At 49.3% G+C, this 121,896-nt stretch overlaps 2 protein-coding genes, 2 long non-coding RNA genes and 1 other non-coding gene across 15 annotated transcripts; 3 read left to right on the forward strand and 2 right to left on the reverse strand.

The window, feature by feature from the left end:
- Positions 1–37,255: 37,255 nt before the first annotated feature.
- LOC131423956 (uncharacterized) lies at positions 37,256–112,244 on the reverse strand. Of its 7 annotated transcripts, none has more exons than XR_009226197.1 (6): positions 111,731–112,244; positions 94,585–95,044; positions 89,872–90,023; positions 88,402–88,575; positions 81,054–81,137; positions 80,109–80,352 (listed from the first exon to the last, which is right to left on the reverse strand). It is a non-coding gene; the product is annotated as an uncharacterized LOC131423956 (long non-coding RNA). The 7 variants fall into 7 exon arrangements; XR_009226193.1 differs by having other exon boundaries at positions 89,872–89,951; positions 111,731–112,217; XR_009226198.1 differs by having other exon boundaries at positions 88,402–88,477; positions 89,872–89,951; positions 111,731–112,213.
- Positions 51,982–52,088, forward strand: LOC124088970 (U6 spliceosomal RNA). The gene has a single exon (XR_006850540.1). It is a non-coding gene; the product is annotated as a U6 spliceosomal RNA (small nuclear RNA).
- Positions 69,868–75,902, forward strand: Thy1 (Thy-1 cell surface antigen). Its single transcript, XM_046438705.2, has 4 exons — positions 69,868–69,996; positions 73,219–73,273; positions 73,760–74,098; positions 74,587–75,902. Exons 2-4 carry the CDS (start codon positions 73,237–73,239, stop codon positions 74,697–74,699), a joined length of 489 nt encoding a protein of 162 aa, XP_046294661.1. The 5' UTR covers positions 69,868–69,996; positions 73,219–73,236; the 3' UTR covers positions 74,700–75,902.
- Usp2 (ubiquitin specific peptidase 2) lies at positions 94,895–120,787 on the forward strand. Of its 5 annotated transcripts, none has more exons than XM_046438697.2 (13): positions 94,895–95,021; positions 102,516–103,351; positions 114,897–114,947; positions 115,799–115,922; positions 116,128–116,239; positions 116,335–116,445; positions 116,635–116,699; positions 117,151–117,254; positions 117,342–117,422; positions 117,556–117,634; positions 118,181–118,288; positions 118,464–118,584; positions 119,029–120,787. In XM_046438697.2, exons 2-13 carry the CDS (start codon positions 102,557–102,559, stop codon positions 119,114–119,116), a joined length of 1,839 nt encoding a protein of 612 aa, XP_046294653.1. In that variant the 5' UTR covers positions 94,895–95,021; positions 102,516–102,556; the 3' UTR covers positions 119,117–120,787. The 5 variants fall into 5 exon arrangements, with proteins under 5 accessions (XP_046294653.1, XP_058433158.1, XP_046294652.1 ...); XM_058577175.1 differs by lacking the exon at positions 94,895–95,021 and adding an exon at positions 95,898–96,053; XM_046438696.2 differs by lacking the exon at positions 94,895–95,021 and adding an exon at positions 97,045–97,167.
- LOC131423957 (uncharacterized) lies at positions 109,148–110,794 on the reverse strand. Its single transcript, XR_009226200.1, has 2 exons — positions 109,732–110,794; positions 109,148–109,484 (listed from the first exon to the last, which is right to left on the reverse strand). It is a non-coding gene; the product is annotated as an uncharacterized LOC131423957 (long non-coding RNA).
- Positions 120,788–121,896: the final 1,109 nt, after the last annotated feature.

Here is a 121,896-nt window from a genome sequence, read left to right on the forward strand (position 1 = left end):
TACCCAGCCTCCTTTGCAGCTGGAACACAGGCACGTGACTCAGACTCTACAATCAGACCCACTCATCAGAGACTTGGCTCCATAAGGGAGGAATGTCAGGAGGCGGCCATGCCCACAATCCATCATGCTGACAAGGGTGGTGATGGAGGTGGTGATGGGGTAGAAGCGACAACAGGATTAAATTTCTGGAAATTTAAGCAAAGAGGGAGTGACAATGTGGGCAGAGGCTCCTCTGATGACTGAAGGGACAGCAGCAGCAGCAGCTGTGAGTTCCCAATCAGCCTGGTTCTTTGCAGTGGGCATCCTGGCTGGAAACTGAGCTTCTGCTCTGGCTTGCCAGCCCTCCCTGTGGGGAAATGAGACGTGCAATATTCTTCTAATAAATTCCTTTTCTGCTGTGTCAAAGTCAGTGCTACGGCTATGGTGACAAACCCTGACTGTCTTAGGGCTGCTGTAACAAAATATTATAGACTGGGTGACCTATAAACAACAGGAATTTATTTCTCATTGTTCTGGTGACTGGGAAGTCCATGATCAAGGCCCCAGCAGATGTGGTGTCTGGTGAAGGCTTTTGTGTTCATAGATGGCAACTTTAGCAGTGTCCTTATATGGTAGAAGGAGCAAAGGGTCTCTCTCGGGCCTCTTTTATAAAGACACTGTGTTAGTCAGCTTTTTGTCACTGTGACAAAATACCTGGGAAAATCAGCTTAGCAGTTGCAGAGGTCCATAGTTGAATGGCCCCATCGCTATGGGCCTGTGGGGAGGCAGAACAACATGGCGGGGAGGGTATGGGGGAGCAGAGTTGCTCACCTCATGGTGGTGAGAAGCAGAGAGAAAAGGAGGAAGGGACTGGGGACAAGATATACCCTTCAAAGGCACACCTCCTGTGACCTAATTCCCCCAACTGAGCCCCACCTCCTAATAGCCCATTCATCTATGAACTCATCAATGGATTAGAAGCCTTATGTCCAATCACCTCCCCAAAAGCCCACCTCTGAACATTGCTTCATTGGGGACCAAACTTTCAACATATGAGCCAAACTCTGACAGGCACCAATCCCATTATTTAGGACCCTGCATTCATACCTAATGAGCTTCAAATACTATCGCCTTGCGGGTGAGGACTTCAACATATGAACTTAAGGGGTACCCATTCAGACCATAGCACTGACTGATGCAGGAGCATGCCCCAACCTTGGTGAGAGACATTCCTTCCAAAGACCCAGTCCAGCCAGGCATGGTGGTGTGTGCCTGTAATTCCAGCAGCTTGGAAGGCTGAGATGGGAGGATCTCAACTCAAGACCAAAGACCCAGTCTGTGTGGCCCCTTGTCCAAATTTTCCTGAGCCCAGGTATTTTGTTCATGCCACTATTTTGGGAATCCTCTCTCCCCCTTCCTCTCATGCTAAACTACACTGGGCTCCTTGAGATCTGAACCACATCTTTTCCATCACTACATCTCAGGTCAGGTCTCATTCAGAACCTGGAGCACAACAGGTGCTCACTAAAATTTTTTGCTGATGATTATTGACACTGTATTTATTATGTGACATCAAAAAGCCCACATAAACTTGGCTCTGGATTGAACAATATAGAGAGCATCCCATACCCTGTAAGTCTACCTTCTCCAGAATTGGCCTCTAAGTTTACTTCCATGGGCTCTAGGCACTGCAGCCCCCCATCAGAATGTCTCTTAAAATACCAGAGCAGGTACGTGCTCTGCCCCTGGCCCAGTTCCCAAACCATCTCTGACAGAAGACCTTGCACGGCTCCTTCCATCCAGCTTGTCCTATCTCAGTCTTCCCCAACCCAGGCAGCCACAGACATGTCTATCTTGGACATGGTGGTCTCGTGCAGAAGGCCCCTGGAGAGACATACCCATATGGGATATGTTGCCAACACAGATGTGTCCCTCATCCTGGCCAGCCCTGAACACACATCCCCACCCCCTCTGCAGGAAGAGCCAGAAAAAAAATGGGCATGTTTTCTGGAATCAATTTCACGCCCTTGGGCATGATAAACCACCGAGCAGAGAGCAACCCCAGGGAGGAGTTCCCGGCCTTGGGTATCTGAGCCGTGTGTCACTCCGGGAAAAAGAAAACCTGACTCGGACACTCTGCTCCACACGCCTTTCCTCTGTACACTGCTCTGCTTGTTGCAGACTCACACTAAGCCTGGCTGCACCTTCCTGGGCACCAAGAAGCCAGTGCCCCTTCCACTCACCCTGGCAGCACCCAGTCTCACATCAGCAGAGGAGCCTGGGCAAGCCCAAGGCAGAAAGCCACCGGCCATGACCTTAGCAATAAGCACTAGACCTCAGATGGTGTCAGACCACCTGGGTTCGAATACAACTCATGGCTTCTCGCTCTGTGTGTCCTTGGGCAAGTTACCTAAGCAGTAACTACTGCATGAGGCTCTTCCCAGGATCAAACAAGACACTGCTGCATAGGGTTTAGAATGGCGCTTAGTGCCTAGTAAGTCTCAGTAATGTTAGTCTTTATGATGATGAGGATATTATTGTGGCTCACTGCAGGCAGGAAATTCTTGGTTCATCTAATCTGAATCCTGCCCACTGCCTTTTAAGGCCATTCCAGCTTGTTCTATTCCCCATGGTCCTGGAACTCACAGGTCCCCAGGGCGATGTAGGAGGAAGAATAGCGGTCTGGTAGCAGAAGAGTTATGTTCAAGCCCCATCTCAAGTCTATTAGCCATGATTCTTTTTAAATCCAGCTGGCACAAGACAGATCCTAAATACGTGATCACTAGCTGTGTAGACATGCATGTGCGGCTCTTCTCCCACCCTCGACTGAACAGCAGAACACCTTCCCACAGAGCCAGGGTGAGGATTAAGTCTGACGATAGCATCTAAGCCGAGGAGGTGTGGTTGGTCAGGGATGCTATTTTGACTGGAACCTGCTCTCTGGGAGAGCAATACTAGTTCCCCAAGGCTCCTCCCTCTGAAGAGAGACAATGACCCCATTTCTACAACCTTCACCAGAAGTCTAACTCAGCAAATTCCATGATGCTTCTTCAGCCCAAACAGTACTTATCTATGGTGAGAAACCAACATCAGATATTTCCAGAAGTGAGTAAGATCCCTGAGTCTCCAAGATGAGAGCAGCTCTCCACAGTAGAGCGGTGTCTAGGAGGAGACTGGGGACTCTAGCATTGATATGTGCACCGTACTCTACAGTTACAAATGCTTTCTCCGTGGCTCACCAAGTGCTTTGACACCCAGTTGTGCTGAAGGGGAAAGTAGCCCACACTGGGAGGCCAATTTGCAGAAAATGGTAGCGAAGGCCGTGAGCTTATGTTGGAACAGTCTGCTCCACCCCGTCCATCCAATTATGGACTCCACAGTCCTCCTGTGACGGTGTGAAAGGCCCTTATAGACCTTCTAGCCCAATGCTGGGCATAATGCCCATGCCCCCTTCAGAGCAATTTCCCAATAATTGCCATCTCATCTAATCATCAATTCTTTTTTTTTTTAAAGAAAGAGAGAGAGACAGAGAGAGAGAGAGAAAAAAATTTAATATTTATTTTTTAGTTTTCGGCGGACACAACATCTTTGTTTGTATGTGGTGCTGAGGATCGAACCTGGGCCGCAAGCACGCCAGGCGAGCACGCTACCACTTGAGCCACATCCCCAGCCCTAATCATCAATTCTAATCCAACTACTTCTTTCCACCAATATGGAAACTGAGGCAGAGAGAGAAGTAGTGAGTAGCCCACGGTCACCCAGCTCAGGTGATACAATGGACCTACTCACAGAAGAACATGAGCTCATCTCAGAATACCAGGCCAGGAAGAATCCTAGCAAGTCACATGGTCATACCTTGCCAAGTCCTTTCCTGACAATCAAAGCCAAGTGTTCATACTCAGACCTCAGAGGACAGGAGACAGAGACATTAGAGGCGGGATATAACAGACTGATTGCAGAAATGTCTCATATTAATCAATTCTTTGTTACCACAATGAAATATCCGAGAAAAGCTACCTTAAAAAGTAAAAAAGGCTTATTTAGCTCACAGTTTGGGAGGCTGAACATGCAAATGGCCAAACGCAGGTTCTGGCTAGAGCTTCCCCTGGACTGTGTCACTTCATGGTGGATTGCAGTGGCATGTGCAGGAGCAAGTGGTCCCTTTGCCAGAAAGGAGCAAGAGAGCTGGGTGGGGCAGGCTTGCGCTTTTTGTCACAACCCAACCCTCCTAGGTCAGGGGCCCCCCATGACCTCCCACTAGGCCCCACCTTTTGAAGGTGTCACCACCTCCCCTTACTGTCACCTACATTCCCATACTGTCATCCTTGGGATGAAGCTTCCCAAACATGGACCTTTTGGGGAACAACCAAGCCATTTCCTAATCACAGCAGCAGTCCCCAGATCTCCCCTCCTATGTCACATCCCTCTAGCGGTTGGGGTTGGCTCAGGGGTGGAGTGCCTCCCTGGTATGTGCAAGGCTCTGGGTTCAATCCTCAGCCCTGGAAAAAAGAGTGAGGAAACCACCCCCTGAAAAACCAGGCAGCAGCCCTCTGCAATGTGGCTTTGCAGCTTCTCCCAGCCAGAAAGGGAGTCTTTTTCTTCTGCTAAGGAATTGGAGCTGCCTTGTGACTGGCTGGGACAGTGAGCCAGTTCCAAGGCTAGACCACCAGAAGCTTGGTGGCCTTCATTCTGACTAGGACCCACAGTACCATGTGAAGAGCCTGAGTTAGCCTGCTGGAGGATGAGAAACCGAGGAGAGCCCTGCTGTCCTGATGCATTCTGTGAAGGCCGTGAGTTTATGGTGTTGAAAAGCGTCCCCCAAAGCCCATGTGGTAAGACCTGGTCTCCAGCCCATGGTGCTATTGGGAGGCAGTGGACCCTTGAAGAGGAAGGATCTAATGGGAGGTTTTAGATCACTGGGAGCACGTCCTCAAAGGAGACATAGGACCCTGGCCTGTCCCTCTTTCTCTGCCCTTGGTTCAGGCCATGGGGGGAGCAGGTTCCTCAAGCACATGCTCCTCCCAACAGGGCCCCAAAGCAATGAGCCAACCAACCAGGGTCTGAAACCTAGAAAATTATGAACCAAAATGAACCTTCCCTATCTTTCAATGTACTATTTCATGTATTTTGTTCTAGCAACAGGAGCTAACACCCCACCCTCAGCCAGCCTATGGACAGTTGACCCCAAACCCAAGAGCCCATCCTAGATCAGCATAGGTGCCCCCTCACCCCACAGCCAACCACAGGTCCTTGAAAGATCCCAGGTGAGACTAGAAGAACCACCAGTTAACCAGAGTCTCTTGAGGAATCAGAAATCTTACTGTTTTAAATAACTGAATTTGGGGATAGTTTAAGTACTAGTAACAGTGGTACTTCAGAAGAGGCCCAAGCCATAGCCCACAGGACCTTGAAGGAGGGGGACATTCTTTGCCAAGAACCCAATTGAGCTTCTGCCTCCACTATCCAGTTGCTAGTCCTGGGACCCCAGGGCAGGTAGGGTCAGTTCTAACCTCAGCCCCACCCTCTCCACCACCTTGGCACCTGCCATGCCAACACTTGGCAGTTCCCAGGTGGGGGGAGGCCGGGAGCTGGGCGCAGGAGAGCAGCCCTGAGCGTGGGGCCCTTCACAGCCAGGAAGAGCTCCCTCACAGACAAAGCCCTGGGTGGGATTTCCGCAGTGGAGAAGCATCCAGGGCCAGACTCCCCCGCCACCCAGAGGGAGCAATCAACCCCAGGAGCCGCAGCACGGCCGCTTGACATTTGATGGGAGTCATTATCAGACACTTATGCCCAATCAGGCCTCAAGTGCCTCCCAGGCCCCTCTGCTGCCTCGTCCTTCCAGGGAGCATTACTGGGAGGAGGGGAAGCGGCAACCCACCCAAGGTTGGGTGGAGGTCCCCGGCACCCCCTCCTCAGACTCCAGCCCCTCCTTTCCTGCTGAGGCCCCCAGGGGCAGAGTCACCAGAAGCCGGAGTAGGGTGACTCCAGAAGAAGGAGGCTCAGCTCCCAGGTCTTCAGCAAGGCCAGGCCACAGCCAGGCTCAGAGGGACACACGTGCGGTCAGAACTCGGATGCCTGCTGGACCCAAGAAGGGCACTGCCTCCCAGGCTCACGCCTCTGGAGGTCCTGAGCCCCCCAACTGCCACCTCCCCTCAGCTTCTCCCTAGAACACATTCCAGAACCCACTCGCTGCAGCCACAGCCCTGTCCAAAAGAACCATGGCTTGGGAGTCTGATGGCCAGGACTCCCAGATTCCCAGAGGAATGGTCAGGCAAGACACCTCTTTTGCTCTGAAAAGAGAACAGCGATCCCCACTCCCAGACCTCTCTCTGCTGGAGGCTGTCAAGAGAACCATTTTCTTTAATGTACAGGAAATCACTTGATAAACTATAAAATAAGTGTTGGGTACAAGTGTCCCTAACTGAATAGCCACAATATAGGCAAGTTCTGGGGAACCAGGCACAGGTGTGGGGGTGCCTCTGTGTGTGTGAGCGTACGCATGTGCATGCACACGTCTGCATGGGTGTTTTACTTCATGCCTCACAGCCCAATACCAGTATTTCTTGGTTTGGAACCACCTGTGGCTTTTCACCCTCTGTGTCTCTGTTTTGGTAATGAACCCATTGTACTGATGTGTTACATCCTGAAGTGTTGAGCTTATAGAATAAAGGGAGTCAAAAAGCTCTGTCCTGGGTCGCGACAGTGTCTGTAGGAGGCACAGAGACATGCACAACTCTGCTGTGTCAAAGAACCGAAGGACTCCAACAACCAAATGTGAAATACAGAGAAAGAGGCAGGAAGAGGGTCATGAAACAACAAGTCCTGAAAGCAGTCAATCCAGAAGGCTTCCCAGAGGAGGTGGTAAAGTCAGAGCTGGATTTTGGTGGGAAGTCTGTGTGTGCAGGTGGTAGGAGAAACAGCTTTGGAGTAGAATAAGTCTTCTATTTTCAAATAACAGTAATTCTACTTCAGCCTTGTAGAGAAATTTAGGATTTACAAGGCTTTTCCATGTGTATTTTCACATTTGAATCTCATTATAGTTGCTTAAACTAGACAAGTCAGTTTTTTTTTTATCACCACTTTATAGATGAGGAAACTGAGGCACAGACAAATGATTTCCTCGATGTCTGGAAACCAAAGGACAATGGATCAGAGTCTGGGGCCCTTTGCATGGTCTATCCAGGACCCCACCAGCATGTCTGCATCCTGGGGGCATAATGTCTGGGTAATGGACTCTGGGCACTGCTTGGGAAGGTCGTCAGAAAAGGGCAGTGGTGGCTTCAGAGTCAGAATTGAGTTCAGACCCCAGCTCTGTGAGTTTCCTTGAGTTTATCTTGTTTATTCCTCTCTGAGCCTCAGTTTTCCCACATATAGAATAGGTTATATGAAGGGTAGAAGAGAGAATGGCTTCAAAGCACATAGCATTTACTCAATTAACAGTAACTCCTATCACTAACACCACAGTTGTTAGTTCATTATTGCTAATCAGAATACTTTCCTCCTGGTTGTTCTCGCCAGTTTCTACCTTGCAGGACACATGGGTCATTCGACACCACATTGTGACCTTCTGTTACTATTTTGACAGTTGGTCCCAGCAAGTGCAGGCAATGTTCTTCCCCCTCTGTCCCCCACCGGGGCCCAGGTATCTAATCCAGACCTCACATCCTGGGGGACCTAGAACACTCCTCTACCAATTGGTGTCAGGCTTGACCCCCCAGCGACCTGTTGAAATCCATTTCAGTCGCCAGAACTCTCATTTCTATTAAAACTCCATTTGCCAAGAAATCGGAAAGGTAATTATGAATCCTAGTCTTAAATCACTCCGCCGCTGAATTATTAAAGGGAAGAATTAAAAATAATCAGGCTTTTTCATTACACTTCATAGCAGGGAAATTAAAGGTGTAAGAATGTATTTTTTTCTTCGAATTTAAGTATTCATTTTGGAGATTTATAGGAGAGTTGAAATGATTCCCTGCATACCCAGCTCTCCTCTTTATAAAAGGGGGAGAGAGAAAAAAAACCTTGTAAAATTAAAAGGGAGATAGAGTGAAGAAGGGATTTAACATAAAGAAGTACAACTGAGTGTTTTGCATTTTAATACATTTTTTTTTCTGCACAATTACCCCACTGAGTGATATGGCAGGGAGAGATTAGGCTGCTGCTAATTTCAGACATTGGGTGGTGAGTGGCAAGGGGGTCTCACCCGTTGCCGGGTCAGAAAGGCACGCAGGGGCCTCAGGGCTGGCCCCAGAGCTCAAGCACTGTTTTGGAAGCCATGTTCCTAGGTCCTCTTTTCTTCAAGGGCAAATAGAATGAGGGCCACCTCCTTTGGCCAGGCAGAAAACCCCAAGCACCATGGGCGGAAGAGCAACAGTCGTGGACCTACGAGGAGGAACACAGAGAACCTTCCAGTCAATTGTCAGGTCTGGAAGAAAGTGGGCAGAGAGGGAAGGTGAAGTGACTCTCCATCAGCATTCCTCACCGGCCCCGCCCCCTGGCCACCAAGGAGGAGGACCAACACAGTACCACCTGGAGTTAGGGGAGAGACAGGAGGATTCTGGAAGACCTTGGTCCTCAGAACGAAACCCCAAGGCCCCAGATGGATTGATAAGGCAAAGGAATTTAGCCTCAGCCTTCCCTGGTCCAACCTGGCAGGAGAGGGCAAGCCAGTCATCCCTGGCTCAGGTGAGAGAAAGGTGTCAACACCTCGTCTCCCTGGACCAGGTGCAGAAGGGAGGAAAGTCCAGCATGAGCAGACTTGGAGGGGGTTCACCCAGCGAGGCCCTGGGGGGGAAGGGAGCAGAGAGGGTATAGAGACGGCAGCCTAGGAGAGGGCCCAGCTGGGAGTGCTGCCCTCCTACTTACCCCCCAGGGACCGTATGAGGACAAAACAAGAACTGGGTGTGTCCAAAACAAGAACTGTGTGGCCTGGCACCATTGGCAACAGCTGGGGAGTCCCAAATCAGCAGAGGGTACTAAGAGCAGGCCAGGCCCATCCTCCATGGGGATGCCAAGCAGGAACACCTCTGTCCTACACACACTGCAGCCGCTGAACCAGGGACAAGGTGGGGAGACAGGTGGCCCCTCCCCCATGGAGCTGGGCCCCAGAGCGCTCAGCCTCCTCCCCCTCCCCCCCCTCCCCATGGTAATGAATTGCAGGGAAACACTGCTGAGAGGTGTCAGAACAATTTCTATTAAACATAATTTCCTAATGAAAAGGTTACGAGGGAGCCCAGTGGAGCTAATCAGGATTGAACGCTCACTCCAACCACTCTGAGGGAGGGGGCTCGAGGGCTGGTCTTGGGCTCCACCTGGTCTGGGCTAGAGGAAGAGGCCTTGAGGCCAGGTGAGACCCTAAAGAGCTTTCTGAGGCATCCTGCTTAAAGTCTTGCGTGTGTTGTTTTAGGGCTTGCAGGTGCCAGGCACGGTGCTGGTGCCCCTGCAAAACTGATATCATCATCCCCATTTTCAAGAGGGCAAACCAAAGTTCTGAAAGGTCACATGACTTGTCCAAGGTCAACCCTTAGACATGAGGAAGCAAAGGCAGGATCCGATCTGGAATCTATCTGATTGAAAGTCAGGTGGCTTGACCACCCTCCCTTCCCACCTCCCAGGGCCCTGCCCACTAAGGGCACCTTTGAAGGCCAAACATAGCTCTAGACCCCAAGCAAGACTGGGGCAGCACACAGCAAGGAGAGTCTGCACAGTCCTGTCCCAGAACCCGCTCTGTGCAGACCCCATCCTCACGCAGACTGAGAATTATGATGTCTGTGAATAAGAAATCCAGGGTCACCAATGCAAAATGGTTCTGTGACACATCAGAGGTTGTCACGGGCCCCTACAGAGCCCCAAAGGGGCATGTTTGTCACTGCAGCCAACTCCAGGTGCCCAGAGCCCTTCAAGGCTATACCAGGAGGCTCTGGGCCTACACACCACCCCATTCTGCTCCCAGAAAGGGCCCCCAAGCCTTGTATCTGAGCAGGGACCTCGCCCCCTTCACTCTCCAGCACCCTGGATCTCAGATGCCAAATTCCTACATCAGCACCATGCTGAGGGTGGCACCATGCATGTAAGACTAAGGCAAAGGAAGGTGCTGTTTTAAGAAAGTTCAGAGATTCTTCCCAAGACCTCAATTATAAGCTCTTTAGAAAGGGCCTTGGTCCCTGCTGGGGGAGGTCCGGTGGAGGATGGAGCGGGAAGAGGCAAACAGGGTGCAGATCTGAAACTGAATACTAATGAGCCCTATTCTCTGGTGATTCAGAGGCTCCCAGTGCCACCAGAACCCAGTTGGGGACAGTTTCAGGAACCTGGCTTTGCTTTGCCAGAAGTTTTTGATAGTATTGAAATGTCTCTCTGGAGGGGAGGGATGTCCCAGAGGTACCCTTGGGGGTGGAGGCAGGCCCTTAGAGACAGCACTGGAAGATCCTCCAGGCATCTCACCACCACCCTGCATGCTGGGGAGAAGGGGGTGAAGCAACAGGAGGGCCCAGAGCGATAGCAGATTCTGCTCCATCTTCCATCCATAGTCACAGGGGCCCCCTGCCCTCCCCACCCCGCCCATCCTCCTACACCTCTGAGGAGCCCCTGCCTCGGCACCCCGCCCCAGCAGGGTGCATCTCCCCATCCCTCATTACGATGAAGCTGTCACTGACTGCGACTGTCACGCATGAGCCGGCCTTCCTGGGACCTTCAAAGCCTGGAACAACATGAAATATGCAGCCGCCGCCTTCCCAGCTCCCACCCTGCTCTGCTCCCTCCCTCTAATTGCTCCACGCAGATTAAACTTGAATGTCGAAGCTCTGGCTGAGGACATCCAACACTGCGATGGAAGTGGAGGGCTGCATTCCAGGGTGTCTGAAGTGCTGCTCCCCACCCCACCCCCATCCTTCCCAAGGAAGCCCTCTCCACTCAGCCCCTTTAGACTGGAAGGGTAGGCAAGGATTTTGCTGAGAGCAGCAGCGGTTCTCAAACTGTGGTCTCCGGACCAGCAGCAGCAGCATCACCTGAGAACTTCTTAGAAATGCAAACGCTCAAGCTCCACCTTTTGTCTATCCCATCAGTAACCGGGGGTGGGAGCCAGTAATTTGGAGTTTAACCAGACCACCAGGAAACTCTGAGACGGGCTTAAGTTTGAGAACCGTTGAGCTAAAGATGGACTTTAGCAACCTGGAATCAACATGATGGGGCTCTTTCTGGGCGCCCAGGGCTGTGCTATGGCAGGCAGGGAAAAAAGATGCCACCTCCCCTGCATGGGGTTGGCCAGCTGTGACTAATATGGGGAGGGGGACAATGAGTAATTTGCAGGCTGCAGAGGATGACAGCAGCAAACGCAGGGAACAAGGCTCCATTGTAGAGGGAATTTAAACTCAAATGTAAATAATTGGGGCCAAAATTTGGGCAGGAAATGGGGACAATAACTGCAGCAAGCCCCAGGTATGCGGTACATCTGTTTGCCAAGTACTGCCATATTGTCTGTCTCATTGGGAAATGAGCAGAGCAGGAACAATCATCCCATTTTACAGAGTCCAGCACAGAGGAGAGGAGCCCAGGCCCAGGTCTCAGCCAGGAAGTAAGTAGGCAGCTGGGCCAGGCTCAGCCTCTTCGACTCCCATTCCAAGGACCAGGAAGCTGCCAGATGGCCTGAGCCTGGCAGGTAGCAGCTGCTCAGGAGCTGAGGGTGGCAGGGGAAGCCCTGAGGGCCCGCAGGGAGCACCCTGCTGTGCCTGCGGCCCCTGTATCGCTGTTCATAGTGCTCCCTTTGGCTTTAGAAGTGTCTCAGCTTGGACAAGCTTCAGGGGACCCAGAAAGCCAAGGAGAAGGGTGGGGTGGAATTTGGCAGGGAAAAGATCTCAGGAAGATCCCTCTGGCTGTGAGCAGGAGGGAAGACGTGGGGTCAGGCTCAGCCTGGTCCAGGATGGTGGCTATGGGGAGAGAAGAAGGGAACCTGAGGGGAGTGAATGGAGAGTCAGTCAACCAAGACATGTGGGCCTTACCATCAACCCTGAGAAGCCACATGTCCTATTCTGGTGCCATTCCCCTCATCCCCCTTCCCCATCTGGGGAACCAGGCAAGGAGGAAGGACTGCTACTCCCCTATGCATGTTCTCTGCTCCCTCTGAACTTCCCCAGTGACAGAGGCCAAGTCCAGACAGGCCACAGAGCATTTATCCATCCCAGGATGAATCTCTCTTCAACTCCCTCCTCAGCCCCAAGCCTACCTCTCCTGACAATGACCCTCAGCTGAGAAGTCCCTGTCCCCTCCGCCTGTATCCATTCCCCTCCGCCTGTATCCATTCCCCAAACTCACCTCCTGCAGGAAGTCTCCTCCTTGGTCCTCTTCAGCTTCTAGAACTGGCAGCCAGAAGGATTTATTCAGTTCCTAACTCTTCCACCTACTATTGTTGTGATCAGAGGCAAGTCACCTAACCTCTCTGGACCTTTGACTTTCTCACCCCATTCAGTGAGGGTGTGGAGATCTGTGAGGGACTTGCCATGGTGGGCACTCTGTGCCTGATGCTTCCTGCACTAACCAGGACTCCTCAGAATTTACATACAAACAAGGTGGACTGTATCCCCCTCTGTTCTATTGTCCCTGGGAGAGGAGAAGCTCTTCTCTTCCTCCACCCACTTGTGCTACATGCACAGTAGCCCAAAGGCTCTGGGATGCAGAAGTCATGGACACACAGCAGGGGCAGAACCATGGCAGAATCCAAAGCACTCCATAGTGCACTCTGCAGCCCACTCCCTTTGCCTTTGGGAAATGATGGTGGCATTTCCTCTGAAGACGTTCCTTCTGGGAGAATGCTACCTATGCTGACACTGACCATTGTTAATGCCTGGGCTCCTCCGTCTGCCAGTGAGGGCAGGAGGAGCACACAGCCAAGGTCCTCAAGAGAAATAATACTATATGACATACTTCTGTACCCCTCAGTCCTGCCACAAAGGCTCAACCATGATCATAGGAACCAGAGAGGGAAGCCGACGGAGGGAAGCCAGTGCCGTACCCAACCCCAAGTTCAAATCAAGGTTTGAACTTGGGGTTTGAACTTGAGGTTGGAAGTGATGCTAGTGATTAAGGAAGGGATGAGGGGTAGGGCTGGGCTCCATATCAGCATTGGGTTCAAGAGCGGTTCCGGTTACAGTTGTAATGGAAATGAACTCTAGGACTCAGGCTGGGGTTAGTGATCGGTATGTCTGAAGGCGCTGGTACTTGCTCAGGCATCAGCACTGAGGAATGGGGTGGGAGCTCTGCAGGTGACAAGTCTGGCAGACCTCAGGTTGGAGGGGGCAGGGGTGGCCAGTCATGCAGTGCCAGGAGGGAACGATGGCCAGCACCACGGACAGCTCCACAGAAAGCACGTGTGTGAGCCAAGGAGCCTGTGGCTTTCCCAGCTGCCTTTCCCCATCCGCCCAGTCCTCCCCTGAGGTAACAGCCTCTGAGCTCAACCACCCAGGACTGACCCTGAGAAGACCTGAGACAACACCATCTCCTCCAGGGAGCGTGGGGCTCTCAGTTTGGATTCGAGTTGAGAAGCCTCTGCTTTGGACCTTTACAAAACCATCATCAGCAAATTTCACTCCATTTCCAGGTTCACTCTGCTTTACATGACTCCTCTTATTCCTTTGATCCCTCTTCCTCATGGGGAAATCAGGAAGCTCCCCAAATCCATGGCTTTCATCTCCTATGTCATCTTCCCCTTATCTCCTGAGCCCTGAAGGGACACTCGACAAGCGGTGTACCCATCTCTGGCCTAAGATTTCCTCTTACCCCTCGATATTCCCAGACATTTCTACCACAAACAGACAAGCCATAAGCAGGTACAGGTTTGAGGGCCGTGGACACTGCACACAATCAGCCTCATGTCCTTGTGAGTCATAGGTAAAGACTTCCTAGGTCTTCATCCTCAGAACACCAATCCAGCCCCCAAGGAAGTTGGGGGGGAAAGGTCACTATCATATACTGAGCACCTACTGTGTGCCAGATTGGGTCAACTTTTTCTAATTGAGTCATCAAACCAACCCAGGGTGGCAGGTGAGGCTGTACCATTTACAGATGAAGTCTGAGGCCCAGGGAGGTCAATAACCTGCACAGGACACCACACTATGAAACAGCACACCTAAGTCTGTTGACCCAAAGCCTATACTTTTCCCACTGTACCTTCAACTCTGGCTGCTAAAGAGGCCTTGAAACCAGCTTGGCAAGTTCTCTCCACCTTAGCATCAAAAGGCCTGGCCAGTCACTAGCTCCGGGCTGGATCTCCACAGGTACATTCTCATCTCCTGGGCATCCTGAAGGTGGGAAGAGTGCCTGGGATGATCCCCTCAAGGCTCTGAGGTTCAGGTGGGCTACCTCCTGGTGCTCAGGCAACGGTCAAGCACTCAAGCAATATGCTTCCTCCGAGCTCCAGCCCCCAGCGAAGCAGCTCCAGATGAGGCATCTTCTTGGCCCCCTGGGTGCAGCCTGAAATTAATCCCTGGGGAGCGGAGGTGGAAAATGTCCCAGAGCCACCAACTCTATCGCTGGGGATCTGCCCGATGCACTCCGCAGAAATCACCTGGGCTGAGGCAAAGGTGAACCTGGGAAAACAGGAAGGCACCGGTCTGGAGAGGCTTTGGGGGAGCTGCAAGCAGAGCCTGGCTCTCCTCTGTCCCTCTGTGGTAATTAACAGGCCTTTGTTCCTGTCCCTGATCTCCTCTGGCAGAGCCTTAATCATCCTCTTCCCTGCAATGAGCAGCCTTCTCATTAGGGCCTTAAGAACCTCTATTATAAACATGTAAATGGAACTCAACGAGGAGGGAAATATTTGACTGCTCCAATTTCCTTTGTGCGGCTGCCAGCTCTGGGCTGCACACACCCGCGATTTCATTGCTCAGCAGCCCGGCGCCAGCACGCTGCCCCCACCACCGGGTCGTCACCAACCGCTCCATCTTCTCCTATCGGAATTTAATTACTTTCGCTGGCGAATGTTTGGAGAACCTTTCTCCATCAATTGATTCTGAAGTCAGATTTTTATTTCAAGATACTTAATGGCACTTGAGCCATTGATGGGAATCTGGGAGCAGGTGGACCTGGGCCATGGGAAACCATATAACAAGGTTAAGAAGGGTCATTACAGTTATCCCCCTGCCTCTGTGCAGTGAGCCCAGATGCAGGGGAGTCTCTCTTCTTTAAGGTCTACAGAGAATCAGATTCCTGAGCCTCCAGCTGGTCTAGACTGGAAGTTCCTTCTGATGTCTGCCTCATGTTAGATGCAACTTTGGGGGTGGAGGGTAATGAGATTGGACCCAGGGGCACTTTACCATGAGCTATATCCCCAACCCTTCTTAGTTTATTTATTTTTATTATTTTTTTTAATTTTAATATTTATTTTTTAGTTTTTGGCGGACACAACATCTTAGTTTGTATGTGGTGCTGAGGATCGAACCCGGGCTGCACGCATGCCAGGCGAGCGAGCTACCGCTTGAGCCACATCCCCAGCCCCCTTCTTAGTTTATTTTGAGACAGGGTCTTGCTACATGGCCAAAGCTGGTCTTGGACTTGTGATCCTCTTGCCTCAGCCTCCCAACTCCCCAGGATTAGGCAGGTATCATGTCCAGCTGAAACTTCTTTGGTGGTGCGGGGGATTGAACCCAGGGCCTTGTGCATGTGAGGCAAGCATTCTACCAACTGAGCTAAATCCCCAGACCCTGAAACTTCTTTTAATCCCAGTTTAGAACTTAAAGAAAAAGGAAGGACCCCATTAGCTGGAAACCCTGTCTACCATCTGAGAAAGAAGAAGCTAATGGTGGATTAGCATCCCTCTCAATGGGACAATGAGACGAGAAGGATGCTCTCTCCCTGCTGGCCTCTGAGAGCTAGTGTGATGAGGGCCCCAGTTCAGTGAGCCTGTCACATGCATGTCTTCCTGCGCCTGGGCCTTCTTGACACTAGGATCCCAGAGATGCCTGTCCCCACCTCCCTCCCTCTCCCTTTCCAAGTCCAAGTGTCCACTCCGCTCATTCATCAAAGCCCAGACCACTCCCCCTCCTCAGGAAGCTCTTCTATACCATTAAGCAATTTGCTTGTGCATTTAAGGGATGTCACCTGTGTGACAGGCCCCTGTTGGCCCATAGCTAGTCATAGGCGTTGGTTGCAGATGTCGCAGATCTGGACAAATCACCCCCGAGGGCCTCTCCTTGTGGTTGGAGACCATCATTCCACGCCCTCCCGCTCTCCCCGTCACCGCCGAGCACAGTGCCTGGAGTGGCCTAACACCTGCGCCAACGAGGCTCCAGGACGGTGGGCAGGCGGGTAGACGCCTGGTTGGTGGGTGCAGGCGTGTTGGTTAGAGGGTCGTGGGCTGGTGGAGTGGGAGGGAATGGGCGCCCTGTTCAGGACCTTCTGCCACTCAGCTTTGACTCCACCCTTCTTTGCCTGGCCAGGGAGCTGGACCCTGGAAACCCTTCTCCTTAATGCCTGTTCCTAGCTAGCCTTTGTCAGCACAGGGGCGGGAAGGACACTGCTGAGGAAATGGCTTCTCTCCCAGTCCCTGCATCAGGCATCAGCAGCTCACGGCAACCAGCACCCCAGAGGGTGGCCTGCCTCCCCCAGCACAGCAGCAAAGGGCCGGGCTGTGCCTTCTCTAGCAAAGGCTCAGGGGTCAGCCTGGGAAGGAGAGTGGGGCGCTGGGGACACAGAGACGAGCGCTTCCAGACTTGCTCCTCTGACAGTGCTTCACCTCAGCTCAGCCCAGGGTCGCCGTTGCCCCCACGGTTGCTATTCCTGCCTTGTTTAGTTTACTTCTCTGTTTTGTGTTGTTTCTGCGGTGCTGGGGCTTGAACCCTGGGCTGGTGCTGCTGAGCAGCATGCCACACTCTGTCTCTGTATTTTTTTTAATTGTAGTTGTATGTGGACACAATGCCTTTATTTTATTTATTTCTTTAATATGGTGCTAAGAATGGAACCCAGTTCCTCACATGTGCTAGGCAAATACTCTGCCACTGAGCTACAGCCCCTGCCCTGTCCCTCTATTTTTTTTACTATTTTATTTTTTGTAGTTGGACACAATATCTTTATTTTATTCATTTATTTTTATGTGGTGCTGAGGATGGAACCCAGGGCCTCACACGTGCTAGACGAGCGCTCTACCGCTGAGCCCCAGCCCCAGCCTCCTGTCCCTATATTTTTACAGCAGGTAGTAATCCCCTGCTCTAGTAGGTCATCTCCCCTCATAATTAACAGTTCTTTATATTAAATCTTTTCTGTCAATAATACCGTGTCGTGTCTATCTTCTGAGTGGACCACGGTGTGATGAATTAATTGGTGAGTTGGTCAATAGGCTAATTAGTGGGGTGGTGAAAGAACTGGTTGATTAGCAGAGCGGTGGGTTAGCAAGTTGGTCGGCTGGTGGGTGATCTGGTTGGTGAGCTGGTCAGCAGGTTGCTTAGAGGCTGGTGGCGTGGCAGGGCGTGGGATGATAGGTTGGCTGGGGCTTGGTGGATTGGCTAGTGGGGTGATGGTCTAATGGGCAGGGTGGCAGACATGATGGATTGATGGGTTAGTAAGAGGATGGGGGATAGGTTGGTGCTTCAGGCCTTGTAGGTGGCCTGGTCCACCCCCCAGCCAGAGCCACCAGGACATTTCCAAATTGCATTTTTCGAGAATCAGAAAAAGAGATTTCAGAAGGAAATTGCTTTCTCCCCTGCTCAGTCCAGATGGGGCTATTTTTTACTTGACTTTTTTTTTTTTCTCCATTACAATCTCAGTAAAAAAATGAAAACATGGCTAAAGCTTATCCCCTTGTTTGGGCCAGGCTTTATCGAGATCTGCAGAGGCCTCGAGATATCAGAGAGGCCATGACGGAGGGGCCAAGGCGGCACCTGGGTCCCACTCCTGCACAGAGCTCTCCCCCAGGGGCCAGGCCCAGGGAGCAGAGGGGGAGGGCAGATCAGGGGACCCCATAGCTGGGAAGAGCGGGCAGGGTGGGGGCAGGGTGGGGGCTTCACTCTGAGTCCCGATGCCCCTCCCAGCAATGCCCCCTGGTCCCTGTAGGTCCCTCCAGGTTTCAGATCAGAGACAAAGCACACAATGACCCCCATCCTTCCAGGAACAATGGCCCCCTGTGCCAGGCCTCTAGAGAGAGCCAGCCTCACAATACTTGGAAAGTCACTTCTCCCCTGCCACAATCTTCTCACCTAGGAGGGGGCTTAATAGGCACAGTCACCTCTGGAGTCCAAGCCAGGACCAGCCTCGTGGGCGTGGGCGGGGGCCTCGTGTGGTGAGCAGACTCCCTGGACTGGCCCCCATGCTGTGCTGCACACTATGGTGAAGAATCTTTCAGAGTCTGTTGTTGTCTAAAGAAAAGAAATTCAAGCTCAGAGAGGCCGTAGAACCACCTAACATCACTCAGCTAGCCAGACCTCAAGTCCCTGTTCTTAACCCCGACGCTGTGTTGTGAGGTACTGACCCATGTTTTTGAAAAGAAATTTTGAAAGCGCCACCATCCCAAGAAATAAGCAGAGGAAGAATTTCAGGGTGAGAATGTGTGGAAAATATATCGTGTGGAGGATTTCTAGAATTCCTCGTGTGATAATAATGGTGGGTGATACCTACCGAGGGCCCTCTGCATGCAGGCACCCTGCTGGATGTTCTATTACATTAACTCATTTAATCCTTCCAACAACCCTCTGAGATATGCTCTATCATGACTCTGATGTGCAGATGTGGGAACTAAAGCACAGAAAAGTGACTTGATTGTTGGAAGGCACAGACCCTATCCACTGCTGCAAGGTACAGCCCCAGCCAGGGCACCGAGGGAGCTGCTTCCCTCCGTGACTCCCCTTCCCAAACCAGGACATATGTCAGGGAGTGGGGACAAGGAACAAAGGAGAGGTACAAGCAGAGTGAGAGCCCAGACCAGGGCCACAGGGACAATGAGGGTGCCTCTGCCTCTGACTTTCAGGCCAAAGTCCCTTTCTGTCCTTACCAAACCCCTGTCCCCCACCTCAGCCAACTAGTTTAAGGCCACAGTGCTGAAAGAAGGGGGTGTAGTTCCTGGAGGGAGAGGAGCGGAGGTCTGTGGCGTGTGGCTGTTTGGCTCTTGGTCTACCTGCTTCTACCCAACACCTGCAATTTCTTCCCGAGTGTCCCCACCTCCAGACCTGGGCCAACTGCTGTTCTCCACTTCCACCCACCCCTTTTGCTGGCACTAAACGTCAGATGACAAGAGTCACCCAGTCACTGTGATGGTAACAGGAAGCCAGGGACACAATTCCCCTGAGAATGAGACAGAAATCCAAGGTGGGCTGGACATGATGGCTGGTTGGTGACAGAGTACATCCCGACCCAGCAATTGCTGGGCTGTAGTGGGCAAGTGACATCGACTCTTAGCCACAAGGAGCTGTGCCCTGTAAACTTCCTCTCCAGGGAATCCTCCATCCGTGCCCAGCCCCTCCCTCCACAGCCAGCCCCCACCAGGCACCTGCGCACACTCGCATTCATCAATAACAATAAGCTAGGCACATTTTTTGCTGCCAAAAGATTTTGAAATAGTTTAACTCATGCACAGTGACACACAGCTGTAAGCCCAGCGACTCAGGAAGCTGAGGCAGGAGGATGGCAAGTTCGAGGCCAGCCTCAGCAATTTAGCAAGGCCTTGTCTCAAAAATAAAAAGGTAAAGAGTGGTTAAGTGCCCCTGGGTGAAATTCCTGGTATAAAAAAAAATTAAAAAGTAGTTTAAAAGAATGTATATAATATTATGAGGTTAAATATCTAAATGGATAATTTCATCAAAGCAATAGTAGGAAAGCAGATCCGTGGGCTAGAGAAGAAGGAAGCAGGTGGCAGAGACAGAGGGGAGGTGCAGAGGTAGTGACTGGGGGAGAAAAACAAGTCAGCCTCCATCCCCAGCAGCCACTCAGGGTCCTGGCCCAGGTCCAGGGTCCCAGTCCAGGTCCAGGGTCCCTTTCCTATTAAAAACAATCAAGACACAGAGAAAAGGAAAGTGGGGCAATGAGATGAGATCAGAAAGGACATTTTTATGCTCAGAAAATTTCACTAAATTAGCTCTGGGTGCAGGGCAGCCACAGCAGCAAAGAAAACAGGACAAGATCCTCAGAACCCATGAGACAGACACTCACCAGCAGAAAATAAGCAGGCTGCCTATTTTGTCCATCACACTCTTTACAGTATCCAGGACGTTGTCTGGCCCACAGTAGGTGCTCAATAAACATATCAAATAAATAAATGAACATCGGCTTTCCAAGACAAACCCAGATTTTTTCTGGCACTTGGGCCAGAGGAGAAACCATTATCCATGGTTCGTCCTATGCAGGCGGCCAAGGAGCGCAGTGGGCAGCTCATTTGCTCATTCACTCACATGCTCCATGATATTCATTATGCCCCTCGGTAGCCAGCACTGCTACAGATGAACTGGTGGACAAAGTATAAACTTCCTGTCTTCGGGGAGCTTTCGCTGTGTTGGCAGGGGTCGGGAGGTGCCCGATGGACAGAGACGCCTGAGGAGCTGGTGTGCCAGCAGACCTGCTGTGGTGGTGTGGAGGAACTAGAAGGTCCAGAGGAGGGGGTGGGATTGGGCCTCAAACAGGAGGCGACACCTCCGCGGAGCCTGGAAGGAAGTGAGGGAGCAAGCCAGCAGACACGGGGGAGAACAGGGCCGGGGTCCTGGTCCCGTGGAGCCTGCGGAGGTGTCCAGGGGCTGGTGCAGTCCCTGAGCAAGGCACGGGTGTCAGGGCGGTGGAGGCGGCAGAGCAGTGGCGCGCGGGCTGGCTCTGTTTGGTGGCCTTTGAGAGCTGGGCTTTCCCAGGAGCAAGATGCTGGGGACAGCCCCACAGAGGGGCTGGGGACAGGGTGGACTGAACGGCTGGGTTCTGTCTGCAGGGTTCACAGCAGGATTCCTGAGGCGCCAGGCATAGGGGTGAGGACGGGAGCAGATGAGCCTCTCGGTGCCCCTCCCCCCTTGGTGCCCCTTCCCCTTCGGAAGCCTCCACCCTGCACACTAGAGCGGGGGTGTGACACGGCTGCCTCCAGCCAGAGCCCTCCCAACAGCCAGGGCCAGAGCAACTCCCCAGATCGTGACCTGGCCAGCTGGCACCCTCTGGCCACCAGCCCAGCGTGGAGAGAGAGGGTGGCTGCCAGCCCATAGGCCAGCTGTGGGCTGCTCCATCAGGGGGCCTCCAGCCCAGGATGGCAGCAGGTTCCTCCACAGCCCCAGAGCCTCCCCAGACCAACACACTCACATACTCAGACACACTCACTCTCACTCACAGGTTCACACACTCACAAATGGCACGCCCATTTATCCATAATGCCTGTATTCACACGTGCCCCTTGCAGGTGGCTCCTGTGCTTATGATCCCGTTAGTGCTCTCCCTTCCACATTAAAAACAGGAGATTTGGCCTGCCTGGAATACCGTGTCTATTGTAGGGGTGTGGCCCCGTGATATAGCCTCGGCTCCCCATGTGCAAGACCCTGGTTTCAACCCCCAGCACAATAAAGGGGAAAAAGTCTAAAATACAGTATTTGTGACCTTTTATAGTTCATTGACCCCACTGAGACTCCCATAAATGCCAGGGACCTTCCCCCTGTCTCTCCGTCTCTCTCTCTCTCTCTCTCTCTCTCTCTCTCTCACACACACACACACACACACACACTCCCAGGCACACTTAATACTCTTTACACACACACTCACTTTGTGAATTCACACACAGTCGCATATCACACTCAATTTTGCATTTCAGGGGCGTCTGCCAGAGGCCCCCAGGGACCTTGGTTGTCAGCCCTGAGTCCCTCCAGATGTGAAGTCCAGCCCTCGGGTGTGAGCACCTACCTGGAGGCCTGAGGGTCTAGAAGCTAAGGGACTGAGAAGGACGAAAGCTCCTGCCAGCTCTGTCACTTCCCTCCAGCAGTCACTCCTTCAAGTGCTTAGGCACCGGGACAGAAAAAATGAACAAGACACCTGGTCTAAAGGGGGAAAGAAAAGTGAGCACTTACTACATGCAGGGCCTGTGCCAGGTCCTTGGCAACCCTCATCTCCAATCCTGACGACTCAGCCAAGACATGCCACCAAGAAAGCCTGTCCCTGGGGGGCTCCAGAGGCCCTGGGACCCGACCTCACTCCCTCCACCCACAGCTCTGCCTCCCCTGCCTCTCCACTCACTTACTCAGAAAGGCGTCTGGGCTGGGCCCTGGTCTGCCAGCAACACAGGAGAGGACAGGTCAGGGGCCCACCAAGGCAGCCTAGTGACTCCGGGTTGGCCAGCATGCCCAGCCCTCTGGGTCCTAGAGCCAGTGGAAAGCAAAGGGGAGGGAGCCGGGAGCTGGTGAGCTAAGATGAAATATTGATGCTCGTGTCCTGGTAAAGCGGAGAATGCTGCTTGTCCATGAATAAAAGATAAGCTGGAGGAGCAGGCCGGGCAGCGGATTAATTAATCTAAGTGAGCGCTCGCTCTGCTCTGCGCTGTGGGGGAGGGGAGCGGCTGGAGCAGACACACTGTCCCAGCCCAAGGACCCAGATGCAGAGAAGCCAGTCCTCAGTGCCAGGCAGACGGCGGGGGAAGGCCGGGGGCAGGCCCCGGCACCAAGCCCAGGCCTGCAGGAAGAGGGACAGAGGTGGCCAGCCTTCCAGGACCAGCCTGGGCCATTGCCCAGTGCCTGCGGGGACCACCCCAGATGACAGCATCCCTGGCAGATGGGGACCACAGAGGCCAGCTGCTCTGGGGAACGAGCCTGGCCAGGCACAGAGTCCCTGAGGGTCCAGGCCCCAGGTCCTTTCCTGCAGCCTCGCCTTCCTCAGAGAATGTGAGGGAACCAGGATAAGGGGGGACAGTGGGAGAGGTCACAGACAGCAGGTCAAAGCCTGGCCCCAAGCCAACCATGTTGACAGGATGTGGCCTCCGTTCCTGAGGGGAGGAGGGCAGGATGGGGTGACGGACACTTGGGCCCTCTCCACACGCAGCCATGGCAACCCAGGACGGACCCTGAAGCTCTTTGGGAAACCCACTGGTGGAGGTGAGCCGGCGGAGGCTTCTGGGACCGTGGTTGTGGGGTCTCCCTTGGAGACGGGGTCACTGCCTGTTTATTTGCCATCCACTAGTGTAGGGGCTTCACAGGATCTTAGCAGTTTCATGCTTTCTAAGGGTGACATTAGGACAGAATGACAAGTCTGTCCTCGTGTTTCCCATCCACAGGGTCCGAGGAGGGCATCAGCTCCAGGCTCTGAAGTGTCCTACCCCCCAGGGCAAGCGCACCCGTCCTCAGCCCCCTCCTCCAAGCCATCCTCAGTGGACTGGGTGCCCTCTGCACCTGCCCTACGACCATGAACAGACACCCTCTTTGGAACTGTTCCCTGGGCCAGGGCCAGGTCAGACTCCAGGTGGCCTCAGCTGGTGTCAGGCACATCCCCAGCCAGGTGGCAGGACACCTCCGGCTGGTCCCTCTTTTCCGTCCTGAACCACAGTTCATGGTCAGGAGCAGCTTCTGGAAACCAGCCCAAGACCAAGCCAGGGGAGAAGAGGGGCATCATGCCCGGATGGTTCCCTCCACAGCCTGAGCCGTGACCTCAGCCTGCCTGCTGTTCCCGGAGCCCACTGCCATGTCCCTGGCCCCACACCCCGTCCCTCTGGCCAGCTCACGGGGTTTCCCGTATGTCCTGCCCACTGAACCATCCATCATAGCAGCCTTCTGACATCTCTTGGACTTTGTCTTGTATTTTTTTATTTATTTTGTTTCATGGAGGTTAGTCTTGCCTCTTCATCCATCCTTAGCTTTGTGAACCTAGGAGGAGAATTTTTGGCCCTTCAGTCCCCTGAGGCCCTGCACAACATGGGGCAGGTGGGAGACAGGTGGGAGATGCCTTGCACAGGTGTCTAAGGACACCAGCAAGCAAGAGCTGCTCCTGGCTGCCCTCAGGCCCAGCCAGTCCTCACCTTGTCCCCCACCATGAGAGCTAGCACTTCTGAGGGCACCAGCTCCACGATGGCCCAGAACCAGATGGGGACGAGAGGGTGAGCGCTCCCCTTCCCCACAACCTTCAGGCACGCATGTCTCTCCCACTGGCCAGACAAGGCAGAGGCTCAGAGCACTTGGCTGAGGTCACCCAGTGGGGAAACAGCAAAGGCAGAACAGCCCCCCCCCACCCCGGGCTGGGCTCAGAGTCCCTGCTGCGCCCGCCCTCCGCATGCTGATGGTGAGAAGCCCAGGATGCAGGGCCGGCCCCTAGGCAGTCCTTATCTCCCACGGAGGGGAAGAAGGACACTCTCAGTGGCTGGACACAGCTTGAGAGCTCCAGGACAGCAAGATAGGACCCAAGACTGAAGCAGAGGAGGCAGGACTGTCCCGGGGCTCCATGAAAGATTCCGGAAACCTCACTGTCACTTAGACCTGGAGCTGGCTGGGGTGGGAGGTGGGGTGGGTGACCTTCACCAGTCCAGAAGTAATCACAGGTTCTCTGGAGTCCTTCCAGGAGACGAGAAGCAGCCAGCAGGCGGACCTGGGACGCACATACACCCTCACACCACATCCAGCCATTCCACCTCCGAAGCAGGGATTTCTACCCCAGTGGATTTCTGAGAAAAGTGGCTGGGGACCCAGGGCCTCTCATTGCTGTGGTCACAGCGCCACCTGCTGGCCATCGTTGGCATAGCCGGGAGGCTGCTCCACAGCAGGATGCAGGCATCTGGGAGAACTTCCCTCTATTGGCATCCATACATTCATCCCGCAAATATCTATTCTGTGCTTACTGTGTAGCAGGCAGCATTTTAAGGGCTGGGAAAACCAGACCAAAAGCCCTGCCCAGAGCTCGCATTCAAACGGGGGACATGCATAATAAACAAGGCCAACATGTAAAAGGCACAGCAGGTCAGGGGTGTACGCACCAAGGAGAAAAAGAAAGCAAGAAGGGGTGGGGGGGATGGCAGGGGCAGGGGGTGTGACTTTACCAGGGTGGCCAGACATGGCTTCACCCAGGCAGTGACATTTGAGGAACATCTGGAAGGAGATGAGGAGAGGTCCTGCAGATTTCTGAGCAAGAGCGTCCCATACAGGGGGACAGTGAGCTGGAAGACCATGTTGTGCTTGGTGTGTCTGGGGACCAGGGAGGAGCCAGCGGGGATTACAGGGAAGGACCCAGAACTGCAGCATGACCCGAAGCCACAGCAAGGGCTCCACCTCCCAAGACAAGGCTTTGCTGCCAGGCTCTGGGCAGAGGAACCGCACGGTCTCGCTGGCACTTTAAAAGGATCTCTCTGCTCTGAGCTGAGAACAGACTGGGGTCAAGGGTAGACGCAGGGACACCAGTTAGGAGGCCTCTGCAACTCCCGGGCAGAAGGTGGCTTAGCCCCAGGGGGAGTGGAGTGGTGGGGAGAGGTGACAGGGCTTCCTGGGGTAGAGACAAAGAGGAGCCCTCAGCTGAGACGTGGGACTGGCAACAGACGGGAAGAATCGGGCCTCCACTTGGGATTTGTCAGGTCAGAAGTGCAGGGGAAACACCCAGGGGCAGCGGGGGACCAGAGTCTGGAGCTCAGGTTGAGGCCCTGCCTGGAGCCACACTTGGGGTCACACTTGGTGACACTTAGTGAGACTGGCCAGGCACAGTGGCACACACCTGTAATCCCAGCAACTCAGGAGGCTGAGGCAGGAGGACCGCAAATTCAGAGCCAGCCTGGGCAATGCAGAGAGACCCTGCCTCAAAATACAAAGGGCTGGGGGGCGGGTAGCTCAGTGGGAGAGCACCCTGGTGCCATCCCCAGCATCGAAAAATAAAAATAAAAAATAAATTTGTGAGACTGGAGGAGACCCCAATACCGTGAGGGACCAAGGACTGAACCCTGAAGCTCCTGACATCTCAAGGTCAGGAAGAGGTCAGGAACAGCCAAGGAGATGAAGAGAGGGGAGGAAGGAAAGGCAACCAGGACGCGTTGGACCCAAGTCAGAAAAGAGAAGGGACTGACCAACTGCACAGGAGGCCACTGACCCTCTGTCAGGCCCAGAAAGGCCTCCTGGGGCCAGCAATGCAGAGGTCACCAACCTTGACCAGTTTGGGTGACACGGTGGGGATAAAAGCCTGACCCGAGTAAGTTCAAAGAAAATGAGAGAAGAGAAATTGGGAACCAGTTGAAAAAAATCCTTTTGTGAAGTTTGGTATAAAAGGGAGGAGGGAGGTGGTGAGGGACAGGGAGGAGGGAGATGGTGAGGGACAGGGAGGAGGGGGATGGTGAGGGACAGGGAGGAGGGGGATGGTGAGGGACAGGGAGGAGGGGGATGGTGAGGGACAGGGAGGAGGGGGATGGTGAGGGACAGGAGGAGGGGGATGGTCAGGGACAGGGAGGAGGGAGATGGTGAGGGACAGGGAGGGGCAGTGGGACAAGAGAGCTCTGTTTTGTTCTGTTTCATGGAGGAGTTGGTTGTTTGTTTTAAGGTGGGAAAAATAAGAGCCTCCTTGCATGAGCCTTTATGACTGGGGTAGAGGGGAAGCTGCTATCGGGTGGCAGGGTAAACAATGAGCCCACGGTCCTCAAGCCGAGAGAAGATAGGACCATGCTTCCAGGTGAAGTGCACCTCACACCTCAAGGATGGCTACAATGAAAAACAGATAATAAGCCAGGCGTTGTGGTAAATAGTTGTAATCCCAGCACCTTGGGAGGCTGAGACAGGAGGATCACAACTTTGAGGAGGCCAGCCTCAGCAATTTAGCAAGGCCCTAAGCAACTTAGTGAGTCCCTGTCCCAAAATAAAAAAATAAATAAATAAAAAGGACTAAGGATATAGCTCAGTGGTAGAACATCCTGGGTTCAATCCCCAGGACTAAAATATCAATTAATAAATCAATAAATAAATAAATGGGCAGATAATGACAAGCATATAGAGGATGTGGGGAAATTGGAACCTTCCTGCTGGAGGGAATGTAAAATGCGACAGGCATTTCAGAAAACAGCGGCAGCTTCTCAAAAAGTCCAACATGCAGTTGCCACAGGACCCAGCAGATCCACTCCTAGATACCAGCCCGAGAGAAACAAAAACATACAGCCACACAAAAACCGAAACGGAGCTGGTGGCACTGTGGCACTTGCCTGTAACCCCAGCAGCTCCGGAGGCTGAGGCAGGAGGATCGCAAGTTCAAAACCAGCCTCAGCAAAAAGTGATGCGCTAAGCAACTCAGTGACACCCTGTCTCTAAATACAATAGGGCTGGGGATGTGGCTCAGTGGTTGAGTGGCCCTGAGTTCAATCCCCAGTACCAAAAAAAAAAGAAAGAAATGAAGGGAAACCCTGAATAATCCATCTGCTCTCAGTTCTTAAATAAACCCTTTAGATGTCACCAGTTCTAATCACTGGCATTTCTACACCTCGCCTACCCACCTGTTCTTCATTACTTGCTTTAGTTGACTACATGTAATATCTCCTGGGTATGGGTCCTCCGATCACCTCCCCTCATGCCTCAGTCCACAGTATCCCCAAGCTCCATCCTGGGGAGGCTGATTAGAGACTTGGGTCTCCATCTCCTCACACTTGGCTGCCTTATAATAGAACTCCCTTTTGCAGAACTCATTGTTACTATGATCTATACTCTGTGGGGCAGGCAAAACAGGTCTTATTTGGTAACAAAATCACACACATATATTCATTACAGCATTATTTTTAATAGCCAAAAAGTGAAAACAACCCCAATGTCCATCAACCAGTGAATAGATAAACAAAATGTGGTCTGTCCCTACAGTGGAATACTATTCAGCCATAAAAAAAGGAGTGAACTACTGATTAAGGCTACAACATGGGTGAGCCTTTAGAACAATATGCCAAGCAAAAGAAGTCAGTCACAAGAGACAGCATGTTCTGTGATTTATATGAAATACCCAGAAGAGGTGAACTTATAGGGACTCGACTTTTCCATAGAGAGTAGATTTGTGATTGCCAGGAACTGGAGGAAGGGAGAATGAGGAATGACTGCTGATGGGTGTGGGGTTCCATTCTGGTGAATATGTTCTGCAGTTGGGGAGTGTGGAAGGTCACCCAACTCTGAATACTTGTTTCTGTTTTTTGCAATACTGGCAATTGAACCCAGGGCCGCTCCACCACTGAGACATATCCCCAGCCCTGTTTAATTTCATTTTGGGACAGAGCCTCCCTAAGTGGCTAAGAATGGCCTCAGATTTGCAACTCTTGCCTCGGCCTCCCGAGTTGCTGGGATTACAGGAGGGCACCATCGCGCCCTGCTGGATTGTGCGCCCTCGGGGTACACTTTATGGACTGTAAGTTGTAACCCTGTACTGCATGTTTTTAAAGATCCAATTGCGGGACGGGGAGGGGTAGCCCCAGCCCAGAGGGACGGCAGAAGACACAGACCCTGGGGTGGGTGTGTGGCAGAACCGTGGACAATCTTTTTTCTTGGCTTTTAGGTTCTCAAATGGGTAGTGAGGTCATCAGCAGGGAGGATGGGGACTTCAGGGGACAGCAACGGTGCAAAATGGCTATCTAGCAGCAAGAGGAAAGGAAGAGGACGGGGAGGCCTGCTGGACCATCCATGGGAACCCCACCCCGCGAGCTCTGCACCATTACTATCATGTCATAATGGATTAAAAGCACCAACCATCAGAGGCACAAGACATACTGCCCTGGATGTCACCTTGTTTGCCCAGCCTGGTGACATCCAGGGCAGTATGAGGACAAAGAGCCCTGGTGCTGCAGACCGCAAATGGAACCCAAGGCCAGGGGCAGATCCACACTGACCTCGGAGCTGCTGCTGGGAAGCTGTGCTTGTCACCTCACCCCTCCCCCTCCCCCGCCCCCTCTGCTCTGCTGCAGCTCTGGGTCAGGTGACTTCTGATGGCTCCTCCAGGGCCAGGCTGTGGCATCCTTGGCACAGAATCCCAGCCCCCAACACGCCTGGCACCCACTACACGTGTATGGAATTAACTGTTGTCACCTCTGCCCCCAACAGCAGTGTCCCCTTGGGCTGTGCCTTCCCCTCTGGGGTTGGTTTCCACATCTGTGAAGTGAAGGGTGCGCTCCCCCAGGCCCCACAGCCGTGCAGGACAGCAGACGCACTGCCACAGGGGAAGGACCCTTTGGGGTGTCTCGGGCGGGGCAGGGGCAGGAAGGGGGGCGGGCGGCCTCTCCTGGGCTTTCAGACCCCCAGCTACAGGGACACACAGGCACCTCTCCCGATGGCCTTGGGGGGCAGTTCCTTGCCCATGCACTGCTCTGTGGGCTCACAGTGGCTGCCCCTGCCCAGCTGGGTGTCCAGGGGCCTAGGAAACAGCTCCTGCCCCCAAGTCAAAGCGCTGGCACAGGGGTGGCCGCAGGTCGAGATGAGCACAGAGTCATCTGGGCAGCAGATGGCATCCACGTGGCTCCCAGTGACTCTGCAGGGTGCAGCCTGCCAGGTGAGCCTGTCTGTAGGAAGGCCCTGGAAGTGTCCCCAGGAGTCTCTGTGGCTGGGCCAGACAAAGGGCAGCCTCCTCTGGTCCTTGTTTGCCCAGCCTGGTGACATCCAGGGCAGTATGAGGACAAAGAGCAACCCGAGAAGGAAGGGCAGGGTGGGCAGAGAAAAAGGGGGTGGGAGAGGGACCACCCCTCCCTCCAAACGTGCTTCCCCAGAGGGACCCACGGATGGGGAGACTGAGGCCCAGAGAGGCCAGTGACAGAGACAAGGCCACCAGCAGGGACCTGAGCTCACTCCCGGGCCCACAGCCCGTGCCCCTCCCCCTGCAGAGGGTCCTAAGCTGGGACTCCAATGGGCCCCCAGCCCTCCTGCCCCCTGCCCGGCTCCCCAGCCACCGCCTCAGAGCCGACCCTCAGTCTCAGGCAGCAGACAGAGAAGATGATGAGCAGGCAGCCCCTCCCCCGCCTCCTGGGCCTGTCGCTGGGCCAGAGGCCAGGAAGAGAATTTTCCGGGAATTTCTGGGGCCTCTGGCACAAAGATGCTGAGAAATCAGGGAGAAGGGAGGACAGGCAAGGAATGGGCGGGGCCGGGGGGGCTGACCCATGTCCTCACTGACAACTCCCAGCCCCCACCCCTGTCCCCTGAAAGCCACCCAAATTCCAAAGCTTGATTCAGTTCTGCCCCTCGGAGCCTCCCGGGCCCACTGCAGATTAACAGGGACCTCCTCTCCTGCTGCAGCAGGCTCCAAACCCACTGCGTCCAGCCCCCCTGGCTCTCCACCTGGACATCTGTCAGACGTGGGTACGGGGTCCCCAGCCCATTCTGTCTTCTTAAAGTCACTTCCAACTTTCCCAATAAAGTCCCAGATCAGTCAGGGAGCACAGGGACCTACGAAGGGCCTTGGGAGAGGGGTGTGTGTGTGTGTGTGTGTGTACATGCCCAGGTGTGGACAGATCACTATCCCCTGGAAGCAGGCCCAACAGGCAGGACAGTTGCCCGGGAGCCTCTCGGGTACAGACAGGAACAACCCCTGGGCATAGAACCCCTGAGCTTTTGCTTCTGTTGGATCCAGCTCCCTGCCCTGACCCATCCACCCTGGCTGTCCAGGCCCAGCTGCTGGAAAGGCTCTGTGTCGGGAGCAGGGCTCCTCCCAGGCTCGCCTCGACTCCTCTGCCCTCCGCTGAGCTGGACTTCAGCGTTTAGCCTGGCAACTGCCCATCCCTCTCCCAGTGTCTTAGAGCCTTCCAGCCCCCGCCCCCCGCCCAGTGCTGGGACTGAACCCAGTAGGGCTCTGTCAGGGGGTTACGTTCCCAGCCCTTTCGTTTTACTTTGAGATAAGGGCTCACTAAGTTGCTGAGGCTGACCTCAAGCTTGTAATCCTCCTGCCTCAGCCTCCAGAGTCCTGGGATTACAGGTGTGCACCATTACACCCAACTTGGCCCTCCTCTTGATGCTTAAGTCTGCAGAGGAGTGGGCCCCAGTGACCTGTTCCTGTGGCCAGACCCGGCTCCCCCTTCCCCAGCTTACTTACTGCCCGTCACTTGGCTACTTCCACCCTGGGACACAGATGGGCTTGCATTCCACGAGGCACGAGGCCTCCTTCAGTCCACCACCTTACCTTCAGGGACCCCACCACGTCCCCTGATGGCCACTGTAGGTTCCAGTTTTTAGATTGGAGCCCTTTGTTCATTTTCAGAATCTGGAGCAGAAAAAACATCTCTTCCAACCAGCAAGAGCTCACCTGGCCAGCTCAGAGGCAATGCTCTGTCTTCCTGTCCAGCCGGGACTCCCACAGGGCAGATGTTTCCAAAGGCAGCTTCCCATCCCCCGTCCCTACATCCATCCAACAAATGTACATTTCCTGATGTGCTGGGCCATCCTCCTCTGGGGAATGGAATGCTCCCCAAAGATTGTTCAAGACAGCACTGATGGAGGGAACTTGTAATAAAGCTGATGTTCTGTGTCCACACTGTTCACTAGAGCCAGTAGTCACTGACCATATGAGACATTGAGCAGCTTGTGTGACTGAGGAGCAGTTCGTGTAACTCAGGGAAGACTTCCTAGGAGAAAGTCTTTCCAAGGTAAGGCATCAGGAGTAAACCCTTCCAAGATGCAATGAGCACATGCAAAGGCCCTGAGGCAACAGAAAGCCCAGTGAGGACTGAGGCAGGTAGGAAAGCCCAGCCCTACACACAGGCAGCAGCTAGAACAGCCCCATCCACTCCCAGCTAGTGGCTTCTAAGCCCTCCCTAGGGGAGGCAGGACAGGCAGCTCAGGGTCCACTGTCAGCACTGGCCAGTGGCCTGAGCCAGCTTGCTCATTCTTCTCCCCTGACACCCACTGGAATGCTCTGCCAATCCCATAAACATAATTTGGAAAATCTTGTCTCAGTCCCCAGCTCGGCGGGCTCCTCTGCCCTTGTGCACCCTCTCTAAGGTCACTGCTGGGTGGAAACTGGCCCTTATCCCCCGGGAGCTCCTGACTCATTCTGGAACAAGCAGCAAAGCCCAGACTTTCTCAAGAACCAGCTCCAACAACAGGAGGGCAAATGTGACCCAGGGACACAGGGATGCAGAGGGGGGCAGGGAGCAAATCAGAGACAAAGAGAAAACAGAGAACCCGGCGGGGTGAGACAGAGACTGATGAGGATCACAGGAGACAGCCCAAGCCAGCAGGACAGATGGACAGATACACCAGGGAGAGCAGCCAATACAAGACAGAAACAAAGGCACATGCCACACAACAGTAGCAGACTAACAGGTGACAAAGACAGTTCTGGACACACAGGGCCTGGAAAACAGAAGGGAAAGCAACCTGTGATACTCCCCCACCCCGAGCTGGGGTGGGGTCTCCCAGGGCAGGTCTCCACTCTTGGGCACATCCACTGTCTGCACTTGCAGAAAAGAACACAAGGGGGCGGCATTGCTCCAACCAACGCCCACGAGCCAGGCGTCCAGCTTCCAGAAGATGATGGAGCCGGACTCTCCGTGGCTGGCAGCAGACACGGCCTCACTGAAAGGTGTGAGAGCCTGGATAGGGGGACTCCAAGCATCCACAGTCCCTCTCTCCTGATTCCATGATCTCAAGTCTGTCCCTTTCCTCCCCATTCCCAGTCTTGTTCTCTTTTCTGATGCCCACCTGGCATCCCGGGACCCTGCCCAAATGAAGTCAGATCTGTCTCCTGGAGTCCAGACCATTCACCCACCTGCTCTCTCCTGGTTTCCTTCTCCATGCTGATTCACGATCTTGCCACCAAGGTGAGTGCATTGAGTGGCCCCAGCAGGCCCAGAGTACCTCAGCACTCCTAGCTCAATCACCCCCTCTTCCTGTCCCCCTGTCCCCACCAGGACTTCACCTCCCAGCCCTGGTCTTCAGCCCACCCCCTCTCCCCAGGCCATGCCACCGCCGTCCTTGACCTGCACCAATGATAAGCTGCTCCCTCCAGCTACTGGTGTCCCGGACCCCACAGCCAGAGCTGTCTTCCAAAACATAAATATAATTGTGTGTCATCCCCTGCCTAGACCTTCCGGTAGCTTTGTATTGCTCCTGGGACAAAATCTAAGGTCTTCTGTGTGGGCTCTGCACCCCTGGTAAGCAGCTTCCTCTCCACTTCGATTCCTGCCCACAGCCACCTGCTCAGAAGCCTCTAAGAATTCATCAGTGGGCTGGGGACGCAGCTCAACAGCAGAGGGTCTGCCTGGCGTGTGTGGGGCCCTGTTCCATCCCCATCAAAAAATATATATATATACCTGTGGGGGCGGGCGTCATTGGAAAGGATAACAATGAACAAAGTTTCATTTGCATGGCTTCGGGTTTTTCCCTTTCACACTGGATCTTGATTTCAGTGGGGTGTCTCTGGTGGGGCCCCTAGTAAACAACACCTTATCTGGCTTATGAAACAACCTGAGAAATAAAATAAGAAAAAAAAAAAGAAAGAAAGAAACCACAAACCTATAACAACAGGGACCTGGTCCCCACAGGAGGGGGCCTGGAGAAGCTGTGCTGCTACTGCAGTCAGGGGGGAGGGGACACCCCAAGTCCGGGGAAACCGCCTCACACAGGAGGGTGAGGCTTCGGGCTTGGGCCTCCTGTGACCTCCTACGTGGGCCCATTTGATGTCTGAGGAGCTTGTCCTTTGGGGGTCCAAAGCAACGCTCCAGCCCAGAGACAGGAGAGTTGGAGGAAGGTGACTCAGCCTCGAGCTGGAAAGGAAGCCAACCTTGAACCCGGTACCCAGGCTGGTCTCAGGCCACTGTCTGTGCTAATTCCCTTTGTCATCCTGAACTTATTCTGTTAAAGACTTCATTCTTGACTCAGCTGTGTTGAGGGAAACCAAGGCCACCATCCCAGACCAGCCACTCAAGGCCAGTGGGGAGAGGCCCAGGGCTCTTTGGTGAGGGGCCCAGGGGAGCCATGTCCAAGCTGCAGTGGACAGTCCAGCCCTGGGAAGCCAGGCTCCAGCTGGACTCTGAGTCAGCAGCTCCTGTGCAGGGAGCCTCCCACCCAGCTGCTCCCTGGCTTCCGCCCAGGGGGGCTCCCAAAGACCATGTCCACAGCCTCCTTTCCTCCATACTCCCAGGGGAGGCAAGCACTCCACCGGCCCCCCGTTCCATTGTCAGGAAAACCCTCCCTTCCGCCCTCCAGCTCCTCCCCACTGTGCCCGAGAGCAAGCCTGCGGTCATCCATCCACACGTGATCATAAGCCAACGCATTCCTCTCCCAAAGCTTTCCCACCATGGAATGGGTTTGTGCCAAAAAGGTTATATGGGGAGTGTGAACTGGATTTTCCGGCCGACTTCCATTAGGCAGGCAGAGATGTGCTTCTCTCCAAGAGAGGAGGGCAGAGGAGCAAGGATCTGGCAGTGGGAAAAGGAGCAGGACTCCATGGAGATCTCATTCCCCCCAGGATGTGGTTTTAAGTTCATATTCACAACCTCTACCCTACCCTGTTTGTTAGAGGCACCAAATTAAAAACACAAGATGCGAGCCAGGCACAGTGGTACACACATGTAATCCCAGCAGCTCGGGAGGCTGAGGCAGGAGGATCGCGAGTTCAAAGCCAGCCTCAACAACGGCAAGGTGCTAGGCAACTTAGGGAGACCCTGTCTCTAAATAAAATACAAAATAGGGCTGGGGATGCGGCTCAGTGGTCGAGTGCCCTGATCAATCCCCGGCACCCAAAAAACAGAACAAACAAACAAAACAATCAAGATGCAATAGCAACACAGAGAGACTCAGGCTCAGTATCCAGAGACTGTTGAGGATAAAAAAAAAAAAAATAGATAGCCAGACACGTTGGCACACGCCTGTAATTCCAGCGGTTCAAGAGCCTGAGGCAGGAGGAAGGGGCTGAGTTGTTCCAAGCGGCACTGAGGGGCCTGAGTTCAAAGCCAGCCTCAGCAAAGTAGCAAGGCCCTAAGCAACTTGGGGAGAACTTGTCTCTAAGTTAAGCGCCCCTGGGTTCAAGCCCCAGTACCAAAAGAATAAAAGGAAAAACACCCAGACCACAAATCCAGGAGGAAAGAAGCAGAGTCAGCACCCTTCAGTGCCCCTCGGAACAACTCAGACCCCGCCTCCGGCAGCTGCCCTACCTCCGAGCTCAGGGAGGGCTGACCAGCCACAGAGCCACCTTCAGCCCTAGGTGCAGGGCTGTCCACTGCCGTCTCCTTCACTGCACGCATGCCCTGCACCGTTGGGTGGTCTCTCTGCAGCTCACTCTCTCTCCTTCCAGCCAGAACATTCCCTCCTCCCGATGGGCCACCAGGCTCGTGCCTACCTAGAAACCTTTGTTCCAAATTCCCCCTCCTCATCCTAACCCAGAATGCCCTCGAGCCCATTTGTTCCTTGTTTCGCTCCCCTTCAGAGAATGTCAGGGCCCTCGGTGGCCCTCCTGAGCCCTTCGTCTGATCCTTGTCACGCAGTCTTCTGCTCCTGGCTCCTCCTCCTCCCTTCCCCACACCCATGGATGCCACTCTCAGGCCAAAGGCTCTTCCCCCACATACACATGGAACCGGCAAACCTCAATCCATTAATAAAATAAAAAGCTGAAAAGCACCCTCCCCGCGACCCTGAATCTGCTCAACCACCTACCCAGCATCCTCCAGCCCTTCCTACCCCGGCCACACCATGAAAAGCACCTTGACCTTCTGGGGCTGGTCCACTGGCACCACCAGCACTGTCCTTGCCACACCCTCATGACTTCATGAAGTGGCCTCTGGTAGCCTGCTGCCCTCCACATCCCTTCTCTGACTTCCTTCCAGGCTGTTCTCCTCAGCCAATCCCTCAAATATGCTGTTCTCCAGAAATTTGTCCTAGACCCTCTTCCCTTCCCAACGCCCCCACCCGGTCTCCCGGGGCGGCCTGAATCCACCCCCTGCTCCACCATCAGCCACATGCTGGCCCAAACCTCCACACCTACTTATTTGCCTGATGCACCAGTCCTCACCCCCACGGTGCCCCAGACCCTCCATCCACCCCCATCCTCCCCACAGTCCCCCCAATCCACCATCCAGGTCTGGAAAGACGGCCATACTCCAGCCCCTGCCCGAGATCCTTCCCTGTCTCCCCTCGCTCTGCCCACCTCCTGCCATAGTCATAATAGCTAAGGACGAGAGGGACGTTATTTTATTGAGGGTCACTGGGCAACGGGCACTGTGCCAAGAACTTTCTCATATGCCACCCCATTTCATCTTCTAACAACCCTGTATATTAAATATTGTTATTTATTTATTCATTCATTCATTCATTTGGTACCAGGTATTGAACCCAGGGTTGTTTAGCCACTGAGTCAAATCCCCATCCTTTTTTTTTAATATTTTTTTTAGTTGTAAATGGATTTTACTTATTTATTTATTTGTTTATTTATATACTGGGATCAAACCCAGGGCCTCACACATGCCAGGCAAGTGCTCTACCACTGAGCCACAACTCCAGCCCCGCCCCCCATCCCTTTTTATTTTATATTTTGAGACAGGGTTTCACTAAGTTACTTAGGGCCTTGTAAGTTGCTGACGTTGGCCTCCAATATGAGATCCTCCTGCTTTATCCTCCTGAGTCACTAGGACGACAGGCATGTGCCACCATGCCTGGCTATACCCATTTTATTTATGGGCCTCAAGTGAGGCTCGGAGAGCACAAGCAAATTACTCCAGCCTTCAGGTCACTGGGGCAAAGCCTAGTGCATTTGGAGCCTACGTCAGCCTGATTTCCAAGCATTAGCCTCATCCATTTCCTACTTACTCCCCACAAATGCAGACCTGATCACACCAGCCCATCACTTCCTCGTTGCTCTCCAGGCGAATGGGCCCAGCACTCAAGGTTCCCTGAACACTGTCCCACCCACTTCCTCCCCCAGCCAGATGGGACGGCCACACCTGACAGGCCACCTCTTCCTGCCCTGCAGTTTACACAGCAGCCTCCTCTGCCTAGATGGCTTTGTCCCTCTCTTTCTCTTTCTTGTTCCTTAAGGCCAGCCAAGAGTGGCCTTCCTGGGGAGAACTCCAGTCTCTGGAGCTCACAGGACATTCCGTGCCTGCAGGGGCTGGCACCCACCACCCCGCCTTGCAATCACTTGTTCGATCTTTCAAGTGTCACTTTTAGTTTTGTAGCCTCCAGGGCCAACACGGGTCCTGTGTGTATCAGGAAAGTCCTCAGGAAAGGCCAAACTACGGAACAAGAGCTTCGGCCAGTAGGTCCCCAGGCCAGCAGAGGCGGAAGACAGCTCAGCCCTGTGTTGCAATCAGACTTTCTGTTGGGGCAGGTTGGGGTTCTGCACTTGAAATAAGATAAGAGATCATCTTACCCAAGAAAACTGGCGGGACTGCTCTAGACCTTTACAAGGACAGCCTCGTGGGATGAGACACTTAGCTGCTGTCTGAGTATAGATCCCCAGGACAGTATTCCTCAGAATCATTTTATTTTATTTTTTGGTATCAGCACATGCATAGACCACACTTCAGGTCATCGTGGAGTAAACAGACAAAGGCTGGAGGTAAAAGGTCTCGAAGCTCACACAGCTCCGGCTCCACCAAGGTGGGTGACCAATACCTAGGTGTGCCAGGAGCCCTTTCCTGTCACCCTACTTGGGAAGCTCTGATTACTAAGAGCTACCAGCCAGACACGGCTGCATGGCACTCACACGGGTGCTGTGGATAGGGAGCTCTGATGAAGCCAGGCCTGGAGCCACGCCAGCTCCCAGACCTGAGAACACACATGGAAGAGAGATAATGCAGCAGCTGGGAGGGTGCCCTGCTGGGCTGGAACCCTGGGCCCATCCTGCAGACCTCCCCTCCCCGGAGGTGGCCCAAGAAGCCAGCAGCATCTGTGAGCAGAATGCTGAGCCTTCCCTGCCAGAGGAAAGCTGCCACCGCAGTGGAATGAAGTTCTTCCAACCTTTTCATTCAGTTAATTGCTTAATGGAATGAATGGAGGGAGGGGCTGGCAGCAGCACCCCAGCACTTGCAGCTGCTATGAACGCTGGAATCTTCTCCAAAACGCAGCTGTTGGCCAGATAGAGGACATTCTCTGTGGCCCACGATGTCCCCTGAACTTTCCGGAGAGCCTGCAAATGTGGAAAGGTTGTCTTTATAAAACATTGAGGAGAAATTGTAAGCTGGAGGGTCCTCACCTCATGGCTACTTTAGCTAAGAAGCTGATGCTGCAGAGAAGGCTCTGCTCTTGATGACAGAGATGCATTTTGGCTATTAACAAAAGAGCTATAGGGGTGTGCCAGGTGACAAAAATTCCTCCTCCCAGGAGTTAACCAGTTACAGGAGAATTTGTATTCTGTGGACAGCTGGGAGTGCTGAACAAAGAGACCATTGCTGGTAGGGCCCCTGATACCTAGCAGTATAAAACATGACATTCAACTCTTTATAAACCAGTCATTGAATGGGTACATGGACAGATAGATGCACGCATACATGGACAAGTGAATGGATGGACAAATGAATGGATGGATGGATGGAAATGTAGGGGAATTTTATGATTTCCATAAATGTACCATGTGTGCTTAGAAAAAAGTATATTAGATACCAAATTTTATATAGGTCCATTAGAACAAACTTGCTAGATGTGCTTTTCAATTGATTATATCATGACTTATATTTTTGTTTGCTTGACTATAATCAAAATCAAGAGAGGTATCTTAAAATTTTCCACTATAATGAAAGATTTGTTAATTTCTATTTATTGTATTATTAACAATAATCTCCTTATTAAAGGAAATATTAAAGTTGCATTTTATTATGAAAACCTCCTTATTAAATTCCCTCACTCTTTTCTTCTGGACTTTAGACATATAAGTTAGTCTGTTTTTTGTTGCTATAACAAAATACCTGAGAATAAGTACTTTATAAGGAAAGAAGTTTATAGTTTATTTTGGACTACAGTTCTGGAGCCCGGGGAAGTTCAAGAGCACAGTTTGTGAAAAGGCCTTGCACTGCTCTAATTTATGGCATAAAGTAGAAGAGCAAGCAGGTGACTACGGAAGGGAAACACAAGGGCAGCCTCACTTTTTAACAACCCACTCTCATAACAGCTAATCCAGTCCCACAAGAGCAAGAACTCATTTCCTCAAGCAAAGCATTAATCCTTCTTAATGACTTAATCATTTCTTAAGAGTTCCCACTCTTTCAACATCAATTTTGGAAATCAAATTTCAACATGAATTTTGGTGGAGACAAATAAAACCCAAACCATAGCAATATCTATTAGACCATATCTTTTTATGTTCTTTTAACCTCTCATATTTCCCATCTCCTTTTTTTCTCAAGCATAAATTCTTCATACCTATCTTTCCATTTACTGATTCTCTCTTTAACTGTGTCTAAACATTTTCAACATATCCATTGACATTTAATTTGAACTATTATATTTTTCATTTATTGGAGTTGTATTTTTAAAAATATGGGTGACATTTACATAATGTGAATTTAACCGATTCAAAATGAACAATTTTAGTGGTAATAAGTACATTTGTCTTTGTCTTTTCTTTCTTTTTTCTTTTTTAAAGGTCTCTTTATAGAACCTTATGACTGTAGCCCAATGTTAGTCATATTTAGGTTTTCCTGATATTACAAATCTTTAATATTTTATTGACCATATAAAATACATTAAGTATGTAAAGGTGAAATTTAACAATTTACCTAATGCTATGTACATTTAGGTTTTCATAAGTTATGTCTTAAATACTTGTTGGTGGATTTTACTTATTGCTTGATCTAGAAATAATTTATGCTAAACACTGTGCTAAGTGCTGCATGTACAATGACAGATAAGTAATAATGATTGATTCCAAGGTGTTTACTGTCTTCTTTGTCACATAGAATTTTCCATATCCAGGATGATTACTTTGGATGGACTTCTAAATGTGAAAAAATAAATATAAGAATATAGTGAAAAAAAAAAATAAAGGTCTCTTTATTCCCAATAATTTCCAGTTTTATATTTCTTTTTGTAATAATATTTCTTTAAGCATTGAACTTTTATACATTTAGCTTTTTTAATTTTCTGTGTAACCATTCTATATTTAATATGTGACTGTCCATAATTTGCAGTTCTTAGAATCTGATGTTAATTGTCCATTGATTCTGATGATGACTTTCTGGCACAGTGGTAGTACTTCTCGTGAGTCTCATCATTTTTATTGTGAGTTAATTATCTGAACCCTCATAATCTGTGAGGGTTCTTTGATTTGAGAAAACTCTTGCAGAGAATGTTTGATAAAGGTATCTCCAATAAAAACCATCTCAGCCCCCATTGAGGGTTTGGCCCAGAAAATGAACCCAGCACTTGTCTCAGTGCTACTCCACGTGTCAGCAAACATGTGACAGTGTTGCTATGTGATGCAACCTCGAGGCTCCTTTCCCATGTCTGGCGACAGGCTAACTGCCACCCCTCTGCTTCCCTCTGCTCCACTCACTTCCTGCTCCCAGTCACACCGGCCACACTAGGCACAGCAGGGAGCTCATTCCTAAACTCTTAGCTATTAAGTCCCAATTTCTACCTGCCACAATGGGACCCTCAGCCACTCTAGCACCAGATCGTGTTTACTGGTTGGTTGGTTGATCAGTTTGGTTTTGGAGAGAGGATCCCTAAAGACCTCTACTTTGTGAGACCAGTGTCGCCTCAAAGATGGCATCCTATATGGGGTCAAATCATAGTGGAGAAGAAGCACCTCTCAGAGCCCCTCGTTATCATGGCCCTGGTCTGTTTCAGCAGCTTCCCATAATTAAAGGGATCTTCTTATCTCCACCCCATGTCTCCACCTCTCCAGGGGCTATAAATTCAGGATTGGAAAGGAATGTCATTTTTGGGTCCCCTCAATTGCCAAAAGAACATAGCTGGGAAGGATTGAGAAGCACAGCAGGACCACCCTCCAAGCCTGTTTTCTTCTAAAGTCATCCTACCTGGACTGACGACTCCCAGGATTGCTGTGGAATTAAAAGGGAAGACAGAAGTGAAATCTTTGAAAGCTCGAAAGATCTCAAATTTATAGGAAAGTATTGGTAATATCATTTATTACTAAAATTAACCACAAGGACCACAGACACAGAAAAGATGGAGAATCAAACTCTTCACCTGGTCCCTAGGTTTCCTGCTTTGGCAATGGTGTGGAAGCATAATGGTAGCCAGTTCCTCAAGTGCAATTTCACAGTTTTATTTCGTAACCTAGGGCGGGTACTACTGCAGATATTTATTATTTCCAAAGAAAGCTCTTGGGCTATAATCCCCCAAGGAAAGACTAATGGATTTGTTCCTTTGAGCATAAAGTGCCCCATTCTGTCTCCTGCCTTGAATAGATGCACTCCACTTGTTGAATTCACTCCATTATAGAAGAGTTTCAATTTCATCCTGATGAGTAGGGGAAGTCAAGTTTTTCAACATATTTTACTACAACTCATAGTAACATGTACCATTTACACAACAACCCAGTCCAAATATACCCACAAAACCATTTTCACAAAATGATCCCTACCTCATTACATATAACGCACACTCATATTTTCAATTCTATCCTGTCTTATGCAATTATAGTCTTTTTTTAAAAAAGTTTATGATCACAACATACTAGTTGATTTATACCTTGAAACACTTAGAGAAGTGACAAGAGGAGCAGCTTGTCTGCCTCCCTCGGGATCCTGGAGAAAGAGATGAGCTTCTCCCCTCCCCGAGGCTGCAGGTGTTATGTACAGTGTAGCCCAGATCCAAGGGCTTGATTCCTCTTTCTCTCTGAAAAAGTGATGCTTGTCTTTCTTCCTTTCTTCCTTCCTCCAAAATATGTGTTGAGTACCTACTGTTTTCTAGGCACTGCGCTAGGTGCTAGGAACATGTAGATAAATGACACTGAAACAACCCAGAGGATTCGGACCCTTCCAGTGATGAGGTTAAACCTCCTCGTGAATAAAAGAAACCAGGGAATTCAGGGGCCAGGCTTCTTCCCCGTCCTTCTGATCTTCCGTATGAAAGGAGTCCCACAACGCTACGCCCCTCTCTGCCCTCCCAAATACTCCACTCCAAAGAGGTCGAAGAACTTGTCTGATTGGAAATTTTAGAAGGAAACTCTGGTACATGCGACATTGACTTCTCCACTTCCTTTCACCTAAAATCAAACTGCCTTCACCATGCACATCTCTAACTCTGCCCTCCAGGCTTTAAAGTTTCGCACAGGATCAGCCATGGTGCTGCTCAGAACAAGATGGGCAGATCAACTTCAATCTGGAGTTTAGCTTCATAAAGCCTGCATTCAAAATCACCATCTCCAATAACAGCTCCTCTCTGACGTTGGTGGTTCATCACCAACTGCCCGACACTTTATCCTAATTTTCCATTTTCCCTGCTGTAGACAAGGGAGAGGGGCACTGTCTAGAGGGCCTCTCCATGGGTGCAACTTAGCCCCTCACCAGTTTTTTGCTTCACAAAATCCTAGGAGCCAGACTGGTGACAACAATCATCCCCTAGACAGCAGGACAGGGGAGATCTTCAGAAAAAGTTGATGTTGTCTTTTCTGAGCAGAAGAAAGGACAAGATATGAAGACTCAGGTCCACTGAGAACATTTGAATCCTCAACACAACCTGAAAGCCCAGAGCCAGGCAGGCCACCGTGGCTGAAAACCTTGCCTTGCCTTGTACCCTGATGGGACTTCTTCCCTTTGCAGGGCTAACTACCTCTCTCCTCCTAGTGGCAGATGTAGTGCTCCTGTGAGGCAATTCCAGATGTGAAATTCACACACACACACACACACACACACACTCACACATATGACTTTTCAATTCTTATTGGATTTGACTGATGGTTTTAGGAGTTATGTCTCAGAACCCAGATAATTTAAAATCAAGTATCAGGCACCCTGTTCTAAGAATCCCATCAATTCACTTCTACCTTCCCACTGAGGGTCCACCTTCCTTTCCGTCCTCCATGACATCTGACTCCCGCATGTTTCCTAAATAGATTCTGTGACATGGCTCTCTTCTCAGAGTCCTGCCAACCCCTATTCCCCAGTGCCTACCCTCCCTGCCACAGGACACAGCAGGCAGCTTTTCTAAACACAAGTTCTTCCTAAGAGTGATCCCATTGAAAGTTGGAATTCTAAGAATTTTTACTCAATTGGGTTTTGTCATATGGTGTTACGGGGCATGTGAAGTGTTGTTCTCTGGAAATGGGAAGGGTTTGGCAGGGAATCCAGAGTAGAGGCTGCGCAGGTCCCGCGGTCTTGCTCTTGATGGAGATAGTTTTTGAGCTATCATTGGTTTCTTCTAAGGCTTCTCTCCTTGGCTTGTATTCAGCTGTCTTCACATGGTCTTCCCCCTGTGCACACACACCTGTGCCTAAATCTCTCCTTATAGAGACACCAACCACACTGGATTAGGGCCCATCTAAAGACCTCATTAAAACTTAACTGCCTCTTTAAAATCTTTATCTCCAGATACAGCTACGCTATAAAATGGAAGGGCGTAGGCCATTGGCATTCAAACTGGAGGTGAGGCCATCACACTAATCATACATTTTGTTTTGCTTTGTTTTTCTGACTTCTGGTTTCCACTTAGTGAACACATTAGGTGTCCTTAAAAGACTTGCTTAGGGGCAGGGCATGGTGGCACACGCCTGTAATCCCAGAGGCTTGGGAGGCTGAGACAGGAGGATCATGAGTTCAAAGCCAGCCTCAGCAAAAGCAAGGGGCTAAGCAACTCAGTGAGACCCTGTCTCTAAATAAAATACAAAATAGGGCTGGGGATGTGGCTCAGTGGCCAAGTGTCCCTGAGTTCAATCCCCGGACTTCAATCCCCAAAACAAAAGACTTGCATGGGAAGACAGAGATTCTTTGGCACTAAAAGGAGATTCTCCCAAGCCAAAGAGGCAAGAAGAAGGTATTGTCAACAGTGGGGACCCCAGCCTGATCCCAGGTAAATTCCCAGTGATGACCAGATTCACAGAGAAAGGCCATCATCTCCAGCCTAGTCTGAGAACCCCCCACCAAGCCTGAGCCAGGCAGAGCCAGGCAGAACAGCCTGAGGGAGCCTCAGCACCTTGAAGACCAGCCAGCCTCCCCCAGCCCTACAGAAACCTGGAACTTTGTACTACCCAGGGCTGGGGCTCCAGGAGAGGCAATTCCCACTGCCATGATTTAAATGTCCCTCCAAAACTCATGATGCACACACGAACTGCCATTCCAACTGTGTGGCGGGCTGGGACTGCTAAGGGGCCATCAGGTCATGGGGACTCTACCCTCAAGAGTGGATTAATGCCATTATTATTGGCACCGGCTAGTTATTGTGGGAGTTGGCTCCTGGTGAGAGGTTAAGTTAAGCCCCATTTTTTCTCTGTCCTGAGCATGCTCACTTTCTTTTTTTTTTTTTCCTGCCATGTTATAGTGCATCACAAAAGCCCTGATCAGATGCTGGTGCTATGTTCTCAGACTTCCAGCATCCAGAACTGGGAGTTTATAAACTTTTGTTTATAAATTACATAGTCTGTAACATTCTGTTAGAGCAGCAGAAAATGAACTAATACACTTACCCAGCCAGCAAGATGACTTAGAATCTAAATCTATTTTTTATTATTTTTTATTTTTTTTTTATTTATTTTTTTTAATTTAGTTATCGGCGGATACAACATCTTCGTTTTTGTATGTGGTGCTGAGGATCGAACCCGGGCCGCACGCATGCCAGGCGAGCGCGCTACCGCTTCAGCCACATCCCCAGCCCCATAAATCTAAATCTAAATGGGGTTGCCTTAAAGAAAATAAAGAAATGTATTCTTTCTTGCATATCTGAGTTAATTAACTAAAATCGGTACATTTGTGTCCCCCAGCGCCTAACACAGTGGTTCATATAGAAGAGCATGTCTGAGAAACATGAAAACAGAAAGGGGAAATGAGAACAAGAGATGGTAAACACAGAAGAGTTGGCCCCTCTTCACTGGGCCCCTCTCCACGTTCCCAGAGGGACTCTGGCTTCCCCTCCTCTGAGCTCCATCTGGCATTGGTCGCACACACCACCTCCCTGTGCTTGTGTGTTCTTGCTTTAAAATCCCCACGGAGGACGAGTGGCTTCCAGTGAAGAGCCATGCCTCGCCCATCCCCGGCCCCACCCACCCCACTCCAGGCAGGGACTGGACTGGTGCTTTCTAAAGTGGAATAAAATAGGCACTGAGTCAAGACAGAGAAAACAAACCAACCCAGAGCTGCTCAAAGGTGGAGGCAAGTGGGGAGAGCTCCCCGCAGCAGGGCTCTGGGAGGAGGAGGAAGATGTGGTTCAGAGCGCAGTGGAGGGAGGGGCTGGGCACAGGAGCAACAAAGTCCCCAGCCTTTCAGGAACTGGCTCAGGCCTGCAGAGGAGACATCACTGTTGTTTCTTCCTGGTCATGATTTATTCAACTAAGCTGTGTCTGAAAATACCCTGGCCGGCAGTTGCTCTCCCAGCATGTGGGCGGGCCTGGAGTGCAGCTTTCAGACACAGTTCCCAGCTACACTGGGTGTCTCCCAGCTCCAAGAGGCCGGAGGGGCAGACACCAGCCCATTACCCAGAGGACAACACTGAGGCCTGAGAGTCAACAGACTTCACCCAGGGTCACACAGGGCCAAGAGCTGCTGAAGGAGAAGGGAGGACAGCAGGACGACCCCCGGAAAAAGAAAGCATTTGTCCTCTGAGCTAAGGAGACGTAAAGGCTGCAGTGGCCTAAGTGCCACAGCCTCACCTCCACCCACTGCCCCAGCTTTCTGAGGGGGTGCCAGGTGCCAGGGGAGGAAATCCAGGAAGGAAGCAGCTGCCTCTGGAGGAAATGGAGGAAAATCATACAGAAGCCTAGGCTCTGGAGTCCCCTCGTCACCCCTGACATGCTCAGGAGCCAGGGAGCAAAGCTAGACCATCTGTGCTACTACGTCCCCAACTCTTCACACGGGGCCAATATGTCAGCTGTGTTTCTGTTACAAAAAGTCAACACGGTATTCTGGTCCTGGGGCCAGAAACAGTCAGAAAACATGAGAATGAATCTATGACTCATGCCTACATGACTTGAGCGAGCCTCTTGAACTCCGTGTGACTCAGTTTCCTCATCTGTAAAATGGTCATACTATGCCTCCTAGAAGGCTGCTAAAAGGGTCAGATGAGGTAGGAGAGCCTGGGCTTCAGAGCTTGGGAAACTTCACCCTTGCCTAGCTTCATGCACACAGACCTCCTCGTCTCCTTCCAGGCCATTGCCCTTCAAATGAAAGATTCAGCTGGGGAAAAGGTGCATAAATCATAGATAATGAACAAGAATAGACTTCAAAGCACAGTCATATCTATCAAAGAGGCTGCTCTAAAGCACACTGATGAAAAGGCTTCAGAGGCAAAGCCGTGCCCTGAACAGGATGCTTTAAGGAAAACCTCACCATGGACCAGACACCTGAGCTGAGCCAAAGGATGGGCAGGAGTTCACCAGGCAGAGGGGGAGAGGAAAGGCAAGCCCTCAGGACAGAGTGACAATGGCTTGATGCAAGGAGGAACTTGGACAGCAAGAGACCAGCATGGCCCAGAGCCCAGCGAGGGGAGCTTCCCAACACTCTTTGAAGTAAAAATCCCCTTAAAAAAATAATAGACTTTATGTTGTACAGCAGTTTTAGATTCACAGCAAAATTAAGCAGAGAGTACAGAGAGTCCCCATAAGCTCCCTGCCCGCACACAGCCTCCCCCACCATCCACATGCCCATCGCCCATCGCGGTGCACAGTTTTTACAGAGGATGAACCCGCATGGGACATCGTTATCACCCAGAGTCCTAGTTTACATCAGGGCTGGCTGCGGAGGTCCGTGGGTTTTCACAGACGTACGCCACGCATCTGCCCTTGCAATATCACACAGAATGATGGCACTGGCCTGAAGTCCCCTCCATGCTCTGCCTGTTCATCCCTCGCTCCTCTCATCCCCAGTAGCCCCTGATCTTTTCACTGCGTCCATAATTCTGCCTTTTCCATGTGGTTGGAAGCAAACAGCATGCTGTCTTTCAGTTTGGATTTTTTCACTTACAGAAATCCACCTAAGGTTTCTCTGTCTTTCATGGTAATACACAGTGTGGAGGCAGGTGGGGGTTTTGCCTCATGAATTCAAAGAATGAGATTCACCCACGACAGTGGGTGAAAGTGAAGTGTAAGGGCTTATTAAAGCAAAATGAAGCAAAGCCCTCATCGCTAGGTTTGATTGTTAGGGTTTAGCTGTGGTGTCCCCCAAAAGCTCACGTGTGAGACAATGTGAGAGAATTCAGAGGAGAAATGATTAGGTTGCGAGAGCCTTGACCCAATCAGTGAATTAACCCCTGATGGGAGTAACTGAGTGGTGACTGGAGGCAGGTGGGGTGTGGCTGGAGTAGGTGGGAACTGGGGCCGTGGCTTTGGGGCATATATTTGTATCATTCGAGGGGAGTCTCTCTGCTTTCTGATCACCATAGAGCTGCACTCTTCCACCATGATGTCCTGCCTCACCTCCAGCCCTGAGGAATGGAGCCTGCTGTCTAGAGACTGAGACCTCTGAAACCATGAGCCCCTGAATAAACTTTCCTCCTCTGGTTGGGTCCGTTAGTCACAGCAGTGAAAGAACTGACTAATGCACCAGGGATGGCTATTGTCTAGAGGTTCCCGTGGATCTCCAGGGTGAAGGAAGTCAGCCCCCACCAATTCTGGGTAAGGCACTCGGTGTCTACAAGGTGGTCATGCAGTCTCTAGACCAATCAAAATATTGATCAGGTTTTTCCTTCTTTGGAGAGGCCATGGACTCCAAATTGCCCCAATTTAAAAATAATCTTTTTGCAAGTTTCTCAGCAAAAAACCTCCAGCTGCCTGTTTGTGCTATGTTGCTTAGGAAGTCACCAAGGGCCCATTTCCCTATCTACACAGCCTTATCTCTTCCTCCTGACTTCATCATGACTGAGAGCTCGTTTCTTTTTGGTTTTGAATAACAGTCCAATGTCTGAATCCGAGTCCCCCCCCCACACTTTTTTTTAAGAGAGAGAGAATCTTTTTAATATTTATTTTTTTTAGTTTTCAGTGGACATAACATCTTTATTTTATTTTTATGTGGTGCTGAGGATCAAACCCAGCACCCCGTGCATGCCAGGCAAGCGCATTACCACTTGAGCCACATCCCCAGCCCCTGAGTCCCTTTTTAATGTCAAAATAATTTAATATCCCACCAACATAGCAATCACATTTTTAGAATCCACAGATTGAAGCTACGATGAATCCAGCAATGCTTTGTATAGATTATTAGTTATAATGATCTCTACATCAATTTTTCACATCTCATATTTTTGATGCTAAATAAAGGCCAAAATGACACTACTGGATGCATCCATGACAATGGATGCCAGGGGTGGGTGACCGAAAATGAGGACTGCTGCAGGAATGGACGGCTACCTAAGAAAGAGGCTACCTAAGGATCTTCTGTGGGGCACATGACTAGTCAGATATGCATTTTGAAAAGATCACTCTGGCTTGCCGTATCCTAGGATGGATGCCAGGACTCTCTTCCAACATCCCCAGGACAACTCTCCAAACAAGACTATAGCTAGATCCAGTTGCGCCAGATTCCCAGAGGTGCCATTGAAAAGCCTTGTTGATCTATTCAACCAAAACCTTACCCAGGTTGTGCTTCCAAACAAAACCTTGCTTTAGAAACCAACACTGAAGAGTCTAAAATCCAAATTTAGCTTCATAGTCAAGGAGCTGAGTACCTACTCCAGAGAAAACCAGAGCCTATCGAGGCTTAGAACCAGGCCAAGATCATAGACAAAAATCACCCTGAAGAGAAGATTCGCGGGAGAGAAGCCAGATGGTGTCATATGGCACTCACTTTCTCCCAATTACACACCCTCCTCAGGGTCTCTAGGAACAACTCCTACTTTAGCATTGATCCCAAAGGACAACTCGCTCAAGAAAGTGGGCTTCTGGAACCAAGACTCAATTTTGTGTTTCAAAAAGGAAGATGAAGGGCTGGGGATGTGGCTCAAGCGGTGGCGCGCTCGCCTGGCATGCGTGCGGCCCGGGTTTGATCCTCCCTCAGCACCACATACAAAGATGTTGTGTCCGCCGAAAACTAAAAAATAAATATTAAAAATCAATCTCTCTCTCTCTCTCTCTCTCTCCCCCCCCCCCCCCCCCGTCTTTATCAACTTGGCTGGATTGGGAAACACCTAGAACATTAGCCAAGCACACATCTGGGTGTGTCTGTGAGGGTGTTTCCACATACCCTGGGCATGTGGATTAGCAAACTGAGTGAGGAAGAGCTGCCCCCGAAAGCAGCCAGCACCATCCAGCAGGCTGGGAGCCCAGGTAGAACAAAAAGTGGAGGAAGGGGGAAGCTCGAAGTCACAAGCAAGTTGGACTCTTCTCAAGTGCGAGTGGATCTTGCTGCTGCCTTTGCCCACAGTCATCTGACTCCAGATTCTTCAGCCTTTGAGTGCAAATTCATACCAGCCACTCTCCAGGAAGCCTCGAGTTTCAGACAAGAGCTGCATCATTGGATCCTCTTGCCCTGAGGTTTTTAGCTTCTTGGATTGGCAGCTGCAGGTTTCTCTGGTTCTCCGGCCTTCAGACTGCCCTTGTAGGACTATCCAGACTTTGATCACGTAAACCCATCTAATAAATTCCCTCTCACAATTACCTACACGCTCTGTTGGTCCTGTCCCTCTAGAGAACCCTAATATACCAGCTCAGAGGAAAAATCTGCTGAGGCCTTCAACAAGAATAAGACTGGGGACACAATAGAAGGTTCAAGGTGCAGAGGCCGCACCAAATCGCCCCAGTCTTACCCACAACCCCCTGGTTTACCTGGAGCCAGGAATGAGGCCTAGAGGCAAGTTCTGTGGATCTGATGTTGTCACCCTGGGCCCTAAATCTCTCTTTCACTCTTCCTGAGTCTTCAGCATTGTTCTGGAACTCCACTGGAGCCTTCTGGAGATGGTAGGCCAGACTTCAGGAGGCAGAGACAGGGAGGGGTACGGCCAGGCACCTCACAGCTTCCGTGACCCAGTCTGGCTCTGGAGTTCACAGAGTCAAGGAGGATGCACATCTAATTGACACAAACCATCTTGCCATCGTCACAGTAGTTGACTGAGACAAAAATCACTAGCCAACGTTAAAGCCTATAAGGAATAATGAGACAGACATCACCTCAAAGAGTCTCCCCACAGATTTCTTTTTCATTAAAGAAACATGGGTGATCTTGCCGTGGAGAAGCCTGGCAAACCCCACCCTTACCAAGTGATCACACTTCACTGGGCTAGTGACAGCGGGGCTGACAGGAAGTGCCTGCAGTGGGCTGGGTGGAGGGCACAGTCACTTCTGTGGTGTTGACAGCCTCCAAAGCATAAGCCAGGTGTAATCATGAGGAAGCGTCAAACCACCCCACAGCGGTGGCAGTCGATAGAGTGCACTCTTTAAAGATGGGGTGCAAATGACAAGGGCTGCAGAGGTAGTGAGCCAGCTGAGGAATGTTCCAGAAGTGAACCTTCCATCTGCAGCCATGAGACCATCTCTCTGGGGGAGCCTGTCAGAGGACTGGTCCTGCCTAACAGGTCTCAGAAGTGCTCAAGAAACGGACACGGGTGGTCTCAGCTCTGCTCTTCACAGAGATCTCCCCACCCTACTCGAAGTTTTAAAGTCATTTAAATGTGTCAATTAAAGATTTTTTTAAACTAATTTTAAAAGGTAGCTCTCAAACATAATATTAACTGGAAGAAGGCAGACACAAGGGGCGCCTATCACAGGAGTCCACTGATCCAAATTGCTCAATGAGGCAAATTAACCCATGACTGTCAAAGTCAGACCAAGAGACTCTCATAAACCAATCTCAAAACTTGCTTCCAAGCTACAGTAACCAAAACAGTGTGGTTCTGGCACAGGATAGACAGACAGTCACGTAGACCACTGGAATAAAACTGAGGGTCCACAGTAACCAATGTCTATGGCTAACTAATTTTCAACAAGGGGGCCAAGACCATTCCATGGGGGAAAACAGTCTTCAAAAAATGGTGGTGGGACAACTGGACATCCACACGCAAGAAAGAAGCCGGACCCCTACATCACACCAGGCATAAAAGTTAAATCAAATGGGTCAACAACCTGGGCTGGGGTTGTGGCTCAGTGGTACAGTGCTCACCAAGCACATGCGAGGCTGTGGGTTCGAGCCTCAGCACCACATAAAAAAATAAATAAATAAAACAGAGGTATCGTGTCCAACTACAACCCAATAAATAAATAAATAAATAAATAAATAAATAAATGGGTCAACAACCTAAATGTAAGAGCTAAGACTCTAAAACTTTTAGAAGAAGCTGGGCATGGTGGCACAGACCTGTAACCTCAGCTACTCAGGAGGCTGAGGCCAAAAGAATTGTAAACAGCTAATCAAACAAGCAGTTGTACTGAAGGTTCACAGAAGCACTATTCACAATAGTCAAAATAGAAACAACTCAAATGTCTATTGACCGATGAGTAAATGGAATGCACTATGTGCACACAATGGACTATTACTCAGCCATAAAAAGGAATGGGGTGCTGATGCATGCCACAAATGGATAAACCCTGAAGACATTATGCTGCACTAAAAAAGTAGAGGCAAAAGGTGATTCCATTTACATGGAATAAACAGAATAGGTAAATCCCTAGAGACAAAACACTGATGGATCGGATCCTTGCCAGGGGCTGGAGGCAGGGAGAATAGAAAGTAAGTGTTCAATGGGAATAAGTTGGGGTTTTGTTTTGTTTTTATGTTTTAGGCACCAACTGAACCCAGAGGCTCTACCATGGAACAGACAGAGCCTCACTAAGTTGCTGAGGCTGGCCTCAAACTTGTGACTCTCCTGCCCCAGCCTCCCAGGCTTCTGGGATTACAGGTGTACGCCACCACACCTAATTTATGCTTTATATTTAAATGGAATCATTTCGAGACAACACTGTCCAAAAGAAATTTCTGATGGAAATGTCATATATCCCCCCTATCTATACTGTGCCGTTAGCCACAACTGCCGATTGAGCATTTAAAATATAGCTAGTGTGTCTAGGTCCCTGAATTTCTAATTTTAATTAGTTTACATTTAAATTTATTTAAATAATCACATGTGGTTAATGGCTACTGTATTAAATACTGATCTAGTGCTCGCTTCGGCAGCACATATACTAAAATTGGAACGATACAGAGAAGACTAGCATGGTCCCTGCACAAGGATGACACGCAAATTCGTGAAGCGTTCCATATTTTTTAATGATCAATGGGTTACAGAAGACATAAAGGAGGAAATCAAAAAATTCTTAGAGATAAATGACAATACAGACACAACATATCAGAATCTATGGGACACAATGAAAGCAGTTTTAAGAGGGAAATTCATTGCCTGGAGTTCATTCCTCAAAAAAAGAAAAAACCAACAAATAAATGAGCTCACACTTCATCTCAAAACCCTAGAAAAGGAAGAGCAAAACAACAGCAAATGTAGTAGAAGACAAGAAATAATTAAAATCAGAGCTGAAATTAATGAAATAGAAACAAAAGAAACCGTTGAAAAAATTGATAAAACTAAAAGTTGGTTCTTCGAAAAAATAAATAAGATCAACAGACCCTTAGCCATGCTAACGAAGAGAAGAAGAGAGAGAACTCTAATTACTAACATACGGGATGAAAAAGGCAATATCACAACGGACACTACAGAAATACAGAAAATAATTAGAAATTATTTTGAAACCCTATATTCCAATAAAATAGAAGATAGTGAAGATATCGATAAATTTCTTAAGTCATATGATTTGCCCAGATTGAGTCAGGAAGATATACACAATTTAAACAGACCAATAACAAAGGAGGAAACAGAAGAAGCCATCAAAAGACTACCAACCAAGAAAAGCCCTGGACCGGATGGCTATACAGCGGAGTTTTACAAAACCTTCAAAGAAGAATTAATACCAATACTTTTCAAGTTATTTCAAGAAATAGAAAAAGAAGGAGCTCTTCCAAATTCATTCTATGAGGCCAACATCACCCTGATCCCAAAACCAGACAAAGACACTTCAAAGAAAGAAAACTACAGACCAATATCTCTAATGAACTTAGATGCAAAAATCCTCAATAAAATCCTGGTGAATCGAATACAAAAGCATATCAAAAAAATTGTGCACCATGACCAAGTAGGATTCATCCCTGGGATGCAAGGCTGGTTCAATATACGGAAATCAATAAATGTTATTCACCACATCAATAGACTTAAAAATAAGAACCATATGATCATCTCGATAGATGCGGAAAAAGCATTCGACAAAGTACAGCATCCCTTTGTGTTCAAAACACTAGAAAAACTAGGGATAACAGGAACTTACCTCAACATTGTAAAAGCTATATATGCTAAACCTCAGGCTAGCATCATTCTAAATGGAGAAAAACTGAAGGCATTCCCTCTAAAATCTGGAACAAAACAGGGATGCCCTCTCTCACCACTTCTATTCAATTTAGTTCTCGAAATACTAGCCAGAGCAATTAGACAGACAAAAGAAATTAAAGGCATAAAAATAGGAAAAGAAGAACTTAAATTATCATTATTTGCGGATGATATGATACTATATCTAACAGACCCAAAAGGGTCTACAAAGAAACTACTAGAGCTAATAAATGAATTCAGCAAAGTGGCAGGATATAAAATCAACATGCATAAATCAAAGGCATTCCTGTATATCAGCGACAAATCTTCTGAAATGGAAATGAGGACAACCACCCCATTCACAATATCCTCAAAAAAAATAAAATACTTGGGAATCAACCTAACAAAAGAGGTGAAAGATTTATACAATGAAAACTACAGAACCCTAAAGAGAGAAATAGAAGATCTTAGAAGATGGAAAAATATACCCTGTTCATGGATAGGAAGAACTAACATCATCAAAATGGCGATATTACCCAAAGTTCTCTATAGGTTTAATGCAATGCCAATCAAAATCCCAACGGCATTTCTTGTAGAAATAGATAAAGCAATCATGAAATTCATATGGAAAAACAAAAGACCCAGAATAGCAAAAGCAATTCTAAGCAGGAAGTGTGAATCAGGAGGTATAGCGATACCAGATTTCAAACTATACTACAGAGCAATAGTAACAAAAACAGCATGGTACTGGTACCAAAACAGGCGGGTGGACCAATGGTACAGAATAGAGGACACAGAGACCAATCCACAAAATTACAACTTTCTTATATTTGATAAAGGGGCTAAAAGCATGCAATGGAGGAAGGATAGCATATTCAGCAATTGGTGCTGGGAAAACTGGAAATCCATATGCAACAAAATGAAACTGGATCCCTTTCTCTTGCCATGCACAAAAGTTAACTCAAAATGGATCAAAGAGCTTGATATCAAATCAGAGACTCTGCGTCTGATAGAAGAAAAAGTTGGCTCCGATCTACATATTGTGGGGTCGGGCTCCAAATTCCTTAATAGGACACCCATAGCACAAGACTTAATAACTAGAATCAACAAATGGGACTTACTTAAACTAAAAAGTTTTTTCTCAGCAAGAGAAACAATAAGAGAGGTAAATAGGGAGCCTACATCCTGGGAACAAATTTTTACTCCTCACACTTCAGATAGAGCCCTAATATCCAGAGTATACAAAGAACTCAAAAAAATAAACAATAAGATAACAAATAACCCAATCAACAAATGGGCCAAGGACCTGAACAGACACTTCTCAGAGGAGGACATACAATCAATCAACAAGTACATGAAAAAATGCTCACCATCTCTAGCAGTCAGAGAAATGCAAATCAAAACCACCCTAAGATACCATCTCACTCCAGTAAGATTGGCAGCCATTATGAAGTCAAACAACAACAAGTGCTGGCGAGGATGTGGGGAAAAGGGTACACTTGTACATTGCTGGTGGGACTGCAAATTGGTGCGGCCAATTTGGAAAGCAGTATGGAGATTCCTGGGAAAGCTGGGAATGGAACCACCATTTGACCCAGCTATCGCCCTTCTCGGACTATTCCCTGAAGGCCTTAAAAGAGCGTACTATAGGGATACCGCCACATCGATGCTCATAGCAGCACAATTCACAATAGCTAGACTGTGGAACCAACCTAGATGCCCTTCAATAGATGAATGGATAAAAAAAAATGTGGCATTTATACACAATGGAGTATTACGCAGCACTAAAAAATGACAAAATCATGGAATTTGCAGGGAAATGGATGGCATTAGAGCAGATTATGCTAAGTGAAGCTAGCCAATCCCTAAAAAACAAATGCCAAATGTCTTCTTTGATATAATGAGAGCAATTAAGAACAGAGCAGGGAGGAAGAGCATGAGGAAAAGATTAACATTAAACAGAGGTGGGAGGGAAAGGGAGAGAGAAGGGAAATTGCATGGAAATGGAAGGAGACCCTCATTGTTATGCAAAATTACATATAAGAGGTTGTGAGGGGAAAGGGGGAAAAAAACAAGGGAGAGAATTGAATTACAGCAAATGGGGTAGAGAGAGAAGATGGGAGGGGAGGGGAGGGGGGATAGTAGAGGATAGGAAAGGTAGCAGAATACAACAGTCACTAATATGGCATTATGTAAAAACGTGGATGTGTAACCGATGTGATTCTGCAATCTGTATTTGGGGTAAAAATGGGAGTTCATAACCCACTTGAATCAAATGTAAGAAAGATGATATGTCATGAGCTTTGTAATGTTGTGAACATCCAATAAAAAAAATACTGATCTAGATAGCATTATGCAAACACTTTATTCATTCAACATTAACTGGCAAAGTCTTTCCAGTTCGATAGGCGTACTTCTCAAACACTCACACCTGCTTCACTGATCATGCTGATAGTTTAGAAAGTATAACTAGATCACAATCAAAGGAGAATCAAAAATATGTCATTTGGATAAGTTTTTAAAGACAATAAATGACCCAAATAAACTCACTAAGGTTTGGGGGTTTGTTTGGATATTTTTGGTGCCGGGGATTGGATCCAGGCCCTTGTGCATGCTAAGTAAGCACTTTCTCACTGAGCCACACTCCTGGCCCAAGCCACTGTTGCTATTTTCATTAAAAACAAAACAAAACAAAAAAACTCATTATAATAATAATACTATTGTGACTCAGCAATAGAGTGCTCCCCTAGGACATGGGTGGGCGGCTGGGTTCGATCCTCAGCACCACATAAAATAAATAAATAAAATAACAGTATTGTATTCAACTACAACTAAAAAATAAATATTAAAAAAATAATAATACTATTTAAAGACATTCAAATTCTAAGAAATTGGTCCTGCAAATAGAACAAATGTGTAAAATTACATTTGTGCCAATCATTCATTGAAGTATTGCTTTGTAAGAACACAGTTTGTCAAACACCTAGAGGACTGATTAAATACATTGTAATAGGTCCATAAATGGAATATTATACAACCGATAAAAGAATAAAGCAATTTAATATGCCCTAATATAGCACTACCCACAAGAGACATTGGTTAAAAAAAAAAAAAGGTAAAGGTATATAATAAAATGTATAACAGACTACAATAGTGTGTTCCCCATGCCCCCAGGAAGAGAACAGGATTTGCTAACACTGTTACATGCATGGAATATTTCTGGAAAGATACACAGTTGCTAACAACTTTAGTAATGGTTAAAGAATGGGAGCTGAAATTTTTACTTTTTAACTCTATGTTCTTTCACACCATTGTATTTGGAACCACATGCATGTATGACAATTTTTAAAAATGTGTTCTTTTTAGGTATAAATGACAGTAGAGCGGTATATTATACATACATGGAGTATAACTTATTCTAATTAGGGTCCCATTCTTGTGGTTGAACATGACGTGGAGTTCCACTAATTCACATGTGGACATAGGAAAGTGATGTCCAATTCATTCCACTGTCTTTTCTGTTCCCATCCCCTCCTTTTTAAGTCAAGTCAGCCCTCACAGCTTCTGTGTCCATGGATTCAACTATCTTCCAAATGAAAATGTTTGGGAAAAAACTGTGCCTGTCCTAAACACATACAGACTTTTCTCTTGTCATTACTCTATAAACAATACAATCCAACAATCATTTACAAAGCATTTATATTGCATTAGGTTGTATAAGTAATTTAGAGATGACCTAAAAGTATATAGGAAGATATACATAGGTTATACACAAATACTACACCATTTTATGTAAGAGACTTTAGCATTCACAGATTTTGGTATTTATAGGGGTCCTGGAACAAAAAAATTTTTTTTTTTGGCAGGATCTTACTATGTTGCCCAGTCTGGTCTTGAACACCTAGGATCAGGCAATCCTCCTGTCTCAGCCTCCCAAGTACCTGGAGCTACACGGAACTATAGGCAGGCACCATACCCAGCTTAATTTAAAATTAAAAAAAAAAAAAGTGGTTTAGGAAAAAAGTTACTCTGGTAGCGATGTGGAAGAAGAGACTAGAGCAGAATGACATCTGGCAGGCTACTGCAATAGTCCAGGCAAGAAAGAAGATGAGCGAACCTGTAACACCAGCAACTTGGGAGGCTGAGGCAGGAGAATCACATGTTTGAGGCCAGCCTTGGCAACTCAGCAAAAACCTGTCTCAAAATTAAAACATGAAAAGGGCTGGATGTAGCCCCTGGGATCAATTCTCAATATCAAGGAAAGAAAAGGAGAAAGGAAGGAAGGAAGGAAGGAAGGAAGGAAGGAAGGAAGGAGGGAAGGAAGGAGGGAGGGGCGGGGAGGAGAAAAGGGAGGAAGGGAAGGAAGGCTACACAGCCAGAGCCGTGTCAGTTAAGTTGGAAAGACTCCAAAGCTCATTTTCCAGACAGAACCCAAACTAGGATGAGTAAATGGATAAGTAGGTGAAGATGAGGAAGGATGGCTCCCAGGATTTTAGCTGAGGAAGATTTCATGCTTGGAGTCACTCACTCCTGGTCTGTCCCTTCCTCCAGTACAGGACAGAGATCTGCCTGGGTGAACTGAAGAGAGAGGTAGGTGTCCAGGGCTGAGGGTATACCTGCGTGAACAAAGAGTCTGACCACTGACCCTCCCCATCCCAAACACGTCATCTCCTCCCACCCCTCCCCCCCTACACACACACACACACACACACTCACCATCATGTGGACTCATGGGCTATTCCTCATGCGCTCACTCAGATAAATTAAAATTATATACTCTCCTACACAGTGCACTTTGGGGGAAAAAGACCCATTAGCATTATTCTTCCTTCCCATGAGCAGCAGAAATGCCTCCAACATAAAGAAAATACTTCGGGTTTTTCTCCTCCTCCCGTCTGAAATTTGCCTGGCCCTCACTTTGGCACAGCAGCCAGAGGAGCTGCCCGATGCTGTATTTGCCTGCTGCTGCTACTGGCTGAAGCCAGCTGGCAAGGGGTGCTGGGAAAGGCTCCACCTCTTCCCAAGAAGTTAGGGATCTGGTGAGCGAGTAGATCAGGAGGAGAGCGGCTTGCTTATAAAGAGGTTTTGCAGAGATGGACCCTGACTGTGGAAAGTGGAGGTGGAAATGGCTTCGGACAGACCTGTATTTTTTCCCCAAAAGCAATTTTTAAAAAAAAAAATTTGTTACTCTGCTCACATTCCACAAGGATGAGTCTTATTCATTCCTGGGCATAGTTATCCCTTCCAAAAAAAACTACTAATTTTTTTTCCTTTAACGGGAGAGACTGAGTCAGGACTTGGGCAGCTGTTCTCACCCCTGGGCAGCCCTTCCTGGCCCTCCCCAGCTTCATGCAGACTGAGAACAGCTGAGCTCAGCCGAATCAAAACCCTGAGGTTGAGGCTGATGGTCCAGGCAGCCTCCCAGAGCATGTTGTCGAGGATCTTTGCCAGGAGCTGCAGCCCAGCAGACGGGCCCACAGAAGATCTCACCAGAAGCAGGTCTCGGCCTCCCATGTGACTCTCTCAGTTCCTGCACTGTGGTAGCCAGCAACCCACCTCCCCAGCCCAAGCACCCCTGACAGGAGAAGGGGCCCAGGGGCCTCCACCAGCAGCCCTTCCTGGACAAGGTTCCTCTTTGCTTTACACCTTCATCCTGTCCCCCTGCCCCTCCTCCATCCTCCACCACATTGGCCATGTCTCTGTGTTCTGATGCCCTGCCACCTGGGGTGACTGCCTCTCTCAGGACTAGCCAGTTCCTAAACAGGAGACTCCCACCCCAACTAATCCAGGGCCCATACCCCAATCACATCCTTTCTTGGGGTTCCATCCTCAGGGCCATTATCACCAACCCTACTCGCCTCAGGGCCAGCAACCAGACAGCCAGGGACCATGCCTATGCCTCGGAGCCCACTGAAGTGATTCAGACCAGCCGACTGTGGGAGGCCATCCCATCCTGTGACCAGCGTTTTCCTCTCCTGATCAGTTGAGGCACTGTCACTGCTTTTAAGTAGCCAAAGATGGTAGCTCCAACCTTGAGAGTAATAAAAGTGTCTTCATGCGTAGGCGTGCATTCCTGCAGCCCCAGGGATCGAGCTGTGCTCACCTGTTCCTTTGTGATATTACCCCTTGCCCTGTTTGGGATAAAATGTTCCATGGAAATGCCCTTTGTGTGTCCCCTTCTCTTACTCTGCCCTTGAGTGTGGCCTTCCTAGATATCAGTCAACCTGACAGCAGACACCAGGAAGCTATTCTGAACCCCTGAAACCTGACCCCTTGCCTCATTTGAATGGCTTCTCCTCAATAAAAGGGGTCAGCGCTCTCTCTCTCTCTCTCCTCTCTCTGTGGACCCTTAAGGTCAGAGGAGCTGCCACAGAACCTCCCCAAAAAAAGGTATTTCTGTCTCTTGTGTGGTTATTTCGTGCAGCCCAGTTCCCCTCGAGTGACCCTGAGTGTTTTAGTCGCGAGCTGACCCCAAACTTGTCCACAATGCCTTGCTCACTTCTTCCCCAGAGACCATAAGAAGGCTCTGGCCCCCAGTCTCCTCCTCTGGTGTCTGTTGCTTCCCCCTGGGGAGGCATGCGCCTCCTCTGGAGATTTGTGAGCATAACACATTATTTTTCAGTGGTGGCCACCTCTCATCTGTTGGCCTTGCCATTTCCAAATAATAATAAATTTATAATAAGAGGAATAATAATTTATTATTTATTGTAATGTTATGATATATTATTCATAATAATATACGATGAATAATAAATGACACCTACATTATAAGGAAATTATAATAAATGATTTTGAAACAATGACCTCAGACTTCAGCTCCCATCCTCTCCTGAAACCATCCTCACCAGACTGCCACACCTCCTGATGGCCAGATCTGATGGGTACACTTGAATACACCATAGCACTCCCCACTTCCTCACTGAAGTGCCCCTGTTTATGTGGTGTCCCTCTCTGGGGTCCTACCCCTCTGGCCACTCCTTCAAAGACTCTTCTGCTGGCTGAAACTCCCTTGAATATGGGGACTTGCCCTGCGTCCTGTTTTCTTCTGGTCCACACAGGCGCTCCAGGTGCTCATTACCGACTGTGCGACCACCACTAGACACCCACCTCGCTCCTCTGCTCCACACGCCCCTCAAGCTCGACACCGCCGACACTGAATTCATGATCTTTTGCCCCAAAGCTGCCTTCTTTCTTTTCACTTTTCAGAGCAGCCTCACCAGAGACCTGGGAGCCTGCATGGCTGACGGTCCAAGCGCCAGGGAGTGCCGAGGTGATATGCATCCTCCGCCCCTCATCTCCACTTCTACTGCGGCTGCCCCACATCAGACCCTCACCCTTTCATCGGGGCTCCAGCCCTGGGCTCTGATTTCTCTGCATCTACTCCTATGAATCCCTCCAACTGCACCCTGTTGCCCCCAAATACTTCCTCATACAGCTCCACTTCTTTAGGGCCCTGCGTGGCTCCCCACTGCTACCTGGATAGTCTAAGCTCTTCAGCCTGATAAATCTAGTCTTTTTTTTTTTTTTTCTTTTTAGTATCAGGGATTCAACCCAGGGGCACTTAATCACTGAGCTACATCCTCAGCCCTTTTTATTTTTTATTTAGAGACAGGGTCTTGCTGAGTTGCTTCGGGCCTTGCTAAGTTGCTGAGGCTGGCTTTGAACGTGCAATCCTCCTGCTTTAGCCTCCAGAGCTGCTGGGATTACAGGCATGTGCCACAGCGCCCAGCAAATCCAGTTTTTTGTGACTGGTTCATCTCCCTCCCCACTTGCATCTCAGGCCCTCTCCTTCCCCCACCCCATACTCCAGCCACATGATCAGTGTGCGCACTGCGACAGCCCGACAGCCGGACAGCCCGGGCACCCTGCACACCTCCAACCCTTTGCTTCTGAGCATCCCTCAACTGGGAACACCTTTCTTCCCCTGTCCAGAAATCACCCATTTTTTCCCCCAAACTCTCCTTCAAAGTCCCTGCTTTTTGCCTCATATGCAGCACCTACAACACTGGTTTGCTCTCATTTCTTATTATAGTCATTCAAAAATATTTCTTGAGAATCTACTTTGTGCCAGGACCTGGCAACCCCAGAGACAACAATAACCAAGACAGACATGACCTCAAGGAATAGTTTTTCATGCCTATCGTGCCATCTTCCTCCCCAGAAACCACCTTGCCTGCCTCCCCTCCTCTGATCTGAACAGACTGCAAGACCAAAGAACCCCCCCACCCCCGGGCAGAAGGTACAACTGGCCCTGCAGTTGCCCGCCCCCTCCTCCCAGAGCCACCGTTCTGAAGGGTCTGTCTATCTGGCCATTTCACACCCTCCCCATAAACCTTCCATGCCTCCCCATTACCAAGTCCAAACAGACAGGGCTTCCTCGCAGGCTCTTCCCCATTTTTCCGGGGTCTCCTCTCAACCCAAATGAACTGCATTTCCTATTTCCACTTGGCTTTACTTTTTCTCCACGACTTTGCTCCTTTTGCCGCCTCTGTCTTAAATTCCCTTTCCTCTCCTACCTGGATATCTGTTGCTGTTTAACAAACTTCCCCAACCAAGAACCAAAGGCACAATTCTGGGGTCAGCAGTTTGCTCAGAGCTCAGCTGGGACAGCTCATCTCTGCTTCCTGGAAGGTCTCCCTGGCAATCTATCTGGCAACTGGCAGGGCTGTGGGCTAGTGCACTAGTTCATGTCTGCCCATGTGGCTAGCTGGGGCTCACGTGGCAGCCAGTTTCCAGGAAGCAAGTCCTAATGGGCTGGCACTCGGGAGATCTCTACTTCCATCATGTTATCTGGAGTCCCACCATGGCCAAGCCCACAGTGGATGTGGAGTTGATGTGGAGCCTTTAGTGTAGCAGTCTACACCGTCCACCCTCTCCTCCTACAGAGGTGCAGCCCTCCTACGTGTGAAATGTCCCACCCTTCCCAAAATACCCGTAATATTACCCATTATGCCATCGGGCTCCAAGTCCAGGAGTTCATAATGTGAAGCTGGTCTGGACGTGGCTGAGTCCTCTTGGGAACACTCCTCAGATGTGCCTCCTCTTGACTCAAAAACCCCTGAACTAAGACAAGTTATCTGCCCCATGTGACTGGTGTTCAACGATGAAGCAAGAGTAGGCTGCATCCAATAGGAGCTCCAGTAAAAAGGGAAGAAACGGGAGGCGTTAGCAAACCTGGGCCAAAGCATTCTGAACCACAGTCAGGCCCAAGTAATCAGCACCACTACTCTAGTGGCAGGGAGTGTTACTTAAAGAGGGTGTGGTTCTGCCAGGCTTTTAGTTACACCCTTTAGAGTCTCACTCCTGTCCTCTGAGAGGCCTGTCTTTTCCCTAAGCAAAAAACCATATGTATATGGATCAGCTTCCTGCCCAGAGGAAGCTGGGGACCCAGAGGCTTCTTTTTCATTTCGAACTGTCTCAGCACCTTTCAGTCCAAACTGCTGGAGCTATTGCCAATACAATACTCCTTAAAATTTTATGGGTTTTCTGTGAATATTATGGGTCCACTTTGTGGGCAAGATGCCACATACATGGTTAATTTCAAGAAGACAGTACTTCAGCTGTGGAACAATATCCTTAATATTCTTTGAAACACTTTTGTTTAGTTGAGAAGGTCTACTAATTATCACTTAAATCTTCCTGGCATCTCAACAAAGGTTCTACAGACATACCCTTGATTTACCCTTTCTCTTTAGACCAGTTCTTTCTCTCTCTCTCTCTCTCTCTCTCTCTCTCTCTCTCTCTTTAGTACTGGGGATTAGACTCAGGAGCACTCAACCACTTAGTCACATCCCCAGTCCTATTTTGTACACAGCAGTGAGAACAGTTTGATCTCACTGAGTTGCTTAGCACCTCGCTTTTTGCTGAGGCTGGCTTTGAACTCACTATCCTCCTATCTCAGCCTCCTGAGTTGCTGGGATTCAGGCAGGCGTCACTGAGCCTGGCTTAGGCCAGTTCTTACATTGAGAATCCACTGCCTCACTGCCTGCTGAAGAGACTGGAAATGAGAACTGGTTTTCTTTTCCAAACTGGTTTTCTTTTCCCATTTAGCTCATCTCTCTTTTATTATACTTTATCATGCCAGGTATAAGCACCCAAATAGTATTTCATCTCTAGATTCCTTTAACCAAGTCCACAGATTTTTCAGGTGCTATCTCAATCCATTTTGTGTTGCTATAGAAAATACGTGAGGCTGGGAATTCAGAAAGAAAACAGGTTTATTTAGCTTACAGTTTTTGGAGGCTGCAGATCCAAGATTAGTGACGGTATCTGGTCAGTATACCAGTATATCACCAGTATATCTGGTGAGGGTCTTGTGGCTGTGTCACAATGTGGTAGATGGCATCACATGACAGAAGTGCAGAGGAGAGAGATCATGTGGTGAGAGAGGAAGCAATGGTGAGTTAAGACTAACCCAGTCCCAGGAAACCTGACCCACTAACCATTCATGAGGGTGGAACCCCTTTAACTAATTATGCTCCACTAGTCCTCACCTCTTAAAAGTCCTGCCACCTCGAAATCTTGATATGCTGGGTACCAAGCATCTAGCACACAAACTTTCAGGAGACTCACTCAAACCATATCCAAACCATAACAGGCATATTTTCTATCATATTTTTGCCAATTGTTCCACCACCACATAACACAAGTTGCCCTTGTCCCAGCTGCTAAGCAGTTTTCTTACTCAGGAACAGCTGGGAGCCATGCATGGTAGCTACAGGGTAGGCAGATGTTTTACATGCTGGCTCCAGGAGAAAGTACTCCTGCAAACTAGGTCAAAGCTATATGACCTTCTGAGACCTACATGTAGAAGACTCTCAGCATCACTCTGCCATACTCTAGTAGCTGAAGCAGTCCCAGCCCTGGAGATTCAGGAAGAGGGGACATAGACTTCACTTTCTGACAGGTTGATCTGGCATGATTCATTGTGTTCTGTGTGGCATCAGTTGGAATCACACGTGCTTCTGTGATCGTATGGCAAGTCAACTGGGAGGTGGCTGATCCCAAATGGTGACTGATGTGAACTGGGACACCTCAGTTGTCCATGTGGCTAGCTCAGACTTCCTCACACAGCAACCAAATTCCAAGAAGACAAGTAGTCCCTATGTACAAACACTTCTTAGGCTTCTGTTTGCATCATATTTGGTGATGGCCTGTGGGTCAAAGCAAGGCCCAAGGCCACACCCAGAGTCCACAAGGAAGGGGATCACATGAAGGGGTGGATACCAGGAGGCATGATGTAGCAATCTGCCATTCCTGGGCCACTCCATTCATAGTTGAAGACTCAGATCACGCCTCATCTCCTCCAGGAAGCCCTCTTGACAGACTAGACCACCAGCTGGCCCTTTTTTAGACTCCCACAGTACCATATCCACACCTCCTGTTTTCTAATTATCTACATAACCTATCTATACATGTCTCTCTCTCATTTTGGAACAAGCCTTTGTCAATCAACAAATATATGAAAAAAAAATGTTCACATCTCTAGCAATTAGAGAAATGCAAATCAAAACTACTCTAAGACACCATCTCACTCCAGTCAGAATGGCAGCTATTACGAACACAAACAATAATAAGTGTTGGTGAGGATGTAGGGAAAAAGGCACACTCATACATTGCTGGTGGGACTACAAATTGGTGCAGCCAATCTGGAAAGCAGTATGGAGATTCCTTGGAAAACTTGGAATGGAACCCCCTTTGACCCAGCTATCCTTCTCCACAATCTATACCCAAAGGACTTAAAAACAGCATACTACAGGGACACAGCCACATCAATGTTTATAGCAGCACAATTCACAATAGCTAAACTGTGGAACCAACCTAGATGCCCTTCAGTAGATGAATGGATTAAAAAATGTGGCATATATACACAATGGAATATTACTCAGCAATAAGAGAAAATAAAATCATGGCATTTGCAGGTAAATGGATGCAGTTGGAGAAGATAATGCTAAGTGAAGTTAGCCAAAAAAAAAAAAAAAACAAATGCCAAAAACAAATCCCAAAAAAACAAATGCCAAATGTTTTCTCTGATATAAGGTGACTGACTCATAGTGGAGTAGGGAGAGGGAGCATGGGAGGAATAAACGAACTCTAGATAGGGCAGAGGGGTGGGAGGGGAAGGGAGGGGGCAGGGGATTAGCAATGATGGTGGAATGTGATGGACATCATTATCCGAAGTACATGTATGAAGACATGAATTGGTGTGAACATACTTTATATACAGAGATATGAAAAATTGTATTCTATATGTGTAATAAGAATTGTGATGCATTCTGATATCATATATTTAAAAATTAAAAGCAATTAAAAATAAAAAATAAAACAAAATAAAAAGGAACAAGCCTTTGAGGGCAGATTGTTCTTTTAATCTTCATATTTGTAAGGTTGAGTCCTGTCCTGAAACATTGTTGATGCCAATATGCCTTTTAATTATTTGATGAAGTAAACATCCATGAGTAAAATTTTTAAATAATACCTGTTGAAAATTAAGTTCTATCTCCATTGGTGCTTCCTCCTCTCAACTTATGTATGCTCTGAATCCTAAGAAATAATCTTTATTTTTTATGTTCTATTCTCAAACCATACAACCAGTCTTTGAGGAGCTGACCTCACCTAGAATTAGGAGGTGGCAGGGTGACGAGCAATAGTTCCAAGAGTTTTTAATTCCACAGACTATATTTCTAGAGGAGATTGAGTATCAAGCAAAAGTAGCTAATTTTCTTTCTCCCCTCCCCCAAGTAAGGACATTAAAAATTTATATACCGGGCTGGGGCTATAGCTCAGTGGCAGAACACTTACCTAGTATGTGTGTGGCACTGAGTTTGATCCTGAGCACCGCATTAAAAAAAAAAAAAAAACTAAACAAATAAAGGCATGTTGTCCACCTACAATTATAATTTTTTAAATGCACATACCATCTACCACAGCCACTTCAGAAAAGTGGAAGATACAACCTTAGAAATGAATTACAGAAAGGACAGGTATGGCCAGGTGCAGTGGTTCACACCTGTAATCCCAGCAACTGGGGAGGCTGAAGCAAGAGGATCCCAGCTTCAGCAACTTAGCAAGGTCCTAAGCAACTTAGTGAGACCTTGACTCAAAATTTTAAAAAAACAAAAAATTAAAAGGGCTGGGAATGTGTCTCAGTGGTTAAGTGCCCCCTAGGTTTGATCATCCCTGGTAAAGAAAGAAAGAGCAGGTATGTGGTATCAATTAACCCAAAACTGGGTGTAGACTTGACAGCCAAAAAAATCAGAAGGGCCTTAAATGTTTTGACATCTGATAAAATCAGAAGGGAGGGCTAGGGTTGTGGCGCAGTGAAAGAGTGCTCACCTAGCATGCACGAGGCACTGGGTTCGATCCCCAGCACCACATAAATATAAAATATTGTGTCCACCTAAAACTTAAGAATAAATATTTTTAAAAATCAGAAGGGAAACACAAGTACTCCTCCCTGTCTGCTGATAAGACCCCTGCTCAAACAATCCTCTTTATTAAGAGGACCAGGCACAGTTCCTGCTTATCCTTGAATAGTGGGCTTCATTTTTCTACCTGCCTTTGGAATTATTCGAACTGCCAATCACACCCTCCAGGAGGAAATGGGGGACATCCTAACCTTTTTGATACTTCAAAGCCTGCCTCCTGCACATGCTATTTCTGAGTTCAAGTCCTGTGTGATAATTCATGGTGTCTGATGTCCTCCTCTGGACTGTGAGTATATGTGACCTACAACCTGCTATTGATCTTACCTGTCTAGGGTGGTGTCATGCATTCAGGCATCCCCATAACCCTAGGGTAGGGACCTTTCCCCCATCAATAGGCTAAAGAGGAGGGGATCCAAACAAGGGTAACCATCTAACAGACATGCCCAGGGTGCCTCACATACTGGACCAGTTAAATAAGTCTAGTAAGGTCTGACGACCACCCTGGGAGCACTGGGGAGCACTATGCATGAAGCCAGGAGATGAGATCCATAGGCCTGGCTCTTTCCCAAAGTATGTGTTTGACTTCTGACAGACTATTTCCCTTCTTGGACTTCAGATCCCCTTTAAAAAACAATGGGGTGACTCTACCACCTCCATGGGTTTACAAGGACATTCTGTGAAACCTGTGAATATGAAGAGGGAATGGCTGGCCATACTTTGTTGCCCTAAAGAAATCTAGCTGGGGCAGCAGGAGATAGTGGGAGAAGGAAAGGCTAAGGAAGCAGCTGGGCAGCCCCAGTGTAGCAGGAACTGTTGCTTTGGCTGGATTCCCTCTTGCTTTTAGCACTCTGACTATCCATTAGGAAGTGGGAGTTTTAAAATCTCCTCCCCTTTATCACCCTGGGTCTGTCCCCAAACCTCATCTCATCCCACTTGAGTCTTTCACTCCATCCCACTGGAGACCTTGTTCAGGCAGAAGCACAGTTACATGCCCTAACAGGCCACTCCCCCTCCCCTTCCTGAAGGCAAAATGCCTAGGGACTCAGAAAGTAGGCCAGGTTCTCTTAACTTTATCAAAGTAGCACAGCAAGGCCTTGTGCCCAGCAACACTCAGAGACGAGGCAGCAGGGTGGGAGATGAAGCACCAAGGGCTTTGGCCAGCCAGAGACCTGATTGGCTGGACCACTGGGTATGGTTAAGAGACCTCTGGGTATTCCCATCTCCAGCTGTGGGTGTGTGTGTGTGTGTGTGTGTGTGTGTGTGTGCGCGCGCGCGCGTGCACGTGAACAAGAGAAAGCAAGCAAAAAAAGAGTTAGATGCCAAATTGTGTTCTAATAGGAAAAATCCCTGATTTAAGAATCAGAAAACTGCCAAGTAGAAGGAAACACCCCACCATGGAGAGTCAGAGAGGAGGCCAGCATGTCAGGAATGCAGCAGGAAGATGAACAGGAAAGATGGGGTGGTAGGGGTCAGCAGCCAGAGGCCAGGCCATTCCAGGGCCTAAAAATTTTCCCTATGGACAATGAAAAACCAGGTAGACTCATCCTTGCAAAGGGGTTGCCTTAGCAGACAAGCGTTTCATAGTCTGAGACCCTGCAGAGCTTGGGGAAAGTGCAGACTGAGAACTACAGTGAGAGGGGCCTAGGTGGGGGGTGGGGAACTGCAATTTTCATAAAGTTTCTGTAGTTTACCAAAGTGAAACCACCCCCTTTGGACTGGGCTATCTGCAAGGCTCATTCTAGTTGGAGTAGTTCATCACTCTAAGCTCTGGAAGACCACCTAGCTGCTCTCCAAGGGATAAAGAAGAAAATGAAACTCCCACTTGTGTGACAAGGGAGAGAGTCCAACAGTGCCTTTACAGTATTGGAACTACAGTGAAGATGCCAGGGCTGACTTCTATGAAGAAACAGGAGAATGGGCAGGCAGAGAGCTGGAGTGCAGGGTCAGCTCACAGTAAACCATGCCCAGAATTCACACAGGACAGAAGGATCAAATCAATCAAATAAACCTTTATTTTTTAAAAGATGTATTGGCATACTTGTGGGTGGGTGGGCAAGTCATCAGCACCAGATGTGAAAAAAGGACTCCTTCTGGTGACACCACATTGATGGGGTAGCCAGGCCTGGTGGTGCACACCTGTAATCCCAGCTACTCTGTAGGGGGAGGCAGGAGGAGTAGGGGGAGGCAGGAGGATTTCGAGTTCAAGGACATTCTGGGCAAATTAGTGAGACCCAGTCTCAAAATAAAAAGTGCTGTGCAAGCACCTCAGTGGTAAAGTACCTCTGGATTCAATCCCCAGTACTGGGGAAAAAACTGATGAAGTAGAAGAGGTACTCCAGGAAATCAAAAGCTAGGTCTCGGCCTATTCTTTTTCCAGATTTTTCATAGTCTCCACCCCTTTCCCAGAGTTCTCCCTATTTCCTCTCCCACTAGGCTGCCCGCAGCAGAGTGGAATGGCTCAGCACTGAGGGCTTGGGTTCCAAGGCCAGCAACTGGCCAACCCAGAAGTGGGATTGCAGGGGTGAAATGTGACCATTGATGTAAAGTGCCCAGCACAGTGCTTGGTAAAAAACAACACGAGTTTGTCTGAAGACCAGACAGTTTTCACAAAAGTGAGAGGAACCTACCAGACCTTTGGTTGGGGAGGTGCCAGCACAGGAGGGAGACAGGAGTACCAGACAGCAGAAATAACCCGCAGCCTCCACTGGAGTACCGGAAGCGGGCTGGGCTGGGCTAGGCTGGGAACCAAGAAAGGGTGCAACCCCTACCTTCTTCCAACGGGCTGCTCTAACCCGCTTCCTTTAGAGAGACCGGGACTTTCCCACATAGAAACCTCTCACGGGTGGCTCGGGAGGAAGATGGCCCCAGCCGAGAAGTCAAGAAGGAAGTGTAGCCGACCTCCCTCCTGCATTCCTTACCTTTTGGTTTTCCCACTGATTTCTGAAGACCGTGTCAGAAGAAAGGGTTAGAGCCTTAAAAGGAGAGAATCATTGCGGGGGCTCGGGGAAGCGGCTAACGTTTTTTAGGCTGCCCCACCCTGATCTCAGGGTCCAACACTCTTGTGTCCCTGGCCAAGCCAGCCAGTCACAGGCTGAGGACCCCCCTTCTGCAGCAGTCAGCCACCTTCCCACACCAAGACCCAACCACCTCCTCCCCCCTTCTCTGCCCGCCCCCTCCATCCTTTCCCCACAGCCTCTGATTGGCTGAGCCCTGAGGCCCTCCCTGCTCTCCCTTCTCCCACCCCTGGTGAAAACTGCGGGCTCTTTGCAGGGTGCAGCAACTGGAGGCGGCGGTGCATCCAGAGGAGGCTGCTGCAGCAGAGCAACAGAGCGCAGGTGAGAGCTAGAGCCAGGCCGGACCTGGGTCGCAGGGAGAGCCACCAGGTGCCCTTACAAGCCTTCTCAGCCCAAGGCTTCGGGAAACTGAGGGCGCCGGGGAAGGATCTGCTTCCCAGGCCCGGGCGGGAGTGGGACGCGCTGCAGGGTAGCAGCCACGCCGCAGCCCGCCTTTTACGGAAGGCGCTCGGTAGTTTTTACTGCTGGAGGACGGTCATCTGGGGCTGGGGCGCTGGAGAAGAACCGAGAGGAAGGACACTAAAGACAGCCTTTGGTTCTGCTCTCCACCCAGACTCTCCACTGGCTCTCCACCGAGCCCAGTTCGCAAAGGTGGGAGCGGGGCAGAAATGGGGGGAGAAGACAGAGGGTGGCAAGCTACAGGGAATCTCTGCAGGGTGACCTCGCCGGGGGCTGGGTGTGGGGCACCAGAGGTAGGGAAACCGCAGTGCCGCGGGCGGGGACTGGGTGGAAGGCAGGCAGACGGGGGAGGGGAGATCTGAAAAGGATGAGAGAGGGGGAAGGGGAACCTCAATTGAAAAAGGAGAAGATTAGAATACAGAAACCAAAGAAGGGTGGGGCCAGCCGAGCGGGGGCTGGAGAGCGAGGCAGCGCAGGGCTTCTCTGGGTTTGGGCTGCAGGGACACCCAGCAGAGGAAAAAAATAGACTGCCCCTCCTTAACCACTCTCTACCCTCCCTTTGGCTTTACATCCCCCAGCCCCAGCCCCAATGAATTTATTCCCTTTCTTTCTCTGGCCACGCTCCCCCTTCCTCTTTTAGTTCCCAAGCCCGTACTCCTCCTCCGTAACCCAGTGCCCTCAAATCAAAGACCTGCGCCAGCCCAGGCTCCTCAGCTGCAGAGCCCCAGGATTCGGCACGGGGCGGCAGCCGTACCCAGGAAGGAGAGGGCACCCTAGCCTCGCCCGCCCAGGCGCTGAGCGCCAAGTATCCTGGGCTGTGAAAGGCGCTCCCGGAGCCCTCGGGCGCAGGGAACCAACGCAGGGCCTGAGCGCTTTCTCAGGCGCGGGCCCCTCCAGTGACCTCGCGCCCCTCCAGAGACCGCTCTCAGGCTAGCCCTGCTGCGGACAGTCTAGACTACCATTCCTTGTCACCTCGCGAAGATGCACCTTATATATATATATATATATATATATATATTTTTTTTTTCTTAAGCTTTAAAAGATAAGGCAAGGAGACAGTTGAAGCCAGGCTAGAAAACTGCAACCCCTGAAATCCCAGAGCGCTTGACGTTTGGAAGCATTTTTGGCTCGTTTACAGAGAACACTGTTTCTTTCCCTTAAACACATCAGGCAACACCTTAACTGAGCACCCAGTGGAAGCCTATCTCAGAGCTCATTGACCAGACACACCTGACATCATCCCTAGCAATTAGCCTTTCAGGATCATTTATGCAGCAATGTGCTGCCAAATGTTTGTCATTTTTCTAATCCTCCCCAAACCCCATGGGTATCTAAGGCTCAAAAAGAACCTCATTTCTTCATTCATTCAATAAGTATCTTTTGCCAAGCACGTGGCTGGTAATTCCAGCGGGAGGCTGAGGCAGGAGGATCGCAAGTTCAAAGCCAGCCTCAGCAATTTATCAAGGCCCTGAGCAACTCAAGACCCTGTCTCTAAATAAAATGATTTTTTTTTTAAAGTGCTGGGGATGTGAGTTAGTGGTTAAGCGCCCCTGGGTTCAATCCCTGGTACCAATAAATAAATAAATATCTTTTGAATATCTGTTAATATACCAGGAAATATTCTAGATATTGGTAAAAATTTTTTCGAACAAATGGAAATAAGTCTCTGAATGAGGAAATTTTGTTCAATTGCTCATTAGAGTTTTCATTTTGAAAGACAAAAAGAGTCCTGGAGATTTGGTTACACAGCAATGTGAATGTACTAAACCTTAATGAATTGAACCCTTCAAAAAATGGTCAAGCAGGGCATAGTGGCATAGGCCTGTAATCCCAGCGGCTCAGGAGGCTGAAACAGGAGGATGGCGTGTTCAAAGCCAGTCTCATCAATGACGAGGCACTAAGCAATTCCTGTCTCTAAATAAAATACATAATAGGGCTGGGGATGTGGTTGAGTGCCCCTGAGCTCAATCCCTGGTCCAAAAAAAAAAGATCAGGAGGACTGAGGATGCAGCTCAGTAGTAGAATGGTTGCCTGGCATAATTGAGAGCCTGAGTTCAATCTTAGACACCATAAAAAAATAAAAAATTGACTAAGAGCCTACCACCATGGTGCACACCTTTAATCCCAACAACTCAGATGCTGAGGCAGGAAGATTACAAGTAGGCCAGGTAGGCAACTTAGTGAGACTCTGTCTCTAAAAATAAAAAGAAGGGGAAAAAAGACTGGAGGTGTAGCTCAATGGTAAGTACTCCTGGGTTCGATCCCTAGTACACCACTGCCAAAAATGGTTAAGATAGTAAATGTTATATATTTTTTTTATCAAATTAAACTTTTAAAAAATTAAATAGTGAGTCCTGCCCTCATAGGTCTTACATTCCTGGAAAAAAAAAAAAAGTGGTAAAGATAAATTCATCTAGCTGGGTGCAGTGTAATCCCAGCAACTTTCGACTGAGGCAGGAAGATCACAAATTCAAGGTTGCAAGTTTGAGGCCTGCCTTGGCAATTTAGTGGGATCCTGTTTCAAAGTAAAAATTTTAAAAGGGCTGGGGCTGAACGAAGTGGCACATACCAGGAATGCCAGAGATTGGGGAAGAGGAGAAAAGAGGATAGTGAATTCAAAGCCAGCCTCAGCAACTTAGCCATGCTCTAAGCAATTTAGGGAGACCCTGTCTCAAAATATAAAAAGGGTTGGGGATGTGGCTCAGTGGTAGAGTGCCCCTGGTTCAGTCCCTGGTGGGGGGCGGGGGGCTAGGGGAGTAACTCAGTGGTAGAGCACCCCAGGTTAAGTCCCCAGCACCACAAACTTAAATAATAAAGTCAAAGGAGGAAGCTCTACTAGGAAGTGCTCGGCGGTCAAGCACAGACACACCATTCCAGGGTGCGTTCTCCTGCCTCCTTGCTGTGCTTGAGGGGGAAAGAGCAAGGGCAGTTCCACCTTCTGAGAAAAATGGGGAGAGGAAGAGGGATGGAGGGAGGGGCTTAGATGTCCACCATGTTCCCCAGGAGCCCATGTCCTAGCAGTAAGTATGGGCACACTTGCCCCATCTCTTGGCTGATTCCCATCTCGTCCCACCCCATATCCAGGACTGAGCTCGTGGCACCATGAACCCGGCCATCGGCATCGCTGTCCTGCTGGCAGGTACTGGGCAAGGGACAGGGCTAGCATTCTAGGCATACTGGCTTATCCTTCAGAGAAGCTAATATCTTTCTTGCAACCTCAGAAAGTGCAGGTGACTGAAGGACAGAGGGCTCTTTTTCATCCCAAGTCACTCGACCTAGTGACCTGCGGACTGCCAGAGGTGGTCTTCAGAAACATCCATTGAGCCCTGCCCCATACTAGTGAACTGGACTCTCTGATGAGGAATAAGACCCTCACTGGTCCCCCAAGACCTCCTGTCCTTGAAACACACACACACACAAGACCGAGGGCTCACACAGACTAGGGAGAGAGTCTGGAGTCTGGCAGGGTGGACTGTCCCTCTAGGACTCCTGGTTTGGGAGGAGGCACTCAATGAGTGACCCCTATGTTCTGCTGAGCCTGGCCCATGTCTACTCTTAATGTGGGTGGGAGGCCCCCTGCTCTGTCAGCTCTCCCCCAATTCGAAGGGGGCACTGCTGGTGCCAGTCTTGCAGGTATCCCGAGGGCAGAAGGTGACCAGCCTAACGGCCTGCCTGGTGAACCAGAGCCTCCGTCTGGACTGCCACCATGAGAATACCACCACCTCGCCCATCCAGTACGAATTCAGCCTGACCCGTGAGAAAAAGAAGCACGTGCTCTTTGGCACCGTGGGGGTACCCGAGCACTCATACCGCTCCCGGACCAACTTCACCAGCAAGTACAACATGAAGGTCCTCTACTTAGCTGACTTCACCAACAAGGATGAGGGGATCTACACGTGCGAACTCCGCCTCTCCGGTCAGCCTCAAACCATGCCCCAGTCACAGAACATCTCTGTGCTCAGAGGTGAGACAAGTCCCCAAACAAGGCTGAGAACAACCAGGCTGGTGAGGACAGCAGTTAGTGTCCTTAGCTAGCTGGAAAGGCAAGGAACCCATAGCTCCCTTCCCCTCTCCCTACTGCTGCCTGGTCCCCTGGGGTGCCATTGCCTTCAGTGTGGATGGGAGAAGAGCAGCCTGTCAGACGGCAAGAGCAGTGTAGTAGCCACTTCTACTGCAACTACAGACATTTGGCCTCCCAACCCTTTCCCCCACCTGGAAAGCAGAAATGACCTTACCTCCCTCACCTAGTTTTCTTGTGATGATGTTTACCAAGATTTTCATAAGATATGTGTTCAAGGGGCTCAGAAATCTGCAAATGGGAAAGACAGTTGATTCTTCTAGACCAGCTTGGTCTAGCTAACAATCATGGCACCAATTCCTCTGAAGGGAACACACTCTTACTTTGGGCCTTTCCCTGCCTGTTCCCTCCCCCACCCCATTCTCTCTTCACAGACAAGCTGGTCAAGTGTGAGGGCATAAGCCTGCTGGCTCAGAATACCTCATGGCTGCTGTTGCTCCTGCTCTCACTCTCCCTCCTCCAGGCCACGGATTTCATTTCCCTGTGACTGGTTGGGCCCATGGAGGACACAGGAAGCCTCAGGGCCCAGTGCAGAGAAGGTCCTGCTTCTCTGAGTTGGCTGACCCTCTCCTCCCAGTCCCTCTCACACCTTGGGGAGAAATGGGGACCCCACCCCTTGTAAGGAATCCCAGTGCTGCATGCCATCATCCACCCACCTAACCCACTGCCACTTCACCCTCTCCGCACGCCACTGGCTGTCTTTTTGTACTCTTTGTTCCAGAGCTGCTTCTGTCTGGTTTATTTAGGGTTTATCCTTCCTTTTCTTTGGGAGTTTGTGACAAGGGAAGCCAGGGTAGGAGACCTGGTGGAGAGTGAGATCATGTGACCAGTAGAGGGTACCAGTCTCTGGGTGAGTCTATCCACACCTACCAGAACCACAGGCCTGGGACAGACCTGGACAGGGAGGGGGTGGGGTGTGTCTGGGTCTGGCAGATATGCTCTGTTCTGAGACCTAGCACCTCAAGACCCTGGTGTGAGGGCACCGCCCAGCATGTGTAGTCCATGGCGTGAGGGTGAGAACTGAGCGTCTCCAGGAACATTCTCAGCCACAGCAAAAAAGCCACCCTCTTGCCACAGCAGAAGTCTCCTAGGGACGTTGGGCCAGAGGCCTGATCCAGTGGAGATGCAGAGTCGGCCAGAAGCAGCAGCACAAAATGGAGGGGTGGAGAAGCGGGTGGGAGGTGAGAGCGCATCACCCCTCCACAGTGAAAGACGCTGAAATGTGAGGCTGCTGTCCCTCACTGCTGCAGCCTACAGTTGTGAGGGTGGCAGAGGACGACAAACCCCTTCCTGGATTGTCCCAAGCTCCCAAGAGCTTCCAGATCACTAACCTGCAGGCTCTGCAGGGAGGAAGGAGAGAGTCCCAGAGCCTCAGAGCTTGGCCCAAGTTCCGAAGGGAGGCTCTTCTTTCCCTTTCCCATAAGTGCCAGCCCCTGCTGGCTGGGCCCTGAGCCCCCAGACAGCCCCTGCCCCGCAGACTTGCCTCCTCGGGAACCGAGGGGGGCCCAAGGCAGGCCATGGAGTGAGACCCTGAAGTAGCACACTCCTTGGGAGACGGCTTTTCCCAACACCCAGCTCCCCACCCGGCAGCTCTGCCTGTCCCGTGACTGTGTATAGTGCCACCACAGCTTAATGGCATCTCATTGAGGAAAAAGCAAACTGCACAATAAAACCAAGCCTCTGGAGTCTGTCCTTGTGTCCATCTCTGCTTTTGCAGTCCCCGGGCTGCTTCTTCCCTTGGCTGGGGATCTCCGTGGGCTAGAGATCTGAGGAGACCCTGGGGGACACAAGCCCTTCCTCTTTCCTTGTCTTCTCCCCTCCCACCACTCTCTGCAAACCCCATCCTCAGGGACATGCCTCTGCAGGCTGGGCTTCTTTTCAGAATAACTCTAATAAGACATATTTGCCCAGATAAATGGAAGTTCCCTCTTTGCTGACTCACCTGGCTGCAACAAGGGACCCACCTGCCAATGTGTGGGCCGAGCCTCGCAACCCTGGCGAGGTTTGGTGGGAGATGTCCATGCCATCAAGGTGACAGGACCGGCATGAATTCTTCAACCCAAAAGGCAATAATAGCCAAAGAAAGGGTGGGAGCCAAATACTGTCCCCCTGAATTGGAAAGGTAACAAAGCCTCACCCCTGAATCCCGCCCCTGAAAGTAATGAGTAAAATACGAACAAGTATCAGGGTCATCCTGGGACTGGGGCTCCATTGCTGCGAGTTAGCGAGGCAGCCACGCCAGCCTGCCCCACTCTGCCAGGGAATGTGGGGGAGGAGGCTGACTCATTTGATATTTAGCACTGGATAGGATGGTTCTCTCTGAGCATTTTTCTTAAAGGCTCACATCTAAATTAATGCCACTTGCTCCCACTCTTCCACTACCTCCCGCCAACGCCTATGCCCTGCATTGGCCCCTCTGGTGACCATGTCCAAAATAAAGCAGAAGAAACTTCCCATCACAGAACACGAGACTGCAGGGCAGTCAGCTGATGCAGCCAGCCCTGAGCTCTCTGGGGACGGGACACCCTTGTGACCCTGGTTCTTGCTCAGCACTCCTGGGGCTAGGAAAGAAGACTTGGTGAGAAGAGGGAATGGAGTTCAGATGCCAAGTTCAGGGTAGTGAGAGATCAAACTCAAACGTCTTTCCGGAAAGAATTGGGAGGCCAGGTGTGAAGCCCCATCTGAGAGGCCAGTGTGTGACCCTGGCACCTGCATGATGCCTCCTCTATGCCCTTTGTCACACCTGACACTATCTCCCTGAAGCTTAACAACACTCTTAGGGGCCCCAGAGATGGGACTGCCCGCTGCAATCATCTCAGGGGAGCATCCCTGAGGCATGGAGCAGGTAGGGTTAGCCTAAGGAGGCCAGCAGAGGACGATGGACTATGGGAAGGCAGGAAAGGTGAAGGAAGAGGTCTTCAGACCTCACAACACAAACCAACCCAGAAAGACCAGGCCATGAGCAGGTGGCCACAGGCTTTTAGAGGCAGGCCTCTCTGATCAGGCCAGCAGGTCTGTGGAGGCCGTGGGACATCTATGGTGACAGTATTTAGAAAGGACATGAAAACTGCAAATTCAGGGAAAAGATGGACATCATTCCAAGGGAGCAGGAGGATGTTTGTCACAGGTCCCCTGATGCTGTGCAGATTTCTTTCTTTTTTTATATTTTATTAGTTGTTGTTGGACCTTTATTTATTTTTATGCAGTGCTGAGGATTGAACCCAGTGCCTCACACATGCTAGGCGAGTGCTCTACCACTGAGCCTCAACCGCAGCCTGAGTGTAGATTTCTTGGTTGGCCAGTGAAAATCCCCATGTCTCATGAAGACACACATTTGCCAAAGACATGGCCCCACCCACCTTTTTGCTGCTCCTCACCTCTTTCCCACCTGGCTCTTTAGCCACACTATTTCCTACCTTATGGTCTAGAATTCTTGCCCAAGAGCATCAGATGCCCCTCTGAATCCCCAGTTTGGATTAGACGATTCACTGACGACAGCTGCACAGGGTGCCAGGGTAGGCTCTCCCTGATTTCCAGGAACTCACTTGGGCAGGGAAAGGGATCTCCAGGAGACATGGGGAGACTTTCACTGGCCTACCAAGAAATCTGCACAGCATCAGGGGACCTATGATACACATTCTCTTACTTCCTTGGCAGGACATCTGTCTTCTCCCTGAATTTGCAGTTTTCATACTGGGGAGGGCATATGTGTCTTCACATGTGAAAAAAGCAAATCCTGAGTGAACTCATTTCCTCTTTCATTGGTACGAGAACACTGAGTCTGGATTACTTCAGATTCCTGACAAGGTGTGAGGGCTGTTGGCTCTCTTCTGCTCCATCCAGGAGGGTTTTGGAACAAAGGTAGGACAAATTTCCTGCCCAGATTCTTGGCCTCAGGAGACTATTAGGCCCAGAATGACCCCCACCCTTCAAGGAGAAACAGCTTGTATAGATTTGCAAAAAGAAGGCCTGGAAGCAGGAGGAGGTGTGGAGTTGGATGCAGACTATGGAGGGCAGGTGGACCAATGGCAGACTACCATGAAGGCTGCGTGGGGCTCCAGGAAGAGCCTGCCCAGCCGTGGGGTCAGGGAATCCTGGCAGTGGGTATGGCCTGGTGGAAGCCATCCACCAGTTATGCATAAAGCAGTTTCCTAAATTCAATGGAACTTGAACTGGATGACACTAAAAGATCCTAGTCACTAGGCTTCAGAACTTCCTTTCAATAATTATTAAAATAAGATGGTTGGGCAGGAATCACTTATTTATGCAACCTGAAATGCACCTGCTTCCATGCTCAGGGATAAAAGACATCCCCTGGGGGGCTGGGATTGTGGCTCAGTGGCAGGGCACTCGCCTAGCATGCATGAGGCACTGGGTTCGATCCTCAGAACCACATAAATATAAAATAAAAGATATTGTGTCCACCTAAAACTAAAAAATAAATATTTTTTTTTTAAAAAGACATCCCCTGGCTGAGAGTCCAAACTCCAGGAAGCAAGAATTGGTTTCAGTGCAGTGACCAGTGCCTTGAGGCAGGGAAGAAATGGCAAACACTGGGGAGGAAAGGATCCCCAACATGCCTTCTCTTCTTTCTCAGCAGTAGGACCTACAAATTAAAACTGAAATATGTGGCCCAAAATGAAGACCACATCTCCCAACTTCCTTGCTGCAGAATGAACCTATATTGCTAGGCTCTGTTCAATGGGACATAAGTACAAAATAAATGTAATTTCTATGAAGTGCTCTAAGAGAGAGAAAATTTGCCTTTCTCCCCATTTCATGTTCATATCAGCGGGAATGTATAACTGGAGTAGCCATCTTGAACTTTGAGATGGCAAACTATGTGTTACAAATGATGAAGCATAAACAGGAGCCTGGTTCCTTAGTGATAATGAACCTTCTTATTTAGGCTGCTATTATTTGAGGTTTTTCTACACTCACAGCTAAACCTAAAATCACCTTTAAAAGAAGCCACTGCTTAACACCACTGAACTGAACACATAACTGGGTGTATAGTTCAGTAGTGGCTAGCATGCATGAGGCCCTGGGTTCAACCTCTGGTACTGGAAAAAAAAAAATAGCTACCTGAACTATACACTTAAAAGTAGGTAAGATGTTCTACTACAAAATAAATTAATTAATAAATTTAGGAAAAAAAGTGGGTAAGATGGCAAGTTTTGATTGAAAAAAGGAAGCCTGAAGTCATATTCCTGGAGACAAAATGCAGAATGAAAGTTGCCAGGGGTTGAGACGGAACAGAAATGGGGAGTTATAGGGTTCTGTGGATGAACTGTGGTGATGTAATACAACAATGTGAATGTATTTAACACTGCTATACTTTATTTTTAAAGAGAGTTGAGATGGCAAAATTTTTGTTAAATATATTTTACACAATTAAAAACTATACAAAATAGACAGAACCCTACCTTGAAGAGGACAGTGGAACTCTGGGCGCTAGTGGAACCATAGACTGAAACCTCTGAAACCAAAATGAGCCAAAATAAATCTTTCCCCTTTGTAGGCTGTTTATCTTATTTGGTTATCTTATTTTGTCACAGTGATGAAAAGCTGATAACACACCCAATAGAACTTATTTTCCCAGTGTCATCCTGCACCCCTGTAACTCTAGCAACTCAGGGGTCTGAGGCAGAAGATTCTCAAGTTCAAGACCAGCTTGGGAAACGTAGTGAGACCCTGCCTCAAAAAAAAAAAAAAAGTCTTTAAAAGAGCTGGAAATGGGTTCAGTGGTAAAGTACTTGCCTAGCATGCACAAGGCCCTGGTTCTACTCCCAGCACCTAAAAAAAAAGAAAAGTAAGGGAATCTTATACTCTAGACTGGGTGTAAGGGTCCCGCGAAACGTCGGAGAAAGAGACCACCAAGTGACCACTCATGCAATTGGCAGAAGGGGGATTTATTGAACCAGCATGCTGGGGCTCTGTGCCCACTCAAGAAGGGAAAGCAGCCCAGAGCCCCGAGCAGGGGCTGAGCACTGCTTAAGTACACTTTTTGGGGAGGGCGGAGGGCTTTGTATACATCAGAACAAATCATCATGAGGCGCGGGAAAATTGAATAACAACTCCTAAACATGATTGGTTCATTCATTGGCGGGAACAGGTCAGGCTGGAGTGATAGGTCATTCCTAAGGAGAGTACACATTCAAACTGATTGGTTCAGGCCCTGCAAGGCCTGCGTGCAACCACACAGACCCCTTCAGTTATTAAACAACCAGACAATCAGGGGAAATGTTTACTGGGCGGTTCTAAGCATTGTCTTAACAGCTACCGAAATTTCAGGTTTTGCAGGTAACATAGAAACCTAACAATACCTCCTTTACATTTTAACTCAGACCTTGCAGCTTAGAAACTTTTACAACACCCGGTCTTTTACCCTTAAACTTTTACGCTTTAACTTCAATTTCTTTTACCCTTACATGGGAAATGGACATTAAGCAAGAAAACCAATAAATACATCCATTAATTACAGATTTATGCTTTTTTTAATTTGCATCTTTTTTAAAATCTTTAATTAATCTATTTATTTTTATGTGGTGCTGAGTAAGGATCAAACCCAGGGCCTCCTCCAGGCTAAAGGAACAATCTAGGCTATGCTCTACTGCTGAGCCACAACCCCAGGCCCTCCCCACTCCATTTGCATTTTTAAAGACTACTTTGGCTTGTGAAGAAAGTGCTGTAGGAGTGTAAGAAAGGACATCAGCTAACTTGCTGCAGCAGTCCAGGCCAGAAATGATGAGAGCTTAGACTAGAGCTGGCCTCGGTAGCTGACAAGGCATGATGCAATCCTATTTTGAATATATTTTGAAATAGAACCAATAGGACTTACCTACAGATTTGATGTTGAAAAACAGATGACACTTTAGTTAGGTTAATCAGAGAGAGCCTGAGGGGCTGGCCTCTGAGCTGAGGCCTGAAAAAGAACAAAAAGCCAGCCACTGAGGACTGCTGGAGGCACAAGGTGGAGGGAACAGTCAGGGTCACTCAAGGCCTGAAGACAAGGAGGGGTCTGAGATGTCATTAAAGAGGGAGACACTGCTGGGTACAGAAGCACATACCTGTGTCCCAGCCACTCAGAAGGCTGGGACGTGAGGATCACAAGTGCAAGGTCAGCCTGGGCAACACAGCAAGATCCTGTCTCAAAAATATATAAATGGGACTGGGGTTGTGGCTCAGTGGCAGAGCGCTTGCCTTGTACATGTGAGGCGCTGGGTTCAATCCTCAGCACCACATAAAAAATGAATAAATAAAATAAAGCTATTGTGTCCATCTACAACTAAAAAATTCTTTAAATAAATAAATGAATGGGCTGGGGATGTAGCTCTGTGGTAGAATGTTTGCCTTGCATCTGCAGAGTTCTGGTTTCAATCCTCAGTACTGCAAAAAAGGAAAGAAAGAAAGAGAGAGAAAGAGAAAGAGAGAGAGAGAGAAGGAAGGAAGGAAGGAAGGAAAGAAGGAAGGAAGGAAATAAATAAGGTAGAGAAAGAAAGAATAAAATAAGGAGGTAAAATAGCCAGATCCCACAGGGTCTTGGAGGTCATAATGAAGAGTTAGAATTGTATTCTAAGAGCAACAGGAAAGTGTTAAAGGACTTGATCTACTCTTGTGATTAGAAGCTGCTTCTTGCTGCTATGTGGAAACAGACTGGAGAATAGCAAGAAGTCAGGAGGATGTTGCAGTAGTCCTAACAGAGATGTGGCAGCTCAGAACAATGTTGTAGTGGTAAAAACAAAGGGAAGTGGTAGCTTTGAGAGACACAGAGCTAAAACAGAGGACTGGTGAAATCTGAGTAAGGTCCAAGTATTATACCAGCATCAGTTCCCACCTTAGCTAGTGCACGGCAGCTGATCAAGATGTTACCACTAGAGAAATGGGTAAGGAATACAGGAGGTCTTGAAACTGTTCAAGGGTACAAACAGGACCTCCTGCACTATTTTTGTAATTCCTTATAAATCTGTAATTATTTTAAAATTTTTAAAATATAATTCTTAACAAAATCCCCCCACAATGGCAAATATTCACTCCATAGGGAAAAATGATAACCATAGCCCATTACATGGTTTATCTGCAAATAATATTTATATAATTGTATTAATATAAATGCTTGCTAGAGCCTGAATGTTTGTATCCCTCCAAAATTTCTAGGTTAAAATCCTTAACCCCCAAGGTGACAGGATTTGAAGAGGGTACTCTTGAGAAGTTTCAGTGTTTGAATGTACCCCGAAAAAGCATGTGTTGGAAACTTAATCCCCAATGCAACAGTATTGGGGGTGGGGCCTAATGCGAGGTGTTCAGGTCCTGAGGGCTCCATCCTCTTGTGTGGATTCATGCCAATTGTAGAAGGGATGGGAGGGTTCTTTTGCTCTCTTGCTCTCAACAGGCATACCTCCCTCTCTCCCTCACCATGTGATGCCTTCTGCCATGTCATGATACAGCACAAGAAGGCTCTCACTGGGCTGGAGTGTCCACCAAAAACTAAAAAATAAATTAAAAAAAAAGAGAAGGCCCTCACCAAATGTGGGCCCTCAATCTTCGACTTCCCAGACCATGAGAAACAAACTTCTGTTGTTGATAAACTACCCTGTTCATGGTACTTTGTAATAGCAGCCTAAATGGACTAACACAGCATTAGGTAATGACTTTACTAAAAATTGTGATAAAACTATTTGGGAAGCAATGGAAAATGATAAGTGAATATATTTGGTTGTGGAAGAAATGGGCATATTAAAGTGTTAAACACCATTAAACCCCACATTTTCCATAGTTGAAAGTCAATATATAATACTTAACACTAGACAATTAAGAAAAAACATACCTATGAAAATTTTAAGTAGAGAAATAAATAGCAAAAGAAATAGCTAATTAACTGGGAGTATGTTTTGATGAATGAGAATGTAAGATAAGGTCACAGATCACTTTTATATTCTTTTTTTTTTTTTTTTTTTACTTTTTATTTATTTATTTATTTGGTACCAGATCAGGGGTGCTTAACCCCAGCCCTTTTATATTTTTTACTTTTGATACAGGGTCTTGATAAGTTGCCTAGGGCCTCCCTAAGCTGCTAGGGCTGACTTTAAACTTGTGATCCTGCCTCAGTGACCCAAATTGCTAGGGTTATAGGCATGTGCCACCAAGTCTAGCTAAATGTATTAATTTTCTAAACAATCAAAATCAAATATATTTGGAGAAATATATTAAAGTTCTCCCCCCCATACCCACACACACACACACACACAAAAAAAAAAAAAACCAGGACTTGCTTATTGGAAGTTGGGGAGAGGGGGTTAAGAGTAGTGAGACAGAATCTAGGATCTAAACGGAATCTGGTATCCCCTGTGTGTTTGCTTAAATGTGAGAGAGTAATGATGCATCTGTTGAGAGAGAACAGGCTGGAGGGTGTGGAAGTGGAGAGCTGGATGTATTAAGTCTGAATCGCCACTAGACACCTACACGGAGCTATCAAGAAGACAGTGGGGCTGGGATGCAGCTCCACTGTAGAGCACTTGCTCAGTATGTGCAAGATCCTGGGTTTAATCCCTAGCACTGCAAAAAGAAAAACAAAAAAAAACCAAAAGCAACCTAGAGGACATGGCTCTAATGGTGCATGGCTCACACCTGTAATTTCAGCTACTCAGGAGACTGAGGCAGAGGATTGCAAGTTCAAGGCCAGCCTCAACAACTTAGCAAGACCCTGTCTTTTAAAAACCGGTCATGGATATAACTCAGTGGTAGCACACCCTTGGATTCAATCCCAGTACCCATGCCCCCAAACAAGAAGACAGCTGGATACATTAATTTGAAAAATAATAACAGAAGAGTGATGGTGGAGTAGAGCAAGTAGATGGGGGAGGAAAGAGGGCAGGAAATGAAAGATACTGGAAATGAAAAAAAAGAACATATACACACAAGATATACTTGTTTGCCAATTACTATGTATGGTTAATAATTTATATGTGGCCATATAAATTATTTATTTAATACTAAATAGTATTAAAAAAAATGACTTCTACTCCCCAAAAAAGAAGACAGACTATATCCCAGTCCTGAGCACAGATTAGAGGTCAAAGTTAAAGGTAATATCTAGCAGAAGAGAGCATTTGTACAGTCAGCATTGACTACAGGACAAAGAAGAGGGTGCAGGGAAACACTTCAGAAAAATAATTCTGCAAATGATTCTAGAATTCTAGGCCTAGAATTTGAAGTTGTCGAAGTTTTAGGTTTCAGCAAGAGAAGGAAAGGAGATGGAAGAGCATCAGTGAGGAAAGAGAAAAGCCAGGGGCCTACGGAGCCGGAGAAGGGAGAGATTTTGGGGGAAAAAATGTTCAACCAAGTCAACTACTGTTAAGAACTCAGGAAGATGAGGACCAACTTTTTGGTGACTGTAGTAGCAATCTGTGAAAGATGGCCCCCTAAATCAACTGCACTCTTGTGTAATCCCTTCCCACTGAGTCTCATGTGGACTGTGTCTTGCTTATGCCCAAGAGTTTGTGGGGAAGTGAAGCTGCATGACTAGATGATTAGGATGAGATGGGGTCATGAGGGTGGGACCCCAGGATGGCATGCTCTCTCACCATGTATGGGCCTCTGTCGTGTCATGATGCTGCAAGAAGGGCCGCACCAGATGCCAACACTCACTCTTGAGAAGACTTGCTTCCAGCGGGTTCCCCCAGAAAGCCCTGAGACACTCCCTCTTAGAACCCAGCTGCCATTCTGAGACGTGCAAGTTATGCAGAGTACGCATGGAGGCCCTCCAGTCACCAGCACTGGCTAAGCTCCCAGCCAACAGCCAGGGTCAACTGCCAGCCATGTGTGAACTGTCTTGGACTTCCAGCAAGGCTGAGCCTTCAGATGACTCCAGTTCCAGTCACTGATTGCAATCTCACAAGAAGAGACCCAAGTGAGAATTTCCCAGCTGAGCCCAGCCAACCACAGAAGAATAAGACACAACAATAAATTGTTTTTTAAAGACACTAAATTTATGCAGGGATGATAACTGGCAGAACAGTTCAACGGAGTGGTGGTAACAGAAGCCAGATTGGAGTGGGTGCATGAGACTGAATGGCTAATGTAGACTTTTATTCAGGAAGTGTGGCTGTGGCTGATGTGGGAGGTAGAGTCCAGGAGCATTTGCTTTGTTTTTTTTTTTTTTTTCTTTTCTTTTAAATTTTGAGACAGGGCCTCACTAAGTTGTCCAGGTTGGCCTCTAACTTGTGATCCTTCTGTCTCAGCCTCCTGAGTGGTTGGGATTATAGGAGTGCACCTCTGCACCCATCTTCATTTGTTTCTAAGACAGGCAGTACTAGAGCATGGCTGTGTGTTGCTGCTGAGGTTGTGGAGACAGGGAAAGGCTAAGGAAGGAGAAAGAGAAGAACATGAAAAATGGGAGTCATTGGGAAAGCAAGAGAGGAGGGATCTAGAGTCAGGGAAAAAAAAAGACAAAATCGGTGTAGAAGGAGGAGGTTTGTGACTCAAAGTTTTGGGGCTTACTATGGTTTAAATGTGTCCCCCCAAAAGTTCATTTTGTAAACTTAATCCCCAAATATGTTAGTGGTAATTGAAAGTGGGGGCTCTGAAGGTAGTAAGGAGTAGATAAGGTCATGAGAGTGGGACCCCATGATGGCATTGGTGGCTTTATAAGAAGCCACACTTGCTCTCTCACCGTAAGAGGGCCTCTGACATGTCATGATGCAGCCAGAAGGCCCTTCCCAGATGACAAGCAGATGCCGGCCCTATACACTTGGATCTCCCAGCCTCCAGAACCCAGAATCAAATCAATTTTTTTTTATTTCCTAATTTGGAGAATTAAGTCATAGCAACAGAAAACAGCAAAGGACAGGGCTTTGCATATGAGAAGCCACTATTTTCTCAAGGAAGCACATGAAAAGGTCATCAGCTGAACCATAGACACTAAAGAGATGGAGGGGTGTGGGGGCATTTTGAAAAAAGGAAGTAATACTCCAAGCAGCACGGGCAAATGCTTATTTCCAGGAGTCAGAGAGATCTAGCTTCAAATCCTGGTTAAATGACCTTAACCTCTCAAGGTTCAATGCTCCCAAAATTTTAAGGAAATAATAGAAACTCATCATATATCAGAAAGTCATAGTGGTAGCAGAATTCTAAAAATAGCCTTCCATGATCACATATCCCTAACCCCTGGAGTCTGGGGATCAGATCTCATCTGATCCCCGTGCTTTCTAGTGTGTATGGCATACTTAATCTTAAAAGGCGGGGATTATCCGGGTAGGCCTCATCCAATCACATGAGCCCTTAAAATCAGAGCCCTTTCTCTGGCCAGTGGTCTAGGAAAGATCAAAGCACAAAGGTGATTCAATGTGCCACAGATGGCCACAGAAAGAATACTCCTAGCCACTAGGAGCAGACGACAGACCCAGCTGGCAGCTAGTGAGGAAACAGGGCCTTCACCCCTGCAGCTCTGAGGAACTAGGTCCTGCCAACTACCTGAACAAACCTCCAGACAGGATCCAGCCCAGCTGGCACCTTGATTTTGGCCTTGTGAGCGCCTACCCAGAGAACCAGCTGAGCCCACCAGGATTTCTGACCTACAGACTGTGAGGCAACAAGTATTGTTTTTTTAAGCCACTACATTTCTGAGTATGTGATATGTGGCAATAGAAAGCTAAATTCAGTGGGAAAATAATCATAGCAGCCAGACATGATAGAAACACTGGGCAGCTCTATGTCCATCTGAGATTCGTCATCATGAATGTAGACCCTGTCTCAAAATTTTAAAATTAAATAAAAAGGGCTAGCTAGGGTATAGTATCCCTGGATTCAATCCCCAATACTGAAGGAGGCGAGGAGACCTTTTAGAGTCCAGACTGGGTAAGAATGTGAAATTGTTCTTGGGCAAGCAGATGACACATAGTGAGAAAGGGGGGGATCAGGGGCCTCACAGGCTGAAAGGGAGACTAAAATCACTGAGAATGATGAGGGAGAAGGGTGGAAAGATACCAAGTGCCCACAGTTGACAGCCACAAGTAAGGCTGGTTGTAGCATGACCAGATGCCAGGAGCTTCAGAGAGCAAGGGGCTTAAAAGAAGGAGAGGAGCTGGGTGTGCTGGGGCTCATCTGTAATTTCAGCAACTTGGGAGGCTGAGGCAGGAGGATCTCAAGTTCAAGGTCAGCCTCAGCAACTCTGCAAGTCCCTATCTCAAAAAAAAAAAAAAATTAAAAGGGCTGGGGATGTAGCTCAGTGGTAAACCAGAAGAGGAGGAGGAGGAGGAGGAGGAGGAGGAGGAAGAAGAGGAAGAGGAGGAGGAGGAGGAGGAAGAGGAAGAGGAAGAGGAAGAGGAGGAGGAAGAAGAGGAAGAGGAGGAGGAGGAAGAAGAGGAAGAGGAAGAAGAGGAGGAAGAAGAAGAAGAGGAAGAAGAGGAGGAAGAAGAGGAAGAGGAAGAAGAGGAGGAAGAAGAGGAGGAAGAAGAGGAAGAGGAAGAAGAGGAGGAAGAAGAGGAAGAGGAAGAAGAGGAGGAAGAAGAGGAAGAGGAAGAAGAGGAGGAAGAGGAAGAAGAGGAGGAAGAGGAAGAAGAGGAGGAAGAAGAGGAAGAGGAAGAAGAAGAGGAGGAGGAAGAGGAGGAGGAGGAAGAGGAGGAGGAGGAAGAGGAGGAGGAAGAGGAGGAAGAGGAGGAGGAAGAGGAGGAGGAAGAGGAGGAGGAGGAAGAGGAGGAGGAAGAGGAAGAAGGAAGAAGGAAGAAGAAGAAGAAAGAAAGAAAGAAAGAAAGAAAGAAAGAAAGAAAGAAAGAAAGAAAGAAAGAAAGAAAGAAAGAAAGAAAGAAAGAAACAAGTGGGAAATGGGAAACTCTTCTGGCTTTTAAATTCCAATTGCCTAGGCCTTTCAGGGTCTTCAGAAAACAGGCAGGATTCCCACCTGGACAAAAACATGGAGAACATAACCTTGGACAAGCCAAAACCTCACATTGGTGTTAGCACCACAGACAGGAGCCAGCCTTGGGAAAGCAGTGACAGACATGGAGGTCAGTGGCTCTGTCCTTGGACTCCTGAGCATGAAGAGGCAGCAGACCCCCACATAGGTGTTAGAGGTCTGACAGAGCCCCAAGCCAAGTCCTGGCTAGAGCCAGAAAGGAGACAAGGCCCAGAAAGAGAAAAACTGCAGAGGGCAACCATTTTGAAGGCAGCTAGAGCCACAGAAAGCATCACACCTTCTCATTCCACTCCAGGAAAAAGTAGCAGCAGGATGATGTCCATGTGTCCAGGAGTGACATAGTGACACGAGACCTACAGAAGCCACATGAGCAGGAATCAGGCAATAGACACAAGGTGTCTCAGTGGACACAAGGTGGCCATTCTAGTAACAGGATCTTCTTCCTCTTGTGCTTTGGGGGAAAAAAAAAATACATATGAACCATCCTTCTAGAAGTTGGGCAAATCCTGGAAAGAGGAGGCAAGATTCCTCCAGCTGACTAAAATTAAGTGTCCACCACTCCAGTAGAATAGGGACTGACTCAAAATAGAGATGTAGATATATCACAGAAAACAGGTGTAATGTTTTATGCATATCTGAGTTATGATAATATTTTTATAAGAATTAGTGAATGAGCTTGGCTTGGTGGTGCACCCCTGTAATCCCAGCAACTGGAGAGGCTGAGGCAGGAGGATCACAAGTTCGAAACAGCCTCAGCAACTTAGCAAGGCTCTAAGCAACTAAGTAAGACCCTTTCTCAAATTTTTAAAAAAGTGTTGGGGATGTAGCACAGTGGTTAAGCACCCTGAGTTCAATCCCTAGTACAAGGGGCAGAGGGAAGAAGGAAGGAAGGATGGAAGGAAGGAAGGAAGGAAGGAAGGAAGGAAATAAATTAGTGAAGTGAGAAAAACTAGAACCCTAGAAACCACCAAATTTCTGGCTGGAGAATGGGATAGATGATATGGCACCTTGAAAGGACATGGGGAAAAAGAAAGGGAAGAAACTGAATAGAAAATGATGAGTTTAAGGTTTGGGCTCCTGTTAAGGTTGGGATCTGATGGAACCTTCAAGGGTATGTCAAGACGCAGATGGGTAATCATGACTGGTGCTCAGGTATGAGGTCTACCGAAAATGCAGATTAAGCATCATCAGCCCCGGGCAGGTAGAAGCTGGTGGATGGCAGTGATCTTGGGCACTCCTCATGTGCCAGAAATTGTTGGACATTGTTATAAGCACTTTACTACTGAGCTACATCCCCAGCCCTTTTTCTTTTATGAGACAAGGTCTCACTAAGTTGTTTAGGGGCTTGCTAAGTCACCAAGGCAGGCCTTGCACTTGAGATCCTCCTGTTTCAGCTTCCCAATCCACTGGATTATAGGCATATGCCACTGCGCCCTACAAAATTGTTGTTTTTTTAAAGAGGAAGAAATGTGGAGCCTGTTATATGCCCCAGGGCAAGTCAATTGACTTGCCTGCACAAGTAATTGTGGATGAGATGAAAAAGAATGCTGATCAGAGACGCTTTGGAGTCATGATTCCTAACCTCAAACGGGCCCTTGATGCTGCCTGGTGACCATGCTGCATCCTGCAGTCCATTCACTGTCCTTCTCCAGCTCAGTAATCCTCAGAGTCATTCCCAGACCAGCAGCTGCAGCTGTGACTGAAGACTTATTAGAAATATAAAACTGTGGGGCACAGCGAGACATACCTGTAATCCCAATGTCGGGAGGCTGAGCAGGAGGGTTGCAAGTTCAAAGTCAGCATCAGCAACTTAGCAAGACCCTGTCTCTAAATAAAATACAAAAAAAGGGCTGGAGATGTGGCTCAGTAGTTAAGTGCCCCTGGATTCAATCCCTGGTGCTGGAAAAAAAAAAAAAAGCAAAATCTAAGGCCCACCGCGGACCTCCTGAATAGAACACCTGCAGGTGGGAAGGCTTTCACAGGCCCTCAGGTGATTCTGGTGCACCTAGATGACTATTTTATGACTCCTCACATGCGACCTCCCAGCCTTTCCTCCACCCTCACTCCACTGACCTGGCTTCCTGATTCACTAGGAGAGCAGAGGCCATCCACAGAGAATCCCCACAAGCTTCCACTATGTCCATCCATCTCCCTGCACCTGTCCTCAAATACTATGTGTTCTCTTTTCACTTGAATGAACCATGTATGCCCCTAACCAAAGCAGCCTGTCCTTCTCCATACCCAATCCCAGCCCTCCTCACCTAATCCAGGAACACCACTCTGGACATCGTCCTCACACTCTCCAGCAGCATCAGCTTTGTCTCTTTGTTGTTTTTTTTGTTTGTTTGTTTGTTTGTTTGATATCAGAGATTGAACCCAAGGGTGCTTAACCACATCTTCAGCCCTTTATATTTTTTATTTTGAGCAATCTCACTAGTTTGCTCACAGCCTCACTAAGTTGCTGAGGTTGACCTCAAACCTGTGATCCTCCTACCTCAGCCTCCCAAGCCGCTGGGATTACAGCATGCATCACCATGCCCAGCTCCATTTCTGCCCGTGCTCTTCACCGTCAACAAACAACACATAGTTTTATGCCCACTTAAAATTCCTCTTGACCTTACTTCTCCTTTTAGCTCTCACACAATTTCTTTCCTTTCTTACAACAAAACTCCTCCAAAGAGTTGTCTCTGCTGTTTCCTCCTCTCCTCCCAATCTTTCTTGAACTCATCCACACTCAAATTTTCACCCCACCACTCTATCCAAAGTATTCTTGAGGTCGCCAACAACCTTCTAAATCAATTCTCAAACTCATATCACTTAATCTATAGGCAGCATTTGATCTTTCCCTTCTCCCAATAAGTTTCCTTCTGTTGGCCGCCAGCAGACTGCCATCTCCTGGAATTTTTTTCCCCACTACACTTACTGTTCCTTGTCTCTCTGATGGTTCCAACTCATCTCTGAAACTACTTGATATTGGAGAGACCAAGAACTCAGTCCTTGCATGTTTTGCATGTTTTTCTATCTACACTTGTTCCCTTGGTAAGGTAATCTCTTCTAATCACATGGTTTTAAATAACATCCATACAATGATGATTCTCAATTTTTTTTTTTTTTTGTACAGGGTATTGAACCCAAGGGCGCTTAACTGCTGAGCCATGTCCCCAATCCTTTTATATTTGGCTTAGAGACACAGCCTCGCTAAATTGCTGAGGCTGGCTTTGAATTTGTGATCCTCCTGCCTCAGCCTCCCAAGTCCCTGGGATTATAGGAGTGCACCACTATGCCAGGAAATTCTCAATTTTATATCCCTAATCTAGACCACACCAAACTTGCACATCCAAATGCTTAGTTGCTTTTTTTTTTTTTTTAATTGATCCCAGGGGCACTCTACCACTGAGCTACATCCCTAGCCCACTTTCATATTTTGAGACAGGGTCTCATTAAATTGCAGATGCTGGCCTAGAATGGATGATCCTCCTGCCTCAGCCTCCAGGTAGCTGGGATTGCAGGTGTGCGCCACCATAACAGGCTCTACCTGCTTTCTTGACATCTCCATTGGGATGCCTAATAGACATCTCAAATTGATGTTGTATCTGATCTACTTCCTCCTCTCCAACTCACCACCAAAACCTGCTCCTTCCACAGCCTTCCCCTTCTCAGTTAATGTTCAGAAGAAAACTCAGTCACCTCCTAAATAGACTCTTGCTACTATTCTGCATTTCTTCAAATATTTTTTCCATATAGTAGCTAAAGAGATTCTGTTTTAAAAAGAAATCAGATCCATGGACTGGGGTTATGGCTCAATGGTAGAGTGCTCGCCTAGCATGCAAGAAACACTGGGTTCAATCCTCAGCACCACATACATGTAAAATAAAGATATTGTGTCCAGGGGCTGGGTTTGTGGCTCAGCAGTAGAGCGCTTGCCTAGCACATAACAAGGCCCTGGGTTTGATCCTCAGCACCACATGAAAATAAATAAAGGTATTGTTTCCAACTACAACTAAAAAATATTTTTTTAAAAAGATATTGTGTTCACCTAAAACTAAAAAATAAATATTAAAAAAAAATCAGACCCATGTCCTTTCTCCACTCAAAACTTTCCAATGGCTCCCATATCAGAGTAAAAGCCAAGGTCATCAGAAGGACCTTAAGGTCCTCCAAGGCAAGCCCATCAATTCCTCATCTCTTTGGCCTCATCTTCCACTCTCTTCCTCCCCACTCCATCCCCATGCCCCCTCCCCCTTATCTCTATCTCCATCTCTATCGCTACTTGTTCCAAACATCTAGGTCCCAGTGTTTGAGGATTGGCCCCAAGTTGCTGTGAGACTGAATAAGAGAGCAGACAGATCCAGGACTGCACAGAACCAACTTATTGGGGGATTTACTGACAGAGGCTGGTTCTGGGAAGCATCAAGATCAGTTGGATTCTCACTATTTGGGTCAGCAAGTGGGTCATATTTAACAGGACAAAAGTAACTGGATGCAATGTACCTGGTTTCTCTCTTTTTTTCCTTTTTATTGGTACATCATAACTATACATAATGGTGAGATTGTTACATATTCATATAGACACACAAAATAACAGGAGTTTTTTTCTTTTTTCTTTATTTTATTTTTTGGTAGAAGTGGGGATTGAAACCAGGGGCTCTCTATCACTGAACTATATACTCCAGCTTATTCATTCATTCATTCATTCATTCATTCATTTTTGAGACAGGGTCTCACTAAGTTGCAGAGGCTGGCCTCAAATTTGCAATCTTCCTGCCTCAGCCTCCCAAGTAGCCAGGATTCTAGGTAGGCACCATCATGCCTCTCAAGATTTCTTTTAAGATAATACCAAAGAGTCAGGCATATCCCTGGAGCCAGAGTCCTATTGTATAAAGCCCCACATGTGACCCTAATGGTTTCATCTATTTATGGTCTGCTGGGAAACTACAGGAGAAACCAGCTAGAGTTACTCAGGGGCAATCACAGCAGTTATGACTCAGGACGGCTGCAGTCATGTCAAGCTGTATCCAACATACAACAATCTTGTTCTTCCTCAAAAGTTGCAGGTAGCTCCCACCTCAGGACCTTTGCATTTACTGTCCCCTCTACCTAGAGCAGTCTTTCTCCAGATATGTACATGGTTCATTCTTCACTTTCTTCAGACCACTCAAATGTCACCTTCTCATTGGGCATCTCAGACCACCCTCTACACACTCCATATCCCCCTCTCTGCTTGACTGGCCTCCTAAGCCCTTAGTGCCAACTAGCACACTATCTTTTTATATATATATATATATATATATATATATATATATATATTTATTTATTTATTTTTAGGTATAGATGGACACAACACAATGCCTTTATTTTTATGGGGTGCTGAGGATCGAACCCGGGTCCCACCCGTGCCAGGCGAGCGCTCCACCACTGAGCCCCAATCCCAACCCCTAGCACTCTATCTATTACTCTTTGGTTATTGCCCTCCTTCTTCTACTAGAATGTAAGCTCCTTGAGGGCAGGGATTGTGCCTGTTCTGTTCATTCCTGTATCCCCTGTTCACCTACCTGTAAAATGAAGCAGTGGAATGAGGGCCCCAAGGAAACAAAGATTTGAGACCCAGAAGGGACTCTCTTGGGCCAGAAGAGAGACAGCTCTTTCACTACTGCTGGAGCAGATGGATTCAAATGTGTTTATAGGTAGAAATGTAAGTATTCCCCTCCTGGTTGCCTCTAATTTCTTTGGGAAATACAAGAGAAAGACCTTGAGGGTTGTGGTGACTGGTGACATCCAGTCTTAGAGAAAGGAGGAGCTAAGGGCACTGGGAAGGATGGACAGTCCAAGTGAAGATGAAAACCTGGATTTGCCTGGACACCAGCTTAGCTGGTTGGGTGGTTTTGTATACCAGCCTGCAGGAGATGTGGGAGGCTATATACTAAGAAAGGAAGCAGCAAAAATTCAAATTTTGTCTTAGCTTTTTCTTAAAAGTTCAAAGAAAATTCTTTCCACTGACTGGGTGCCTCCGTTTACCCCATCTGAGCAGCCATCACTAACCCCTAGTCCCCTGGAAGTGAAACTTACCAGAGGAAAAGAACAAGTGTGGCGGTGCACGACTGTAATCCCAGCGACCTGGGAGACTGAGGTAGGAGGATTACAAGTTCAAAGCCAACCTCAGCAATTTAGGGAGGCCCTTAGCAATTTAGAGAGACCCTGACTATAAATTAAAATATAAAAAGGACTGGGGATGTGGCTCAGTAGTTAAGCGCCTGCCCGTGGGTTCAATCCCCGGTACAAAAAAGGCGAGGGTGGGGGGGTAGGTAGTAGAGGAAAAGAGAAGAGGATCAAGATCAGGACCTCCCTCAGCCCGGATGGGAAGAAACAAAGAACAAGAAGCCTTCTCTAAGATCTGAAAGTTGTTATGCCCCGGGGCTCAAGTTCCAACCTTCTCCAGTGACCCCCGCTTCTTTTCCAATACCTTCCACCTGCCACATCGTGTCACATTCCAGTCCACTTCTTTCCGTGCTCCACGCCCTCCAAACTGGCGTGCTTTTCCTCCACGTGGTTCTCTGTAGATATTGGTTGCCTGGGAGACCCTAGCCAGGCGGGGCTCTAGTGATGTCACAATAGGAACAAGCCAATAGCCTTGACGTTGGTCAGTGACGGGGGACGCGGGGTGTGGCTTTGCCGGCCCTGGCGCGATGAGGCGGCTGCCCGCTGGGTGGCGCCGATTTCCCGGGGAGGTCCTTTCTGGGCCCCGGGCGGAGGTGGGGGAGAGGCGGGCAGGAGCCGAGGCCAGGGAGCCCTCTGCGTCAGCTGCTGCTCGCTGCGCCGCGCCAGTGCCAGCCAGGACTCACCCGCAGCTCCATGCTTGTGCCCGGTTCGACTCGTCGTCCATCCTCCGAGAAGAGGCAGGTATGTGCCACCTGTCGGAGATCCTGGAAGAGGGATGTGGGGGTCACTGCCGGTTTGAAGCTCAGAAAGTGAGGTGTCAACGATAGTCTGGGCAGAATGGACATTAGAAATGTAGGGCGAGGGCCAGCTGTGCGGGGGAGCTCCAGCTGTGGGTCCCACTATGTAAGGGGGGCTGCCAGCTGACAGCGCAGGGTGCCAGGAAGAGCCATCTGTGCACAGATCAGTGTGTTCTAAGGAAATGCTGCTTCGGAGGGTCCAGGTCGCTGTGCCCGGTGTAATATGTGGCCCGAGAGTGATGCCTGGACGCTGACGACCCCCCTCCCCACGTGTGCTTGTAGCTCACTTACTACCTGCTCCTAAAGCTCCTGGGGGCTGTCTCTGGTCAGTTTGCCAAAGTGGGGAGGGGTTTTGGGGAGCGCAGCAGTTAAACGGAAGGAGAGATTTTCCACCAATCCCAAATCAGAAAGAGGCAACTTTGAAATTCTCCTAAATCCCAAACCAGAAGTGGGCATGTGGTGCTCCAGGCAAGCAACTTAACCAAGGGACACCCAGGCCAACCCATCCTTGCTCTCCTCTGAGGAGAGTCCTAGCTCTTAACCTGGATGCTTTTAAAACAGGGCTGAGTTGGAAAATTGTAGGGGCTGCTCATCTCCCCAGGACCAAGCATGAGAACACCCCTCAAATCCACCTGCAAAGCCAGAGGAAAGGAGAGGGTTGATGATCTAGTTTTGGGGCATTCCCCTGCTCTTTTGATGCTGTAGACAGATGCATGGTGACTGGAATGAGGACTGGAATGAGGGCGTCCTCTGAAGTGCATCATCAGGACCCAGGCTGAGTCAGTGGCCTGTGCTGAGACAGGGTGGAGGCACCAGCACGGGTCCTCCCAGTCCTCAGGGAGAGCCATCGAGAAACAGGAGACTCATCCTGAGAGCAGACAGGTGCACCAAGGCCAGAAAGGACAAGAACCCTCCTCCTCCTTGTGACCCTGCCCAGCACAGCTCTTCGGCCCAGGAATCCCGAGCCCTCCAGCAGGTAGAGTGGAACCACTCCAGAGGGGCCAGAGAGTCTCCTGGCAGTCTGGGGGAAGCTACACTTGCTATATTTTTCCAGATAAATGGGGAGGGAACCCAAATGGGCTTGTCCTGTCTCACTTTGATGGACTGGACATCTGGGAATATGACAACTGGCATTTGCCCTTCCCACTTTTGGGATGTGGGCCAGTTCAGAAAACCACAGGGCTATTCTCTGGCATTAAAACAGAGCACTCCCTGAGGGGTGGCCTGAGGCCTTTTTCTTCTAGGTTAGGGTCCTCTTCTAGGAAGGATCACCAACTGCTACTACTAATACTGCTGTTCACTAAAACAAGAAGTGGAAGTATTCACTACAATCATCATTTTCTGAATTCTTACTATATGCCAGGAAATTTACAAATATTATTTTATTTCATCCTCACAACTTTGAGGTATACTATTATTATTGTTATTATTATATTTTATTAATCATGCTTTACAGACTAAATGAGATTCAGAAAGCTTAAGTGACTTGCTCACTGACTCAGATCCAATAGGGAGAAGAACTGGAATTTAGGCCTAGACTTAGAAGTCTATCGTAAAAAAGTAGTGAACTGAAACCTGAGTAAAGGTCTTGTCTGCCTCTAGCTGTCTGTGTGCCCTTGAGCTAGGTCTACTCCATCTCAAAATTCCAGGAGCTATAACTAGCAGTAAGGCTTCTTCCTGTTCTCTAATTCTATGACTGACAGCTCCACAGAATCCAGCCTCTTCCTATTTTTGTCTCAATTTCCACCCCAGTCCTCTACCATCCAGTTTCCCCTTGAATTCCCCCACTGTTACACTTCAAAATGCCTCCTCCCGAGAGTCTTAGTCCTTAGCAGGACTCCTTGGCCGGCACCAGTCAAACCAAGTGGCCCATGAAGAGTGGGCATGCCACTGCCCCTTTAATTCTCCCGGGGCTTGGAATGCAAGTTGCCTTCTCTGGGAGGTCAGATAAGATACTATATATATCCAGCGTAACCTGAGCTCCGGATTACCCAGCCCAGAGTCAGACTCCAGCTTCTGGGCTCTCCACTGCGTTCTCTGCCCTCCCGGGGAGGAAGCCCCCAGGTCCCATCCAGTGCCCCTGGACACAGGTCAGTAGCAGCCCCTTTGGTGTCTGAGCTTTGCCCGGGCAGCTGTCCAGATGACAGACATGAATGAGTTTGGGGGAGCTCATGAGAGGCCACCGTTGGGCCTGGTGGGTGCAGTTGGCAAGACCAAAAGCTCCTCGGGAGGTGAGTAAAGAGGACAGCTAAAGCCCTAGAGGAGAGAGAGGAGGACAGAACTCTTCCCTGGGGAAGGGGCACCTGGAGAGTGCCTGGGCAGAAGTAGGTGCAAAAGAGAATGTAAGGACAACAATACTGCCTGGAGCCCATTTCTTTGCCTTTTCTTGTACCTGTAGATGCCCAAACCCAAGTCAAGAAGCACCCTATAGAGATGCTGCCCTGGGCCCACCCACTTATTCTCCACCAGTCAGGATGCTTGCCTTAATCTCCAATCTCTTTATCTCCCCTCCCACTGCCACCCCCTGGACTATTACCAGCAGCCAGAAAGATAGAGATGAATCCAAATTCCCTTGGATGACCCCTTGCTATGGCAGATAAGCTAGTGGGTCCCTCAGTGCTAGCTCCTGATAGGGAGAGCTGCTAGTGACAGGTTAGAGGAGGGGTATAGGTTGAGGCTCCTGGGGCCTAGGAGTAGACAGAATGGGCACATAACTATGCCCCACCCCCATCCTCAACCTGTGTCTTCCCCACCTTCCAGAATTGGATGCTTGTATCCAGACAGGGGAGCAGGGGACCAAAGCAGCCAGACTAAGAATCAGAGAGTGTAGGTGGAGGGAAACAGGGCCCCCGTCTCACCCCCCTTAGCCTTCAGGGTCAGCACATTCTGATGCGGTTAGCAAGCAGCTTTTGGAAGCTCTGAGGTCATCACTACCACGGACGCTCCCGAGCACCCAGCAAGACTAACTAGAACTCCTCATTCACCTGCTCTGATCACCTGGGTAGGAAGGAAGAGACTTAACCCTGTTTAGGTGTGACCCTGAAGCTACTTGGGGCTCTGTGGCCAGGAAGCCAGCATATCTTCACTCCAGAGAGCCAAGCAGATCTTGGCAAGCGAAGATTGCTGGGATGTGGGGCATCACCCATCTCCTGCCCCCAGGGCCAGGAGTGCCTGGGATTCTTGGGGAGCAAGTCCCTCCCCTGGCTGGGCAGGTTAGGGAGCCCTTCACGTGAGCTACAGGAAATGACAGTGGCTGACGCAAGGAGATGGCTGCCCCAAGGGGACAGGGCTCATTAACCCCTTATTCACCTAGCATAGATGCCTTGGGGAGTGGGCTGAACGGCAGTCAGATTAGGAGACTGGGGGACATGTTCAAACAGCCAGGGGGCCAAGGACCTTGAGCTGGGGTAGATGCTGGTACCAGGGGACACATAGGAGTTTGGCACCATGAGTGAAATGGAAGCCTCCTAGACCATCTCATGGCCAATCAGTATTATTCTGGGGCTCAGGTTGCACCTGGCTTCATTTTCATTCACCTGCAGGAAAAAATCCAGAGGGCTGCTCCTGTGAGAGTCAGTAACCCCCATTCTGTTGCTGGAGAGTGGACACCCGGATCCTACAGTGGTCCTCTCCCCACGTCCACCTCACAGGTCCTTAGCCCTACCTCAGCCCAAGAAAGTATCAAGTGGGGGTCTTGGCTTCAGGGTCCTAACCCGACTCTGTGACTGCTCCAGCAAGGCTCTGGGATGGCCACATCACTCCAGGGACCCTAGTTTCCTTGTCAGCAAATGAGCATTATAACAACACCTCTTGCTATTACGTGGCCGGAGGACCACGTCAACACTGTGCCCCAAGTCTTAATGCCATTTTAAGCTTTAATACCTTCACAAATATAATGCTAAAAACTTCATTTGAAAGTTTCACTTATTAAATTTCTTGTACATTTATTTTTGAATTGTGAATAAATTCTTAATTTTTTAATAATTTGACCTTTCCAACAATGTTTGTAAGTATGAGGCAGCCCTCTGTTTGAAAAAGTTCAGCTCACCCCTGCACTGAGACTTCTGGGGCTGATAAGAACGCTCAGAAGGCAGCGGGACGCATGGTGAGGGCCGCACGTGTTGGTATAGGGCTGCAGAGAAGGTGAAATCAGAAACTGCAATGTGAAGTCCTCAGTGTGCTTGGTGCCTGGTCCATAGGTGTAGAGCACCAGCTGGCCAGGTGACAGCTGCTTGGATCAGATGTCCCCTACAGGAAGCTGAGTTCCTCTGTGCAGAGGAATGCTAGTGCACCTCTAAAGAGGGGTAAACTGATCAAAGTGATGGGGAATCTCAGAGAAAGGAAGAGCTGGGAAACTTGGAAAAGATGGCATGAAGGAGGAGCGTGGGTAGGGGACTGCCCCTGTTGTCCAAGGTGGCGGGCACCTGGGGAGGTGCTGCCTGAAGCCACATGCCTATACTTGCCAGCTCTGGGTAAACAGTGAAAGGAGCTGGGCAGCAGGGGCCCCACACTGGGTAGGGAGGAGTACGGGGGATCCCAGCCAATCGGCTGGCCTCCCACTGCCCCATGAAAGGGCCATTCAGTCCAGGCTGTTCCTGTGGCAACAGGGAAACTCGCAGCCATGTGAGTGCCCGCTCTGTCCCTGTCTTGCGCAGCAAGGCCACCGCCAGGGCCCCAGCCCAAGCTCCCGCCCGTGGTGCATTCTGCAGCCTCCAGGGACAGCAGTGCCAGGTAATGTCAACCCAAGCTGTCTTATCATATGGAAAGTGCTGGGACTCTTCTGAAGAATGAGACTTGGGTTTGGTGGGGGTAGGGGGATGTGTTCAAGCCCCAGTAAGGACCCTCTCCCTAGACATGAGAACTGTTCAACAGATATCAGAGCTGAGTGGCAGCTTCTAGGGGGTGTTAGTGATGGCATGTCTCCCAGGTTGCTGGGGGAGGGCGGAGGCCTGGCAGTTGCCTGCCAGATTAGAGAAGACGGGAGAGCCAGGATCTGGGATCCCTCCTGGGATTCTTTGGGACAGAAGGTATGGCTCCACCTCCATATCCCCCCCCCCCCTCCAGGGCTGCCTGTTCCTATCTGCTGTACCTTGTTTGGCCCAGTACTTCTGCGTCATCAGCAGGGCTGGAGAGGTCATGGGCTTAAGGCACTGCCGCAGAATACCAATTCCCCCGGGAGTGTTGGGGAGGGGAGGGTGAGCTGTTAAAGACTAGCCATGAGCTCATGCCCTGGAGGTGAGGGAATACCTGATTGGTGGCAGGGTGTCCAGAGCCCAGCTCCAGAGACCTGGAGTCTCTTTGACTTTGCATTATTGATGGAGTTCTCCAAAGTGAAACAGAGCAGGTCTGGTCCTCTGCCCTCACTCCTGAGCCTCTCTCTCTCCCATCATTTCCCTGGATGAGATGGTCCCCCAGTTACTTTTTCCTAGATAGGAGTGAAAGTTGTGCTGGAGGTGGGAGCCAGGGGACAAGGGAGAGTACATGAAAGGTAGCAGGGGTTTCGTGGGCCAAGCAAGTAAGGGCAGAGAGTAAGGTGGATGGGCCTTCCCGAGGCCAGCCTGGAATTAAAACTGCTGGAAACCTCTAGCAGAGTCACAGAGTGATGTTCTGGGTCCTACATGGAAGTCACCACTTGCTCATCTCCCACCCCTACATCTATCCCAAGTCTTGCATGGATTGGGTTTCTAGAGATTTCTGCCAAGCCTTAAGCATTTAGGGCTTGGCACCAGGTCCTCTCTGCTCTAATGAGCTGGGTTGCTGGTCTAACGCACGCAGGCTGTGGGCTGCCTGAGCCAGTGTCTGTTAAACAACTAGGTGTCTGCCCACTGTCCACTAATCTCTCTGAGGGCTGCAGGAGGAAGCCTGGTGCCTAGGCTGAGGTCAGGAGCTGGCCAGGCTGGGAGATGGCCAGTCCTGACATTATTATTATAGGGAAGAGCCAGGCTGCCTGGCAGGGGCTGGGAGAGGAGATAATAACTAGTCATTGTTAGGGGCTTTCACGTGTTATTATCTCATTTATTCCTGTGAGATAGGAATCATGATGATAATCATTATACTCATTTACAGGTGAAGAAATTGGGCTCAAAGAGGTTAAAAAAGTAGTAAAAAACTGCCCAGCTAGTCTCTCACAGGGAATCAAAGCTGGCCCCTGCACACACGATATCTTGAGAGTCTTAGAAAGGTCTTCATCCCCACACCAAGGGAGCTCCCCAAGAGCCCCTGAGGACCCTTGAGGAAAGGGGCCTGAGCCTACTTGCTCCTCTCTCTAAAGCATTCCTGCCACTCCTGCTAAAGTGGAGATGAAGCCTGCTATGCTGGGGTGATGGTGGCACTATAGGTATCCCCAGCTGAGCCTAACTTTGAAGGGGGAGAAAAATGGAAAGAGTGCTGGGCCACATACTAAAAGACATGGATTCCAATCCTGACTTTGCCAGAGTGTGGCCTTGATCAAACCACATCATTTTTCCTATCTGTCCAACAGAGAAGTTAAAATGCATGATCATTTAGGGACCTCCAAGCTCCACATTCTGTGTTCCTTCATCAGACCCACTGGCCAGGGAGGAGTGGTGTCACCTGAAGTGCAGGATTTTGGCCTCTAGGGGGCCCCTTTGACCAAATCAAGTTTTAACAGGAGCAATTTAGCATCCTTGTTGGGAGGAGAATCCCTGGGAAGCCCTGAGGCCCTAACTCCGCAGAAGGCTAAGCTCAGTAAAGAAGGTGGGTTTGGCCATAGCAGTATCCCCACTGCAGGACCAAGCAGCAGGTTTCCATTCTCAGGGAAGCACTCTGGGGTGCAGTGTGGAGACTGATGTCCAGTCCCTCTGCTGAATGCTCCCTCACCACCTCCCCTGCCCACTGATCCCCATCACTTCTTCTCAGGAGCCTTTTTTCCTCGTGAGAGATCTCTTCCCATGATCTTCAGGTCATCACAGCAGACAGTCTACAATGCCAAAGAGCTCCTGCTCGTTACTTAAGTCAGAGGGCAGGAATCCATGATGACTCTTGAAAAAAGTCCAGAGTTCTCAGTCAGGGGGTGGGAGTGGGATTTCTCCAGCTTCCAGACCTCACATAGCTATTAGATCTCAGCGGGCTACAGGCTAGACCCCGGGAACCTAGCATTCCCAGCTCAGAAGTTTCTTCAGAATCTGAGCACAGGAACCAGATAGGATTTGGCTGGAGAAGGGTTGTGGCTTAGAAGGTTGCAGAGGTGAGGACAAGATAGCAGATGCTGATTTCTTTTGTGAATGCATGGATGTTGGTGTGACTACAAGGGCACACCTGAATGTGTGTGTGTGTTTCTTGGCAGCCAGGTAGCCTCTTGTCGACTGGATGGCCCAGTTAAGCCCTAACGTCCTGGTCTATCTGGGATGGATGGTAGGCACAACGGAGGGCCAGCACATGACAGGGCCCTTTGACAACTGCTTTCCTTGTCTTTCAGCCCATGAGGCTCCCAGACCCCACTGAGTGCCGCCCTGAAGGATGTCCCAGCTCTCCTCCACCCTGAAGCGCTACACAGAATCGGCCCGCTACACAGATGTCCCTTATGCCAAATCGGGCTATGGCACCTATACCCCCTCCTCCTATGGGGCCAACCTGGCCGCCTCCTTTCTGGAGAAGGAGAAGCTTGGTTTCAAGCCAAGCCCCGCTACGGGCTTCCTCCCCCGTCCCCGCACTTATGGCCCCTCCTCCATCCTGGACTATGACCGGGGACGCCCCCTGCTGAGACCTGACATCATCAGGGGTAGTAAGCGAGCAGAGAGTCAGACCCGGGGCACTGAGCGGTCTTCAGGCAGTGGACTTAATGGGGGCAGTGGATTCCCTTACGGAGTGACCAGCAACTCCCTCAGCTACCTGCCTGTGAATGCTCGTGACCAGGGGGTAACCTTGACCCAGAAGAAATCGAATAGCCAATCAGACCTGGCTCGGGATTTCTCCAGCCTCCGGACTTCAGATAGCTACCGGACCTCAGATGGCTACCGGATAGACCCCGGGAACCTAGGCCACAGCCCTATGCTGGCCCGCACACGCAAGGAGCTCTGTGCCCTGCAGGGGCTCTACCAGGCAGCCAGCCGCTCGGAGTACCTGACCGACTACCTAGAGAACTATGGTCGCAAGGGCAGTGCACCTCAGGTGCTCACGCAAGCCCCTTCCTCACGAGTCCCTGAAGTTCTCAGTCCCACCTTCCGACCCAGTGGCCGCTACACGCTGTGGGAGAAGAGCAAGGGCCAGGCCCCTGGGCCCAGCCGCTCCAGCTCACCAGTACGAGAGGCCTTGGTGAGTTTACCCTTGGGGACCCAGTGATGGGCTGGGGAGACAGCTGCTAATGCAGAAGAGCCAGGTTAAGGTCAGGACTTCCAACCTAACTGATGGTGGATGGCAAGCCTAGTGGAGACAAGCAGGAAAAGTCATCCCAGCGTGTCTGGTGCCCTCCTGTCACACTGCCAGGGTAAGAGGGTTCCCGCTCTCCCAAGGACCTGTATGCTTGGAGGTGCTTCAGCATCACTCTCCAAATGACCTGGCTACTCCCCAAACACACACACACACACACAAACACACACACACTGCTATCCTCCACCTATCCTGTTCCGGACAAAATGCCAGAGAGCTAGATGCTGGGGCCTCCAGACTACCAGGGTTCCTTGTGGCAAATGGGTCCTGTCTGCTCTGGCTGCGTCTCTCTTGTTCAGGCTTTACATCTGGGCCTAAGACACCAGAAGAAGAGGAAGTTTCCTCTAATGGACACTAATGGGCTAAGGCCCAGCATGTCTGGACACCAGGACTAAAGTGCCTTTGGAGAAAATTGTGGAGACATTTTTTACTAGGGCTTGAGACAATCTAATACCTCTATATTCCTGTGTGGGTTGGAACCAAGAAAGCAGCTTTGCTGGAGACTGACCAATTGACTAGCATGGTCTCCCTCATATCTAATTCCTGAAAATACCTCTCCAGAGGCATTAACTACATTCCACCTTTTCTGTAGTTATTAGTGTGCCCATTAGATGGCGAGTTGTCAGAGACTGGAAAAGATCCTATCTCTAGATCCCTCTTGTGCCTCATAGAGCATGGAACTCAGCTGACCTGCTGACTTCATGGATGGATGGATGAGTGGGTGGGTGGGTGAATGGATTCATGGATAGCTGGATGGACAGGTAGATAGGCATACAGGCAAGAGGGCTGGATGCTGTGTGATCTCCATTACCTTATTTTCTCCCTCTCATAGGTCATGTGCCTTTTGTGAACAACAGCTGTGCCACAGCAAGAAATGCTGCTTAGAGCTCTTGCCTAGGCAAAGGGAGTAAGGGTCCAGCTCTAGAGACAGGGCACTGTAAAGTGTGTCATAACTAAAGATTTGAGAAAACAATTCTGATGGCATTACTTAGAGAGCCTTGGTCTTGCTGGGCCATCTGGGAAGTACCAAGGAAGACAGATAAGCTGGAGTCTCCCAGGTCATTTAGACCCCCACAAGGCAGGGTTGCCTGTACTAAAGAGCTAGTAGAACTAGTAGACCTAGTGTAGAAGCAAGTGTGAGACTGTGTCAGGAGAGCTGACCCGGAAGAGAAACACCTGCTCTCACAGAACTGTGCTTAAGGTATGCTTAAGGTGGAGCAGGATTCACTTGGACAAGTCAGATGTTGTTCATGAGGTGGCATAGGCCCTAGAAGCTTCTGGGGACTGCCTCCCTTTGCTCAAAACAGAACATTCTGGTAAGCAGTGTTTCTCCAAGAGGAGTCTGCAGATTACCTATATCAAAAATCACCTGCAGGACTTAACAGTGTACCCAGACCCACTGACACAAATTCTATGGAGATAATGCCTGGGAATCTGCCCTTGTCACAAGTTCTTCGTGTGATTTCTAAGCATGTTCAAGTTGAAAACCTGCTCCCCAAATACTGAATTATAGACCCTACCCCAATACCCTATCATGAGAGAGCAGGGTGTCTCAACTAGGAGTCAAACTCCACTGGGAATTTGCCTCCTTCCTCACAGGCCAGCTCTCCCTGGAGTCTGCTGCCCTTCCCAAGGGCCCAACTGGCCCCACCCTAACCCCCAGGACCAGGGAGAGAGAAGCTTTGAGAGAGGACCTCAGAGGAGTGGCACACTGCCCTGGGACAAACACAGTGGCCCTAACATCCTTCCCCTCTGCCCCCATCCAGAAGCAATTCACAACACTCTTAAGTGGTCAGGGATGCCCTACAGTGACTTCAGGGGGCTCAGAGGCCTAAGACCTTTGTTTACCTCACTCCTTTTGTTCTCACTTCTGGAAGCTGATTGTGTCCTATACAGGTGAGAACAACCCGGCTCATGTGGCCTAGTCCACTTCTTTCTAAAATCAGGTCCAGTTTCTCTTCAGATCTCCATTTGGGGTGTGGGCATCTTTTCATCTTTTTATCCATTCATTCATGCTTTACTAGCCCAACACTCAATGCCTAGTACTGAGTGCTCAGCATCTAGCTTGAGTAGGTTGTTTAACTTCTGAACCTGTTTCCTGTTCTGTAAAATGAGAGTGCTCATAGTTCCCACTTCATACATTTTGTGAGGAATTAACAGTAATGTATGTGAAAGTGCCTGGCACATTGTAGGTGCTCAGTAAATGTCAATCCTCTTTGTACTCTTCCAGGTGCTTTGGAAGGCAAGAGATGTGCAAGCCATTGGTTTGCCTTTGTTGTACTCACAATTCACTTAGAGAAATCAGTTCTCAAATAATAACAATAGGAGGTTGTCCTGGGTGTGTTTAAGTGCAGTCAGTGGTGAGAAAGGAAGAGGTCATCTGAGGCTGAGGCAGGCTTCCCATGACCTCTGGAAGGTACAGTTTGCCTTGTAAATCTTGGACACCTATCAGCTGAGCTGTATTTCCTCATCTATAAAAGGGAATGATCACACCTGCCCTGCCCATCTCACAGGAATGCCACGAGGCTCAAAACAAATAATGAATGTGGGGAATCTAAAATCAGTAAAATGCTATGGAATAGTTCATTCAAACGTAAGAGGCAGGGCTGGGGATGTGGCTCTGTGGTAGAGCACTTACCTAGCATGCATAAGGCCCTGGATTCCATCCCCAACACCAAAAATAAACTTCAGATGGGATGGAGATGATAAAGGGGGGATGTATTTTGCAGTGGGGAGAGGCCCCCCTGTAGGAGGAACAAGTGAGGAAGTGTGTCCTATACCCTAGGACTCTCAAAGGGCTAACCTGACCTACAGTTGGTTTTCAAAGAGAAAGGGAGGTCAGACGCAAGCCCTGAGCAGGAATAGAACTGTTCCAACGAGACTCCTTCCCCTAATTAACAGTAACAGCCACCATGAACTTGGAATATTACAGACTCCACTGAGTATGAGTAAAGAACTGGTGGGGAGGAACATGAATTCTGAACAACCCCCTCCCCGTGCCTGTGCAGACACCAACAAAATGCCAGTCTGAGGGGTGCAGCACAGCGTTAGGACAATGAGGGTCTGCCCAAAGGCTTCACCTTCGGCTAAAAATGCAGACAGGTGAGCCAGGCAGGGCAGTGATGGTGAAAAATAATAGCTGGTTATCCCCAGTGGGGACTACAAGCCAGCCCAGGTGGCTAGGCCCTGCAGAGCCAGGAGCTGGAGCACCGACCCATCATCTCCCCACTCTGCCCCACCTCTCCTGTTCCTGGGGCCTGTAGAAGGACAAGCTGTTCCCACTGAGCCCTGCCAGGCTGCGCTTTAACCCCTACAATCCTTCCTAATCCTCCTCCGCTCCACCCCTCCAGCTGCTCCTTGCCAGCCCTGGCATTCTGCCTGCTGGCATCAGCCCTACACTCACCCCTCCCAGACTCCCCCTCTCTCCCCAAGAAGAGCCAGGGGTTGGCCCAGGGCCTTCCTGAGCACAGTCAGCAGGCTGGGCACCTGCTCCTCAACAGAGAGTCAGAGACCAAGGCTCGGAGTCTGACCCAGCCAATTCTCCTGCACACCCTTGTTCTCAGCTTAGAGTACTATTCCTACAAGCGATGGAACCTGAGTACCTGGGTCCTATTTGCCCCTGGGGCTGCTGACTCATCTTCTGAGGCCTTGGGTTCCAGCTGTTCAATGACAGGGAGATTATATAAACTGAGGTCATGTGATTTTCCTCTCAGGTGGGACTTTGGACTTGAATGCTGCCCTGCAGCAAGTGGCGGTTCTCCATGGAGAGCAGCTGAGGATGGCAGGGCTGCCCAAGAGCTCCTAGGTGAGAGAGAAGCTGACCTTCCTCTCTCATCCCTTACTCCTGTTGACTTGGCCACATTGGACTGCATCCCTGCTGGCTTGTCCAGCTTGGCAGCTTGAGACCCTGGGGCCCATCCTCACCCCAGGCTCACTCAGCTACCCTGAGGAGATCAGAATTCCAGAGGACTTGAATCTGTGCTGCCAGCACAGGAAGGTCACTCAGGGAAAGCATTAATGGAGAGTTCTCACAGCCAGGGAGGGCCAGTACTAGCTGCTGAGAAGGAAAGGACAGCTAGTTTGTGGTTTGATTAGAATCAGCAAGATGCTGATGTCTCCATTCCTTGAAGACTGGCTGTGGGCTGTGACCTGGTTGGTGGCCTTAGCACTGCCAAACCCAGGTTTGATTTCTCAATCAGTGACCAGAACCATCCATCCTCCCTGCCTTTTCCTCTGCCCCTACCCCACGACATCTTCAGGAGTTAATGTGGTGCTGGGGTGGGGCTCAGCAATGCAGAAGTTAATCCAAGCCTGGCAAAATGTTCCCTGCCCCTGGGGGAGCCGCTCCACTGACCATCGGCTTTAGAAATAAACATCATGTTCAAAGCCCAGAGCTGCACACTTGGCTCTTTGCCTGCCCCCCTTACCTCAATGGATAAGTAAAACTGGCACCCCGAACAGAGGTATAAGCAAGAGAAGGAAGTATGTGGGCTTCTGGAATCCAGCTGGTTCAGGCCAGACTGCCTGGGGCTTAAAAGAGTACAGAGAATTATCTTGGCCCCTTGTGTGTGTGGAGGGGGGGATCCAAGTCATACAGGGACACAGAACTTCCTCCAGCTAGTGAGGGAAGCAGACTGACCCTCCTCCCAAGGCACACTGTGGACTACAAGCTCAACCCCTAACAAGGATTCAGAGCCTCTACCTTTTCATCTCTGTCAATCAGACCACCAGTCTATCCATTTACTATAGCAACTGTAGGTACTTGCTAGGAACCAGGCCACTGGCCTTGAGACATATGCCTAAGCCCAAGCAATGTCACCAAACTCTGGACCAATATTCAGATCTGAAAGAGGACAATCTTAGGTCCTGGCCTCACAGAGCTAATTCAGAGTTTAATGTATTCATACTCCATCTCTTGCCAGGAAGGATGTGAGGTGAAGAACATGACATCCTACATGGGAAGCAGGCAAGCCCAAGTTTTGAGAAATGGGAGTATTGGGCTTCAGGAATGAGCCCAGCTCAGATTATCTTGATATACCTAAGCATAGAAAGTCACAGAGCCTAGGCCACACTCAGATCCCAAAAGATGATCTCCTTTGTGCAAAGCCCACTTCAAGAAATGGCACTAGGGAAAAAGGGTCTCCCAGGGACTGGGCTAGTTGAGAAACAAGCTGTAATTTTTTGTTCGCTGTGTCTGGGAGCAGCCAGACCTTCTGGATAAGACTGAATCCTGTGTGAAGTCTTTCTACTCACCCCAGACTTCTCAAAGCACTCGCACACTAGAGCTTTCCCCATCTGGCCCACCCTGCTCCCAGCGAGCTGCTCCTGCAAGCTGCTCCCTGCCAATCTCCTGCATCCCAGGAACGATTGAGAATGTTCATGGCAGAATGCCAAGCTGTCCTGGGGCAGGAGTGCTCACGTCACTGGCTCTAAGTCATGGGGACACAGGCCAAATGCTGCAGTGGGTGAACACTCTTGGGCAGTGCCCCCCCACCCACAGCACACTTGCTCAACATGCAGAACCAGACTCACACCCCACCCTCTGAGGCTCAGTGGGACTTGCAGGATTCCCAGCAGAGCCTGGTCTGTCTTCATTAAGACCTCATTAAGAGAATCCACAACCCTGCCCTTGAGGAGGCTTCAGCATGCTGGCACAACCAAGACAAACCACACACAATCTAAGACCATTTACGAAAGTTTAGAGACACTTATAAAACAAAAATAAACACATTAAGATGAATTAATAGCATGCAAACTGAATGCTAGTAGTAGACTGAGGATATGCAGTAATGGGGTGTTTAGAACTGGGTGGAGTTAATTAGAGAAGACTGTGGAAGATATGAGTTTTGAGCAGAATTTCCAAGTAAGTAATTGGCAGAGAGCAGAAAGGGCATCCCAGAATTTCTTAGCAATTGTTAAAAGTGTGAGTTATTAGACAGGTCTGGGCTCAAAATTCCACAGTGTCATCATTTATTAGCCTTCGGATCCTGGCAAGTCATTTGACCTCTATGGGCTTCATCTGTAATATAGAGATAATAGTTACTACTTCATCATGTAATTATGGAAATTAACTTGGATAATATATATAAAGCCCTTAGAATAGTGTCTGACATTTAATAAGGACTTAATCAGTGGCAGGTCTGTTGTTGTTTGGCAGTTTTCTTTTTAAGCAGAGAATAAGAGCAGTTCAGTTGGTGGTAGGGAGCAGAAAAGCAGGAGAATGGTGACAGTGGAGGGAAGCCATGGAGAATGGCCTTAGGCATTACCTGAGTCTTCCCGACTGGATGTAAGCCACTGTAGTTGTTTCAGAGAAGACACAATGCTATTGAATTCAAGCTTTGTGCAGACAATACAGGACCTGCTCTAAAGGGCGTAGCTGGAGAGAAGGAAGCTTGGAGGAAAAAAGGCTGTTGCCGTGTCCAGGTTAGGTCAGAGTCTGGAGATCACACTCCAGACAAGACTGCCCTCAAGGATCACAGAGCACAGCAGCCTGCGGTTCCTGTCACCTGCCCCCTCCTGCTGTCACCAATACTAGAAGAGGTCATGGTGATGATACTCTCCCTCCCATTATCACTAAATTGCTGTTTTGTGGGTGGCCTAGCCCACACATGTGTCCCGGGCCCAATCTCCATGTGTCTGTGGTCATGTGTGCAATGCTCATGTACATGTGGGGATGAGCACGCCAGGAGGAACAGAAGGAGCCCACAGATGAGTAACAGCACACACTGCTGCCTCTCAGAGTATTTTTAAACTCTAAAGATACTGGCTAAAAATAGCCAGCAAGCTCCAAACAAGATACTTTCTCTAGGCTGATTCGTGCACTTCCCTGTTTTAGGTGAGGGGGCGGAGCATAAAAAAACCGCCCCTCAAGACCCCCTGGTTCTTCCAAGTACTGCTGCACTTGGGGTCAGAGCAGAATGCTCACCCCAACACCAGCTGAGCCCTGATCTCCCCACCTCCCACAAACGACTCAAATTTGAGATTCTCAAAGAGATGGAGTTGAGTAATTGGGTACCCAAAAAAAGGTTCTTTCCTGGGGCCAAAAGGGCCGGTGACCTATTGTACCTTATAAAACCAGTACTGCCTCTCTTGATGATGGGCCAAACTAAGCTTGGAGGATGGAAACTCAGTGCCAAGGCCGTGGAAATCTTTCTTCTTTACCTGGGCCCATCCACCCACACAGATTGAGGGCCTGGGTCCCCCTGAATGCTGAACACAAGTTTATGCCATGTATGCATTTTGCCCTGAAAATAGTAGGGAGCTCTCGTGAGGTCCTCGAAATGATCTGCGGCACCCAAAAGTTCGGGGTTCTATGCTGCCTGGGCGGAAGCTCACCCGCGTGACGCTGGGTCTTGAGGAGGCGTCCTCTGCGGCCCCCAACGACAACTTGTTCTGAGTTGGGGCTGCGTGTTTCGATTTCGCCCCCTCCGGGGGACCTACAGCCCTTTGCTGCTGGCGGACCCGGACGGGCCGGGTCGGGCCGGGTCGGGCCGGGGGTCACCTAGCTGCCCGGCGCGGAGCAGAACCGGCGAGCGGCAGGGGGCAGGCCCTGCGGCCTCGCTGGTGTCCGCGTGTCGGGGATGGGCGGGGCTTCGGGTCTGGCTCCGCCCTGGCGCTGACGTCGCAGGGCCCGAGGCGCCGGCCCGGCTGGCAGTCCGCGGGAGCGCGAGAGCCGAGCCGGGGCGGTTGGCGGCGCGCGGTGGGGAGGTTGAGGTGGAGGGGCGCGCGGTCCGCCCCGCGGTAACAGTTACCGCCGGGCGCCGCGGACCGTGTCCTGTGGCAGCCTTGCCGGCCTTGCTGTGCCGGCTGTGGCACCGCGCGGGGACTCCCCGTGCCCCCTTGACCAACGTTAGACGTGGGGCCGAGCCCGCCGCCCGCCCCCCAGCATGCGCACCTCGTACACGGTGACCCTGCCCGAGGAGCCCCCGGCCGCCCCCTTTCCCGCCCTCGCCAAGGAGCTGAGGCCGCGCTCCCCTCTCTCCCCGTCCCTGCTGCTCTCCACCTTCGTGGGGCTTCTGCTCAACAAAGCCAAGGTACGCGGGCCCCTTTCCGGGACCCCCCACGCCAAGGGTCTGGGGTCCCGCCTCCTCCCCAGGATGTCCCCGGACCGCCACGCGCCCCTCAGCGGGGGGGACGGATTCTTCCCAGCCCCCACCCCTCCTTTCCCATGGTCTCCCAGCAAGGAATGCCCCCTCCCCAGGTGATCACACTCTTACTCGCTGCCCCCTCCCCTTGTCCAGGTCCCAACCTCCGAGTCCCCCTTACCCTCCCTGTCGGTGACCTGGGCACCAGGTGGCTCTCGGTCTCTTAATTCCGGGCACCTATCAGGACAGGTGCAGGAAAGCGTAACCTTGACTAGGGCTGGTGTGTGAGGGAACCGGCAGCACGCTGGACTCTGCCGGGTGACTCCTCCCAGGCCAGACTCCAGCAAGGAAGGCTGGTCGAAGGGGCCGCCTCCCACTCTGTTCCCAAAGGGCTCTCGCCCAGGGGTTGGTGACGGGGTCCTTTGACCCCGTGAAGGGCAGAGGAGTTGCAGACAGGTAAAAGGGGGCAACTTCCTTTCTCTTGCAGGCCCTCCAGGTGTGGGAAGTAGGCAGGGGATCCCTCAATGGAAGCAGCTGCCCTGAGTAATGCTGGGACTGAGGCTGGGCACCGTCCCCTTGGGGAAGGGAGAAGGGGCCTGAGCTTGACAGGTCTTATGTAACAGGCAGCAGCTCCCGTGTTGGCAGTGCGTGTCCTGCCCCGTGCCAGGGCCACACTGGGCTCCTTGGCTGCAGCCAGGACTCATGGCTGACCCTCCCTGCGCAGGTAAAAAGCGTCTCCAATATGAAGACTGGGGTCTCCAGTATGAAGACAAAAACCTCAGTAGGCCCCATACCCAAGATGACACCTCTGCATTAGCCCAGGGGACAACTCTTTGAGCCCTGGCTCCTGCCCTGGGAAAGGAGTGCTATTTACCAACTCTAGAGGTGGCATCTGCTCTCTAGAACAGAGCTTGCTACAGAGTCAAAACTAGGTTTGTTGATGGCTTAGTATAAGGGAGCACAGGGTCCAAACTTTCTCAACTCTTTGCACATGAGTCTCAGCATAACAGCTTTCCTTCTGCTTTCCCTGTAAAAGGCTGCCTCTGCAGGGTCTCTATCCCACCTCCTCAAGTTCTAGCCTCTCTCTCCCTGCCAGGCTGAGGTAGGATTGTTTGCCCTGTAAGAAAGGTCACTCCTGGAACATTTTGTTCCTCTCTGGAATGGAAAGTGCTGACTTTCCCTAGAGCTCCTGATTTCCTATTCATGGCAGAAGAATATCTGGCTGGGCATAGAGCAGCCCTGATCTCCCCTAGTCTCTTACCCCTGACTGCTACCCCCCACATTCCACACAGAGTGCTCAGAAATTGGCATGCAGTTTTAAACTCAGGAAATTTTAGACAAAAGCACAACTCCCCATCCTAAAAAAGAAAAATTAAAATTAGCAGAGGGGTCTAGTGATGCCTTAAAGGATCCTCTCTCCTTTCCCCACCCCAAGACCAACAGAAGTATTAGATCCTTAGGAATAGTAACCATGAGAGATGAAACACCCTCCTTTACCTCCCACTGCTGGGTCAGAGTGAAAACAGGAGTGCCTCTGTAGGCAGATGACTCTGGTGTCCTTTCCCCACCCCCACTAGTGCTTGGTGTGATATTGTCTCAGCTGAGGGCCTGCTTTGGTGTATATGGACATGGTCACCAGTGGTAGAATGCTTTGCATATACAGCCTGTTTAGACAGATGTCGTCTGAGGCACAGAGGATAAGAGCTAATAAAGCACTGCCAAAAATAGGTGTAAGAGTGGGCATTCTGTGTGGGCACACTTAACATTTAAGTATGGTTCCAAATGGGCAACATGGAGACTTCTGTAGCCTTTGTTGTTGTTGTTGTTGTTGGGCCCCCTGGGAATCTTTCATCAATTCTGCCTGAAAATGCTAATAAGATCTCTGTCCTGGGGAATCATCTCTGGTGACCCTTTTCCTAGAACATTGGGGTTTAGATTGTCAGTGAGGTAAAATTCAGATTTTGTTTGTGGCTGCATCCTGCCATCCCCAGCAAGCAGGATGCTCACACCCCACCTGCTGCCAGTAGGCGTTCTTTCCAGCCCCAGTTTTAAATCAGGTCTCTCTTCTGGTTGTATTTTCTCCCTTACCTGTTAGGATTGGACCTGACAACTGGCCAGGGAAGGGATCCTCTTACTTATGGGATGGGCAAGGCAGTTCTTGAGAAAAGCCCTCCTTCAACCTGCTCCTCCCCACCCACCCCCAACTGACAATCTCATGGGCTTTGAGCTGCTGACAGCCTATGAGGCTGTCAGCACATGGCATGAGTAATTTTAGCTGAGTTATTTCAGGCTCCTGTTCTGATCAGGGTTGAGCTGGCCCCACGCATGCCCCAGCCAGTGTTGCTCCAGAGTTGCCTGCTCCCAGGTGCCCTTCCTGAAAGAGGGAGCGGCAGACTCACCTGTAAACTGTTTCTTTAACCCTTTGGGCTGAAGGTCTTCTGATTCCTTTGGAGGTATGCCCAGGATTAGCCAAGATCCCTTGACAAACAATGCTCAGAGTCCGCAATCTAGCACCTGCTCTCTCTCCAGCCCCCTCACCAACCTCCACAATAGAGACAAGAGCAAGAGTGGCACCTTCAGCCAGGTGCTCACCTCGGCTTGGCTGCAGTATGCCATAAGAAGGATTCTCAAGTCAGTGGCCAGTCAGGATGTTGAAACCGGAACCAGGCAGGGAGGATTCTCCCAGCCTTTCATCAGCCCTTAGGAGCTGAGCTCAGCTGGAAGGAATTCCACCTGTCTCTGACAATTCAGAATGGTAGACGACTTGAGTTTTTCGCAGCTGAATATCGAAACTTAATTGGGTGTTTTGTCATTTAACTTTTCATAAGCTCCTTGAAGTGCCTGTTAGGATAGCTGCTTTCTATATTGGACATCTAGTCTAAATGTAGGTCATTTGAGACAGGCCTGGATTTGGGACTTAAATACTCTAATATATGAATCCCTAGTCTGTAGTTCTAATCTCCAGTCACTACTGTAGAAGAGAATTTACAATAACATAAAGATGGGGAATATGTAGTGCATACAAGAAAGAAAACCCCTGAAGAACATTTTTTGTTGTGTGTTGAAATTAATAAGCCTTCTTCATGGAGGGTGAGGAATCCTGCATGGACATGGCCCTGCTTCCTCGCTTGATGCTTTTTCCACTCTACTCGAATAGTGCAAATAGTTGTGTTTTAGTTGTGTTTTCTTCAGCCCTCTTTCCTCCAAGGTACAGGGACTAAGGTTGAAAAGAAAACAGGTGTGGCCTGCTGCTATGGCTCCAGCTGGCAGACAGTTGCATGAGAGAGCCCAGCAGAGGGCCAGCCACTTTGCCTCATTCTTACATATTTTGTGTTCTTTGCTTACAGAATTCTAAGAGTGCCCAGGGTCTGGCTGGTCTTCGAAACCTTGGGAACACGGTAAGTTCTTCCTAGCCTACCTTTTTCCTGGGGCCACTCCTATTCTTCTGACTGGGAAAATTTAACCAGAGTCCCTTCCTGGCTCCAACTGACTCCCTGCCCTCTAGGGCAGTTGGTACCTGTCCTTCCTGGCGAGTGTTTCATGGAATTGCTAGGCTCTGCCTCACCCGCCCCCAGCAGGAAGCACTGCCAAAAGGAAGTTCCCCTTTTAACTGTCAGCTTGCTCCTCTCCTGGATCCTTCTCCTTGAGGATACCCATTGCTTCCCACCCCTTCTGTCCAGCGTACCCACTCCCTTTTGCTCACCTCAGTTGTAAACAACCAGTTATGTCTCCTGGGCCAATAGTAGCAATTTGCTTCACTTCACCCCCTTCACATAGAAAAAGAGAAACTTGAGGCTGTAAGAAGTTCATTTCTAGGTAGATGAAACAAAGAGACTTTGGTGCTAAGTAATAGAGATGCCACATAAAAGTTTGATCTCCCCCACTGTATAGATAAATATATACCAGAGATAAATCAACTTATAAAGACAACACGGTTTTTGGCTCACAGAGGTTTCAGTTCATGAACAATTAATTGGCCCTATTGCTTTGAGCTTACAGTGAGGCAGCACATCATGGCAGGAACATGGTAAAGCAAAACCACTCACCTCATGGCCAGGACACGAAAGAGAAAAGAGACTGGGGTCCCACAGTCCCCTTCAAGGGTGTATTCCCAGTGACCTAAAGACCTCCCCTAGAGCCCCACTTAAAATGTCCAGCACCATGGGCTGGGGTCCAAGTTTCTAATCTTTGGGGGACATTTAAGGTCAATACTGTGGTACCCGCTGATTTTCTGGATCATCTCTTGCAGTGCTTCATGAACTCGATTCTGCAGTGCCTGAGCAACACCCGGGAGCTGAGAGATTACTGCCTCCAGAGGCTCTATATGCGGGACCTCAGCCACACCAGCAATGCACACACAACCCTCATGGAAGGTGAGGAATCCTGCATGGACATGGCCCTGCTTCCTCACTTGATGCTTTTTCCACTCTACTCGAATAGTGCAAATAGTTGTGTTTTAGAAATACCTCTCTACTTTTCTGTCTTTGCCTACTTTTTGTTGGGATTCTAGTTTTAGTTTCTTATAGAAAATATCTCACCTGCCCTCCACACCCTTTCTCTGTTCTCTTCTTTCAACAGAGTTTGCAAAACTAATCCAGACCATATGGACTTCATCCCCCAATGATGTGGTGAGCCCTTCTGAGTTCAAGACCCAGATCCAGAGATATGCACCACGCTTCGTTGGTTATAAGTAAGGGCCCTGCAGACATGTCCTCCCAGGGTGGGTGGCAGCAAGAGCAGAGCCTTGATACAGAAGTGTTGCTCACACTTTTTTCTCTGGGTTAGTCAGCAGGATGCTCAGGAGTTCCTCCGCTTTCTTCTGGATGGGCTCCACAATGAGGTGAACCGAGTCACAGTGAGGCCTAAGTCCAACCCTGAGAACCTTGATCATCTCCCGTAAGTAGGGGAGGATGCTATATGGAAACAAAACTTTTGTGAACTTGAATTTTCAGCCTATTTCTTTGGGGTAAATGATTTTGGGGAGAACCAGATTTGCTTTTGAAGATCAAAGATCCACGTTGACATACCCTTAAGCTTAACATGGTTAGAGCTCTGACCTAGTTTTCTTCCTTCTTTGGTTCCCAGTGATGATGAAAAAGGGCGACAGATGTGGAGGAAATATCTAGAACGAGAAGACAGTCGGATTGGGGGTAAGTGCACAGACGGAAAAAATGGCTGCCTTATTGTAATCTGTTTCACCTGAGCGGAGCATGAAAAGCCCTGAGTATGGGCTGGGGATGTGGCTCAAGCGGTAGCGCGCTCACTTGGCATGAGTACAGCCCGGGTTCGATCCTCAGCACCACATACAAACAAAGATGTTGTGTCCGCCAAAAACTAAAAAATAAATATTAAAAATTCTCTCTCAAAAAAAAAAAAAAAAAAAAAAAAAGCCCTGAGTAGATCTGGGGTCAGCCCAATGGGGGAGCACTTGCCTAGCACGTGTGAAGCCCTGGGTCCCATCAGCACTGCAAAAAAGAAAAGCCTTAAGAGTCATTCTGCGGGGAACTGTGCTTCTGCCCACATCCAACAAACTGAGGCAGGAACAGTGAGAAGACTGTGTGCACCCCCCGTGTTCAGCATCTCCTGACCTTCTCTTCCCAGATCTCTTTGTTGGGCAGCTAAAGAGCTCCCTGACATGTACCGACTGTGGTTACTGCTCTACAGTCTTTGATCCCTTCTGGGACCTCTCACTGCCCATTGCTAAGGTATGCACTACTGTTGCCCCACGTTTGGAGCTCCCTCCTGTCCTTCCATGTCATCAACAGCTGACCTTTACTTTTTTTTTTCTCCAGCGAGGTTATCCTGAGGTAACACTAATGGACTGCATGAGGCTCTTCACCAAAGAGGATGTGCTTGATGGTGATGAAAAGCCAGTAAGTCATCCTTTGGTGACAGCAACAACATATTTCCATGAGACTTCTCTGGGAAAGTCCAGCCGAGGAGTTACTGGACTTGCCCTTTGATTTCTCCCACAGGTTCTTTAGCTCTGTTTATCTTGTCTTTCAGACATGCTGTCGCTGCCGAGCCAGAAAAAGATGTATAAAGAAGTTCTCCATCCAGAGGTTCCCAAAGATCTTGGTGCTCCGTATCCTTAAGGTCCCTGGGCCTTGGCTTTTTTTTTTTTTTTTTTGGCGGGGGGAGTACTTGGGATTGAACTCAGTGGCACTCAACCACTGAGACACATCCCCAGTCCTATTTTGTATTTTATTTAGAGACAGGGTCTCACTGAGTTGCTTTGCACCTCGCCATTACTGAGGCTGGCTTTGAACTTGTGATTCTCTTATCTCATCCTCCTGAGCCACTGGGATTACAGGCTTGCACTGCTGCACCTGGCCCTAGCCCTTTTTAAATTTTATTTAGAGACAGGGTCTCCTAAGTTGCTGAGGCTGACTGAAATTGCAGTCCTCCTGCCTCAGCCTCCTGTGCCACTGCACCTAGCAGGGACCTGACTTATGAGAATGACTGATGACAAAGAGATTTTGGTGAGGGGAGCAGAGTAGGAAAATTTAAAACTTGTAGACTTCCTTGTGTTTGCTTTTCTGCTTCCTGAGGAAGGTGCAGTTGCTTGTGTGGTCTCATCTAGTTGCCTCTGTCCTTGCCATGCCATCTGTCCTTAACTCATCAATCCCAGACCTGAAGCGGTTCTCAGAATCCAGGATACGAACCAGCAAGCTCACAACATTTGTGAATTTCCCACTAAAAGACCTGGACTTGAGAGAATTTGCCTCAGAAAACACCAGTGAGTATCTTCAAGAAGTGAAGAATCAGGGCACAGTGTCTAAGATACAGGTGGGAAGCAAGGAAATGGCAGGAAGCTAACATGAGTTAGCAAAAGATTGGGAAGAAGAGGCAGGAGGAGGGAATAGGGCGGTAGAGAATGCCTCCGGACTCAATGCCTTGCATTTCCTCCCCAGACCACGCTGTTTACAACCTGTATGCTGTGTCCAATCACTCCGGAACCACCATGGGCGGCCATTATACAGCCTACTGCCGAAGTCCAGTGACAGGCGAATGGCACACTTTCAATGACTCCAGGTGAGAGAGGGGGCTCAGGCAGGGCTCCTGGCTGTCAGACCATATGTCTCTCAGTGCGTGCTCAAAAGCTACTTAACACACACAAGTCTGCCCATCCTGAGGCTATCAAAAGACAGAAGTTGGGCCAAGCCTGGTGGCGCATGCCTTGTAGTCCCAGCAACTTGGGAGGCTGATGCAAGAGGATTCCAGGTTTGAGGCCACCTTAGCAACTGAGGGAGGACCTGTCTCAAATTTTTTTAAAAAATAAAAAGGGCTGGGGATGTGGCTCAGTGGTAAAGTTCCCCTGAGTTCAACCCCCAGTATTAACCAAACCAACAGAGTTTGGCGGTGGGTGTGTAATAGAGAAGTGAGAGACAGGGGCCTCACACTTCTTCAGCCACTCAGCTCTGTGAACCTGATGGCCTCCCGGGCCAGGACTCTGACTTTTCCCTGCTCTCTTCACAGTGTCACGCCCATGTCCTCCAGCCAAGTCCGCACCAGCGACGCCTATTTGCTCTTCTACGAGTTGGCCAGTCCACCCTCCCGTATGTAGCAGCAAGGAGCTACAGCCCTTCCCCCTTCCCTGTGGTGGCCCCACACCCTAAGTTTTTTAAAAAGACAAAAAAAACTAAAAAAACAACAACAACAAAAAAAAAACCTGACAAATAAGAGAAAAATAAACTAAAATAAAGCTGCTGAGCAGGAGTTGATGCAGCCTGGTCAGGGTCTGGAGCAAGGAGCTGGGTGCCCCCAAGCCATGGCCTGGCGGGAAGATCCACTGGACACAGAGACCGGAGTCAGCACAGTGCTCCCTCGGCTTCTCTTGTGTGCATTTTTAAGCTTGTGGTTTTTTCCTGTGTGTAATAAACAACAGCAGTCTGTGGGGAGAAGATCTTCGTCCACCTGCTGTCCTCTCCAGCCCCTGCGCCTCCTGGGAAGACAGCGCCCTCTGGAGCCTTCTGGGAGCCTCATTGCCTGAATCATGGCACCGTTGAGGAGCTGGCGCCTGTCTCTACCTGGACCTGCTCACCGGTCCAGAGCAGGAAGCACCCATGAGCCAAGAGCCCTCTTAACGCTGCTAACTCCAAGGGCACAGGCAAGGGGACATCTTTGAGGAAAGCTGGTTTGGGTTTTTTTTTAATGCCCAGCTTTTTTTACTTACAGTAATGAAAGTGTTCGGACTGGAGACCCTCTCCTCCACACCTCGTCACAGCTGGCATGTTGGGCTGGTCCTTTTTGTGTAATTCTTCAAGTAGAACTTTCCCAGTGCTAGCCCCCTGTGGTGCTAGGCGGGGTTGGCCAGGCCCAAGCACACCACAGTAGACCTGGGATCTAAACAAGTTTTTGTTTTGGGTTTTTCATTTTGTTTTCGATGGAATCTAGTTGCCTCCAAGAATTGTGCCTTATAGCATTTGGGGACCAGGGGGTAACTGCCCCTCCCTGAAATATCCCTCAGTCCCTTCCCTTTTCCCCAGTGCCATGTTCAAACCCACTGGGGGAAATAGGGTCCCGCCCTGAGCCCCTGGTACGTTGTGCATTGCAGTGAGGCTAAGAGGGAAGTAGGTAAAACGATTTCTTAAGATAGTGTATCAGTCCTTCCTGCCCGCCACCTCTTACCTACCCTGGTCTACTCCCTAGCTGTTTGAAGGATAGCACAAGCCCCCTGTCCCTCGAGCTTCTCTCCTTTAATTTATTCTCTTTTAACATCCCTTTCCCCTTGCCTTCCTGCCACCTGCCCCTTCTCAGAGCCTCCTAGACACAGGCCCTCTGGACCGAGTTTCTCAGGGATGCCCATGCCACCCCTCAGCTCCTCTTGGTGTTGGCCTTTGGTCCTTCCTTAGGAGCTGGAGCCTGGGTGTCTGGGGACATCTTGCCTCTGTTGTATGATTCCTGGGTTTTGCCCTAAGTTGTTAGACAAAACTCCATGCCATCCCAGAGAGCAAAGTTGTTCAGCACTGAGGCATGGAGCACTGTGCACTTTGCACACCCCACAGCTGGGCCCAGCCTGTGCCCCAGGGAGCCTGGACCATCCCAGTGCTCCTGGGACCAGGCACCAGAGAAAGACACCCTGAGTTTTACCTGGCCTGACACCCTTTTCTAGGGAAGACCTGTGAATCTGAGCCCAAGGGCTGGTGTACACTTGTTTACTGTGTAAGCAAGAGTAGAAGAATGTCTAATGTACAGTGGAACCTTGTACAGAATAAATAATAGCTTTGAGAAAGAAGCTGGTAAGTGGTGGAATCTTGATTTGGGAGGGGTGTGAATGCAGGAAGGGCTCCAAGCATATTAAGGGCCATGTAATTCATTCTCCAAGTAAGTTCTGGAAAAAGTTATTCACTTGTTAAATTTTTCAATTCTATAGAAAAGCTGAAAGAGTGCATTTTGAAAACTATATTATTCATCAAGATTCACTGAGTACTGATTTTTTCCTGCATTTTATTTATTTTTAGACGAACACATTACCTTTATTTTATTTATTTTTATATGGTGCTGAGGATCAAACCCAGTGCCTCACATATGCTAGGCATGCACTCTACCACTGAGCTACAACCCCAACCCCTTATATTTGTTTATACATCCTTTATTTTGGCCAAAATATTTAGGGGTGAGGTGTCATATCACACTTCTAAAGATCTCAGCATGTCTTCTTAGGTCATTCTCCTTCATGACACCTTTTTTACACCTGGGATAATTACCTAAAACACCTTCAAATGAACTGCTGGTCTGGGTACGCAGTTCTTTGCTGAAATGTATGGGGCCCAGTGAGCTACAGGGGCTACAGTGAGCTAAATCAAGCAAGCCTCTCCAGTGGGCATTGAACACAGGACAGCTCACTCTTGGAGCAGAGTGGCTTGACCTGAAATGATTCGGCCTGGTCCTTGATAAAGACCTCAGCTTCTTTCCCCTTTAAAATAGAAACAGCTGCCTTTATGTTAAAGGTTTGGTTCCCTGAGGGGCTTTGTTTTTACCTTTTTTGTGGTGCTAGGAATTGATCCCAGAGCCTTGCACATGCTAGGCAAGCGCTTGTACCCCTGAGTTTCAGGAGCCAGTCCCCTAAAGGTTTTTTTTTTTTTTCCAAGACTTTGGATTTAACCCCTTAAAGGGATTAACTCCTTGAGGCACTCAGAAACATTCTCTATTTTTCCCCCTTTTTGGTGTTCGTGTGTGTTGGAGATTGAACCCAGAGGTGCTTTACCACTCCTCTGCATCCCCAGTCCTTTTTTTCATTTTGAGACAAGAGTCTCTTAATTGCCCAGGCTGGCCTCAAACTTTCTTTTTTTTTTTTTTGTAGAAAAAGAGAGAGAATTTTAATATTTATTTTTTAGTTTTCGG

The sequence above is a fragment of the Marmota monax genome, unplaced genomic scaffold (assembly GCF_021218885.2).
Source record: "Marmota monax isolate L192 unplaced genomic scaffold, Marmota_monax_Labrador192_F-V1.1 WCK01_AAM20220418_F8-fsc00081, whole genome shotgun sequence".
Lineage (NCBI taxonomy): Eukaryota > Metazoa > Chordata > Mammalia > Rodentia > Sciuridae > Marmota > Marmota monax.

What these genes read in the sequence shown, in the direction of transcription:
- Thy1 (XM_046438705.2), top strand. Translation starts at nt 73,237, where the DNA reads ATGAACCCGGCCATCGGCATCGCTGTCCTGCTGGCAG. An exon ending in CATCGCTGTCCTGCTGGCAG is followed by an intron (nt 73,274 to 73,759) that starts GTACTGGGCAAG and finishes TGCTGGTGCCAG; the next exon opens with TCTTGCAGGTATCCCGAGGG. An exon ending in GAACATCTCTGTGCTCAGAG is followed by an intron (nt 74,099 to 74,586) that starts GTGAGACAAGTC and finishes CTCTCTTCACAG; the next exon opens with ACAAGCTGGTCAAGTGTGAG.
- Usp2 (XM_046438697.2), top strand. Translation starts at nt 102,557, where the DNA reads ATGTCCCAGCTCTCCTCCACCCTGAAGCGCTACACAGAATCGGCCCGC. An exon ending in TCTCACTGCCCATTGCTAAG is followed by an intron (nt 117,255 to 117,341) that starts GTATGCACTACT and finishes TTTTTTCTCCAG; the next exon opens with CGAGGTTATCCTGAGGTAAC. An exon ending in TTGATGGTGATGAAAAGCCA is followed by an intron (nt 117,423 to 117,555) that starts GTAAGTCATCCT and finishes CTTGTCTTTCAG; the next exon opens with ACATGCTGTCGCTGCCGAGC.